Source organism: Dasypus novemcinctus, chromosome 19 (genome assembly GCF_030445035.2).
Source record: "Dasypus novemcinctus isolate mDasNov1 chromosome 19, mDasNov1.1.hap2, whole genome shotgun sequence".
NCBI lineage: Eukaryota > Metazoa > Chordata > Mammalia > Cingulata > Dasypodidae > Dasypus > Dasypus novemcinctus.
In genome coordinates this window covers 83487559-83619376 of record NC_080691.1, presented here as the reverse complement: position 1 = coordinate 83619376, position 131818 = coordinate 83487559, and the positions used below count along the sequence as shown (strand labels likewise).

The 131818-nt window shown below is 68.2% G+C and overlaps 9 protein-coding genes across 15 annotated transcripts in view; 7 read left to right on the top strand and 2 right to left on the bottom strand.

Annotated features, from left to right (window-relative positions):
- SBNO2 (strawberry notch homolog 2) overlaps positions 1–35083 on the bottom strand; it is a 47176-nt gene extending 12093 nt beyond the window's left edge. Inside the window, 12 exon segments of the mRNA XM_058282212.2 lie at positions 1010–1030; positions 1032–1154; positions 1331–1421; positions 1723–1856; positions 2396–2556; positions 2666–2762; positions 3003–3086; positions 4650–4811; positions 15040–15157; positions 16092–16168; positions 18658–18805; positions 34977–35083. Of these exon segments, the coding sequence (XP_058138195.1) occupies positions 1010–1030; positions 1032–1154; positions 1331–1421; positions 1723–1856; positions 2396–2556; positions 2666–2762; positions 3003–3086; positions 4650–4811; positions 15040–15157; positions 16092–16168; positions 18658–18756 (1167 nt within the window). The 5' untranslated portion in view covers positions 18757–18805; positions 34977–35083.
- Positions 28379–29050, top strand: LOC131274495 (uncharacterized). The gene has a single exon (XM_058281073.1). It carries the CDS (start codon positions 28379–28381, stop codon positions 29048–29050), a length of 672 nt encoding a protein of 223 aa, XP_058137056.1.
- Positions 35084–56645: 21562 nt separating the features above from the next.
- STK11 (serine/threonine kinase 11) lies at positions 56646–75277 on the top strand. Of its 2 annotated transcripts, XM_058282209.2 has the most exons (10): positions 56659–57127; positions 64760–64843; positions 65239–65328; positions 65467–65599; positions 65676–65812; positions 66265–66392; positions 71063–71120; positions 71646–71842; positions 73751–73965; positions 74661–75277. In XM_058282209.2, exons 1-9 carry the CDS (start codon positions 56838–56840, stop codon positions 73948–73950), a joined length of 1317 nt encoding a protein of 438 aa, XP_058138192.1. In that variant the 5' UTR covers positions 56659–56837; the 3' UTR covers positions 73951–73965; positions 74661–75277. The 2 variants fall into 2 exon arrangements, with proteins under 2 accessions (XP_058138193.1, XP_058138192.1); XM_058282210.2 differs by lacking the exons at positions 73751–73965; positions 74661–75277 and adding an exon at positions 72118–73744 and having other exon boundaries at positions 56646–57127.
- Positions 75278–76263: 986 nt separating this feature from the next.
- CBARP (CACN subunit beta associated regulatory protein) lies at positions 76264–85553 on the bottom strand. The gene is given in 13 exon segments (XM_058282211.2): positions 76264–76919; positions 76978–77379; positions 78267–78292; positions 78294–78448; positions 79482–79680; positions 80448–80588; positions 80700–80871; positions 80952–81096; positions 81336–81400; positions 83024–83163; positions 83237–83333; positions 84299–84400; positions 84959–85553. Coding segments are annotated over 11 exon segments (2094 nt in total). The 5' UTR covers positions 83327–83333; positions 84299–84400; positions 84959–85553; the 3' UTR covers positions 76264–76360.
- Positions 85554–88039: 2486 nt separating this feature from the next.
- On the top strand, positions 88040–90955 carry ATP5F1D (ATP synthase F1 subunit delta). The gene is made up of 5 exons (XM_058282208.1): positions 88040–88291; positions 88752–88905; positions 90228–90316; positions 90395–90520; positions 90873–90955. Exons 1-4 carry the CDS (start codon positions 88055–88057, stop codon positions 90515–90517), a joined length of 603 nt encoding a protein of 200 aa, XP_058138191.1. The 5' UTR covers positions 88040–88054; the 3' UTR covers positions 90518–90520; positions 90873–90955.
- A 2432-nt stretch (positions 90956–93387) lies between these two features.
- On the top strand, positions 93388–101914 carry MIDN (midnolin). Of its 4 annotated transcripts, none has more exons than XM_071210014.1 (9): positions 93388–93489; positions 94555–95198; positions 96139–96226; positions 96359–96421; positions 98177–98305; positions 98389–98691; positions 98798–98942; positions 99042–99314; positions 99918–101914. In XM_071210014.1, exons 2-9 carry the CDS (start codon positions 94966–94968, stop codon positions 100193–100195), a joined length of 1512 nt encoding a protein of 503 aa, XP_071066115.1. In that variant the 5' UTR covers positions 93388–93489; positions 94555–94965; the 3' UTR covers positions 100196–101914. The 4 variants fall into 4 exon arrangements, with proteins under 4 accessions (XP_071066115.1, XP_071066116.1, XP_058138189.1 ...); XM_058282206.2 differs by having other exon boundaries at positions 93395–93489; positions 98795–98942; XM_071210015.1 differs by lacking the exon at positions 98177–98305 and having other exon boundaries at positions 93391–93489.
- An 8030-nt stretch (positions 101915–109944) lies between these two features.
- Positions 109945–114397, top strand: CIRBP (cold inducible RNA binding protein). 3 transcript variants are annotated; one of them, XM_071210013.1, is made up of 9 exons: positions 109960–110039; positions 111044–111151; positions 111231–111337; positions 111418–111556; positions 111639–111720; positions 111834–111904; positions 112231–113514; positions 113997–114123; positions 114271–114397. In XM_071210013.1, exons 2-7 carry the CDS (start codon positions 111049–111051, stop codon positions 112245–112247), a joined length of 519 nt encoding a protein of 172 aa, XP_071066114.1. In that variant the 5' UTR covers positions 109960–110039; positions 111044–111048; the 3' UTR covers positions 112248–113514; positions 113997–114123; positions 114271–114397. The 3 variants fall into 3 exon arrangements, with proteins under 3 accessions (XP_058138185.1, XP_071066114.1, XP_058138188.1); XM_058282202.1 differs by having other exon boundaries at positions 109945–110039; positions 112231–114123; XM_058282205.2 differs by lacking the exon at positions 112231–113514.
- Positions 114398–116105: 1708 nt separating this feature from the next.
- Positions 116106–119581, top strand: FAM174C (family with sequence similarity 174 member C). Its single transcript, XM_058282201.2, has 3 exons — positions 116106–116416; positions 117726–117839; positions 119236–119581. Coding segments are annotated over exons 1-3 (396 nt in total). The 5' UTR covers positions 116106–116135; the 3' UTR covers positions 119237–119581.
- A 4627-nt stretch (positions 119582–124208) lies between these two features.
- Positions 124209–131818, top strand: part of EFNA2 (ephrin A2) — a 9644-nt gene continuing 2034 nt past the window's right edge. Inside the window, exons 1-2 of the mRNA XM_058281109.1 lie at positions 124209–124351; positions 130641–130951. Of these exons, the coding sequence (XP_058137092.1) occupies positions 124209–124351; positions 130641–130951 (454 nt within the window). The remainder of the gene's footprint in view (positions 124352–130640; positions 130952–131818) is intronic.

Here is a 131818-nt window from a genome sequence, read left to right as displayed (position 1 = left end):
GCGGGGTAGCGTGTGGACTTTATAACTGTCCTGAAATTTGAACATATTTCAGAATAAAAACTGAAAAAAAGTGAAAAAACTCTTAATAAAGTGGGAAGAGCAAGTCTGAGGAAAGCAGGGAGGTCAGGAGACAGTTTCACAGCACGGGAGCGTGGGGGGTGGGGGTAACTGTGCAGGGCTTTTCTGCATATCTGCTCTAAAAACGAAGCAAGCAGGCACCTCCCCACCCGGCACCACACTGCCCTCGACCCCGCGCCCCCACCGCGCCCGCAGCACTCCTGCGTGCTGGGTAAGACCACGCGCAAAGCGGCCTCGGGCTTGTCTCCGCGTGCCCGCCCAGCGCTGGGCCGGCTCACTCGAGGGCTTGGGAACGTCATACCGGCTCGCACCTGACTCCCCTCAAGGCCGCTGTCTGTGGCACCCTCGAGATGAGGCGGGGGAGGGCCACCCTGCCCGCGGAGCCCTGCCCGCGGAGGTGGCAGTGGTGTCCCCAGGGCAGGACTGGCGCTCATGTCACAACCCGCAAACCCGCGCTGCTGTGCAGTGTCTGCCGGCGCGGGCGCAGGGAGGGGTGCGGGGGTGGCCTCGGCCTGGGCCCTGCTGAGCAGACAGCCCCTCAGGCTCGGCGCAGCAGGGGGAACCCGGGGCCGCAGAAGGGCCCCCCACAGCGGGGACGGGTGGCAAAGCGGCGCGGGGCCGGACGCAGGATCCGACGCCGGGGCAGGGGCGCTGGGTTCGAAGGCTCCTCCCCCCGCGGCCCAGAGTCCCAGCCCGGAGGACCGCGCGCCTCCCACACGCGATCGACACGGGTGCGGAGTACGTGCCGCGGGCGGGCCGTGGCCGGAGAGGCGCCTGGGCCGCTTCCCACTCCGCAACTTCCTAGGGTTCCGGGGAAGGAACTTTCCAGGGCGCCGGCGTGTGAGGCGGGGGAGGGGGGCTGCTGCTCCCCTCGCCTCTGCCTCCCGCGGTTCCTCGCCCCGCCCCCCACGCGCCCCCTCGGGCAGGATACCACGCCGTCGAAAGCCTCCCCCGCACCACTCGAGGATCTGGCGCAGGCGGGTGCGGTGCTGGCCCCCCGCCTGGCTCTCCCCGATCAGGGCCGAGTAGGTGGCGAAGAGGACGCCCTCTGAGGTAGTGCTGTCGCCGTACTTGATCTGGGGGCGGGGGGTGGCGGGGTGTCAGCGGCGGGGGCGCTACCCCCGGGCCTGCTCCACGCCCCCAGGGCTGGCGCGGGGCATGTCCGCGCGGGCGGCGGCCCCTGCACCCCTGCGCCCCGTAAGCCAGCCCGCGTGCGCAGCGGCGGTCAGCTCCACCCCGGCCCAGGGCCCACCTTGCTCAGCGCATGCACGGCGATGCCCGGGGCCTCGATGTCCCGCAGGTCGCGCTCCGCGTCGTACTTGAGATCATTGGAGACGCTGAACCTGGGTGGGGGCAGCGTGTCCTGGGGTGGGAGTGGGCCTGGGGGTGCTGAGTGAAGTGGGGGTGGGGGCTGCTGAGTGGGGGTGGGGTGCAGGGAGTAGGGTGCTGTGTTGAATGAGGCGGGGGTGTGGGGGTGGGGTGCTGAGCCGGGCGGGGTGCGGGGTGGGGTGCTGAGTGGGGTGGGGGTGCTGTGTGGGGTGCTGAATGGGGTGGGGTGGGTCCAGCGGGTGCTGGGTGGGTGGGGTGCTGAGCGGGGCAGGGCTCTCCTGCGGCCCCAGGAGGGGTCTGAAAAAGGGCGCTCACCACAGGGCCTTCTTCCTGCCTTTCAGGTAGTTCTCGAAGATGATGCCGGCCACCGTGCGGCCCTTGCCCACGCCCGCCCCGTCGCCGATCAGGAAGCCCGCGCGCTGCCCGCTGGGGAGCAGGACCTCGTGTTGCTGCCGGAGGGCGGGAGGTCAGGGCGGGGCGGGGCCTGGGGGAGGCGGGTGTGGGCGGGGCCTGACAGGGCGCGGAGGGGCGGGGCCTGCCTTGGCTGCCCTGGCTGGTGGGCGGGCACGGGAGGGCGGGGCCTGAAGGCAGGCCCGACCTGGAGTGGGTGGGACCGGCTGGCTGCGCTGAGTGGGCGGGACCTGGTGTGGGTGGGGCCTGACGTGGCCGCCCTGGCTGGTGGGCGGGCACGGGAGGGCGGGGCCTGAAGGCAGGCCCGACCTGGAGCGGGCGGGGGCCTGGTGTGGGCGGGGCCTGGCAGGGCGCTGAAATGGGCGGGGTCTGGTGTGGGCCGGGCCTGATAGGCCGCTCTGGCTGGTGGGGGGGCAGAGCCTGAAGGCAGGTCTGACAGGCGGCCTGGAGTGGGCGGGGCCGGCCGCAGCTCCGCCGGTGGGCGGGGCCTGGCAGGGCACTGAGGGGGCAGGGTCTGGTGTGGGCCGGGCCTGATAGGCCGCGGCTCTGCCGGTGGGCGGGCCTGGGCAGGGCTCACCTGGCAGGCGTAGGTGATGGCCTCCAGCTGCAGGGCCGACAGCGCCCCGCTGTCCCAGGAGGCGGCGGGCAGGGTGAGGCTGTAGGTGATGTCGGGGGGCGGGACGCTGGACAGCGTGCTTGTCTCCACCACGCGGTCAGGGTGGTGCTTCCCGACCTTGGCTGGGGAGCAGAGGGCCACGCTCAGGGACCCCGGCCCTGAAGGGACTCCCTGCGGCCCCCGCAGCCTCCAGGGCCCCGGCGGGCAGTGTCCTGCGCCGCAGCGACTCACACTTGGACGGCGCGTAGTCCGCGTAGGTCTCCGTGTGGCCCAGCTCCTCGGCCTCGTCCTCCTCGGCCTCGTCGTCCTCCTCGGGCTGTGCCTGCGCCTGTGGCGGGTGGGGTGGGCACAGCGGGGCCAGCCCGGGGTCAGCGTGATGGGAGGCCCCACCCCTGCGCGTGCCGCCCGGGCCTCGGTCTCCCCGTCTGTAAAACGGGCTCTCCCCGTCCCTGGGCCTGGGGCGCGGCGCACGCACGCTGCCTGCAGGCCTGGGCCCCAGGTCCCCCGGGCCTCGGCATCCGGGGCGGGGTCACGCGCGGAAGGGGGGGGGGGCGCCCTGCCAGCTCACCTGATAGCTGACGAGAAGCGGGGTGGCTGGGAGGGAGGACACGGGGTCTTCGAGGCCTGTGAACTGGCTGCTGGGCAGGAAGAGCTGGTGGGGAGAGCAGGGGTTAGCTGCGGGGGCCCAGAGACGCCCTGAGCCGGTCCAGGGCCACCCCCAGGCCCTGGGCTGGCCACTCCTGCCTGTTCTCTATAAGTGACAGCCACCTCCTGGCTACGCCGTCCCACCCCACTCAAGACACAGCCGCTGTCCCCCAAAAGCCTCGAGGCTCCTCCCTCGGGGTGCAGATGGCTCCTCCCAGGTCGAAGCCCACCTCGGGAGGCTGGTGGCACAGACCCTCTCCTCTGGCCCCAGCCAGGTGCGAGGGCAGGGTGGGGGAGGACGGGATGAGAGACCCTGGGGGGATGGGCCTGGGCCAGGGGTTCTGTCCAGGGTAAGGATGGAGAGGCCAACCACCGCATCAGGACACCCACCCAGGGGGCTCGGCCTGCCCTGGGGCGCCCAGCGGGGACACAGGAGCCTCCACACGGAGGCCGCGGACGCTAGGACGTTCCTGCTGTTCAAAAATAGCCCTAAAGCAAAACGTGGCCTCGTCATAAAAAACTGTGAACATGAAAATACAACAAAACGGGGGTGAGAACCAGGCGTGCAGCCTCACCCCACGGGCCGTTTCCGGTGTCCGGCCAGGCGCAGCGCCCCCGGGGGACGGAGGGGAAGTGGACGTGGCCTGCCCTGCTTGCCGCGCCTCTGAGGGGAAGGCAGGGTGGCAGCGGGACGGAGGCAGGTCAGGAACCTACACTTAAACCTCCTTTCTTTTTTTCGATTAGAAAAACCACACGCACAGAACAAGTGGCAGCGGGTTCCGGGAAGGCTGAGTCACGGTTACCGGGCGGCTGGCAGCGGGGCGGGTGCTGGCGGCCGCCAGGGGGCAGGTCCCGGAGGCCGCGGCCCATGTCCGGCCGCCAGGACCCGAAGCCGCCAGCCTGCGCCCCAGGCTGCGAGGGAGGGCCCCCAACGCAGGCCCAGCTCAGCCACCTCCCCTGCCACCCGCGGACCCCCGTTCCCTTCCTGCCGCTCCTTGAGCGGACCCCGGGCTCTGTCTGTGCCTAGACTGGACTCTGCCCCGGGCGGGGGCCTGGCGCTGGGGGTGCAGCAGTTCCCAGGGTGCCCCCCTCAAGGCCAGGAGCACCCCACCCCAGTCCTGACAAACAAAACTGTCTCGCACCGCCTGGCGCCCTGGGGGCTGAGACCCCCAGGGGGGGTGGTCCACTGACTGCCCGATCTGCTGGCATCCAGGGGCTGCTTGCATTTCAACATGTGGGCGAGGAGCAGGGGGGCCCAGAACCTGGGGGGCCGCCCTGGCTGACACCGGCCTACCCGGCGGGAATCGATGCTGGGGCGTGGGGCGGGCTGGGGCGGCCCTGTTTTCACCTGAAGAATGAATGCGGGGTCTTCCCCGCGCCCCGGCTGGCGTTGGGGCCAGTCCCCCCGGGGTGGGGGCGCCCTGCGAGCCTCCCTGGCCGCCCGCCCCCCGCCCCGGTGCTGGGGGAAGTGCTCGTCCTTGGCTGGGAGCAGCCTGCGCAGACCTGGGGCCCTGCCTGCCCCCCGAGGCCGTGGAGCGCAGCGTGGGGCAGGTGGCGGCCGTGGGCTGACCTTGTCATGGGCAGGCGAGGCAGTGCCCACGTCCCAGATGGTGGGCACGTGGCTGAGGCTGTCGGCCGGCAGGAAGTCGGGCGTGTCTGCGATGTCAGACAGTGAGTCCACCGATGAGGAGAACAGGGAGGCGGGTGACAGGTCGCCGAGGTACGGGCAGTCCTAGGGGAGAGGCGGGTGAGGCCACGGGCCCCCAGACCTGGCAGCACCAGCATCGCAGTGGGGCAGACGCATACGTCCTGACCCCGGAGACCGTGGCCACGCCCCCCATGGCAGAGGGGCTCCACGGGCGGGTGGCGGGGGCTGGGTGACGGGGCTCCTGGACCGGGGACCCTGGTGCCGTCAGGTCCCCAAGGTAGGGGGGGCTGTGTCAGAGGAGCCGCCCGGGGCTGCAGACGGAGGGGCCGCGCGGCTCGAGCCCAGCCCTGGGGCCTCGGCCAGCCCGGCGACAAGTGAAGCCACCCTGGGTGGGGGTGGCCCCTGAGGGGTGGGCACGGCTCGGGCACAGTGGGGGTGCCCCCCGTGTGAGCCCTGAGGGGCGGGCACGGCACGGGTGCAGTGGGGGTGCCCCAGGGTGGGGGAGGCTCCTGCATGGCCCTGAGGGGGCGGGCACGGCTCGGGTGCAGTGGGGGTGCCCCCCGTGTGAGCCCTGAGGGGCGGGCACGGCACGGGTGCAGTGGGGGTGCCCCAGGGTGGGGGAGGCTCCTGCATGGCCCTGAGGGGGTGGGCATGGCTCGGGTGCAGTGGGGGTGCCCCCCGTGTGAGCCCTGAGGGGCGGGCACGGCACGGGTGCAGTGGGGGTGCCCCAGGGTGGGGGAGGCCCCTGCATGGCCCTGATGGGGCGGGCACGGCTCGGGTGCAGTGGGGGTGCCCCCCGTGTGAGCCCTGAGGGGCGGGCACGGCACGGGTGCAGTGGGGGTGCCCCAGGGTGGGGGAGGCCCCTGCATGGCCCTGAGGAGGGGGGCACGGCTCGGGTGCAGCTGGGGTGCCCCGGGGCTCGCTGAGGGCTGGCCAGGCTACTCGGCTCCCAGCCTGGGAGGGACTCCTGGCGTGAGGGGCAGGAGGGCGGCTCCAGGGTCTGCTGAGGCAGGACACCGGGCAGGACCCACTGCCCACCTGGACCTGCACAGAGCTCACGCCGCGCCTTCTAGAACCTTCTCTGATCCTGTGAGTGGGGCAGGCCCTGGGCTGGGGTCGCTCAAGCCCCAGGGCTGCAGCCCAGGAGGGGGTCTGCAGCGGCGCTCCCTGCGTGCGTGGCCAGGGGTAAGGGGAGGGGACACCCGCTGGCGGGGAAGGAAGCAAGTAGCAGGCAGGATAGCGCAGGGGCCTCACGGCCTCCCTGGCAGCCATGTGTCTCCACTGACCACTGGCGGGATGCGTCTGGGGCGGCGGACCCAGGTGGAGGAGGCGGCCCAGTGGTGGCCGGGGTGGGGGCGTGGGGTCGGTGGGTACGGCCGTGGGTGCGCGCTCATCCTAAGCTGGGTGGGGCGGGCGGCAGGACACTGGGGGACGTGCTGGGGGGAGGCCATGGGGGGATGGAGCCACCTGGCCCTTGGTGGCAGGGGTGGGCCACGACGGGACCCTGAGCCACCCGGCTGGCCCCCAGCACCCCCAAGAGCCCATGGGACCCCAGATCCCCACGACCCACCAGCCGGGGCTGCCACGGCAGGGCCGGCAGCTCAGACCGCCCCTGAGCCTCGACCCGGGAGCTGGGCAGGGAACGCCCGCAGGACATGCAGCGCCACCCCGAGGGCACAGGTTCTGGGGTCCTGCTGGGCTTGGGGCGCGGCTAGACGGGGAGGAAGGGGCCAGTGGCCGGGGCTGGCGGTGGGCACGTGTGCCCAGGAGGAAGGGGACGGGGCAGTGTGCCTGAAGCGCCCCCCACGGCCGGGGCTGCTGGGGGCTGGGGTCTGCAGCAGCCCCGGACACTTCCCGGGGGGCAGACGCGGCCCCGCGGGTTCAGCGCCCCCAGCCGTGCACTGGCTGAGGAGCCCACAGCGCCCCCGCCTCCCGGCACAGGAAGGGCGCCAGGCGCAGCGCTGCTGGGGCGCCGATGGGGGTGTGTGGCCTGGGCCTGCTGTGGCGACGGAGGTGGAGGAACCCCAGCCCCGCACGCCCAGGACCCCCGACCTGCCCGCGGCTACCGCCCCTGCGGTGCCGGGGCTACTGCGGCTGCCTGGGGCCGGGGGGCCGGGAAGGGCTGGCCTCGCCCCCACCGTCCAACCACCCCCTCCCCGCAGGCCTGGGGGAGGTGAGGCCCCCAGTGTGCCGGCACGCACGGGGGGCAGAGAGGGTCCCGGGGCGCTGCCGAGCCATCCGCAGGTGCCCCCTCGCTCTGCCCATGGCCTCCTGCAGGCCCCTGCTGCCCCCAGTGGCCCAGGAAGGTGCCCGGGGAGCCTGGGCCTGGCCGAGCCGTCCAGTGGGGGGGGGGGGCGCTGCAGGGCCACCCAGCCAGCAGGGGGGCTCAGTGCAGCACCCCAGACCCCGCGGGGCTGGGACCAGCAGGGTCAGCAGCGCGAGAGCGTCCGGAGCCCCAGGGCTGCCCCGAGACCCCCTCGGGGCCCTGCCAGTCCCACGCGGCCTCCAGGCCTGGCCGGGCACCAGGGGGTGGGAGGGGCTGGGGGCTGAGCTCCCCACGGCCAAGCAACGCCAGGGGCCTCGCCTGTCGTCTGCCCCAACACTGAGAACCTCGGACCCCGTGCCGGTGCCTGCAGGGCCCCCGGCCTGCGCCCCCCACCCAAGTCCCCGGGCTCTGGGGCTCAGCCCAGGACAAAAAGCGATGCAGGGAGGTGGAGGAGCCCGCACCCCCCAGGCACAACACAGCCACGGGGCGCCCCCCCAGCCCAGGGAGCAGCCGCGGGGCGCCCCCCAGCCCAGGGAGCAGCCGCGGGGCGCCCCCCAGCCCAGGGAGCAGCCGCAGGGCGCCCCCCAGCCCAGGGAGCAGCCGCGGGGCGCCCTCCAGCCCAGGGAGCAGCCGTGGGGCGCCCACCACCCAACACCTGCTCAGGGGCCCCCCCAGCCCAGGGAGCAGCCACAGGACACCCCCCAGCCCAGGGAGCAGCCACAGGGCGCCCCCCAGCCCAGTGAGCAGCCACGGGGCACCCACCACCCACCACCTGCTCAGGGGCCCCCCCCAGCTCAGGGAGCAGCCGCGGGGCGCCTACCACACTGCACCCGCTCGGCGCTCCCCCAGCCCAGGGCGCCCACCACCCACCACCTGCTCAGGGCGCCCCCAGCCCAGGGAGCAGCCGCGGAGCGCCTACCACACTGCACCCGCTCGGCGCTCCCCCAGCCCAGGGCGCCCACCACCCACCACCTGATCAGGGCCCCCCCCAGCCCAGGGAGCAGCCACGGGGCTCCCACCACCCACCACCCGCTCAGGGGCCCCCCCAGCCCAAGGAGCAGCCGTGGGGCGCCTACCACACTGCACCCACTCAGCGCTCCCCCAGCCCAGGGCGCCCACCACCCACCACCCTCTCAGCACCTCCTCAACCCAGGAACCGGAGCGCGGCAGGACCCGCCCGGGGGCCCTCCAGGCCCCCCCCTGTGGGAGCAGCCCCGGGGGACCAGGCAGCCAGGGAACCCTCCCCACCGCGCCCCCACCCCGCCTGGGTGGACTTCACTTCTCCCGACGAGGGTCCCAGGGCCGCGCCCCGCGTGCCTGCCCACCCTGATCCCAGCACCGCGCCCCGCGTGCCCGCCCACCCCGATCTGGCCATTCGCCTGGGCCTGGGCCCTGCTGCCCTCCCAGGGTGCCCCTCCCCAAGACCCTGAGCCTCCCGTGGGCTGCAGAAAGAGTAAACAGCAGGCACCGCCCCCAACCCCGGACCCCAGCCCCAGGCCCCCGCCCAGACCCCTTGGCTCCAGCCCTGACTCCCCAACCCCAGACCCCTCGGCCCCCGCCCAGCCCCCACCCCTTCCTCTGCCCCGGCCCCCACCCTGCCCCCTGCCCCCGGCCCAGCCCACCACTCTCCTGCCCAGCCTGGGTGGTCTCGGGGAGTGGGACGGGCGGGGGGCCGGGGCTCAGGACCAGGAGGCAGGACACGCCCCCGCTGCCCACCCACGGCCTTTGAGGGCGCCTGGGCGAGCTGCGCTCCGGGGCAGCCCCACTGACCTGCGCCCCCGCCCGCCCCGCCGCGGCTCCCACCGCTCCGTCCCCAGTCCTGGTCCCCACGCTCTGGGGAAGTGCCGGCGGGGTCCGGGGCCCCCACCGCGGGCAGGGAGGGGAGGGGCGCCCCGGTGGGGCCGCATGGCGGGACTTTCCCAGGGGGCTCCCAGAGCCCTGCGCCCGCCCAGGGGGCCGTGGGGTTACCTGGCGCAGGGCGGCCAGCTGCAGCCAGCACCGCAGCCGCGACATGGCGGGGACCCGGGCCGCCGGGGGCGGGCGCTCGGCGGCCCCGGCGCGGCGTGCGGGCTGCACGGGGCTGGGGCTGCGCCGCGCGAGGGCCCGGGCTGGCGGCGGGGCTCGCGGCTTCCTCCCAGGCCGGCCTGACTTTCAGGAAGCGCCGCCCGCCGGGTAAGTCACGGCGATTCCTGGCAGCGCACGCGGAATTACTGTACGGGGCGGACTCCGGCGCGCCAGCCCCGGCCCGCCCAGGGTGGGGCTCCAGCGCCGCCCCCCGCGCCGCCTCGGTTTCCCCGGACGCCCGCCCGCCGCCCAGCCCCCCGGCCCCTGCCCCCGGCGTGACCCCGGCCGTGCCCTCGGGGCCAGCAGCGGGGGACGCAGCTGCCCAGGGCCGGGCGGGGTGCAGGGTGGCCCACGGCGCCGTTCCCCCCCCCCCCGCATCTGTGCCCTGAACCCTGGGCGCTGCTCAGGCCCCCGCCAGCGCCCAGCAGAGAGAGGTGGGAGACGCACAAGCAGTGCGGGCACCTGAGCGGCACGCGGCGGCGCGAGGCACCTGGAGCCAGGAGCCACGGAGGCTGGTGACTACCAGACACAGGGACGCCAAGAGGGTCTACATAAGGGGCGGCTGCCGCGCCCCCAAGGTTAACACGGGTCCCCACGCCACCCGGAGCTCGGCGCCTGGGAACGCGCCCCGCGAGAGCACACACGCATCCGCGGCAGCGTGACCTGCGGTCGCCGAGGGGTGCAGGGACCCAGGAGTCCGTCAGCGGCCGAGTGGAGAAGCGGCCTGTAGACCCACCGTGCAGGCACAGGCGACGACGCAGCGCCCCGGGGACGCTGTGGACGGCGAGGGGACAGGGCCCTCGTGACCCCGCTGGTGCCCAACGTGCAGAGCGGGCGAAGCCCCAGAGACGGAAGTGGGCTGGGGGTGCCGGGGGCGGGGCGGGGCTGCGGGGCTTCCTGGGGCGGTGGGGATGTTCTGGAATTAGACAGGTACTAGCGCACAGTCCTGAACGTACACGGAGGCCACCGAGCCGCCCGCCTTACGAGAGTAAACGTCACCGCGCGTGGACTTCTCTACCTCGGCCTAAAAACAGGACTACGCGGCAGCCAGGTGTGGAGCCGACGCGGAGCACCGCACAGACGCGTCCTGTGCCTTAACCGGCGCAGCGGCTCACAGGCTCAGGGCCCCGCCTGCCCGGCAGGTTGCTCGCCGGCACGGCAGCCCGGGCGGGGGTCCAGAGAAGACGCGGGACCGGGGGAGCAAGGGAGCGGCCTCCGCTGGGGGGAACCTGCAGGGTGGGGGCGCGGGGCTCCTTGCCCGCCACGGCCTAGCCACCGCCCACCTGGCCCCAGCCCTGGCTCCACGCCCGGGGCCCTCCCTTGGTGGCCGCTGCCCACCTCCTGCGCCTGGACAGGGCTCTGGCTGCTGGGAGAAGGCATCAGGGCCGGGGAGGAAGGTCCGGGGGCGTGCCAGGGGTAGGGAGACGTGGGTGGCCCGAGGCCCCGGGTGAGGGCGGGGTCTGAGAGCACCCAGGGGGACTGTGCCCTGGGCCGAGCTGGGAGTGGGCGGTGGCCCGCACAGACCAGAGCAGCAGATGAATGGGGTGGGAGGGGCCCAAGACCCTGCCCAGCTCCTCCCGTCCCCTGAGCACCTGCCCGCCCCCTTGCTGCGGCCCTCTGCGCCGCTCCACGCCCCCCCCCAACGGCCCCGCAGCAAGGGGGCACGCGGTGCAGGGGGCTGGCACTCCCCACCCGGCATGCGTCCTGGGGCTCCCCAGGTTCCCACCTGAATGGGACGCCACGCCCTGCCACCTCGTTGTGTCCCTCTAGCCCGTTGTGGGGACGGGCCACGTTTCCTCTCCGCCCGCCCTATTTCCTCTCCGCCCGCCTGGCGATGCAGCCGTCATGTGCTCACACCCGCCCGGCCCCGCTCTCCACTCCGTCCTCTGGGGTCTGCCGGGAGCGGGACAGCGGGCCCCGCTGCCCGAGGAGCCGTCCCCTGCTCCCGCGGCGCGCATGCGGCGTCCTCGCCTGCCCGTGACTGCAGCTCTGTGGTTTGCTTTCCTCCGACAGCCACTCGGGCAGGCGTGCAATGGGGTCTCGTCACGGCTTGGCCTGCACTTCCACCGCGGCTCACGGCGCCGACCGCGTTTCGTGTGCCTGCCGCGCTGCGGCTCTCCTTTGGGAAACGTCGATGCAGATCCTCGGCTCGCGTCCTCACTGGGCTGTCAGCCTCGACGTTGTCGAGTCGTGGGAATTCTTTATTCTGGACGTTAAACCCTACCCGGATGGCGACAGTTAAAAGGTCCCCGTGTACCTGCTGCTAACGCAACTACGGGGCGTCTGTGACGACTGACGAGCCCCTTTTCGTGCGTTAATACCTAAGTCCATGCTGCATTCGGAAAGAAAAATAAGCCCTTGTCGAGTACTTTGCTTCCGCTCTCTGCTTCCTTGGTACCGTGCCGCAGGGGCGCCCGCTCACCCGTGCCCACTTTCGGCGTGTGTGCTTTGGACCGACAGCCCGGGTGGCGCCTGCCTCGCACGGGGTCCCGCAGACGCCCACGGGAGGCCCCGTCTCGGTGTCCCGTTCAGCCCTGGTCGTCCCCAGCGTGTCTGTGACGGGCGAGGCAGGTCGCTCCCGCCTCGGCCCACACCCCCGGGTTCCCAGCGCCACTCGCGGGGGAGGCCGCTCTTTCTTGAACTCGAGGCTCTCGTCAGCGGGCCGCGCGTGGGGCCGACGCCCGATGGCCGATGCCCGAGCTCTCAGCTCTGCTCCGCTGGCCCATCCGCCCGTCCTGCCGGGGCCCTGCGGCTCGGCCAGCCGTCGCTGCACGATGCGTCCCAAGGTCGGGAACGAGTCCCGTCCTGCTTCCCTCCCAGCACGGTCCTCTCGGCCCCGCCTCCCTCCGTGTGATATCTGGCGGCAGCCTCTCTGCGCTTCGGCGGGACAGCGCTGCGTCCGCAGACCGCCCTGGGAAGAACTGGCGCCTGACGACGTGGGGTCGCCGATCCACGCACGGGGTGTCTACCGCTTACTGGGACCCGGCTTCCTTGACAGATGTTTTCGGGCTCCTGCGTCCAGGGCCTGTCCGGCCCCGCATAGGTTCGTTCGGGCGTTTGGTTCTCTCGGCTGCCGTTGTCGTACGTGAGGCCTGTTCCTTGGCTTTCCTTCCAGACGGTTCTTCCCCGCCCAGAAGCGGCGCCAGTTCCTGCGCGCTGACCTTGGCCCCGCCCTCCGCTGAATGGGCTCGTGGGCCGCGCAGCTTCTGTGTGGGCTCCGGGACTTTCTACGTGAGGGATCGCGTCACCCGACTGGGCAGTGTCCACGCTTTCCCCTCCTGCTCGGACGCCGCTTGTTCCTTTTTGATTCCGTTTTGCAGTGAAGGAAGTGAGGTGAGGGGAAGTGGCCACCTTCCCTGGAGGGGGCTCCGGCCAGCGGAGGCGCTGCGCGGGCAGCGGGCCACGACAGGCGGGGCCTGGAGGCGCCAGCACCGGGGACTGGGCACCCCGGAGGTTCGGTCTGACGTCTTGGCGCCGGCCTCGGCCATCAGCACCTCACCGCGGGGCCTGCTGAGAACCTGGGGGTGCCCTGGCCCCCCAGCCCACCCCGGGTGCCCCGACTTCCTGGCAGAACCCCGAGACTCCCAGGGCCTGCATCCCGCGGGGGCCTGCGGTAAAGGGCGCGGGTCAGCGCGGGGCTGCCTGGCTGCGCCCGGCGTGAGCGCGGGGCTTCCTCTAACAACTCCTCAGTAACTGTCCTGAAGCAGCGCAGCAGGGCGAGCCCCCGGCCCCCGCTGAGGCCACTGGCTGCGCCTCCGTCTGCGCGCCCCTCTGCGCGTGAGATCATGCTGTTTCCCAGCAGCCCCTGGGCTGGCGGGCGGCCCATGCCCCACAGAGCCAGCAGACGCCCACGGCGCCCCCGCTCGTGGCTGCCTGCTGCGCCCAGGGACCCTCAGCCTGCCGCCTCCCCCCCAGACGGCCCCGGCCTCCCTCTGGGCTGCAGGCGGGGGACGGGACGGGCCAGGCCGGGTTTGGGGGTCCCGTGGTGAGGGGCTCAGCAGGAGTGCTGACACCCAGGGCCCAGGAGGCTGCGGAGGTTGGGGAGGGGCTGGGCAGGCACGGAGTGCGTGGGGAGGCGGCACGGGGTGGGTGGGCTGGGAGCGGAGGCCCCTCACCCTCAGCCTGCCCAGGCAGGGTCCAGCGCGCCCCCCCACGCCCAGGGCAGGTCCTGGGGCGGCTGCGGCCGTCCCTGCCCCGGGAAGCCCCTGCCCAGGGAGCTCTTCCATCAGTGCGCTGGGGTGAGGTGGGGCGCCCAGGACGCCAGGCCCGCACAGCCCCCAGCCCGGCCCCCAGCGTGGGGCGGCGCCGTGCATCCCCAGGTCTCGGCCGGCCACAGGCCCGGCATGGGGCAGATGTGCTCAGCTCGGCTGCAGAGGCCGGTCAGGCCAGGCCATCTCCCCTCAGCGGGGCCCAGGCACACAGCTGCCGGGACAGATGCGCAGTGTGGACAGACGGAGACGTGCAGTGTGGACAGACGGAGGTGCGCAGCGTGGACAGAGACGCACAGCGTGGACAGAGGGAGGCGTGCAGCGTGGACAGAGGGAGACGCGCAGTGTGGACAGAAACGTGCAGTGTGGACAGAGGGAGACGCGCAGTGTGGACAGAGATGTGCGGTGTGGACAGAGGTAAACGTGCAGTGTGGACAGAAACGAAAAAGTGCGGTGTGGACAGACATGCAGTGTGGACAAACAGATCAACAGAGGCACGCCGTGTGGCAGCACCCCCGTGGACACAGCTGGCCGTAAACAGGGACCGTGACGCCATGGCGTCAAGGGCGCGCAGGGTCGGCCACCAGGATCATGTTGCCGGGCCGGGGCCTCTCCTGGGGATGCGCTGAAGCCCCCGATGTGCGCCTGAGCGGGTGAGCACGACGGCTCCACCTGGGAGACGAGCAGGCCCCGGGCCCAGGCTGCACAGCCAGTGGTCCAGGCCAGCGAGGACGAGGGCTCAGCAGTGCGGCCACTTTGAGGGCCTGGGGCCTCTGGGGGCGTCAGAGGACAGGACAGACGTGCACGAGCAAGCCACACCCAGCACCCAGAACGCACTGCGGGACGGACGCAGAGAGGCAGGGCTGCTCGCCGCGCAGGGTGCCCACTTGTCAGTGGACAAGGACAGGCCGATGCCCGTGACGGCCGGCGGTGGCAGCCGGTGACGGGCAGGGCAGGGGAGTGGGCAGCCGCAGGCCGCGAGGGTGTCCTCCAGGGTGGAGGAGCCAGCGCTCACTTGTGGGGGGCTGGCGGGCCCCGCCTTGACCAGCGGCCGAGGTCACCGCCCCCAGGATGAGACAGCGACGCCAGGGCCTCCTGTGGCCCCCACAAGGGGCTCGGCACCCACCCCTGCGGCTCCCACGACCTCTGACCCCCGGAGGGGCACCAGCCAGGCCCCGCGCGGGGGACGGTCCACAACCGCCCAGGCCTCAGCTGCGTCCAGGCGTGGAGGACGAGGAGGGGCTCGGGGACTGTCCCCAGCTGGGAGCTAGAGGGCCACGGGGGTCCCGGCCCAGAAAGGGGGTGGTGGACTGCAGGCGGGCATTGGGGGTGGGCTCGGGTCAGTGGGTGGTGGGTGGGGGGTGGGCAGGCAGTGGGGGTGGGCTCGGGGCAGTGGGCAGTGGGTGGTGGGCAGGCTGTGGGTGGTTGTGGGCGGGCAGTGGGCAGGCAGTGGGTATGGGCTGGGGGCAGTGGGTGGTAGGCGGGGGGTGGGCAGGCAGTGGGGGGTGGGCTTGGGGCAGTGGACAGTGGGTGGTGGGCAGGCTATGGGTGGTGGTGGGCGGGCAGTGGGCAGGCAGTGGGTGTGGGCTGAGGGCAGTGGGTGGTGGGCTGGGGGCAGTGGGTGGTGGGCGGGGGGTGGGCAGTGGGGGTGGGCTCGGGGCAGTGGGCAGTGGGTGGTAGGTGGTGGGCAGGTAGTGGGTGGTGGGCAGGCAGTGGTGGGCGTGGGCTGGGGGCAGTGGGTGGTGGGTGGTGGGCTGGGGGTGGGCGCTCCTACCTGAGGAAAGTCGCTGCTCTTTGGTAGGAAGCTGGCAGTGGCTGCAGGCGCGTAGCTGGTGTCCGGGCAGGGCTGGCCGCCGGCCGGGCACAGGTAGGAGGCAGAGCTCACGAGGGGGCTGCAGGGGGCGCGGGGGGCAGTGGGGTGAGCCGACTGCTGCGCTGGACCCTGGACCGGGGAGCCCTGCCTGGGGCCGGGCACTGAGGCCAGACCACCAGGAGCGTGCCCCCCCAGCTGTCCCCCAGCTCTGTCCCCCCACACCTCTTCCCCCAGCTGCCCCCCCCGCCCCTGTCCAGCTGTGCAGAGGGTCTCTGTGGGGTGGGGGGACAGGGCCGAGGGGGCAGGGCGGGCAGCGGGTTAGGGCGCAGTCGGGCGTGCCTGAGAGGTCGAGACCAGGCAGGCACCCGTGGAGGGAGCGGCCGCCCGCAGCCCCTAGGCAGGAAGGGGCTGGCGTGGGGCCCTCCCCCCAGGGGCCCAGGAAAGGGGGCGAGGCAGCAGCGGGACCCCCCCCCCCACGACCCGCACACGCGGCTCCCCCACGCAGCGGCCTCCACACGCCCCCCGGTGTCCAGCCAAGAGGCGAGGACACGGGGCGCCCACCCCAGCCCCCGGGGGCCTCCTGGCTAACGTGCCGGGGGGCGGCACCGGCCCTGCCCAGCAGGGAGCAGCCCGGGGGCCTCCTGGCTAACGTGCCAGTGAGGCCGCCCTCGGCCGCAAGTTCCAACACCCTGCGGGCAGCGCTCCTTCCCGGCCCTGGGGCTCTGCCCCGGCCCCCCCCCCCCCCCGCCCCTAGCCCGGCCCCCCGCCCCCCGCCCCCCCACCAGAGTCTTCTAGAATGCCCACAAGGCTCCGCTCTGCTGCCGCCTGGACGCTGCGCCGCGGCTAACCCGGGGCGTGGGTTTGCTCCTGGCCAACTCCTACTCACCCCTGAGCTGCCCTCTCAGGGAGGCTCCCTCCCAGCCCCCTTCACCTCTGGCCCCTCGCCGGCTGCGCTCCTGTGAGCACAGGAGTGGGGGCTCGGCCGCCCTGCCGCCCGCCGCGCAGGCACTTACTGGCTGTCGCTGGAGAAGGCCGGGTACAGCGCCGGCGGGAAGTAGCCGGTCCAGCAGGGGTAGTGCAGCATGGCGTTCTGGAACATGTGAGGCGGGCATCAGGCCGCGGCCCGGGCGGCTCACGAGCCCTGCCCCCTCACCCCCGCCTCCGGGACGCCCCAGGTGGGCTCCGTAGCTGCGTCGCCCGGGCAGGTCCAGACGCCCTGGGCCTCGGTTTCCCCAGCTCAACAGGGGAGCTGTGAGAGCAAGACGCACCGAACCCCCGTGGGCGGCTCGGGGACCCTGCCGGACCCCAGGCCTAGGCGGTGAGCGGCTGCAGCGCCCCTCGGATCCGCGGGGAACAGCAGTGAGGGGCCCGGGGGGGGTGCCCACAGCTGACCCGCTCCCGCCCCCTCGCCGGTCCCCGGTCCCCCAAGCCCTCAGCTGGGGGAGTCTGCCGCCCCCTCCTGCCCGGACCCCTGCTGAGCCCTCGGTTCCCCAGGCACCAGAGGAGGCTGGGCCCGCGGAAGGCCCCGGAACCTTTACGCCCACAGGCCGGTGGACAGAGGGGTGGACGGGCGGACGAAGGCTGCGGGCCAGGCCCGGAGGAGGGGCCGGCCCTGCGCTGCGCCCCCTGCGGCTCGGCTCCCTCCCGCTGGCTCGGGCTGAACCTCAACGGGGGCCGCCCAGAGGAGGGGCGGGGGTCCGGGGCCCCCTTCAGGCCAGGCGGCCACAGGGCTGGCCCCCGGGGCTCGGGCCAAGCGGGGGGGGGGGGGGGGGGGGGGTCAAGGGGATCAGGCTGACGTCCCACCGCCGGGGCCGCCGCGTCCCGCGCCTCCAGCCTCTGCGTCAGCTCAGCAGGAACCGAGCAAAGTAGCGAGTCTGGGGAGCGTGGCCCGACGCCAAGGCCAGCGGCTCCCAGCTTCCTGTGTCCAGCACTCCGGAGGAAGCCTCCGCGGAAGGCTCCGGAAGCAGCGCTGGGGGAGTGGGCAGGGGGCCCTCTCCTGCCCCTGGAGGGACAAAGCCAGACCCAGGGAGGAACAAGACCAACAGGGGCTACGTGCCGGAACATTCCGCACAGAGCTCGGCCCCACAGAAGCCTGGTCTGGCATCGCATGCTTTGCTGGTGGGAAACGCTGGCCAGAAGCGGGGTGCAGGGCGGGGCGGGGGCTAGTGTTGGGCGCGGGTGTGGGTCCCGAGTGTTCGCCCCGAAGCGGGCGAGGGGAGCCGCGGGCTGCGCAGACGCACGGCAGTGACGCAGCACGATGCAAGGCTGCGCCCAGGCCCGAGTGACAACGGAGCTCGCAGTCACAGCGGACACGCCGCACCACACAGGACGTCCTGGCGGGCGCGGGCGGGCAGGGGCCCTTGGCTCCCAAACGCCCCCGCCTGGGACCCAGGGCGGGGAGGGCGGGACGAGGGCCTGGGACGAGGGCCTGAGCCGACAGCCCAGGCGGCAGAGCTGACGACCCCGGGAGGGGCTGTGGTCGCCGGGCCCAGCATGGCCGGCCCCCCCGCCTAGGGACTGGGCGCAGTCCTCAGCCCGGCCTGCCCGCCCCCACCGCGGCACCCCGGGCCTGGCCCGAGTGCAGGAGGAAAGCACGGGGTGCTGCGAGCGGGCGCCCACGGGGACGCCCCAGGCCAGCAGCAGGAGAGGATCACAGATGCGGAGACGGGTTGCCGAGGCGCCCCAACAACACGCAGCGCGCAGTGCAGCTCCGGGGGCTGCGGGCTGGAGGTGAGGCACAAAGGTGCTGCGGTCGGCAGAGCCTGGACGTGGCTCCACAGGAGGGGGCAGGAAGGCAGGGGCTGGGGCTGGGGCCTCAGGGTGGCTCCCCCACACTCTCCTGCGGCTCTTTTCAGGCAGCTGTGCCAGGGCCCCCAGGTGCCACCAGGTGAGACCATGTGGAGCCAGGTGGGGCTGGCAGGTGGGGCCAGGTGTGGCCAGGTGGGGCTGGCAGGTGGAGCCAGGTGGGGCCACCAGGTAGAGTTGGCAAGTGGGGCTAGGTGTGACCAGATGGGGCCGGCAGGTGTGGCCGGGTGTGGCCAGGTGGGGCTAGGTGGGGTCGGATAGGGCCAGCAGGTAGGGCTGTCAGGTGTGGCCAGGTGGGGCTGGCAGGTAGGGCTGGCAGGTGTGGCCAGGTGTGGCTGGGTGGGGCCACCAGGTAGAGTTGGCAAGTGGGACCGGGTGTGGCCAGATGGGGCTGTCAGGTGGAGCCAGGTGGGGCTAGCAGGTGTGGCCGGGTGTGGCCAGGTGGGGTCGGGTAGGGCCAGCAGGTAGGGCTGTCAGGTGTGGCCAGGTGGGGCTGGCAGGTAGGGCTAGGTGGGGCGCCCTGGCACAAGCTGGCTGCGCCCCCAGCCCTCTTGCGTCCAGCCCAGTAGAGCCCCGCGCCCACGCCCCCCTCAGCCCTCCCTCCTTGCCCGCTGCGCCCTGCGCCCTGGTGCTGCCCCTAAGCGAGGCCAGGCTGGCGCCTGCCCATGACCCTCGACCCAGGATGCGCAGGGCGGCCGGCAGTCACTGCGCCCCAGGCTGGGACCCACCCCGAGCGGGCCTGCGGGGAGGACGGGGACGGGAGACGGGGCTCACCTCCACGCTGGCCGCGCAGAGCGGCGCCTGCAGCGGGGGCCGCCCGTAGAGCACGCTGCCGGCCGGCGGGGGCTCGCGCCGCGGGAAGTCCCCGTCCATGGCGGCGGCGGCGCTATCTGGGCTCCTGGCGCGGCGGCGGCATCACGACCTGGAACAAGGGGAGACGAGTGACCCCGCGCCCGCCCGCCCCCGCCGGCTTGGCTCAGCCCGGGAGCCCCCGCGGCGCCCCCCGCGACCCCCAGCCCACCCGTCCCTCCCGAACCCCAGCTCGCCCGCCGCGAGGTCCCCGGAGCGCCACCGGAGGGCGCAGCAGTGGGCGGGGGTCGCGGAGGTCCCGCCCCCAGCCCCTCAACGTCCAGGGGGTGCCCAGGTCCAGCCAGGCTCGAGGGCTCCGGGGCGGCCGGGCCCTGCCCCGCGTGCCCACACGCGCCTTCCAGGAAGCGGCCCGGGCTTGCGCAAGCGGGCGGGGCGGCGGCAGGACGGAGGTCCCCGACCCCCCCGGGCTGCGGCCTCAGCCCCGCGCCCCCGCCCCGCGGACTCCCGGGGAAGACGGGCGGGGGCTCCCGGGGCTGCGGGAGGCGCAACGCGCGGAGCTCGCCCCAACGGCGGGCGGCCCCGAGGGGGCAGGGGCCCCAGGCCCGGAAGCCTCCACCGGCGGGCAGGGCGCTGGCCCCCTTCCCTCTCCCCTCGGCCCGTGCGCCTCCCGCCCCGCGGGTGCCCCGTCTAAGGGCCCTCGGGCGGCGCCTGGGGAGGGGCGGGGAGCGGGCGCTCAGAGGGGACCGCGGAGGTCGCCGCGGCTCCTGGGGAGGGGTGGGGCGGGGCGGGGGTGTGGCCACTCCCGGGCAGGCGGCTCCCCGGGTCGGGCGGGGGTGTTGCGGCTCCTGGGGTGGGGAGGGGGGCTGAGCTGGGGAGGGGGCGGGGGGGAGAGGGGGCGGCGGCTCCTGCTTAGGGCTGGGGAGGCGGGCGGTTCCGCGGGAGGGGACGGGGGTGGAGGTGCGGGTGGCTGGGGGGGGGGCTGGAGGGCGGGCGGCTCTGGGGAGGGGGCGGCGGACGCAGCCTGCAGAGGCCCCGGCGCGGACTCCCCGCTGACAGCCCCGTCTGCGCTCGCCCGAGGGGGCGTCGCGTCCACCAGAGGCCTGGCCGCCGCTGCCCCCAGGCTGGCTCCTCACAGGTCCGCCTGCCCGCGTGGCGCTCCCCGCCCCCCCCGCGACAAGTCACCAGGGCCACCTGCACGGCCGCCTGTCCTGCCATCCGCGTGGCCCCTGGGGGCTGGTTCCGCCCACGCCCCCTCCCCCTGGGGCACCCCCGAGGGGGGACACCGCCCCTCCCACTGTGAGGCCGCCCCTGCTGGCCCCAGCCCCCCCCGGAGCCCCAGCCACAGCGGGTGTCAGGTGAAGCTCGCCGCCCGCCCCACCCCCAAATCCCAGCGCCCCAAACCTGACTGCGGGGCTCCCCCTGCTCTGCCTCACCCCCAGGCTCCAGCGAATCTGCTCGCCCAGGCTGGACAGCAGTGTCCCCACCCCAGGGAAACGGGGGTCCCCGGGTCTGCACCGCTGGGGGAGGGGCGCTGGGACCCCGGGGACCCTGAGACCCCCCAGGGAGCAGCCCCACCGCGCTCCCAGAGGACACTGGGGGCCTGGGTCCAGAGGGTCCCCTCCGGGCCTCGCGCCTCGTCGACAAAGCCGGGGATGGCCACGTGGTCTTCAGCTCCGCACCTCGCGGAGGGCGACCGAGGCTGGTTTGCTTTTTAAATCCAGTTTATTGACACGTATTCATAAAGCATAAAGCCACCCAGAGGGCACAGCCGCATGGGATCACGCACTGCACGCTCGTCGATCCTGACGAGAGCGTCTTCTTGACTCCAGTAATACCAACAACAACAAAGAAAACTCTGCCCCCAGTACCCGTCCCTCTGTGCTCCTGCCCTGCACAGCTGCTGTGCTTCCTTCTCTCCAGCTGATTTGCATTTACATTTTGTAGAGATGGCGCCAAGCAATCGACAGTACCTTCGTCTAGTTTCTTTCACTGAGTACATACCTATTTTTCACCCTTAGTGGAATATTGATACGTTACTGAACACTACTGCCCACGGTTCACTCTGGTTGTACGTCTGCCTGATACCAACATCCTGTAACGCTGACATACTTTTTGTTCTCTTTCAAAGGAAATCAGTCTTACACGTGCAGTATCACCCATCTCCACGTTTCACATGAGGATCGCGAGGCTACACAATGCCATGTGAGTTCTTAGCTTTCCTTCCAGTAATATACGTGAACTTGGACTTTCCCTTTCCCGACGAGCTCTGCTAGTTACAAACACCACGAACAGCTGTCACCTTTTCTAGTCATTTCCAAAGATTTAGACACAGACAACCTTTTAACAGTTCTGCACAGATTAACCCGCAGCTTTCCACCCTACCCTCCTTCCATTTCCTGGTGATCTATAGTCCGGTTAATAACTCCATGAGTTTACTCGGTACATTTAGTTCGTAACAGCACAGTCATACAGTGTTTGTCCTTGGTGTCTGGCTTGCTTCACTCAATATAACGTCCTCCAGGTTCACCCATGTTGCCGTGTGCTTCGGGACTTCATTTCTTCTCACAGCTGCGTAGTATTCCATCGTGTGACTACACCACCGTTTCTTTATCCATTCATCCATTGATGGACACCTGGCTTGTTTCCAACTTTTGGCAATGGTGAATATGCCACTATGAACATCATGTGCAGAGGTCTGTTCTTGTCACTGCTCTCAGTTCCTCTGGGTATGTACCCAGCAGTGGTACCCAGCAGTGGTACTGCAGGGTCATGTGGCAAGTCTATGTTCAACTTCTTCAGGAACTTGCAAACAGTCCTCCACAGTGGCTGCACCACTCTGCATTCCCACCGAGAGGGAATAAGTGTTCCTCTCTCCACATCTCCTCCAATACTTACAGTTCTCTCAGTTCTTTTTTTAAAGATTTATTTTTTATTTATTTCTCTCCTCTTTCCCTCCCCCCCACCCCCGTCGTCTGCTCTGTGTGTCCTTTGCTGTGTGTTCTTCTGTGTCTGCTTATATTCTTGTCAGCGGCACGGGAATCTGTGTCTCTTTTTGCTGCGTCATCTTGCTGTGTCAGCTCTCCGTGTGGGCGGCGCCACTCCTGGGCAGGCTGCAATTTCTTTCGCGCTGGGCGGCTCTCCTTACGGGGCGCACTCCTTGCGCGTGGGGCTCTCCTACGCACGGGGACACCCCTGCATGGCAGGGCACTCCTTGCGCGCATCAGCACTGCGCATGGGCCAGCTCCACACGGGTCTGGAGGCCTGGGGTTTGAACCGCGAACCTCCCATGTGGTAGGCGGATGCCCTATCCATTGATCCAAATCTGCTTCCCCCTCTGTCTTTTTAATAGTGGTTATTCTGATAGGTGTGAAATGATATCTCATTGTAGTTTTGATTTGATTTTCTTAATCATTACTGATGTTGAGCATTTTTTCAAGTGTTTTTTTGCCATTTGTATTTCTTCTTTGGAAAAATGTCTATTCAAGTTTTTTGCCCATTTTTTAATTGGGTCGTTTGTCATTTTATTGTTGAGTTGTAACATCTTTTTATTGATCATGGGTATTAAACCCTTATCATCCAATGTGACTTCCAAATATTTTCTCCCATTGAGTTGGTTGCCTTTTTACCCTTTTGACAAAGTCCTGTGAGGTGCAATAGTTTTTACTTTCAGGGAGGTCCCATTTTTAAGGTCCAAGAAACCACCACCTACCACAAGGTCTTGAAGAGGTTTCCCTACATTTTCTTCTAAGACTTTCATGGTCCTGGCTTTAATTATTTAGCTCTTTGATCCATTTTGAGTTGATTCTTGTATATGGAGTGGGACAGGGGTCCTCATTCATTCTTTTGGTTATAGATATCCAGTTCTCCCAGCACCATTTGTTGAAGAGACTATTTTATCTCGTTAACAGGGACTTAGTAGGTTTGTCAAAAAACCAATTGACCAAGGAGGTGAGGGTATATTTCTGGACTCTCAATTCTATTTCATTGATCGATGTGTCTATCATCTTTATGCCAATACCATGCTGTTCTGACCACTGTGGCTTTGCATTAATAGTATGTTTCAAGCTCAGGCAATGAAATTCCTTCCACACCGCTCTTCTCTTGTAGAATGCTTTTGGCTATTCAGGGGCACTTTCCATTCCAAATAAATTGCCTTTTCTATTTCTGTAAAGTAGGCCATTGGAATTTTGACTGCTATTGTACTGAATCTATAAATCAGTTTGCGTAGGATTGACATTCACCATTATTTAGTCTTCCAATCCAAGAACACAGAATGTCTTTCCATTTAGGTATTGATTTCTTGTAGCTTCGTTTTATAGTTTTCTGCATATAGATCCTATACTTCTTTAGTTAAATTGATTCCTAGATATCTTTTTTTAAAAGATTTATTTTATTTATTTCTCTCCCCTTCCCGCCCCCACCCCAGTTGTCTGTTCTCTGTGTTCATTCGCTGCCTGTTCTTTGGTCCACTTCTGTTGTTGTCAGCAGCATGGGAATCTGTGTCTCTCTTTGTTGCATCATCTTGCTGTGTCAGCTCTCCGTGTGTGCCGCACCATTCTGGGCAGGCTGCTGCACTTTCTTTCGCGCTGGGCGGCTCTCCTTACGGGTGCACTCCTTGCGCGTGGGGCTCCCCTACGCAGGGAACACCCCTGCGTGGCAGGGCACTCCTTGCGCGCATCAGCACTGTGCATGGGCCAGCTCCACACGGGTCAAGGGGGCCCGGGGTTTGAACTGCGGACCTCTCATGTGGTAGACGGATGCCCCAACCACTGGGCCAAGTCCGCTGCCCATGATTCGCAGATATGAGTCTTTTTGTTACTGTTGTAAATGGAACTTTTCCCTGATTTCCTCCCCGACTGTTCAACACCAGTGTACAGAGCCATTACCGATCTTGTCCCACCGCTCTGCTGAACTCGTTTATTAGCTCACAGTTTTGTCACAGACATTTCAGAATTTCCTAGATACAATATCATGACATCCACGTATAGTTTTACTTCCTCTATTCCAAGTTAGATGCCTCTAATTTTTTCTCATCTAATTGCCCTAGCTAGCACTTTAGTACAATGCTGAATAACAGTGGTGACAGTGGGCATCCTTGCCTGGTTCCTGATCTTAGAGGAAACACTTTCAACCTTTCCCCATCGAGAGCAATCTTGGTTGTGGGCTTTCCATATATGCCCTTTTTCATACTGAGTTTTCCTCCTGTTCCTATCTATTCCTTATTCCCATCCAGAAAGGATGCTGGATTTTGTCAAACGCCTTTTCTGCATCGACTGAGACAATCATATGGTTCTTTCCATCAATTTGTTAATGTGGTGTTGTTATGCTGATTGATTTTCTTATGTTCAACCAGTCCTGCATACCAGAAATAATCTTACTTGATCGTGGTGTATGATTCTTTTCATATGATGTTGGATTTGATTTGCAAGTATTTTGTTGAGAAATTTTGCATCTATGTTTATTAGAGAGATTGGTCTTTAATTTTCTTTTCTTGTAGTATCTTTATCTGGCTTTGATATTAGGGTGATGTTGGCTTCATCAAGTGTTGGGTAATTTTCCCAACCCTTTCATTTTTTTTCTTTTCTCCCTTTCCCCGCCCTCCCCACCCCAGTTGTCTGCTCTCTGTGTCCGTTTGCACTCTTGTCAGTGGCACCCAGAATCTGTTGCGTTTTGTTGCGTCATCTTGCTGCGTCAGCTCTCCGTGTGGGTGGCGCCATTCCTAGACAGGCTGCACTTTTTTTTGCGCTGGGCAGCTCTCTTTACGGGGTGCACTCCTTGTGCGTGGGGTTTCCCTACGCGAGGGACACCCCTGCGTGGCAGGGCACTCCTTGTGTGCATCAGCACTCCGCATGGGCCAGCTCACCACCCAGGCCTTGGTCTGAACCGCGGACCTCCCATGTGGCAGGTGGACGCCCTATCCATTGGGCCAACTCTACTTCCCCCAACCCTTTAATTTTTTGAAAGAGTTTAAACAAGATTACTTTTCCTTCTTTTCAAAATGCGTGGGAGAATTCACCTGTTGAAGCCATCTGGTCCTGGACTTTTCTTTGTTGGGAGATTTTTGATGATGGAATCAATCTCTATAAATGTGATTGGTTTGTGCATTTCTAAAAATTTGTCCATTTCACCTAGGTTGTCTAATTTGTTGGCATACAGTTTTTTTTTTTTTTTTAAGATTTATTTTCTATTTTTCCCAGGAATCTGTATTTCTTTTTGTTGCATCATCTTGTTGTGTCAACTCTCCGTGTGTGCGGCACCATTCTTGGGCAGGCTGCACTTTCTTTCGCACTGGGCAGCTCTCCTTAAGGGGTGCACTCCTTGTGGGTGGGGCTCCCCTATGCGGGGGACACCCCTGCATGGCAGGGCACTCCTTGCGCGCATCAGCACTGAGCATGGGCCAGCTGCACATGCGTCAAGGAGGCCCGGGGTTTGAACCGCGGACCTCCCATGTGGTAGGCGGACGCCCTAACCACTGGGCCATGTCCGCTTCCCGGCATACAGTTTCTCATAATATTCTCTTATCTTTTTTATTTCTGTGGGGTCAGTTGTAATATGCCCCCTTTTACAACTGATTTTATGTATCTGCATCTTCTATTTTTTAGTTTGTTAATCTAGGTAAAGGTTTGTCAATTTTATTGATCTTCTCAAAGAACCAGCCTTTGGTTTTGTTTATTTGTTCTCAGTTTCATTTATTTCTGTTCTAATCTTTATTATTTCTTTCCTTCTGATTAGTTTGGGATTGGTTTGTTGTTTTTTTTCCCTAGTTCTTCTAATGTTTCATTAGTCTTTGATTTTAGGTCCTTCTTCTTTGCATTTGTATATGCAAATGCATTTGTATATGCATTTAGGGCTATAATTTTCCTCTCAGCACTGCCTTCACTATATCCCACACATTTTGATAAGTTGTGATCTTATATTCATTATCTCAAGGTACGTACTAATCTCTCCTCCAGTTTCTTCTTTGCCCACTGCTTCTTTAGGAGTGTGCTGTTCAGCCTCCACACGTCCGTGCATTTTCCCCTTTCCTGGGTATTGTGGACTTCCAGTTTCATTCCACTATGGTCTGAGAAGGTGCTTTGTATAATTTCAATTTTTTTATATTTGAGACCTGCCTTGTGACCTAACGTATGGTCTATCCTGGAGAAAAATCCATAGGCTCTCAAGAAGAATTTATAACCTAATGGTTTGAGATGCAATGTTCTGTATTCGTCTGTTAGGTGTAGCTCATTTTTGAGATTGTTCAAGTTCTCCATTTCCTTGTTAATCTCCTGTCTAGTTGTTCTAACTAATGATGTGAGTGAGGTGTTGACGTCTCCAACGGTTATTGTAGAGACGTCTATTTTTCCCTTCAGTTTGCATCATATATTTTGGGGCACCCTGGTTAGGTACATAGATATTTATGACTCTGATTTCTTCCAGGTGGATTGTCCCTTTTATTAATATATAATGTCCCCTGTCCATCTCATCACTTTTTTGCATTTAAAATCTGTTTTGCCCAATATTAGTATAGCTATCCCTGCTCTTTTTTTGTTACTATTTATTTAGAGTATCTTTTTCCAGCCTTTCACTTTCAGCCAGTTTATATTCCCGGGTCTAAGGAGTTTTTGTAAGCAGCATATGGATGGCTCATGTTTTCTGATCCATTCTGTCAGTCTATATCTTTTGATTGGGGAGTTTAATCCATTCATATTCAATGATATTACCATAAATACACTATTTACTTCCACCATTTTGTTCTCTGGTTTTCATGTCATATCTTAGTTTCATCTTTCTTTTTACTTTCAGTTATCCATTCTGTTATTCTTTCTTCTATACTCTTCCCCAAGCATCTCTCTCCTGTCTTTTTCTTTCAGGTTCTAAGGCTTCCTTTAATATTTCCTGCAGAGGTAGATTCTCTTTTACAAACTCTCTTCGTTTCTCTTTGTGAATATTTTATACTCACCTTCATATCTGAAGGACAGTTTTGCTGGATAAAGAATTCTCGGCTGGCAGTTGTTCTCTTTCAGTATCCTAATTGAATCATACCACTGTCTTCTCACCTCCATGGTTTCTTCTTCTTTTTTTTTTTAAGGATTTATTTTTTATTTATTTCTCCCCCCCACCCTGTTCCCTGCTGTCTGCTCCCTGTGTCCATTTGCTGTGTGTTCTTCTGTGTCTGCTTGTCTATCTCATTCGGTGGCTCTGGGAACTGAGTGTGGGAACTTCCGGAGTGGGAGAGAAGCAATCACTCTCTTGTGCCACCCCAACTCCGTTTTTCCAGGTCTTATTGTTTCTCCTCTGTGTCTCTTGTTGCGTCATCTTGCTGCACCAGCTCTCCACATCGGCCGGCACTCCTGCGCAGGTGGCTTTCCCACGCTGGGCTCACTCCTGCGCGGCGCGGCATCCCAGCGTGGGCCCGCGTGCCCTCACCAGGAGGCCCTGGCATCGAACCCCGGACCTCCTGTGCGGCAGACGGGGGCCCAGTTGGCTGAGTCACATCCGTTTCCCTCACTTCCATGGTTTCTGAAGAGAAATCCACGCTAAGTATTTCTGGACATCCCTTGTACATGAAGGTTTGCTTCTCCCTTGCTGCTCTGAGAATTTTCTGTCTCTGACATTTGACATTCTGAGTAGTATACGTCTATTTGGATTTATTCCGATTGGGGTACAATGCAGTTCTTAGACATGTAAGTTTATTTCTTTCATGAGAGTTGGGAAATTTTCAGCCATTGTTTCCTCAAAAACTCTTTCTGCCTCTTTCCCCTTCTTTTCCCCTTCTAGAACTCCCGTGACACGTGCGTTGCCGTGTTTTGTGTTGTCATTCAACTCTCTAAGCCCCTGCTCAATCTTTCCCATTCTTTTCTGTTATTTTCTCTTTTCAATTTCGGCTCTTCTGTCTTGTGTGTCTCCTAGCCTTTCTTCTGCTGTTCCGAGTCTTCTGTTGTAGCCTCTAATGTGTTCTGATCTGAATCACTGTGTCTTTCATTCCCTCGGTCTCTATCTTAGCCCTTTCTCTCCGTGTTTTCGTGTCGTCTTCACGTCCTCTATCTCTTCTGCCATGCTGTGTCCCAGCCCAGCAGCTTGGTACCCGCGTGCCTCTTGCTGACGTCTCGAGCCCTGGGTCCCCAGGGCTCGGGTCTGTCCTGTGCTGGGCCCCGGCTCGCGTCTGCTCGGGGTGGCTCCGAGCGTCTGCTGGCGTCCAGGCGCCCGAGGAGGACGCGGTCTTCTTGGGGGCTCGGTCTCTCCCTGCGCGGTGTGAGCGGCGGGGGCTGTCGGGCCCTGCCGTTTGGGCTGGGGTTCGCCCTGTTCCAGCTCTGCAGGCTGTCCCTGTGCAGCTCCCCTGAGCGACGGGACCCCACGAGGCCCCGTTCAGCTAAGAAATGGGCAGGGGCGCACGGGCCCACCCCCCAAATCTCCCCAATGCTGCCTCTGGGTGGGGGTCCGGGGCATGTTTGTTTCCTGCATCTCCAGTTCCCGTGGAGGCCGTGGCCCCCTGAGTACCCCAGTCCCCCCCACTCCTGAGACCCCGCACAGGCCACACCTGGGAGCCCAGAGTCCAGGGGTGGCCCGTCCTGCCACGGCACCTGCATCCCGGACGGAGTGGGTGCTGGTGAGGGATGGCGTGTGACCACGGCCCCCGCGACCACGGCCCCCAGCCACGGCCCCCCCCGACCACAGCCCCTGCGACCACGACCCCCCCACGACCATGGCTCCCCACGACCACGGCCCCCCCACGACCACGGCCCCCCCACGACCACGACCCCCCCACGACCACGACCCCCCCACGACCACGACCCCCCCACGACCACGGCCCCCCCACGACCACGGCCCCCCCACGACCACGGCCCCCCCACGACCACGGCCCCCCACGACCACGACCCCCCCACGACCACGGGCTCCCCATGACCACGGCCCCCCCCCCCGCGACCACAGCCCCTGCGACCACGACCCCCCCACGACCATGGCTCCCCACGACCACGGCCCCCCCACGACCACGGCCCCCCCACGACCACGACCCCCCCACGACCACGACCCCCCCACGACCCCCCCACGACCACGGGCTCCCCATGACCACGGCCCCCCCCCCCGCGACCACAGCCCCTGCGACCACGACCCCCCCACGACCATGGCTCCCCACGACCACGGCCCCCCCACGACCACGGCCCCCCCACGACCACGGCCCCCCCACGACCACGGCCCCCCCACGACCACGACCCCCCCACGACCACGGGCTCCCCATGACCACGGCCCCCCCCCCGCGACCACAGCCCCTGCGACCACGACCCCCCCACGACCATGGCTCCCCACGACCACGGCCCCCCCACGACCACGGCCCCCCCACGACCACGACCCCCCCACGACCACGGGCTCCCCATGACCACGGCCCCCCCCCCCGCGACCACAGCCCCCATGATCACGGCCCCTGCGACCACGGCCCCCCCATGACCACGGCTCCCCCCGGCCACGGCCCCCGACCTCGGGCCCCCCTGCGGAGCCCCGAGGCACCACAGCCGGGGGCCCCAGTGCAGACACTCAAGTCATGCCGCCGAGGGCGGGGTCCCGCGTGCTCCGGGCCTGGCCCCCCCCCCCACCTCTGACTTCCAGGGGCCGGGAGCGGCAGGCGGGGGTGGGGGGTTCCCACGCACAGCGCCGGCCGCGCGGGGAGGGGATGAGCGGGCTGGGCAAGGCTGCCCGGGGGCTGCGCAGGGCGGGGGGCGCGTCTCCTCCAGGACCCCCGCGCCAGCCGCGCCGTGGGGCGCACGCCGGGGTGCCACCTGCTAGAGGCCGAGGGCAGTCGCGCGGGGCGGGGTCTGCTCTGACCCCTGCTCTGGGGGCCCTGTGGGCAGCAAACGGGCACAGCGGGCAGGGGGCAGCCTCGGGAGCGCGGCCTGCGACGGGACCCGGCAGGGGCACGGCCCGGGGCCCTCGGCCGCCACACACAGCGCCCGAGCCAGGGCGGCGACCCCGGGGCCGAGCGTCCACACGGCCGGGCCGCGGGTCCAGGCCTCCCGCTGCGCTCTCGGGGAGAAGGCGCCTGCGGAGCCCTGGGTGCGGCCGCAGCCTGCGCAGCCCGGCCCGGGAAGGCCGCCGCCTCTGCGAAGCCCCCCCACCCCACCGTGCAGACCGGGGCATCCGCACAGACGGGCCGACGCAGGGGCAGGAGCCGCGGGCGGGCCTGGGTCTCGGGGGGCCGGCGGGAGGGGGGGGGTGGCTGCCCCGCAGGCCATCCCTGCGGAGTGGCAACCAGTCGCCTGCCCGGTGGAGGGCGCAGGCCTCGGGCGCCACCAGGCGCAGGGAGGGCGGGGCCTCCCCGGTCACAGCCTGAGACGGAGCCCGGTCTTGGGGGACGCCCCGGACCCCTGACCCGCCCCTCGCAGGCAGTGTTCAGCCTCCCCAGGAAGAGGAAACTGTTTCCCGAGAGGGACCTCGACCCACCCACAGTGCTCGCCATCCTCGCAGCCACTGGGTCAGCAACCGCGGCCTCCTCAGAGAAGCGTCCCGCAGCCGCCCGGCCCGGCCCTGAGGGTCCCTCTGCACAGAGATGCCTTCTCCCAGCTTGAGAAGCTCTGAACATGTGGAGCTTGTGGTCCTCTCTGACCCCCGCATCGTCTTCTCCTGAGATGACGGCCATTATGCCAAATGCCCCCCGTCTTCCTGGTCCTTGGCCCCCAGCCCGCGCCGCCTCCCCCTCCCGCCTCAATGTCGGCCGTGCCCTGCGCAGGTGGCCTGTCCGGCCCCTGACGGCCAGCCCCTCCTGGAGCCTGGTAGGACTGCCTGGTGCTGCCCGCCCCGTCGCCAGCCCTGGAGCGGGCAGTGGCTTGTGGACCTGCGCCCCGGCCACAGCGTCTGGGAGAGGAAGCAGCCCGCAGGGGACTTGGGGTGGGGCTGGGGGACGGCGTGGCCCCAAGACGGACCAGCGCAACAGCCGTGCACCGCCTGCCGTCTGCAGGGACCCCAGATCCCGGGGACAGGTGCCAGCGGCCGGCCCCTCTCGGGGTCTGTGGAACGGGCCCCCACAGCCCCCTCCTCGGCAGTGGCCCCCTCTGCCCTCCAGCCGCCCCGAGTCGCCAACCTCTGCTCTGGATCCTGCAGCCAGGGTGATCACCCGGCCCCGGCCCCCGCCCCCTGCCCCCAGGACCCCCCCAGCCCGCAGGCACCCCGGCCCCCAGCCCCCAGGTCCCCCGGCCCACAGGGCCCCCAGCCCCCAGGTCCCCAGGCCCCCCGACCCCCGGCTCTGGGCCCCAGCCCCCAGGCCCCCCGGCTCTGGCCCCCCCCAGAACCCTGACTCCAGCCCCAGCCCCCTGGCCCCCCCACCCGGCTGCGTCTGCGTGGGGGCAGCCTACCACGTGCGGGGACCTGGGCCCAGCCCTGGACAGCTCGGCTGTGTCACTTCACAGACACTGACACCGAGGGGTGGTGGGGGCTGGGCCTGGCCCAGGGTGGGAGGGCCCCGGGGACGGGGTGGGGGCTCCCTTCCCGTGCCCCTCCCGGGCAAGGCCGGGTCCCCACCCCAGGGGGCAGCAGGGAGGGGCTGGGGCCCCTGGACGCGGCCCGGGCCCTGGGCAGCTCCGCAGAGCCTTGGGCCAAGCTGGGGTTGGGTGCTGGCACCCCTTCCCGACCCAGCACCCAGCACCGCCGGGGGTTCCCCCACACCCAGCCTTCCACAATCAGACGAGAACCCTAGAAAATCCCCACGGAGCCCCCCAGGGCTGGGCCGGGGTCTCCCGCCCACCCCCGCAGCCCTGCCCGGGCAGTTGGCACCCCCGGGGCCGCGGGAGGCAGCGCCCAGCCCGTGCCCCTCTCCAGCACTGCCGGGACCCTCTTCCCCACGTCGAGGCCAAGCAGGCAGGCCCCGGGGTGCTCGGGACCTGGGCGGGGGCCCGGCGGCACCGGGGGTCCGGCCTGAGCCCTGGGCCAGGCAGCCGCCAGGGAGGCGCCCGCCTTGGTGTGCCTCGGTTTACCCGGCACGGGCCAGGGCTGCGGGCGGGGAGGTGCCCACACCCAGGCCGGGCCGTCCACCTGCCGGGCGGCCGTGACTCAGGTCCATAAACTCTACTGCGTCAGGAGGCCCTGGCTTGGACCCACCACCCCAGGGCGCCCCGCTTCCCGCGCCCACGGCCTTTGCCCCCAGGGGCCGCGGGTGCGCCCTGCTCCCTGGGAGGGGCTGCCTTCCAGGACAGAGCGCGCTGTCGCCATCCCAGAGCCACCGGCCTTTCGGTTTCACTCCAGGACAACAGTCAACCTGGGGCGGGGGGGGGGACCTCTGCGTGGTGACGCCCCACGCTGGCACTCGGCAGGGCCCCTGCCCCACCGCGCGCCCCGTCCCGGTGACAACACCCGGAGGGCACCCCGGCGCGGTCCCCTGGCCGAGGAGGCGGGAGCTCTGCCGGAGGGCCTCGGGCGCAGCCCCTGCCGCGGGCGCACGGCCCCGGGGGGCGCGAGGACGGGCCTGGCTGCCCGGGAAGGGCTTCTCCTCTGGGGACGTCACCCGCACGCCCGGGAGCCGCCCGTCGCTGCTTCCGTGGACTCGGTTACGCAACCTGCCCGCTGCCCGGTTCCAGGAGGTTTCGTCACCCCGAGGCCGCCTGTGCTGCCGGCCAGCCCCCGGCCACCACGCATCCACTTCCTGTCCCCGCGGCGGTCCCTCTCCCGACCTCCCACACAGCAGGCCCGGCGCCCTCCTTGCGCGGGCGGCGCCTCCCGGCCCCTCGTGCCACGGCGCGTCGAGGGCTGTCCCACCACGGCCTCCCCGGGCGGGCAGCTGACCAGCGCCAGGGACGGCGGGGCCTGGCCGCGGAGCCCACCAGGAGCCCCGGGCCCGGCCCGCCCAGGGGCGCGCGCACGCGTGCACACACACGCCAGCACGCAGACACGCACCCGCACAGACTGTGCACGTGTATGAACACTCACGCGTGAACACAGCGTGCGAGTGTGTAGACACACGTGTGCATGCAGACACACAAATGTACAGACACAGGTGTACACACAGCCCCGGGGCCGTTTTCTATCCGTGGGGGGAGGCCGTGTCCCGGGGCACTTATGATCTCAGCTCACGTTACCGCCCCCAAAATAATCCCCAAGATAATCTGCAAACAAGCAGGTCCCTGGGGGACGTCAGAGCCACTTAATTGGCGGGCCCCTGAGGGGCAGCCCCGGCCCGGGGACGGCCCTGGACTCCCAGAGGCGCAGGCAGGCGGCTGCCGTGGCCCTGCGGGGGGCAGGCTGGGGGCCGGGCTCTGGGAGGACACGGCAGACACAGCCAGAGCCCCCTTCAGCACGCCAGGGCCCCCCTCGCCAGCCGCCGACACAGACTCCCCAGGACTGCCCGCTCGCCCCTGCGCCGCGTCCCCGCTCCCAGGCCGCTCGACGTCCTCAGCCCGGGTGGCAGGGCCACCTGGAGACCCCCTGCGCCGCCCCCGCTGCCCGCTCCGGCTCCCCGGGCTGCCGTCCGTCCGTGTCCGGCATTTCCCACCCCGGCTTCTGCTGGGGAGGGCGGCGCAGGGCGGACCGCTCCGAGGACCCCAAGCCCCACCCCGCCGGTGGCCTCACGCAGGAAATTCGGGGTGGGGGAGCACGACGAGGAGGCCGCAGGAAGGAGGGCCAGGCCAGGGGGCCTGGAGGGGGCCGGGGCCGCTCTCGGCCCGATCGACGGGCCCCACGGCGGCCGAGCTGGCGGGAGAGCGCCCAGGAGGGCACGGGCCCCTCACCAGGGGTCCCAGGGCCCCAAGCAGCGGCTTTTCTTTCCCGGTCGTGGGGCGGAAATGCGGCCGGTCAAGGGCCCAGCTGCGGGCCTCAGGGACGGGGTCCGGGCTGGAGCGGGGCGCCCTCGACTTCCCCAGCCCGGCGCTGCCCGCTCTCTCGACCGGCCTGGCAGGTTCTTTGGGTGGAGGGTATGTTTCTTCCCTGGGGGCTCTCCAGAACCCGGGCCCTGGGGTGCTCTTCCCAGGGGCATTCAAGAAGCACCCCTGGTACCGCAGGCGCCCCCGGGGCCAGGCTTCCCGCCAGCAGGGAGAGGCGGCGCCCAGCCCTCCCCAGCGCCGGCCCCGGTGCCCCCACGGCGGCCAGCAGGCTTCCACTGGGGCGCCGGGCACCTCCGCCGGCAGCGCCCGGAGGGCACCAACCCAGCCGCCGGGGCGGCTGCTTCTCGGAGCCGAGGGGCAGGCAGGACAGTCTGGGGGCGGCACCAACCGGTCAGGGGAGCAGTGGCCGGGGAGACCCAGGCGACTCACTTCCGAGACGACCCCCGCTTGTTCCCAGGACGTTCACTTTGTCCAGGGCAACGGCCCATGGCCTCCTGGCCTTGCCCCGGCACACGGAAGCTGGGGGGCTCCTCTCGCCACCACCCCCAGGCAAGCCCGTCGGGGTGGTCCCTCATCAGGGTCGGCGGGGGGGGGGGACACTGGGCCCCTCCTGGGCAGGACGGAGCTCGCCGGCCACACCCTCCAGCTCTGGGCGCCCGCTGGCCCCCCTCCCGGCCGCCCCGACGGGCGCTGCCCCCTGCCTCCCGCCCGCTGTCCCTCGGGGCCCCTTCAAACGCCCCCACAGTCCAGCTCCCACCCAGCACACTTCACAGACCCCGGGCTGGGCGCCCCAACGGTCCTGCCTCAGGCCCCCCCCCCCGCCCTGGGGACCCGCCAGCTGGAACTCGGGGCGAGCTCTGCTTCTGGCTGGAGAGGGAGTGGGATCTGAGCCCCCCAAGGCTAAGGAGGCTGGGGGAGGAGGGGGCTGCGCGGTGGCGCCCGGAAAGGATGGGGTCCTGGGACAGGAGGAAAAGTAGGGCTGGGGGCATCCCCAGAGGATCGGGGCAGGGGGCCCCAAAGAGCCTGGGCTCAGGGATCGCCGGGATGGGAGAGATTGGGGTCACCCAGGAGGGAGGGTTTGGGGTCACGGGGGTGCACCGGGTCGAGGGTCGCAAGGGAGGGGTCAAGGAACCACGGACAGCGGAGGGGGGCCACCTAGGAGCAAACTCAAGTGTCACCAAGGGTCAGGGGTCAACCAAGCACGGAAAGGTCGGGGTCACCCATGAGCCGGGTGGGGGGTTACCGAGAAGAGAGGGGTCAGGGGTCGCCGAAGTAGGAAAGTCTGGGGGTTCGCCGCGAAGGGCAGGGTCAAGGTTCACGGGGGAGGGCGGGGTCGAGGGTCGCCCGGGAGGGCGGGGGGACGCCGCCGCGCGCCCCCGGCCCGCGGCCCCCGGAACTCAGGCCCAGGGCGCCGACACGCCGGGCGGCGCCAGGCCGGGGCGCGGGGCGCGGGCGGGCGGGGGGCGGCGGGCCGGGGCGGGGGTCGCGCCGGACGCGCCTCACCTCGGACCCGGGTCCGGCCGGGCGCGGAGCCCGCGGCGCCTCCGTTCTCTCAGCTCCGCAGCGGCCGCCGCTCACTTCCGGGTTTCGGGCGCCATCTTGGGGGCCCCTCGCACTTCCGGTCATGCCGCGGGGGCGGGGCCCGGGGCGGGGCAGGAGGCGGGGCCTCGGCGCGGGGCGGAGCCCGGCAGGCTCTTAGCCCTCCGCCGGCGCCCCCCGCTCTCGGGTTCGAGCCCCAGCCCTGCCTGTTCCCGGCCACACCCTTGGGCACATGGCCTGCCCTCCAGCCTCAGTTTCCCCCTCTGCAGCATAAGGATAAAATCCGAAGCTGCTTTAGGACCCTCCTCTGACTGGGTGCCCATCCAGGCCTTCGCAGGGGGCTGGGACCCCTGCCCCACCCCCCCCACCCCCTGCCTGTGAATAACTCAGCTCTGGCCTCCAAGGCTCCCTCCTCCCGGAGCCCCTCGCAAGCAGCTGAAATGGCCCCAGCCCCCCACCATGCTCTCTCCCACCCAAATACAGGTTCTGGGGACCCCCACCCCGAACCTGGCGCAGGGGGCCCCAGAAAGTTCTCAGGAGTACCCAAGAGAGCGCAGGCTCCCTGCGGGCAGGGCCAGAAAGAGGGAGCGGGGGCGGCGGCCGGGTCCGCCCCGGGAAGGCTTCCGGGAGCCCTGATGCAAGCGCGGCCGGGATTTGCGGCAGTGGCGGGAAGAGGCGGGGCCGGGCCTGGCGCAGGTGGCCGCGGCCCGGGGCGGCCGCCTCTGAGCCTCCTCCCCCGCGGGCAGCCGGCCCGTCAGGCAGGCCCGGCCTCAGGAACAGGGCCCGCACTGCTGCCCCTCCCGCGACGACCCCACCCACTAGCCGGCGGCCTCCTGCGCCTTCCCAAGCCCTGAAATTAGACCTGGCTTGCCCACACGCTTGTTGACTCGTGGATGCTGCTTCCTCTGAGCTGGCAAAGGTGGAGCCCCGGGAGCAGCCTCAACGCCCGCCAAGCCTCCAGGGAGGCCCCATTCTAGGGGGATCAGAGCCCGCAACAGACACTTCCACCTGCAAAAACAGGCCTGGGGCTCCGGGAGCCGTGACGCCTCTCCTAAGGCATTACAGAGGGCTTTCTGAAGCAAGGGATTTTGAAGCTGGGGCTTTGAAGTTCAAGAAGGAGTTTGCCAGAGTCTGGGAAAAGGGAAATCTCTTCAAAAACCTAGTCTGGTGTGTGTGGGGGGGGCATGCTTAAATTCTCTTGGCCCTACCAAGCTCAGGCCAAGAAGCCCCCATAGCCAGCCCGCGGTCACACGCGGGCAGACGAGGACGCGGAAGCCCAGACAGTCGCGACCTATCCAGGGTCGACGTCCCTTTGGCATGACTCGTTTTTTATTAACTTATGCTTCATGAACCTATGCTTAATTTGCATGGCAATCTCGACCTGGAAACTGTTTTTCCTGGCTTACGAAAAAAACCCAATTGAGCAAGAGACACTTACGATGCAGAAGAGTGAATAATAAGCCCGTTTCGGGGATGAATGCTGCAGTTTCTCATTCCCTCCCACAAGGGGCCGGCCGCGTTCTTTACGGGGGCCGGCGAAGCGTGAGGATGGGGGCCCCTCGTCCGAGAGTGATTAAGAAGTTCAAGATGGCCACAGCAGGGCCTTTGGCCGGGCAAGGGGCCCTGCGGGGCGGGGGTCCTGGGCAACTGCCGAATCACACACCCACGAAGCTGGCCCTGTTCCCACGGCTGCCCGCTTCACGGGTGGGGAAACCGAGGCACAGAGCCCGCCCAAGGCCCGCGATGGAGCCAGGAGGCTGGGAGGAAGGGCGGATTTGACCCCTGCCACGCCCGCCTCTGGAAGGCACGCGGTCTCGACGGGTGCTTTTGCCTCAATGACCCGGGCCAGGCTGGCCCTGCCATCTCAGCACAGAGGTCTCTGCCAAGTTTGGGGATTTCAAGGGAATTAGTCAGATTCGGGGATTTCCAGGGAGGGAATCACAAGAGGCAGCCGGGGAGAGTGTTTAGGCACTCAGCCTCTGGAGCCACGGCCCAGCGGCTTTGGGCGCAGCTCCACCGATGAGCTGAGGGACCCAGGAAAGCTCTTTAACCGCTCTGTGCCTCAGTTTCCCCACGAGCAAGACGGGGGTGGGGAGGGGGAGGGAGTAGTTCTAGCTGCTGCCTAGATTGGCCAGGGGTTCCAATCCGCAGCTTCTCCTGTTCAGCCGTTTTGAACACTCCCAGGCCAGCGTCTGGACCGTTCCGTGGCCACGCATGCTGTGTTATATAAGTGAGGGTTCAGTTTGATCGTAATCATGAGGAGCCTGAGGTTGGAGGCCCGGACAAGAGGGGCTTTTGGAGGATACAGCTTGGGTCGCGGGTGGGGTCGAGGCCAAAAGCCCCACGGGGATTCCCCACGGGGGGGGTGGGCCTTGGTCCCCTCCTCTGGGCCCCACCCCTCGGGGGGCTCTCGTCCTCCCAGCTTTGGCCCAGGCCAAGAGACAGGGCCCCTGGGTGGATGGACAGGGCCCCCAGGGGACCAGGGGTCAGGAAAGCCAGAGGTCTGCCTGGGGACGCTGCTTGTAGCCCCCTTCCCCAAAAGCCCTCCCTCTGTCCCTGTCCCAGGCAGGGGCCTCCTAAATGTCTCCTATGACCAGGCCCGAGGACATAGGGTCACCAGATAACATACCGGACGCCTGGTTAATTTCAACTTTAAGGACACAACGTATTATTTTTCTTGTATAAGTATATCCCAGGCGATATCTGGGACATACTTATACTTAAAAGGTACCCATCACTCCATGCTCGTGGGTTGGAAGATTTAATATTGTTAAGATGTCACTTCTACCCAGTGATCCACAGACTTCACACAACCCCAGTCACATTCCCACACCTCCTTTGCGGAAAGGGAACAGCCAATCATCAAGTTCATGTGGAAGGGCAGAGGGCCCTGAATAGACAAAAGATGCCGGGAAAGAGAAACAGCGTTGGGGGATTCCCACTTTCCAGTTTCAAAACTAACTGCAAAGCTAGCATACTCAAAACAGCATGGTACAGACACAAGGACAGATGTCTAGCCCAACGGAATAGAATTAAGAGTTCAGACACAAAGTTCTCCAGCCGATTTGCCTCTGACGAGGGTGCCAAATGCAGTCAACGGGAAAGCTATTAGTCTCTTCAACAAGCGGTCCTGGAAAAACCGGGAATCCACATGCGAAGAAGGGAAGTAGAGCCCTACCTCACACCGCATACCAAAATTTACTCTAAATGGATCAAAGATCTAAATACATGTGCTAGGTGGCGGACTTGGCCCAGTGGTTAGGGCGTCCGTCTACCACACAGGAGGTCCACGGTTCAAGCCCTGGGCCTCCTTGACCCGTGTGGAGCTGGCCCACGCGCAGTGCTGATGTGTGTAAGGAGTGCCGTGCCATGCAGGGGTGCCCCCTGCGTAGGGGAGCCCCATGTGCAAGGAGTGCGTCCCATAAGGAGAGCCACCTAGCGTGAAAGGAAAGTGCAGCCTGCCCAGGAATGGTGCTGCTCACATGGAGAGCTGACATAGCAAGATGATGCAACAAAAAGAGACACAGATTCCCGTGCGACTGACAACAACAGAAGTGGACAAAGACATCGACGCAGCAAATAGACACAGAGAACTGACAACCAGGGTGGGCGGGGGGGGGGAAGGAGAGAGAAATAAATAAATAAATAAATCTTTAAAAAAAAATAAGTAAATAAATACATGTGCTAAAACTACAACACTCCTGGAAAAAAACATGGGGGCCATCTTTAGGACTTTGTAGTGGGCAATGAATTCTTAGACTTTACACCAAACATGCAAGCGGGGACAACAACAGATAAATGGAATTGTGGTCGTTTGAGGCTTTTAAGGGCCCCAGACAAATCAGGTGCTCAGAGCTGATGCGTTCCTGTGGGCGTGAGCCTGTCGTGGATGGGCTCTTCTGCTTAGGCTATTTCTGTTCCCAGCCTTTAGATTAGATCACTTTAATAGGGCGTGGCCCAGGGTGGGTCTCAGTCCTCTTGCTGGAGCCCTTTATAAACAGGATAGAGACAGAGAACGCCAGAAGCAGAAGCAAGGAAACCGGCAGAGAAGGGAGAGCCCCAGGTGCCGCAGCGCCTTGTCCCACGCGTGGGAGAGGAGCCAGGGTCACCGGCAGCTGGACTTTTGGGAGAAGAGCGTGGCCTGATAAAGCCTTGATTTGGACATTTCACGGCCTCAGAACTGCAAGCTTCTAAGTTAATAAATCCCCATTGTAAAAGCCGACCCCTTGCCGGTATATTGCTTTCCGGCAGCCCAGCTAACGAAACAGGGATTTCATCAAATGTAAACGTATGTGTGCATTGAAGGACATTCTCAAGAAAATGAAAAGACAACCCACAGAATGGGAGAATATATTTGGAAACCATCTATCCAGTAAGGGTTTAATATCCAGAATGTATAAAGAACTCCTACTACTCAACAGAGAAGGGCAGCAAACCAAGTTAAGAACGGGTCAAAGACTCGAATAGACTCTTCTCCAAAGAAAATACAAATAGCCCATAAGTATATGAAAACGATGCTCAACATCATTACCCGTGAGAAAAATGCAAATCAAAACCGCAATGAGAAACCCCTCTACACCCACTAGAACGGCTATTAATTTTTTTAAAAAAAGGAAAATGATAAGCGTGGGCGAGGATGTGCACAAATTGGAACCCTTGCCCGTTACTGGTGGGAACGTAAAATGATGGCCGCCACTGGGGAAACAGTCAGGTGGCTCCTCAAAAAGTCAAAGGCAGAATGAGCGCCTGGCCCGGCAATCCCACACCCAGGTAAAACAATTGGAAGCAGGAGCTCAGGTACTTGGCCACAGATGTTCATCGCGGCATTATTCACCGCAGGCCAAAGGTGGAAGCGGCTCACCGGCCTGTCGGCAGAAGAATGGGTAAGTCAGACACCGTCTAACGAGGCAGTGGAACGTTTTTCAGCCAGAAGGAGTGGAATTCTTATGCAAGGTGAACCTTGATGAGCCACCATGCCCTGTGAAAGGCCACATACCTAGAACAGGTATTGTTTGATTCCACTTAGACAAAACAAAAAAACAAAAAAACTAGAATATGCGGATTCCTAGAGCCAGAAAGTAGATTAGAAGTTACCGGGAGGGGGGAATTCTGGGGTGGCGGAACCCCCCGCAGTGGATGGTGGCGAGCGGCCCGGGGTCTCGGGTGTGGTCGACCCCACCGGAAGGCTGGCCTGGGAGGGGGCCGGCGGGGCGTTTGACGTTGTCCGTGTTTCCACAATTTGAAAAGAAAGAGAGTCCAGGGAAAGTGGCGATTAAACACAACCCAGGATACAGGACTGGAGCAAGGGGCGATGGGCGCAGCGCCCACAAGGGGCCTCCTGGGGGGGAGCAAGGCGGGGCCCGCAGGCTTTGGGTGGGCGCCAGGGGCCTTGAACGCGATCGCGTCCTTGACGGAGCCGCAGAGGTGCCCGGCCTTGTCGTTAGACAACCCCAAGCATTAATCACGTGAAAGTACCACCGTGCATCTGAAATGCACGTCCTTCGGGCCGTCCCGTGCTTTCACTTGGGAAATCCGACCACCCGGAAGGCGGGGAGGCTGCAGAGGGAAAGGGGGTCCCCGGCCCGGCCTGACCAACGCCGGGACGCGCCGCCCGCGGTGGCCGTTGGGAGCGGCTGCCCCCCGGACTGCTTAGACGCAGAAAAGTCCACGCGAACCTGAGGACAGTCAGCGGGGCGCCCCTCCCTGGAGGTGCCACCCGGAGCCCCTGCCCCAGCCTCAGTCTCCCTGGAGGTGCCACCCGGAGCCCCTGCCCCCAGCCTCAGTCTCCCTGGAGGTGCCACCCAGAGCCCCTTCCCCCAGCCTCAGTCTCCCTGGAGGTGCCACCCGGAGCCCCTCCCCCTCCCCAGCCTCAGTCTCCCTGGAGGTGCCACCCGGAGCCCCTGCCCCTCCCCAGCCTCAGTCTCCCTGGAGGTGCCACCCAGAGCCCCTTCCCCCAGCCTCAGTCTCCCTGGAGGTGCCACCCGGAGCCCCTCCCCCTCCCCAGCCTCAGTCTCCCTGGAGGTGCCACCCGGAGCCCCTGCCCCAGCCTCAGTCTCCCTGGAGGTGCCACCCGGAGCCCCTCCCCCTCCCCAGCCTCAGTCTCCCTGGAGGTGCCACCCAGAGCCCCTTCCCCCAGCCTCAGTCTCCCTGGAGGTGCCACCCGGAGCCCCTCCCCCTCCCCAGCCTCAGTCTCCCTGGAGGTGCCTCCCGGAGCCCCTGCCCCCCGGCCCCAGTACCCCCCCAGGAGGGGCCACGGGGGTGAAGGAAGGTCTAGGGCTCCGCCACGTCGCAGGGTGCCAGGCCGGGGCCCGCGGGGCGAGCCCAGAACGAGGAGCCTGGACTCCTGGGGGCAGGTGAGCCGGGCAGGTGGGCCCTGCCCGAGCGGGGGCGGGGCCGGAGCCACTTCCTGTTTCTCCACCTTCTGGAAAGCCCCGGCATTCCCGAGCCGTAGCAGCCGCCCCTGGCTGCCGCCTGGGTCCAGGTCCCTCGCCACTTCTCCTTTCCAGCCCACTTCCCCTCCCGCCCAGGCGCGGAGCCCCTCCCCCTCCCAAGCCAGTGGGGAAACTGAGGCGGGGCCGTCGCTCCCGTCCTTCCCGTGCCGCTGTGCCTCCCTCCGTCCCTCTAGGCCTCCCCGGGGGGTATGCCTCCCCCACCCCCGCCCCAGCCCCCACTGGGCCCACCTGCTGCCGCTCCTGGTGTCCCCAGGCCAGAACGATCTCCTGCCAGGCCTGGCCCGGCCTCAGCGCCAGGGACGGCAGGAAACGGCGAACCTGCCCGGCAGGTCCGAGGGCCTCCGCACAGGCCCGGGGCAGGTCTCTCCGCCTCTGCAGGGAGGCTCGGGGGTTAAAGGGGGCACCCCGACAGGGTGGGGCCCCGGGCAGGCCAGGAGGATGGTCCAGGAGCAAGGCCCTGGGGAGGGAGGGGCGAGGCGGGCTTTGACCCTGGGGCAGCAGGGAGCCACGGAGGGTCGTGGAGCGGCGCGGCCCCACGCTGGACGGGGCGGGGTCAGGGGGGCCTCATCGCTGTCGCCCCGAAGCCAGAGGAGGGAGACAGACGTGCGCTGGGAGGGTCCCTGGCGAGCCTGCCTTCGGCTCCCTCCCGCCCCTCTCTGGGCCACCCCACCTGTCCCAGGGCGGCGGCGCCGGGTGCGAGCGTCCTCCGAGGGGGCGCGGCTGGCACCCGGCGGGGGTCGGGGGCAGGGCCACGTGAGAGCCGGGCCAGGGGGCTCGGGCGGGAGCAGGTCCCGCCCCGGGCTGGCCCTGGCGTCCCCCCCATGAGGTCACCTGGGCTGGGATCCTCTGAGCCTCCACCTTGGGTCTGACCGGGAGGGAAACTCCAGAGAAGCCCGGCTGACGCACACTGGAGGCCAAGGCCAGGTGGGGGGCACGCGGGGAGCTCCGTGGACGGGGCCTCTCCTCTCCCGCACGCGTGGTGAGGGGCCCTATCCCCCAGCGGAATCCCTGTGGCGGGGAAGGGACGCTGGCTCCAGCGGGTGCTCAGCGTGGAGGGTGGAGCCGGTCCGGGTGCTCCCCCACCCCCTGGCTCCAGCGCGCCCCCCCACACACACCCAGGGCTGCGGGTCCCCCAGCAGAGGGCCGCAAAGCCTCGGCCATGGGTCCCAGGTTCACAGTCCAGCTGCCGCCCATGCTGCGTGTCTTCAGGCAAGTAGCGACCCTCTCTGTGCCTCGGTTTCCCCATCTGGTAACATGGCAACACAGCGGTTCCCAACTCAGGGGGCTTCGGTGAGAATTAGCGTGTGTTAAGCGTTCAGAGCAGAGAGGGGGCTTCGCGGTAAACGCGTTTAGAACACAAACTCATGGCCTGTTAGGGTCGATCGCCAAACAGGGGGGACCACCCAGACTGGCGCCCGCGGGGGCGCGGGTGGGAGCCGGCGGCAGATCTTATGACAGGGGGTCGTGCATAAGAAGGAAAGGGGCTCCGGCCCACGGGGACGGGCTGGGAGGAGACACACCCAGGGGACGCTGGCCGGAGGCAGCCAGGCGGGACAGAAGGTTCCCGGTGGCCGGGGCTGGGGCTCACGGAGGAGGGGACACGGCCGCGAACGTGAGCGGGTGTCCTCTTGGGGCGGTGGGAACGCTCAGGAACCTTCGCGAGTTCGAGCGTGGGGCGGGTGTCGGTGCTGGAGGGGCTCCTGTCTGCACAAAGCCGGCGAGAGACGGATAGATTCCCCATGAGCTGACCCTGCCGCCAGCCCCGGCGTCCACGCCCCGAAATTCTCGACATCCTTCTCCCGGAACCCCCGGGGGACTGCAGAGACCCATTTGCACCTCCTGGGGACGCAGGAGAGATGCGGGGCGGAGGGAGACGGGGGGCGCAGATGGGGGGACGAGGCGGGGCTCGACGGCCAGCTGTCGGCGATGCCGCAGGCGGGAGATTGCCCAGCTGAGTGTCGTGTCTGCCATGTGAAAAGTGGGGGGTGACCCTCGCCCACCTCGGGGGCGGTGGCATGACCCGTGAAAGTGCCTGACGCCGCTGAATTGGCCGCTTCAAAACGGCCAACCTGGTTAGATGAGCTTCACCCCAACAACGAAGAAAGAGAACCAAAAACTACAGGCAGTCGGGGAAGCGGACGCGGCGCAACGGACAGGGCGGCCGCCTGCACAGGGGACGGCCAGGTTCACACCAGGGCCTCCTGACCCGTGCGCAGCTGGCCCGTGTGCAGCGCTGATGCGCGCAAGGAGTGCCGTGCCACGCAGGGGTGTCCCCGCATAGGGGAGCCCCACGCGCAAGGAGTGCGCCCCGTAAGGAGAGACGCCCAGGGCAAAAAAAGCGCAGCCTGCCCAGGAGTGGCGCCGCACACACGGAGAGCTGGTGCAGCAAGATGACGCAACAAAGAGAGACAGATCCCCCTGCTGCTGACAAGGATACGAGCGGACACAGAAAAACACACAGTGAATGGACACAGAGAACAGATAACTGAAGCAGGCGGGGGGGAGAGAAAGAAATAAAAAATAAATCTTAAAATAAAATAAAGGCGATCAAACCAGGAAGGGATCAAAGCAACGACCGATGCCGCAGCCAGCGCGTTCCCGCGTCCTGGAGGAAAGCCGCCACGCGCTGGCGGCCCCGGCTCTCCGCCCGCACAGCGGCGCGTGACCGCCCGACACGTCGCGGCGAGGGCCCCTGACCTCTGCGGGCTTCCCGTGAGAACCTCGCCGGCCCCCTGTGTCCCTTAGAAAACCTTCTGACAGCCCCCTCTGGAGGGACGGGTCCCCAAATCCCCCCGCAGTCCTCCCCCGGGCAGGGCGGGCAGCGTGCGACACTCTCCAGCCCAGAGGGGACGTGGAGGTGGCCGGCGGCGGCGGGCCGGAAGCCTAAGGCGCGGGGGACTGGTCGGCACGGCGCGGGCGCCGGGTCTTTATCCCGCAGAGCCCCCGCCCGCGGCGCCGGCTGCGGGGCGCTCCGCTGTCTCCCCCACTTTTCTGTGCATCCCCAACTCTGTTGATTAGAGAAGGGGGGTTCACGCGGCGGGGCCGGGGCGTGTGCCGGGCGCGTCTGCTTGGTGGGGCTGGAAGCCCCGGCCGGGCGGCCTGTGAAAGCCCCGGCCGGGTTAGAACCTTCTGGTTGCGAGTGACAGAAAACCCAACTGAAACCGGCTAGAAAAGAAAAGGGAGTTTTTTCTGCTCCAGGAACTGAAAGGCGCAGGCTCTTGGGTTTCTCATCCTGGCGCGGCTGACCTTTGGGCACCGGTCGGTCTCTGGGGCGGGCGCTGACCTGGGTGCCGTGGGGTGCTGCTGTGCGGCAGCCCTGGGCTCCCCGTAACCGATGCCGTGAGCAACCCCCCAAACTGAGACGACAGAGTCTCCGGGTGCTGCTGAGTGTCCCTTGGGGCAAACTCGCCCCCACCGAGCACCACTGGTCCTGAGACGACAGAGTCTCCGGGTGCTGCTGAGTGTCCCTTGGGGCAAACTCGCCCCCACCGAGCACCACTGGTCCAGCGGGCTTCAGGCTCGGCTTGACCCGGGCGCCTCACGGGGGTCCCTGCGCTCTCCGTGCCTCGACTCTGCCGTCCTCTCTCCGCTTTTTTTTTTTCCCAGCAATTTTTTTTGAGGTGCTGGGGGGCCGGGGACTGCACCCGGGACCTCGTGTGTGGGAAGCTGGTTCTCAACCACCGAGCCACATTGGCTCCCGAGTCGGCTTTTTTGCTTTGCTTGTTGTCTTTGTTTTTTCAGGCGGCACCGGGACCTGAACCCAGGACCTCCTGTGTGGGAGGCGGGCGCTCAACCGCCTGACCCACATCTGCTCCCCATCTCGGCTTTTTTCTCTGCCAGACAGCCCCCTCGTGGGGGCAGTGATGGCACCAGCAACCCCAGAGGGCAGCTGAATGGCCCCTGAGAGGCCCCCGAGTTTGGCGTCTTCCCCAAGAGCTGCAGTGGAAGTCCAGGGAGGGCTCCCAAGGGTGCAGCTTGTGCCCCGCGCCCTTCTTTTTTTTAAAATTTAATTTAATTTTTTAACAAGATTTATTTATTTTTATTTCTCTCCCCTTCCCTGCTCCCCCCCCCCCATCTGCTCTCTGTGTCCATTCACTATGTGTTCTGCATACGCTTCTATCCTTGTCAGCGGCACAGGAATCTGTGTGTCTCTTTGTTGTGTCATCTTGCTGTGTCAGCTCTCCGTGTGTGCGGCACCATTCCTGGGCAGGCTGCACTTTCTTTCGCGCTGGGCGGCTCTCCTTACGGGGCGCACTCCTTGCGCGTGGGGCTCCCCTACGCGGGGGGCACCCCTGCGTGGCAGGGCACGCCTTGCGCGCATCAGCACTGCGCATGGGCCAACTCCACACGGGTCAAGGAGGCCCGGGGTTTGAACCCTGGACCTCCCATGTGGTAGGCGGATGCCCTAACCACTGGGCCAAATCCACTCCCCCCGCCCCTTCTTGAGTGATCTGCGCTGTGTGACGGGCTGCTCTGATTGGCCAAGCTGGGGTCATGTGTTGCCAGGGCAGGCGTGACCAGCAGGGGGGAGAAGCCCCAGCTTTGCAAGTCTTCAGGGACCGGCACCAGTGACGTCAGGATGATGGGTATACAGTTGTGCTCAGTAAATGCACACAGGATGGGGGATGGGTATATTAGTCAGCCCAAGGGTGCTGATGCAAAACACCAGAAATCAGTGGTTTTTATACAGGGTATTTATTTGGGGTAGGAGCTTATAGACACCAGGCCATAAAGCATAAGCTACTTTCCTCACCAAAATCTATTTTCACGGTTGGAGCAAGACGGCTGCCGACAGCTGCGAGGGCTCAGGCTTCCTGGGCTCCTCCCTTCCTGGGTCTTGCTTCTCTCTGGGCTCAGGGTTCCTCGCTTCCCAAGGCTCCAGCTTCAGCATCAAACTCCAACATCAGAAAACCCTCCACCCTGTCCTTTGCCATGCCTCTTATCTGCGAGTCCCCACCCACCAAAGGGGACTCAGCACCCTACTGCACAAGAGGTTTACATAATTACTTAATCAAGTAAACCTATAAGTCCAATATTATCTGATATGCCCAGAGGAAAAGATCAACGTACAGATAGAATCCAGTATTTCTTTTCAGAATTCATCGATACTATCAAACTCCTATAATGGGCAAGGCTGGGATGGGCACCATGGCCAGACTGTATTAGCTACTGACTGCTGCATAACAAATAGCCCCAAGCCGGGTGGCTGAAAACAGCACACATTTATGATCTCAGGTTCTGCGGGCCAGGAAGTAGGCATGGCGGGGCGGGGGCCACACAGGGCAGTGGTCAAGGTGCCACCAGGGCTGTGGTCTTGTCCAAGTGGACCAGGAAAGGAGCTGCTTCCCAGCCATTTGGGTCGTTGCGAGAATTCCTTTTCCCTGTGTCTGTAGGACTGAAGACCCCAGTGAGTCCCACCCCGACCCCCAAGTCCAGGCTAGCCTCCCCCCAAGCCTCAGTTTCTCCAACTGTAGAACAGGTCCGGTGGTTTTCCCACCATGTCTGGGAATCGCGGGTCCGAGTTTGCCCAGCTGTGTGACTGCCGGCCAGTCGCCACATCTCTCTGGTCCCCGAGGCCCATCTGAGCCACAGGCCAGACTGTCTGGGGGACGGGGACTTGCTGGCTGGGCCGCCCCCTCGCAGGAGGCTGCGTCGGCCACAGCTTCTGGTCAGTGCTGCCCATGCCCCCCCCTCAGCTCTGTGAGCTGAGGGTCATCTGCCCTGTCCCTTCTAGAATGTTGCCCCAGCCTCCCAGGGATGCCAAGTGGGAATGAGCTGCCCGTTTCACAGATGGGTCAATCAAGGCCCAAAGGAGTGCAGGCCCCCAGACCCAGGGTGGGGGTCCTGGGCAAGCCCCAGCCTAGATCACACTGGCATGTCTCCCTGTCTTACCAACCCACCCCTGAACACTCATTCATTCATCCATCTGTCCGTCCATCCATCCATCCATCATCCATCCATCCATCCATCCATCCCTCTTTCCGTCCATCCAGCCAGCCAACCATCCATCTATGCATCCATCCATCCATCTGTCCATCCATCTGTCCATCCATCCGTCCATCCATCCATCCATCCATCCATCCATCCATCCGTCTGTTCATCCATCATCCATCCATCCGTTGGTCCATCTGTCCTTCCATCCATCCATCATCCATCCATCCATCCGTCCATCCATCCACCTGTCCATCCATCCGTCCATCTGTCCATCCATCCGATTGATCATCCATCCATCCATCCATTCATCTTTTCATCCATCCATCCTTCTGTTCACCCAGCCACCCACCAATCAATCTGTTCATCAATCCATCTGTCCATCCATCTTTCCATCCATCTGTCCATTCATCCATCATCCATCCATCCGTTGGCCCATCTGTCCATCCATCCATCCATCCATCCGTCCATCCATCTGTTTCTGGTGTCCACAGATGCCCAGGAGATACCTGCCTGGTGACCCAGGAGTGAGCAAGACAGGCACCCCTGGTCCTGGGGGAGCCCCAGCTGGAGGGGGCAGGCGTTCATCGACCTTCGCTCACCAGCGTGTGTAAAGTCCAGGAGCCACCAGGTCCCACCTTCCGAGCAGAGATGATGACGAGCTGCTGAGAGTGAGCTGAGCAGGGGGGGCAGGTGGGAGTGGGGAAGGGCAGCTGGAGGTGAGGGCCCTGCAGGTGCGGGGGTCCCGGAGCAGGAGAGCCAAGGTGAGTGTGGGGCAGCCTCAGGAACTGCGGGGCCGTAGGAGAGGCGCATCGTCCTTGCTTTCAAGTTAATTCCTAAAAGCTTTGCCCCGTGCACAGTTTCAACAAAAACGAAACTGGACCAGGACTCCTTCCCACTCACAGCCGATCTCGTTCCATCATCATCTTTTTTTTTAAGAAGGGGTAAAATATCCGTAATGTAAAAGTCATTTTAACCATTTGAAGTGGACAATTTTTTTTACATCAAGTACATTGCCAAAAAAAACATGAAAAAAATGCCCAACATTATTAATGATTAGGGAAATGCAACTCAAAACTACAATGAGAACTCATTTCCCACCTGTCAGAATGGCCACTATTAAAAAGACAGAGAACTACCAGTGTGGGAGAGGATGTGGAGAGAGGGAACACTGACCCACTGCTGGTGGGATGCAGAAGGGTGCAGCCACGTGGAGGGCTGCTGGGCAGTTCCTAAAGAAGATGAATACAGACTTGCCACATGACCCTGCAGTACCACGACTGGTACATGCCCAGAAGAACCCAGAGCAGTGACCCGAACAGACACCTGCAACCCATGTTCATAGCGGTGTTATTCACGATTGCCAAAAGCTGGAAACAACCCAGGTGTCCATCAACCAATGAATGGCTAAACAAACTGGCGTGTATGCACACGATGGAATATTACGCATTTTTTCTACTTTTTTTAAGATTTATTTTTTATTTATTTCTCTCCCCTTCCCCCACCCCCCAGTTGTCTGCTCTCTGTGTCCATTCACTGTGTGTTCTTCTGTGTCTGCTTGCATTCTTGTCAGCAGCACTGGGAATCTGTGTCTCTTTTTGTTGTGTCATCTTGCTGTGTCAGCTCTCCGTGTGTGTGGCGCCACTCCTGGGCAGGCTGTGCTTTTTTCACACTGGGCAGCTCTCCTTACAGGGTGCACTCCTTATGCATGGGGTTCCCCCATGCAGGGGACACCCCTGCGTGGCAGGGCACTCCTTGCGCGCATCAGCACTGCGCATGGGCCAGCTCCACACGGGTCAGGAGGCCTGGGGTTTGAACCCTGGACCTCCCATGTGGTAGGCGGATGCTTTATCTGTTGAGCCAAATCTGCTTCCCTCAAGTCCCTTTTTTATTGCAGTAAAATATAACACACAGCCTAAAATTTCCTCTTTTAACCAATTACGAGCATGCAGTTCAGCCGCATTCGTTACGTTCGCCCTGCGCCATCGCCACCGTCCATCGCTGAAACTTTTGCACGCCCCAGACAGAAACCTGGCGCCGACAGGGCAGCCACTCCCCCTTCCTGGTACCTTCCAGTCCATGTTCTGTTCTCTGAATTTGCTGCTTCTAGAGCTTTCCCATCAATGAGGCCACCCAGCGTTGGTCCTTTCATGCTGCCCCTGCCCCTTGAAATCCACGGCTTCCTCGCCTCGGCCTCTCGTTTTTTTCCTGCCTTTTTTGCATGAAACCGGATTGTTTTTCCTGTCAAGTTCCCCGCGGCCCAGAATCTGCTGATGTGTTTCCCTGAGATAAGTTTTTGAATAGGTCAAGTATTCCTCTGCTTCTAAACGGAGGAACTGAAAGGGTAGCCAGAGTTGAACTCTCCCGTCCTTGCACTTACAGGAAAAGCCCAGGACGTGTGCCCCGCGCCCAGCCGTCTCGGCGATGTTGTGCGCCACGCGCCACGGGCCCGTTCCCAGGGAAGGCTGCGTGGCACGCCGCAGCCACGATGCGCCACGGTCCCTCCACTCCACTCCAGGGGGACCCCGGGCCGTCTCCACCTCTGCCCCCGCCACGGCTGCCAGAGACAGCCTGGGACGCTCATCAATTCCCCCGCACCAGCAGGTGGATCTGTGGGAGGGACTGCTGGCCGTGGAATCTCTGCGCCCGCTGTGTCCAAAGGTGTGGCCAAATTGGCCTCATGCAACTGAGCCTGTTTCCTGGACTTCCTGCCCAACTTTGCTTTTTTTTTTAAGCCTGTATCAGTCTTCAGGTGTTTATTTATTTATTTATTTATTTCTCTCCCTTTCTCCCCATCAGTTGTCTGCAACTTCGCTTTTTTTAGGAGGTACCAAGGATGGAACCTGGGACCTGTACATGGGAAGCAGGCGCTCAACCACAGAGCCACATCCACTTCCCCATCCAACTTTTTTTTCTTTAAAGATCTGTTTTATTTATTTCTCTCCCCTTCCCCTACATTGTCTGCTGTGTCCATTCGCTGTGTGTTCTTCTGTGTCTGCTTGCATTATCCGGTGGCACCAGGAATCTGTGTCTCTTTTTGTTGCGTCATCTTGCTGTGCTGCATCAGTTCTTCATGTGTGTGGTGCCACTTCTGGGTGGGCTGTGCTTTTTTCGCACAGGGTGGCTCTCTTTATAGGGCACACTCCTTGCGTGTGGGGCTCCCCTGTGCGGGGACGCCCCTGTGTGGCACGGCACTCCTTGCGCGCATCAGCACTGTGCGTGGGCCAGCTGCACACGGGTCAAGGAGGCCTGGGGTTTGAACCCTGGACCTCCCACATGGTAGATGGACGCCCTAACCGCTGGGCCAAGTCCACTTCCCCCACCCAACTTTTAGTCACAGAGTGTTTCCCACGTACTTAAACGTTAGAAGTAGAGAGGACCCCTGGGCCCCCACCGAGCTCCACGGCCAGCACTGCTTCGCCTCTACCGCGCCCTGGGTTACTTTCCCCAGCGTTTTATTGCCATCGGTTTCAAGCACGTAGATTAGCCGGGGGGACCATGCGGTAAAAGCCTGCCACCCGGTTCCCCCGGGGAACAGGGACCACCTCCGTCACACGTCTAAGCGCCCCCCCTCGCGCGGCCGCGTGTGGCCGCATTCGAAGGTGAGGTGCCTGCTCTTGGAAAAGCCAGACAAGATCAGATAACAGGCGAGGGGGTGGGCAAGCCGTGGCCTGCCCACAGATGGGACCGTGGCTCGGCGGCAGGAGCGCGCTCGGAGGCGCGGCACTGCCGAGGGGGCCAGGCTGGTCCGGGGGGGCACCCCGTGGCCTCCTGGAGAAGACCGAGCCATCGGGCCAGAAATCAGACCCGGGGCTGGGGCTCAGGGCAGGGCGCCCGGGACCTGCGCCGGGCGAGGGGGCCTTTGGGTCTGCTTGCACCGCGGTCTGCGCCTGTCGGGGTTCCCGGCGGGGCGCCCAGGATGACCCCAGGGTGAGCCGCCGGACCCACCCGGAAGGACAGGGGGCAGCGGGGAGGAAGCCCCTCGGAGCGCGGCCTGTGATGACAGCAGTGTCGCCACGGGGGACCGCAAGGGCTGGAGGCAGGGTCGCCCCATCACGCGCACGCGCATTTACACTCCCGGTGCACACGTGCCATGTGCTCACATACTGCACTTATACGCTCGGGTGCACTCACTTTCATGTTCACACACAGATGCTCTCACACTTACACCCCAAGCACGCTTGCACGCTCACACTCTTGCACACACACACTTACCCCCAGGCACATTTACACGCTCACACCCTCACACACGCCCACATTTATCCCCGGGCACATTTGCACACTCGCACACTTCCACTGACACAGTCACACTCGCGCACCCTTGCACACGCGCTCGCACTTACCCCAGGCACATCCGCGCACTCACGACTTCCACTGACAAGGTCGCGTCCGCACACTCAGACCCGGGCGGGCGCCCGGCCGCGTCCACGCCCGCCCCCTAGTGGCCGCGGGGGCTCTTCTCGCCCCAGCGGAGCCTGAAGCCAGCCGGGCAGCGTCCCAGCAGGGGGGTCTCTGCTCTGCGGCCCCGCGGGGAGCGACTCCACTGCGCCGCTGGCTGGCCTCGTCTCCCCGCTTAAGGGGTAAGATTCTAGACCGTCCTCGGCGCCCCAAGATAACCCCGCGCCGGCAGCAGCCTCCGCGCCCCCGCCCCCAGTCCCGGCACCCCGAGACTCCTTCCCATGCCTGGGCGTGCCCGTCCTGGACGCTTCCCATCGGCGACGCCGCACGAGGTGCGTCCACGCTGTCGCCAGCGTCGGAACCTCGTTCCTCTGTACGGCCGAGGAACATTCTGCCGTCCGCGTGGCTCCCGGAGAGTCTGTCCGTCCCTCTGTGGGTGGGCGCGGGGGTTGATGCCTCGCTGGGGCCGGTGCAGGGGATGCCGCCACGTCCCAGCTGGGGGCTGGACGGGCAGGGGGAGATGGCGATGTGGCAGCCGGGAGTTGCGGGAGATGACGCGGAACGCAGTCCCGACCGCGGAAAGCCGTGCGTGCAAGCGTGTGTCTCCAGGGGCGTGCGAGCGTGCGCCACACCGCGAGTGCCTGCGGAACCTTCCGGGTGCCAGTCCCGCTGCCACGCGACCTGGCCGGGACCTCGGGCGTGTCCCCTCTGACCCCACTTGTCTCCCCTGTGGTGTGGAGAGAACGCGGCGCCTCCTTGGCAGGGTTTTCTATGTCAGGAGGGATTTGTTTTATGCTTTGGCGAATATTTTTTAAAAGATTTATTTATTTATTTCCCCTCTTCCCCTCCTCCCGCCCTGCTGTTTCTGCTGTCTGTGTTGTCGTCTCTCATCTTCTCTCCTCTAGGATTCACCCGGATTCGATCCTGGAGACTCCTGATGTGGAGAGGCTCCCGTCAATTGCTCCCCCTCAGGTCCTGGTCTCTGCTGCGCTTCACCTTGACTCTCCCCCTGTCTCTCCTTTGATGCGTCATCGTCTTGCTGTATGACTCACTTGCACAGGCGCTGGCTCACCGCGCAGGCACGCGTTCTCTTCTTTTTCACCAGGAGGCCCCAGGGATGGAACCCGGGTCCTCCCGTATGGTAGGCGGAAGCTCTATCGCTTGAGCCGCGTCTGCTTCTTGAATCTTGCTTTTTAAAATCCTGCTGCTGGTGGACCTTCGCTGGCCGGTGGAGCTGCCGTTGACTTCCGTGCATCTTGGTCCCGTGTCTGGTGACCGTGCCGAGCTCACCCATTTGCGCTCGCCGCCTCCTCCGCAGGTCTTGTAGGACCCTGAGCCTGTGATCCCGTCGTCTGCCGGTGGACAGCTCCGCGTCCTGCCTCCCGAGCCGAGCGCCTCCTGTGTCTTTTTCTTCGCTAGCTGAACGGGCCGCAGAGGGCCTCCCCGCGCGCCCTCGATCGTCGAGAAGGCTTCCAGTCTCTCCCTTAAGCGTGGCCTTGGTGGTGGGAGTTTGTTGGCCGCCCTCTGTCGCCTGGAGGAAGTTCTGGGCAGATGGTGGCAACCGCGAGGCGTCGGGACTGCAGGTTGACCTGCACGGAGATGGCAGGTCGTGGCGGTGAATGGAACGGCTTGGTGCCCGAGGCCTGTGGGGCTGCGCTCCAGGGCCTGGAGGACGCGGCGTCTGTGCTGAACCGTGTCCCCCCAAGAGGCTCGCTCGTGGTGTGCTGCGCCCCAGTGCCTGCGAACGTCACCTTGTTTGGAGGAAGGGGCTTTGCAGGGGGGATCGATCTAAAGACAGGGTCGTGGCAGATTGCGGGGGACCCCACGCCCGACGACAGCGTTCTCACGCGGAGACAAAGCTTCTGAGACGGGGCCACACGCAGCGGGCAGATGGCCGTGCTGGACACGGGGGCCGCCTCCCGCCGGGGTGCCGGGCAGGCGGCGCCAGGAGCCTTCGCGGGCGCGCCAGCCTTCAGCCTCCGAGCACGCGGGTGTTTGTTTCTGGCGTCAGAAGCCGCGTGGTTCGCGGCACCTTTGACCGCAGTCGCGGAGAACCCCCAGAGCGACTGAGTGCCCGGTCTCGCCCTGCAGGAGAATCACTGAGGGGTCGATGTCCGGGCGTGGTGAGGACGTCGCGAGCACGCCCGTGCTAGTGGGGAAGCAAGAGGGAAACAGGACCCGCCAACACGGCACCCGGCCGCGGCTCCTGGCCCCTGCGCCCCTGCTCATCCAAGGCCCCCGGCGGCACACGCTCCGAGGCTCAGCGAGCGCTGAGCGCGTCGCTTAGCAGGCTGTCCGTCCCCTCCTGCTCCCTGGGAAGCCGCCTCAATCTTCTCGGGCCTCTCCAGGGTCCCCCTTACGAGGTTCTTGCCACGGTCCACCGTCTGAGCTCCCTCCTCCCAGGAGGTGGTTGGCTCCTCTGGGGTTAGGGTCACATCCCCCTAAAACTCCAGCTGAGATGGGCCCTTGGCTGTCACTCCAGCAGCTCCTGGTATCCCTCAGGACTTTGGCTCCAGGATGTTTTGTGGGCAGGCAAGCAACCTTTATGAGCTAGCCAATGCTGCGTAATAAATCGCTCCAGAATAAACATACTCACTGCCAATGGCAATGCTCACTTACCATCTCGCAAGATTTCTGTGAGGCACGATTTGGAGGCGGCTCGGCCGGGGGGTCCCAGTTTGGTCTCTCATGCAGTGTGGCCAAACTGTGCGCCAGGCTGCATCGTGCCGAGGTCTGGTGGAGCGGGGAGGACCCACTCCCAGAGCTGCTCGTGACACGGGCCTCGCCTCAGGGCTGCATGTGTACCCTCGCACGTGGCGGCCGGCCTCCCCCAGGGCCAGGGACCCCAGAGGCCGAGGCCCAAGCCCGGAAGCCACGCACCACCACTTGCCCTGGATCCTTTTGGCCATGCGAAGAACTTCTGGTTTGGTGCAGGATCAGTACCTAAAACGGTAACAGCAGGAGCCGAGGACCACAGGCTGCCCTGGAGGCCACCGCACGTGGCCAAAGGGACCAGAGTCCAGGCAGCAAAAGGTCAGAGAGATAAGTGAAGAGCAGACGCCGAGGTGGGCCTGGCACTGTCTACGTGTCACTGCGGGCAAACATAAACACCCCTGGACCAAACGTATGCTGTGCGCCAGCATCAGCGGTAAAAGCCTGAGGCCGCTATCTCATACCCCCGAGTGGAACATTCCACGACAGTGCGGTGTGTTGGCGAAGGGCTGTGGTACAGGAATTCCGCACATGTGCGTGATTGTAAGTTCACAACTTCTGTAATAAAATTAAAAAAAAAACAACGCAATGGACGGCACAGAGAAGTCCCGGGAAATGTGTGGGGGAGGTGGGAGGAAGCTCTGGAGGACTGGAGCCCGTGGACTTTGCCTTCCCCGGAGGGCGGGCAGCGCGTGGTCAAGGGCCTGGAACCTCCAAGGACCTGGGTTCAAGTCCACCACCTGCCGCTAATGGGTAGCCGCCTTGGAGACTCAGTTTCCCCATCCCTACAGGGGCTTTTGGGGACTGCCTAGTACCCGGCCGGCCCTACCTGGATGGTGGTCATCTCTACGGCATTTCCCATCCCGCTCAAAGGGGTCCCTCGTCTCTCCACTTGCTGTGCCCGCTCGTTGCCTCTGCTCATCTTTAGGAGGTGCGCAGACGAGGACGGCCCGTGTGGGAGGCGGGGGCCCAACTGCTGGAGCCACCTCTGCTCCCCCTCTACTGCGTTTTTATTTTTTTGCTTTTTGGAGGTACGGTAGTGGCAACCCGGACCTTGCACGTGGGAAGCAGGCGCTCAACCCCGGAGGCCCACCAGCCTAAACTCGTTCTGGGGGACCCGGCCACGTGGAGGGCCAGGGGCGCTAGGCAGGAATTTCCGCGTCGGTGCTCGCCGGCCTAAACTTTCCACCGACCGCCCCTCGGGGCCCTCCCCGCCCGCTCCGGGGCTCGGCCGCGAGCTCCCGGCGCCTCCCGCCCCACGGGCCCCCGCGGCGCGTCGAGAAGGACCTTCGGCCTCCACCGGCCGCCTGGGGCCACTTTTTGACCTTTGACCTCGCCCCAAGGGGTGTCCCGGGGGGAGGGGCCCCGGGTCGCATTTCCGCCCCGCGGGGACGGCGCCCACTCGCGGGCGTTCCGAGGAGGCCGTTGGCGCCCGCGACCCCCGAGCGCGCCCCGGCCCCCTCGGACGGCGACGCCCCCTTCCCGTGACGGGCGTCTGCGCGGGCCAATGGGCGGGCCGCGTCGCCCGCTTCGGGCGGGGCCCAGCGGCTGCCAATGCCCGCTCGGGCGCCCGCCCGGGTCCAAACGGCCCAATCGGCCGGCGCGGTGGGGCGGGCCGTGGGGCGGGGCCGGGCGCCGCAGCCAACGGGCGGGCACGTCGGCGCCGCGCGGGGCGGGGCGTGCGGCGGGGCGTGCGCGGCGGCGGCGGCGCGGGGCGGGGGAGGGAGTAAACAAGATGGCGGCGGCGTGTCGGGCGCGGAAGGGGGAGGCGGCCCGGGGCGCCCGCGAGTGAGGCGCGGGGCGGCGGCCGCGGCGGCCCCCGCGGGCCGTGCATGGGCTGGGCCCCGCGCCGCGGCGCCTCCTGCTCGCGCGCGGCGGGGGGACGCGCCGCCCGGGCGCCGGCGGCCTCGGGGGCGCCCCGGCCGGGGCCTGCGCCGCCCCCCGCGCCCCGCCGCCGGGCAGCCCGGGGCGCCGTTCGGGGCGAGGGGCGGCCGGCGCGGCGCGCGTGGGCCCCGGGGGCCCGGGCCGGGGGGCGCGCGCGCGGGGGCCGCGCTAGGGGCGCGGGGCGGGCCGGGGCCCGGGGCGGCGGCGGGCGCGCGGGGCCGAGGCGCTAACGCCCTGGAGGCCGAGCCGGCGCGGCCCCCCCAGCGGCCCCGGACGCGGACGTGGCGGCCCGGACGGCGGGGCCCGGCGGCGGCGGACGTGCGCTCCCGCGGGCGCCGCGGCGCTCGCCCTCAGGACAGGCGCCTCGGCGCCGCCAGGGGCCCTCGGCGCGGCTCTGCGCCCGGCCTGCGGACGCGCGGACGGGGGGTCGCCGGGCGTCCCCTCCAGCATGGACGTGGGGGGCGCGCCGCGCCTGGGCGTGTTCGCCGAGGGCGAGCTGGTGTCCGTGGCCATGGACACCTTCATCCACCGCATCGACTCGGCCGAGGTCATCTACCAGCCGCGCCGCCAGCGCGCCAAGCTCATCGGCAAGTACCTGATGGGGGACCTGCTGGGCGAGGGCTCGTACGGCAAGGTGAAGGAGGTGCTGGACTCGGAGACGCTGTGCCGGCGCGCCGTCAAGATCCTCAAGAAGAAGAAGCTGCGCAGGATCCCCAACGGCGAGGCCAACGTGCGCAAGTGAGTGCGCGGCGCTCGCCCCTCCGCGGCCTCCTTCCCTTCCTCCTTCCCTCTCTCTCCTCCTCTCCTCCTTCCCTTTTCCTCTCCTTCCACACTTCTCTCCTTCCCTCTCTCTTCCACTCTCCTTCCCTTTTCCTCTCCTCCTTCCACACTCCTCTTTTTCCTCTCTCCTTCCCTTTTCCTCTTCTTCTCTCTCTCCTCCTTTCCTTTCCCTCTTTTCCCACTCTCTTCCTCTCCTTCCCTTTTCCTCTCCTCCTTCCACACTCCTCCTCTCCTTCCCTTTCTTTTTCTCCTTTCCTCTTTCCCTTTTCCTCTCCTTCTACACTTCTCTTTCTTCCTTTCTCTTCCTTCCCTTTTCCTTTTCCCACGCTCCTCCTCTCCTTTTTTTCTCCTTTTTTCTTCCCTTCTCCCTGTCTCTTTCATTTTTTTCTTTTTTCTGTTTTTCTTCTTGCCCTCTTTTCCCTTCCACTCTCCTTGTTTCCTTTCTTTCCTTTTTTCTTTTTCTCCTTTTTTCTTCCTTTGTTTCCTTTTTCTTTTTTCTCTTTTTTCTATTTCTTTCTCTTTACTTTCTTCTTCCACTTTTCTCCTCTCCTTTATTTATATCCTTTGCTCCTCCCATCTTTTCCTGTCTTCTTTTTCTTAGTTCTCTCTCTTCTTGCCTTCTTTTTTTCTTCTACTTTTCTTACCTTTTCCCTCCATTTCACCTCTTCCTGTTTCCTTTTCTCTTTCTGTTTCTTTTTTTCTCCTGCTTTTCTCTTTTTGTTTTTTTTTATTTTCTTCCTTTCCTTTTCCTTGTCCTCTTCCTCTTTTTTTTTCCTTTCCACTCTTTCCCTTTTTTCTTCCTTTTAGTCTTTTCTCATTCTCGCTCACTTTTTTCACTTTCTCTCGTTTCTTTTTTTTCCTTCCGTCTCTCCTTTTTGTCCTTCCTCTCTCCTCTCTTTCCTTCCCAGCTTTCCTTTTCCCTCTGTTTTTCCTCCTTCCTTCCCTTCCTCCCTCCCCTTGAACTCTGGGCTGAGGGACGTGGATCTGTGTCTCCCTGTGGAGGAAGTATCTTGGGCAGGCCGCAGAAGCGCTTCCACTTGAGGCAGGGTCGGTGGCTGCAGGGGGTTCCGTCTGCCCTCTGGGACCCCGGACCCCGATGGAAACTGCCGGGGAGGGGTGCACCCCCTGCCCTCCCAACTCCCTTGCCCCGCGAGCCCCTCTGCCGTTCACGCTTGGGTCCTCCCAGCGAGCCCGGGGCACTGGCCCGGCCGCCAGCTGGTCTCCTGCGTGACGGGCTGGCGTTGCGGGGTGCTGGTCCTGGTCGCGGGACTCCGCGCTGCCAAGCGGCCCGTTTGCACCACGTTATCGCCTGTAGGGAGAGGCGCCCTGCCGGGTGCGGCACAAGGGGCAGCTCCGCGGGGGGGCGGTGGCACCCGCGGGCTGGGAGGTTCCCCCCGTGACCCGCCCCGTGCCTGGGCAGGGCCGCCCCTTATCGCTGCCCGCAGCCCTGCCCGTGCTGCCTGGGCCTCGCCTGCCCTCCTGGAACCGCCGCTTCCCGGAAAGGCGCCTCCTGAGCGGCCCCGCGGGCGGGGACGGGCCGCCTGACCTTGGCAGGACTGGTGACCTCGCCCGGCCCTGCCCGGCGCCCTTCAGAGCCGGTGTCGGCTTTCAGCCCTCCCCGCGGCCGGCGGCCTCAGCGGGCACAGGCCTCCGGGCGGCTCCCGCCGGCTGGGGACGCCTGTGGGGGCGTAGCCGTGCAGCCCGCGTGTCTGCCACGCCCGTTAAAGGCGGCCGCCCCCAAACCAGCCCCTGGACGCCACTCCGGGGGGCACGCCCTCGGCCCCCGGGGTGCCTCCTGCCCCGAGAGCCCCTGCTGGCCACTCCCACCCCCCCCCAGGCCTTGCCTGCTGATCGTGGGGGGGCGTGTGCTCGTCGCCAGCTCCTGGGTGACTCAGGGAGGCAGTTGGGAGCGTGGGGTACCCCTCGGAGCAGCCCCAAGGGGACTCACGTCCGAGAGGCCAGGGACCCCGACCTCAAGGCTGAGCACAGAGCTGGGGTCCAGCGCCTGCTGCCTGGGAGTGCCGCTGCCCGCCCGGGAGACTGGGGCCGGGCCTGCTGCGTGCCCGGGGCCCCGTGCCCTCCCCGGGCCTGCCCTGCGCAGGCTGTGCAGCCGCGACGGCAGGGCTCACACATGCCGGGTCGGGTGGGTGCAGGTCACGGGTCAGAGCCGGCTCGTGGCAGGATGGGGTCCTCGGGCACGGTCGGGGTGCAGGCTGCCCGGACCCTGAGGGGGGCTGAGGCTTTCCTTTTCTCTTGGCTGGGGCGCAACTCACCCACCACTCGGACACCCCTTTAAAGCACGTGACGTGGGTGTCACCACGGTCCTGCCCCCAAGGTCACGGCAGAGCCTGCCTCCGTGGCCCCCGAAGTTCCCTGGAGCCCCACAGGAGGCATGGGCAAGCAGACCCCACGCGATCAGAGGCGACGAGCGCCTTTGTGGCGTGTGTCCCAGGCGGCATGTGGCGTCCTCAGAGACCATAGGGGGTGCTCCCAGGGGGTGTCGGGCTGTAAGCCCCGGTTTCCAGCCTGTCCACAGAGGGGAAACTGAGGCGCAGACCACGCCATGGGCGCCGGCCTCCCGTGACCTGGCGCCTGTGGTGGCGCCCACGTGCTCAGCTGGAGGAAGTGGCTCGTGGCGGCCGCGGGGGCTGCTGGGGCCTCGTGTGTGGAGCGCCCTGGGGTGCGGAGAAGATGGCGCCTGTGCTACAGACGACAGACGCGGCTCAGTGCCGCTCTCCTGCGGGCACCCCAGTCAAGCGCGTTCCTTCCCCTGCATCCGTCACTCCCGTTTGTCGCAGGGACCTGGGTTCCGCCTGAGCCTCCCTGGTTCACCCTTGCTCGTAGAAAGCCATGGTTTTCGTTTTAGCTTTTTTTTGTTGGCGGAACTGTAGACGTACAGGGAAGTACTGACAGCCGAGCTATGCTGTGTTCTCTGCGTCGAAGCTGCAGAAGTTAGGAAGTAGGAAAAGTTACTGTTATTATTAAGGCTGTAGCAACTCCGGGTATTTCCTTTCTGTTCTTTGTTTTTAATGCATCAAGCACTTTTTAATGAAACACCACTCTCTCCTTGGCTTTGTGAAGGAAAGAACTGTACTTATTTTTTTCAGTAGCTGGTAGGGTTACAGGGCGCGAACATTGATTGGGAAGCTGGGAAGGGGCATCGGGTGGAAAGTCTCCTCTGCCGAGGCAGGAGCGGGGCTCGTGTGCCGCAAGCACAGCCGGCCGCTGGGGTTTTGGGCAGGTGTAGTGGATAGCACGTGCTCCCCGCTCTCATATAAACAAGCACACCATACGCCGGGGTTGGCGCGGAGAGCGGCTACGTCCGCGTGGCAGGCTGTGTGCCACGGCTCAGCTCTGCTGCTGTTGCGGGAGCAGCTGCGGGCCACGGAAGCAGGTGGCCTGGCCGAGGCCCGGAAAGCTCGGTCCGTGGACGCTGAGATTCGACTTCGTGGGATTGTCACGTGTTATAAAAGTACTTTCCTGCCCGGACGTTTAGAAGGGTCGAGGTCCTGCTCAGCTCATGGCGACGATAAGCAGCTGTTGGGCTGGGCCGCGGCGTCCGGCTGCTGACCCCATCTCGGCAGGAGCCAGCACCCTCGCGGACGTCCACTGCCTCACAGAGCCGCAGTGCTGTGCCCTGCGCCGGTGGGCAAGGGCGTCTGAGGACACGCTGCAGGCGGGCAGCGTCGCGCGTCCACAAGCCAGGGCGCTCGGAGAGCTTGGTCCACGCCGACACAGTTGGAGGGGGCCATGGCAGGGTCCGCGTGGCTCCAGCGGCTTCCTCCACGAGGGTGCGGGCTGCGCCCTCTGTCCCCGAGCACCGGTTTTTGGTTTTGATTTGAACTTCCACTGTGGAAACACATCCATGTCCAGGCTTGCCGTTTACCACTTATCAGTGGCGTTGACCACAGGCTGCTTTGCTGCTGTTGCCACCCACTGCCAGAGCTTTTCCGTTGGCCCGGACAGAGCCCCGCGCTGGGCAGCTCCTGACATTGGTAACTGCCGCTGCCGGGGGTCTCGGCTTCCTGTGCCGCTGGGAACCGCCCGGCGCCCCTCCCCTGCGGCCGAAGCCCTCCCGTGCACACCGCTTGTCGGCACGTCTGGTGGCACCAGCCCCCTCGGCTGCTTTTCTGGGAATGTCCTTCTCCCTCGTTTTTGGAAGAAAGACTCACAGGCTGTAAGTTTTCTGGTTGACATTTATTTCCTCTCCGTACCTCAAACGCTTCTCCCCACCCACTTCCTGCTGCCACGGTCCAGATGCGCGCGGCGTGTGGTCACCGGGTGCCCTGCACGTGCCGTGGAGCTTTCCTCTTGCGGCTTCAGAGCGCTTCGTGCCCTCGGCGTTGGGCAGTCTGAGCACCGCGCCTGCGGGGGGCCGTGTCCCCGTCACACCGGGGGCTCCTCGGGGCTCTCGGGCGTGTGCGCCGACGTCCTCGGTTAGACTGGGCAGTTTCTGCCCTCGTTTCTTTGGGCGTCCCTTCTGGCTCCTTCCGCCTCCCCTCTCCTGCCGGGACTCAGTGCGTGTTGGTTTCTAGATGGTGTCGCACATGCCTCTCAGGTCCTGTCCGCTTTCTAAAATTCTTTTTTTCCTTCTGTTCCCCGGTTTCAATTGACTAATCTTCGAGTTCACTGGTTCTTTTTTCTGCTGGCGTTGGTCTGCTGTTGAACCCTGCAGGGCATTTTTCATTTTAGTTAATGTGTTTTTCAACTCCAGCATTTAGTTCTTTTCTGAAACTTCTATTTATCAAGATCCTGTATTCCTTTATAGTTTTTCTTACGTCGTTTAGTTCTTTTCTGTTCCCTTTTTTCTTCTTGAGAATATTGAACATCGTTTAGAACTTCTGGACTTTTACCTTGTTCCTTGGACGGGCTGTTTCCTGTTCCTGCGTCTTGTAATCTTCTGCTGCATGCTGTGCATTTTAACATTCTAAAGTGTTAACTCTGGGGTTTAGTCCCTTGACTTTGAATCCCACTAGCGACACGACGAGATTTCCTCGTGTGCCGGGAGGTAACAGACAAGACCCACCGCAGAGCCCCTCTCCCAGTCTCCGCAGCAGCTCTGCCTGGACTGGTGCTCTCCGTGGAGTGCAGCAGCCTGAGGCGAATGCGAGGTGCCCTCCGCGTCTCTCTGGAGCCTGCGTTTGGTCTTGCATGTGCTCTTTGTGACCTCGGGAATGCCCGTGTTCCTGCAGGTGCCTCCGTCCCGCCCGAGTGGGCGCGTCGTGCCCGCCTTGGCTGGACGCTGTGTGCTGGCCTCCCACTCGCTCAGGACGGTGCCCGTCCCCTGTACGTGGGCAGAGCCACCCGGCACCGCTGCCTCTGTGCTTGGGAGGCAGCAGGCGGGTCGCGGCAGCTCGGCCAGCACCATGGCGTCCAGCGGGCAAGCGTCCACAAGCCGGGCGGCCTGGCGAGCCGGCGCTGCCCTCGCGGTGACGGGCAGGTGGTCGCGGCGGTAAGCATGAGGACCTCGGTGAGGTCAGGACCGAATCCTGGGCCTCGTCGCCTTCGTTCCCTCCGCAGCAGCGTCACCAGGGGCTGCGAGGAGCTTCCGGCGTCTTCTGAGGCACGTCCTCTCCCTGTGGGTCGTTATCAGAAGGACTTGCCGTGAGGCCCAGGTGTGTGGCCAGGTCCTCGGCTCCGGAGTGGCCTGGCCACTGCCCTGCCGTCCCCTGCCTTGGCAGAGGGAGAGGTGACCCCGAGGTCGTGGTGAGCCCGTGGGCCCCCGTTCGCCTGAGGGCCAGGCGCTGTGGCCATCCAGCTTGGGGCTGTCGTCAGGCGGCAGGCGACGGTCAGGCACGGAGGGAAAGCGTCGGTTCTGGGATGCCAGGCCGGGCCTTGGTGTGTCGTGGGCGTCGGCTCGAGGCCGTAGGCCGGCCAGGGCCCTGGTCCTCCTGGCACTCGCCGGGTGCTTGCCGGGCCGCTGAGCAGCTTATGGTGGTGCCCCTGCAGAGCTGCGCCCCTTTGCCAGCGCCTCGCCATCACCCCGAAACAAAGCCCCATTGGCGGGCAGCCTCTGACCCGCGCCCTGTGGCTGCTGTCACGTGGCAGGCCACTGCTTGACCGTGGGCCCTGCTGCCGGGGGCCTGTGTGCACACGCGTGTGCCGAGAGGTTCTCAGCAGCCTTCCCCTGCCCCCCCCCCCCGTGCCCGGATGTTGCAGTGGGAGGTGGTCAGATGCAGGACTACCTATGCTCGTGCTCCCAGGGCTGGTGGGCCGCAGCCGGGTCAGTCCCGCGTCCCCGCCCCGCCTACTGTCCCCGCTCCGCCTACTGTCCCCGCTCTCCTGTCCCGGCTCTCCCGTCCCCGCTGGCCCGTCCCCACTGGCCAGCTGACGACTGAGGTTGTGCCCCCCGGTGATGGGGCGGCTCCCGTGACCTGCTTCTGTGGCTCCTCGTCCCTCGGCGTGTCGAGCATCCACTTGGTTCTGGGCAGCGTGCACGGATGCCGGAAGGTTCTGGGCGGACCGGAAACTGCCACTTCCTCTCGCCGCAGAGGTGCTTCCTGCACTGCTGGTTCATCTCCCCGTTCTCCGGGAGAGACCTCTGTTCCTTCCTTTTTTCTGGCCAGGGGCGTCGTGCTTGCAACAGAGCTGGGGGAGCGTGGGAGCGGGGCGCGGGCCGGCCCTGCGTGACACGTGCTCCGGCCCTTGGAGCGTGACGCGTGACCCGTGCCCTGCGCTCCGCCCTGCCCCTGGGTGCGTGGGTGCTGGCCATCCTCGGTGGCCACACGGCGCATCTGCAGAGCCTCTGGTCCCCGGAGCGCGTCTGCCTGGCTCTGCGGCAAGCACCTCTTAAAGGAAACCTCTGCGGGGGCCGGCGTCGGAGCGCGAGCTTCCTGCTGCAGGGAATGGCCGCCGCCTGCTCTGGCCGGGACTTGCGGCACTGCCGTGGGGAGGATGAGGCTGCCCGAGGCGGGAGGCGGGGAAGGGGTCCCAGGGCTGGTGGAGACACAGCACTTTCCCTGGGCCTCCCGGGACGGGGCCCCCTGGCCCAGGGCGGTGGAGTGGCGCCAGGCAGCACCGGTTTCCGCAGCGGGCTCTCATGGCGGACGCGGGCGCCCTCTCCATCTCCCGCCAGCTATGCCCACGGCCCCTCATCCAGTCACGCCTCCCAGGGGGAGCAGGCCAGGACTTCGAGGAACCACCGGGCCCTCGCCCCTCCCTCGGCCTGCCCGGCTCCTGCACGTGCCTGCGCGGGACCCGCGGCCTGTGCAACTTCTGGATGACTTACCTGCTTGAGGCGCGGTGGGCAGCCCTACAGCTGTGCCCAGAGAAGCCACGCGCCCTCCCGCCTCTGCCCCCAGCACCTGCTGCCTTTGCCAGCCGACCCCTCAGCCCTGGCCCCACCTGCTGCGGGTGCAGGCGCCGCGGGGCTGCCATGCACAGGGTGATCAAGGGCTTGGCCGCACATGTGGCGTCCCCGTGGCGTCCCCAGGGGCCCAACAGCGCACATGGCGTCCCCGTGGCGTCCCCGGGGCCCGGGTCTGGGTGGGGTGCGCCTCGGGGCCTGGCTGGTGCAGTGCAGGCACGGCGGCTGCCAGGTGGCGGTGGGTGCTGTCCCCCGCATCTCGCTGACCCTCTCCTCCGTTTCAGGGAAATCCAGCTCCTCAGGAGGTTGCGGCACAAAAACGTGATCCAGCTGGTGGATGTGCTGTACAACGAGGAGAAGCAGAAGATATATCCTTTCGCTGGCCGCGGCGCTCAGCGCTGCCTCGCGGGGGAGGGCCTGGTCGGGGTGCCCAGCCCTGAGGCCAAGGCGACCTGGCCACCCCTCAGCCCCGGTGCCCCCCGAGCCCACGCCCCTTCCACACCCGGGCTCGGCTCACAGCTGCAGTGCGTGGAGCCTGAGGCGGGCCCCCTCCTGCCTCCAGGTGTCCAGACGTAGGCGCGGGGTGGGGCCGCCCGACGCCCCCGGGAGCTCCATCGCCCGCTCCTCTCACTGCGGGACTCATTTACACATGCGGACTCTTTGCCAGGGCCGGCCCCCTCCCCCTCGGCCTGCGCCACCCCCTCCTCGCCCCCTCCCCCGGCCCGTGCCCTGCGCCGCCCGCTGGCCTCCTTGACGGCCGCACGTATATGGTGATGGAGTACTGCGTCTGCGGCATGCAGGAGATGCTGGACAGCGTGCCTGAGAAGAGGTTCCCCGTGTGCCAGGCCCACGGGTGAGTCGCCGGCCCTGGGGGTCTCGTCCCGCCGCCCCCCTGGGTGACGCTCCCGGGACCCGTGGGCGCTGCGAGAGGCGAGGGCGGCGCCGGGCGGGCGGGCGGGCCCCGGCGTGCGCTCGCCAGCCTCGCCCGCAGGTACTTCTGCCAGCTCATCGACGGGCTCGAGTACCTGCACGGCCAGGGCATCGTGCACAAGGACATCAAGCCCGGCAACCTGCTGCTCACCACCTCCGGCACCCTCAAGATCTCGGACCTGGGCGTGGCCGAGGTGCGCGCCGGCCCGCGGGCGGGGGGGCCCGGGGGCAGCCCTGCCCCGGCCGACCCCCCGCCGCCGCCCCCCGCAGGCCCTGCCGCCCTTTGCCGCGGACGACACGTGCCGCACGAGCCAGGGCTCGCCCGCCTTCCAGCCACCCGAGATCGCCAACGGCCTGGACACCTTCTCGGGCTTCAAGGTGGACATCTGGTCGGCAGGGGTCACGCTGTAAGTGCCGCGACCTGCGGGCGCGCCCCGCCCTGCTGCTCGGCACCCGTGTCGCGGGCGGCTGGGGCCCGGGGTTTCTGGGGCAGCTGGGTCTGCGTGGGCCCTGCTGGGCCAGCAGTGACGCGGGCACGGCGGCGGGCGGCTGAGAGTCCCAGGGCCGGTGGGGGCGGGCGCCTTCGGGCCTGGGGTCCGCCTTGCCCGACGCACACGCGGCAGCCTTTGGTGGGGTGGGCAAGGCTCCGACTGGCCTCTTACCGCGAGCGTCTGTGACACGCGGCGAGGTGGACGGCCGTGCCCCCAGCCCCCGGGCACTCTCCTAGGTCCCCCGGGGGGACGCAGCCCTGACGGCTTGCAGCGGGCGGCCCCGCCTCCTTGAGGGGCCCGGCGGGCGCTGTGCCACTCGCAGGCGCACCTGGCGGCACTGCCCGGCCTGAGCGCCTGCCTCGCCGCAGCTACAACATCACGACGGGCCTGTACCCCTTCGAGGGGGACAACATCTACAAGCTGTTTGAGAACATCGGCAAGGGGGACTACGCCATCCCCGGCGAGTGCGGCCCGCCGCTGTCCGACCTGCTCAGAGGTAGGGCGCGGGCAGGCGCGGGCGGGCGCGGGGTGCCGTCCCGACGGCCTCGTGGCCAGAGGCTTCCGGAAGCTGCGCCGGTGGGCTGTGTCCCTCCCGCCCCTGGCCGCCGCATGGCGTGGCCCTGGTTGGAGGCCCAGGCCCAGCCCCCCAGCCCCCGTCGCCAGGCGCCTCGGCCCATCTCGGGGTGCTGGCGTCTGGGCCAGGCCGCGCAGAGGCGGCCGCCCTCCAGCGCCTGCCGGGCCTTCTGGGAGCTGACGGGTCCTCGGCTCCCCCACTGGCCTCCAGCCCCCTCGCTGGACTGCCCCAGGCTCCCGAAGCGCCCTCCTCGCCCCAGCCCTGCAACTCTGGGTGCCGCGGGCCGCAGCCCCGTGGGGAGGGCGCGGCCAGAGGGTGCTGAGCGCGGTCCCTGCCTCTGGGGTCTTGAGTCTGGCCATGAGGCAGCGCCTCCGAGCAGCACAGCGGGGCGCCCGTCGCGGGTCCGGGGCCCAGGCCTGTGGACGTGGGAAAGGCCGCGGCGCCGTAACAGGCGCCCAGTAATCGCCCGTGCAGCCCCGGAGCCCAGGGGCGCGCCCCGGCGCCCGCGGCTCCCCTCGTCGGTCCAGGCGCCAGGTCTGCGTCCCCGGCCGTGGGAGCCCCGTCGGGCAGACACCCCGAGAAGTTCCCAGAACCGAACCGGGCCCCAAGTGCGGCTCTCGGTCAGCTGAAGTGAGGCGGGTGTGACCGCGCTTGCCGGCCTGATGCGGGGGCCTGGCCTCCACTGCCAGTGCCTTCCGCCCGGGACACTCTGCCGGGGCTGACCCTCCCGCAGCCCCTCCGCTCCCTGCTCTCTGCGCCATCCGCTGCTCGGGGCCGGCAGCCGCCGCGGTCTCTAGCGTGGCAGCGTGCCTTCCCCGTTGTGGAGGGGCCCGCCCGCGCTGGGCCTGAGCAGCGGCCCTCGGGCCTGGACGCCGCCCCCTGCCCGCCCCGCTCCTGCGCTTTGCCCGCGCTGGGGCCCCAGCCCAGCGGACCCCAGGGCGGCTGCTCGGCCCCCCGGGCAGGTCCGCGCATCGCGTCTGCTCCCCGTCCTGAGCCCAGAAGTTTCTGCGGCCACGTTGGTCTGTTTGGGGGCACAGTCGGAGCGGAAAGCCCCGTGGTGCCACTGGACGCTTCCTCCAGGCAGGCACCGGACGTGCGTGCCGCGAGTCCCTGTGCGGCCCCGAGACCCCTGTTCTGCTCCGGTGTGCAGGGGCGGGCGTGGCGCCGGGGGCTCGCGCAGCGTTGCTCGGGCTGCGCTCTGGAGCCCTGCCCAGGGCATGCTGACCTCTCCCCACTGCTGCTCCTGCCCCTGGTCTTGCCAAAAGCCCTCCCCCGCCGCGCCCTGCCGCATGGCCCATCCCCGCACCCGCCACGAGGCCCAGTGCGTGCTCCTGGCTGCTTGCACCCTGAGGCCCTGCCCTGCTGGGCTCTGCGCTCTGCACCGGCCACCTCGCGCTGCGGCCGGGGGCCCTCCGGGCTTTCTGCAGGGCGTCTTGCAGGGGTCTTGGGGGCCCTTCCCCACCGAGGGAAGCCGCCTGCCGGCCTTGGGGCCCCGTGTCCTCCCAGCTGCGTGTGCTGGCTCCATGGTTGCTGGTGGCTTCCCCCAGGTGCTCCCAAAACTCCTGCTCATTTCTTAGGCCGACTCGTAGCACAGCGACGCCGTGGTGGGCAGCTGCACGGGGGAGGGACGCAGCCGAGCGCTGGGAGCTGGCGGGCCGGCGCCCCACATGCTGCTCATGTGGGCAGAGGTGCCCGACGGGCACGGGAGGCTCAGGCGGGTCGGCGTCGCCAGGAAGTGAGACCAGAAGGGAGTCACCAGCCGCCAGGACCCGCCCTGCGCAGAGGTGGGCGGCGCTGGCGGAAGGACCCGCGCCCACAGGGGTGTGGGAGACCGGGGCGGCCTGCCCGGCAGCGCGCTGGCACGTGGGTATCCCCGTGTGGCCCCTGTGGCGGCTGGCATGTGCCGGCCGCGCGGCGTTGGACGGGAGGTGACCCGGCAGCTCCCAGGGACGCCTCGGCCGCTCGCTCCTGCATGGGCTTCAGCTCGTTTCGACTCTCCGGGGAACAGGGATGGGGTATCTTTGCCTTAGCTGTTTCTTGGTGATGGTTTGGAGCAAGGGTTCTTCCCCGGGGGCCCACCAACCCGAGGAGTCTGCAAAGATTTCAGGAGCTGTGCGGCCTCGAGCTGCAAAAAACGGACTTTTCTTTATTTTCCCTGGTCTCTCTTGGAAACTTGGCATTTCCTTGGACATAGGAGCTAAGTTACCGTAGAGTTTGTGTTGTATCACGTAACAGTTGCATATCTGAAAAACCACGTAAGCTCGTCCGTTCTCTGGAGTCCGGTAGCTGCTAGGCTCAACACTGGCGTGGACTCTGCCGCGATGTCCCAAGAGGGCCCGTGGTTGTCGCTGACTGGCAGAGGGTCCGCGGCGCAGAGGAGGCCAGCAGCGCCCTCCTTCTCCTCGGTGGGCCTTGTAGGCTAGGGGCCGCAGCCAGGCGTGAGCTCTGCTTTCAGGGGTGTTCAGAGGAGATGCCGCTGCTGGGCTGGCTCAGGTGCGTGCTGCTCCCACCTGCCAAGAGCTTGTGGTCTGGGGGCTTCTAGAACCCCGTCACGCGCCGCTCGCTGCCCGAGGCGGTCACGCTTCTCTTCTCTCGCAACTCGCTACCATGGCAGACGGCGCCGGCTTCCTTACATCACGCCGACTTCGTGTTCTGGAATAAACGCCAACTTTGTTTCGGGGCACTTTGTTCATGTCACTGGTTTTGTCTGCCAGTGTTCCCGGCCCCCTGGGGCTTGAGCCCCAGCCCCTGCGCAGGGCTTAGCAAACGACGGGGAGCGCGCCCTGCTGTTGGCTGCGAGGCTGGCATCGGGCTGGAGGTGCCCCGCGGGCGTCCCCAGTGAGCACGCTGGCACAGCCAGCTCCAGGCGTTTCCGCAGCTGGGTTCTGGCCTGTTTATTTTGTATCGTACAGGTTGTTTATTTCTCTTCCCCCGTCCATTTGGCGAGAAGTGTCCTTCTAGGAATTTGTCTACAGTGTCTGTTTCCGGAGAGCTCGGCGTCAAGCTGCTCGTGAAGCCCTTGTCTTCTTAGAAGGCTGTGGAGCGGGGCCGGGGGGCCTCTTCCTCCCGGCCTGGGTCCCGTCGCCCGTGTGCGGGACTCTGCTGCTTCAGAGAACACGCCCTTGGCTCGGGGCTCCGGGTCGGCTTCCTCTTTCATCGGTTTTGCTTCTGTTTTCTTTCCTTTGCCTCCTTCTGGTCTCTGTGGCTGTTGTAGTTTCCTGGCTGCCAAAGCCACACTCTGCAACAGGTCGGCCTCGACCACGGGGATGTACTGGCTCCTGGTTTTAAGGCGAAGAGAAAATCCAGAATCAGGCGTCTGAGGGCGAGGCTCGGGGCTGGCCTCTGGTGCTGTCCCCGGTGCATGGCGGCCTCCCCGGACTTGGGGTTCCTTTGTGGCTCCCCCCATCTGGCTTTCGCTCTGCTTGTGGAGGACACGGGGCGGCCGGGTCGAAGCCACCTGGTCCAGCAGGGCCGCCCCTTGGCTCCAGTGACACCTAGAAGAGACCCTAGCGGCAGGGCCCAGGAACGGGCCAGGTTTAAGAACCGGTTGCTCCTGAGTGCGGACTCCTGGTCCACAACAGCTGTCCCCATTCCAAGGTGGTAAATTGGGTAAACTCCTTGATCTCCAACCTTTTTTGAACAGGTGTGTTTACAGCTATGAATTGTCCTTTAAATCTTGCTTTAGTTTTGTTTTGCAAACATTAACGCATAGGAGATCTTTTCATTATGATTTAGTTTAGGCTAGTTTGTTTCCTGTTTTCACTTTCTGACACCCATGAATTAGTTAAAACTTTACTTAAACTCAAATTCAGATTTTGTTTGTTCGTTCGTTTTTTGAGGTACAGGAGCTGGGAACTGAACCCAGGACCTCGTATGTGGGAATCTGGCTCCCAACCGCTGAGCCACATCGGCTCCCCAAATTGGTTTTCTCGTTCGCTTGCTGTTTTTTTGGTTTTTAGGAGACAGTGGGAACCAAACTGGGACCTCCTCTGTGGGAGGCGGGCGCTCAACTGCTTGAGGCACATCCGCTCCCCTCGGGGGGTTTTTAAACTTAGTGTCAGTTCACTGGATTACACCGTTTGAATGATGTTAGTGTCCTGAGATTTGGTGATTTGCTTTATGGTCTAGAGCTTGATCAGCTGTTACAAACGCTGCATGTATCTCCAGGGGAGGTTCCCTTGTCCGCTGCTGCGTCCCAGGTCCGCTCCTTAGGTCGAGTGTGCGTCCTGCTCTTTAGACCGTCTGCGCCTCCGTGAGTTAGGACTTGGGCGCGGGCCTCCGCCTGCCTGGAGGCCCTTCTCTTCCTCTGCCCTTGCCCGGTCCTGCTTCCCGTTTGCAGCTGTGCGTCGGGCGCGGCACGTTTCAAGTGCGTCCATCGAGCTCGCCCTGGCACCTCGCCTGCTGGTCCCACGAGGCTCCCTCCTTCCACCGGCCCGTCCTCCTGACCGCCTTTGACCTGAGGCCTGCTGGGCCCACAACCCCCGTTTTTGTCTGGAATGACGTTCTGTGCTGGGCTGTGGCCGCGAGCGAGGGCCGGGGGCGGCTGCCGGGGCAGGGTGGGGCTCGGCGCTGACCTGCCGCGCTCCCTGCAGGGATGCTGGAGTACGAGCCCGCCAAGAGACTCTCCATCCAGCAGATCCGCCAGCACAGGTGCGTGTCCTGCCCCCGGCACCTGCCACGGCCCGGCCACCCACGCGGCTGGTCCCGACATGACTGCGCGGCCCCTCGCCCCCTGGGAGACATGGGTGGGGGGCCGTGACCTCGAGGAGCCAGCACTGCCTGGGGCCGGGGCACTGGGACACGGCCGTCGCGGAAGCCCGGGGCGCGGGGTGGGGGTGGGCCGGGTCCTCCAGGCCCTCAGCTGCATCTGCGCCTCTGGCCGCTGGGCGTATCGGCGGGGGGGTGCGGCGCGCAGAGCTGGGCACCTTCCCTGCGGCCCCCGAGGCCCGGGGCTGGAGGCCGAGGCGGGGATGCAGAGGTCCTCCGCGGCCTGCGCCTCGAGCTGCCTGCCCGCCGCCCCGTCCCCCGCGTCCCCGGGGTGCTTCTCTCCTGAGGGGCAGGGGCCAGGCGGGAGAGCGGGGGCTGGGGGCACCCCGCCGAGCCAGGGAGGTCGCGGGGGCCACGCCTTGGCTGAGGGCGACCGCCTGATGGGCACCTCGCGCGCCGCCCTTCCAGCTGGTTCCGGAAGAAGCACGTGCCGGCCGGGACCCCGGTGCCCATCCCACCGAGTGCGGACTCACGGGACGCCTGGCGCAGCATGACGGTGGTGCCGTACCTGGAGGACCTGCACGGCCGCGCTGCCGACGGCGACGACGACGACCTCTTCAACATTGAGGACGACATCATCTACACTCAGGACTTCACCGTGCCCGGTGAGCGGGGGCCTCGGCGGCTACTGGCCGCCCAGCGTCCCGGCCAGCTCCTCTCCGCGCGGGCACGGACGGCTCGGCGGGCCCTGAGTGGGGCCGCGGCATCCCCAGCTCTGCCCGGCGCCCTGCCGCCTGGTCACGCCGCCTCCCTGTCCACGGCCGCAGGGCTGGCGCAGAGCCCGGGGCGGCGGGGGCTGGGGCGCTGGCACCTGGAGCCCGCCAGGGCCCGCTGCGGCAGGAGGGTGGGCCCGGCCCTGACATGCGCGCCCTTCTTCCAGGTGACGAGGAGGCGTCTGAGGCAGGGCTTAGCGAGCACCGCGGCGCCCAGAGGAGCGGGTGCTCGGACCCGTGCGCAGAGGACGCCGAGGCAGCTGGGGGCGCAGAGCTGGAGGTCGTAGCGTAGGGCCGCGCCCACCAGGGGCATAGCGGACCAGGGCGCGGCCAGGCCAGGCAGGACGAGCGGGCCGCGGGGACGCCGACGGGCCCGGAGAGCAGGGCCGCCCCGGGCGGGGCGGGGACAGTGCGCTCGTGTAGCGGCATAAAAGGTTGGCTGCACTGTGTGTCTGGGCAGATGCTTGCGGCCCCCCAGGCTGTCCCACCGCCCAGGCTCGGGCCCGCAGGCCGCAGCCATGGCGGGTGAAGGGCTCAGAGCGGAGCTCCGCGCACGTGCCGTCCCTTGTTCTGCCGTCGGGGGCGAGAGGTGGCGACCGAGGACAGCGTGCGCAGCGGGCCTGGCACGGAGTGTGGCGGAGGCCTCGGGGTGGCGCGGAACGGGGTCTCGGAGCCCCGGCTCCCGCGCGGTGCAGGCTGTCCCCAGGCCCAGCGTCTGGAGAAGCAGCCGCCCTGGGGCACAGACGGGCGCGGCCGGCGGAGGGGGCCTGGCGCTCCCCGGGCAGCGGGACGAGGCCGGCAGCCCAACCCGGGCCCTGCGGGGCCCCTCCCTGCTGCCGTGCCCGTGGAGCCAAGGACGCCCCAGAAATCCAGGGACCCCCAAGCGCTTCCTGCCTTTGGCCAGGGCAGGGCTCGAGTTGGCGCCACCAGGCGTCCCCCCTTCCCATCCCTACCAGCACGGGTCCTGGGCAGGACACTTGGCTGGAGGAGGCCGCGTGGTGCTCCCGGGCCCCACAGCGCGGCTCCCCGAGCCGCTAGGTGTCCACCAAACGTGTGGCAGGTGCCTCTGCCTGGGCCAGGCGACTCCAAGGTCCAGGCCGCGCTCTGGCGCCCTGGGAGCAGGGGGCGCAGGCCGGGTGGGCGGGGACGCAGGTGGCGGCAGCGCGCAGCAGCCCCGCGCTCAGTGGAGTGCAGTCCCCACACACAGCCCAGGGGCATTCAAGGGCTGGTGGCGCAGGCCCTGCAGGCTCGGGGAGCCCCTCCTTCCCCCACCCCCCTGGCGGAGTCCTGCCCACTCAGGGTCACGGCCGCCAGGCACTGAGCGGCTTGCCCGCGCGCTTCTCACAGAGGCGCGGCTGTGGTCGTGGCTGCTGGGAGCGGCTCGCCACTGCCCCGTGAGGGCCCCGTGCTGAGCACAGGCAGGCGTCCCCGGCCGTGGGCTTCCCAGCCCCGTGGCCCCACCACGCGGGGATGACAGAGCACAGGGACAGCCAGGTCCCGGCCCCAGGCCTGCGGCGCCCCAGCCTGGATCTGGATTCCTGCAGGCAAGCTCGGGGCTGTGGCCCGCCCGGGGCAAGGGGTGCAGTGGTCAGGGTACTTGGATCCCCCAGTGGGCCCCTGGGCCCCGAGACGGGGGCTGCAGCAGCTCTGGCCGGACAGCCGGGCTCAGGCAGGGGCAGGTGGTCTACGCCCGCAGAGGCTGGAGCACATCGGTGCAGCGGTGTGTCCGGGACATGGCGTGGCCAGGACGTGGCCCGGGTTGGGCCACCTGCTCAGCTCCTTCGGCTGTCTCCCTCCCAGGACAGGTCCCGGAAGGCGAGGCTGGTCAGAATGGACAGAGCCGGGGGCTGCCCAAGGCCGTGTGCATGAACGGCACGGAGTCGGCACAGCTGAGCACCAAACCCAGGGCCGAGCGCCGCGCAAGCGCCGCCCACCCCGCCCGCAAGGCCTGCTCCGCCGGCAGCAAGATCCGCCGGCTGTCAGCCTGCAAGCAGCAGTGAGGACGCCTCCTGCAGGTGGGACGGCGGCTGCAGGGCGCCTGTCGGTCACACGGCCGCGTGTCGCCCGGCCCCCTACAAACCCGGCACCCCAACCGCTGTGTGTCGCCGCAGGGCCCCGGGCAGGAGGCTTGTTCTTTGCGGGACCTCACTGGCCACTCTGGCCGTCCTGGCGGCCCCTGGCCCCGCCAGCCCACCTGGTCTCCCCCAGCCTTGTAGCAGCTCCAGGTGGACGGGGGGCATATCCCACGCACGCCTGCCCCGTGAGTGGCCCCAGCCGCACAGGCATACCTGTCCCCCAGCCCAGGCTCTTCCAGGAAGGCCCATGTGGTTCCGAAGGCTTCTGCAGGGGTGCCAAGGGGTGGGCAGTGGGGAAGGGTGGGGCCAGCCGTCCCGGCTGCCTGTCTGCGGGGGCCTAGCTGGGGCAGAGGTGCCTTGCAGCCTCCCCCCAAGTGCTGGACGCCTTGTTTCCCGGGAGCGGGCACTGGTGCCCGTGCCGTGTGCGCAAGCACTGGGGGCACTGGAGGCGTTCGAGCCGGGCAGGAAGCTCCCTGGCTGGAGTCCCGTCTGAGCCCCGCGTCACCAGGGCCTCTCGGCTGCGTGGGGCCCGGGCTGACCTGGGTGGCTGGCCGCAGCGGGCCTGTCCTTAGGAGGCAGTGGGCGTCATGGGCTGCCAGCCCAGGAGTGACTCGCGTCTGCGGTCCCCTCTGCAGGCTGTCTCCAGGGCCCCGTGTGGGGCCACCCCGAGGCCGCCTCAGTCTTCCCACCCACTGCTGGCCCAGCACCCACCGGGGATGGACACCACACCCTCCGTGCTGACCGCTCCGTGGGAAGTCAGGGCCTCCCGGAGGGTCCGGGCAGGAGGCGGCAGGGACGCGGGCCCTGCCCTGCCCTCTGCCGGCTGTGCGTGCAGCCCCTCTTGCCAATGGACACGACTTCCCGTTTGTTGACTTGCAATCCTGTGCTGAGCCTCCAGCCCCCGGTGAGGGCGCAGGGGGCGGCCGAGGGCACTGCTCCTGCGCCCGGGCCCTGGCGGTGCTGGCCGTGCGAAGCCATTGCGATGCACTTTACGTTTAGACTACTGGTGTCTGCCCCGCCCTCTTAGTGTTCTGTTTTGACTCTGCTATACGTTAGAGCCGCCCACGCCTAGTGATGTGTTTAAACAAATCACAGCCACAGACGAAGCCGGTATGAAGAAACAGATCTCAGCCCGCGATGCATGCTGAACTGCCGAGGGAGCCGAGCGCTGCCTTTTTGTTTGGTTGGTTCCTTTTCTTTTTTTCTTTTTTTCCTTTTTTTTTTAAATGAAAAATAAAACAGGTGGATTTGAGCTGTGGCTGTGAGGGGTGTTTGGGATGTGCTGGGTGGCGGGGCGGGCTTTTCTGGTGGCGGGGCCCCTGCCCTTGGCCCTGGCTTTGGCAGGGGCTGGCCCTCAGCACAGAGGTCTCGGGGTCTTGCAGTGGTGGCTGGAAGGACACAGGCAGAGCCAGGGCTTGGGGCCGGGAACCCCAGCAGCCCGTCGTGGTGGGTGCAGGGAGCGGCCGCACGCCTGGGCACCTGCTTATTTGGACCTCCCTGGCCTGGGGGCCAGTGGACACCTCACTTCCCGCTGTTGCACATGACAGCGGAGGCTGATGGCAAGTGCCTGGACCCTCCCGCCTGCCCCACCCCCAGACCACTGTGTTCCTGGGTCCCCAGAGAAAAGCTGGAGGCAGACAAGGGTAGGCAGTAAATATTTATAACCAACCAAAAAACAAACACAAGAACCCATCACTGGATGGTGCACAGACTGGGCGGGAAGCTTCGAGGCCAGGGTTTTGGGGCTCAGCAGCAGGGCTGCCGCATCTTTTGGCAATAAATAAAGCTTGGGAAAACTTGAGACCCTGGCCGCTGTTTGTCTTTAATTTTTAAATAAACACTGATGAGTGTCCTTTGGGTTCCTCAGGTGGATGCAACTGTGGGGGCGGGGCCCATTCACATGCGTAGGGAAAGGGGACACGGGCGCGGGCGAGGCGACAGCGGGGCCCCCGGGACTGCGGGCGGGACGGGCGCGCCGAGTTTCGCGGCGGCGGCGGCAGCAGCAGCAAGTGCGGTTATTGCTCGGAGGGGCGCGGTCGCCGCGAGCACACGCCGCGTGAGGTAAAGGCCCGGGGGTTGGCAGCCGCGGCCTCCGCCAAGCTCCCGGCCCGGGGCGACGCGCGCGAGCGCTCCTCGGCGGCCCGCTCGGCGCCTACGCCCTGGCGGCGGCGAGGCGCGTGCGCGCGGAGCCGCGAGGCCCCATTGGCCTTCTGGACGGCACCTCCGCGCAGGCGCCTTACCCACCACGCGGCCGGGGCGGGGCCGCGCGCCTCCGAGGCCGCGCGCATGCGCCTGGGCACCCGCGGGCCGCCGAGGCCAGGCCCGGTAGGGGGACTTAAACCGGGCTGTGGTCGGGGGACGTGGGCGCGGCGGCCGCCAGCGCGGGGGCGGCGGGCTCGGCCAGGCAAGGCGGGAAGAGTCCGTGGTCGAGGCGCGCCGCCAGTTTGCCCAGCAGCGCCCCCGGGGGCTCGGCGCACAGGCCCGCGCCCGGGCATGCCCCGCCGCCGGGCTCCTCCTCGATGACCGGGATGGCGTCGGCGTCGGCGGCCCCCGCGCCGGGCGCGCGGCCGTCGGGCGGGCCGTCGACGCTGTCGCCGCGGCGCAAGGGCGCACGCGCGGGGCGGGGCTCGGCGCCGGGCGGGGGCGGGGCCTGGGCGGCGCGCGCGCCGGGGTCGCTGTGCTGCCGGCCGCGCTGCTGCCACTGCTTGCGCGCATGCGCGTGCGGGTGCGCGCGGGCGCGGTGGCGCGCGGCGGCCTGCGGGGCCTCGTCGAACTGGGGGTCGTGGCGCAGAAACTCGTGGAAGAGCGCGTCCGTCTTCTCGTCGATGCTGTAGTCGCGGCGCGGGGCGCGGCGGGGCCAGGCGCGGGGGCTGCGCGGGGCGCGCGGGGGCCGGCTCGGCGGGCGCCGCGGCCGCCTCGCCGCCGCCGAGGGGGGGCCGCTTCTCGGGGGGCGCGTCGTCGCCCGCGCCGCGGCCCTCGATGCTGGCGTAGCCGCTGTCCATCTGCAGCAGCTTGCGCGGCCCCGCCTCGCCCGCGTCGCCGTCCTTGGGGCGCGGGCGCGGCGCGGGCGGCGGCGAGGGCGGCGGGAAGGCGGGCGGCGCGCCCCCCGAGCCCGAGCTGTCGCCGCTGCGCACCGAGTCGCGGTCGTTGCCGCTGCTGCTGTGGTCCGAGGCGGCGGCCGCGTGCAGCTCCAGCGAGGCCCGCAGGCTCCAGATGTCGCGGCAGGTGGCCTGGGCCTGGTCCGGCGCCGCCTCCCGCTCGGCCTCGGGCTCGGGCTGCTGCCGCTCGGGCCCCGTGCCGCTCTCGGGGGCGCCCTCGGGGGGCGCGCCGCCCCGCTCCTCGGCCGCCTCTAGCCTGCAAGCCCAGGGCTCCCGTCAGGGGGCCCTCCCGCGCGCCGCGGCCACCCCACCTTCGGGTGGGGCGACGGTTACAAAGCGCCACCCTCACCCATGCGGGGGACGCGCAGGGTCCGCCCTGGAGCCCGCCCACCCCTTGCCCCCGAGGTGGTTCTATGGCTACGTAGGGGACCTTCACCCCAAGCAAGCCCTGGGAAGGGGTTAACGCTCGACTCTAAAAAGGGGGTCCCTGGACGCAGGGCGGCTGGGAAGGTCCCTTCACCCATCCTGGATGGCTAATGAGCTGCCCCGGTGACACGCCGGAGGCAGGCTTAACCGCGCAGCCCGGCGGCGTGCTTCTGGAGCGCCCTGGGCTGTCACCCGGCGCCCCGGCGGCTGTGGGAACACCTCCCCTGCCTCCTCCCAACCCCCCGTACGCTCCAGGGACCAGAGCGGGGAGGGCGTCCCGCAGGTGAGCGGGCAGGCTGGCCGCAGGCCGGCAGCTTTGACCCCAGGGGAGGAAGCCAGCTCTGCCCTGTGGACCCCATTTCCATCCCGGGACCATGGCGTCTGGGGACGCCGCTGGCCAGAACAGCCCCAACAGCGTTGGAGACGGGAGCCCCCAGTCCCCTGGAGCGGGAACCGGCGAGAGGGGGTCCGAGGGCACCACGGGGAGGCCGCAGGCACGCCCTGTCCTGGGGATCACAGGGCGTCGGCGGGTGCCCGCCCAGCCCCTGCCCTTACCCGGTCCGTGCGGCGCGCGGTGGCCTCTGGGCGGGCCCGTGCAGCCCGAGGGCGCGAGCGGGCGCGGCAGGACCGGGGAGCGCTCCCTGGCCGCCTAGGGGAGACGGGGCAGGGCGGGGGCCCACAGATCCGACCCCAGCACCTCTACCTACTGAAAAATACCTGCCGAGAGCGGGGGGGCGGGCCGGTGGGGCTGGCCAGGAAGGGGTGGGGGGCCGCGAAGGCCCCGGCGTCGCCAGCGCGGCCGATGTACTGGATGAAGTCGCCCGGGGGCGCGTCCCCCTCCTGCTCCGTGCTCTCGCTGGCCGCCCGCTGCCGCTGGAAGTGGTGCCGCTTGGGGGAGCCTGCGGGGGCGAGTGGCGTGGCCCTTCAGCCCACCTACCCCCACCAGGCACACAGCAACCCCCCGCCTCTCCCTGGGCCAGGGCAGGGGGTGTGGTGGGTCCCCAAGGCCCAACTGGATGCCCGCTGTACAGGTGACAGGTGAGGAAACTGAGACACAGAGGAGTGGGGAACAGGAGAAGGCAAGAACAGAGGAGTTGAGAGAGACGGGAAAGGAACAGAGCTGGTGGGGGCTGGGGTGCTGGGGAAGGCACCCAGGGAGAGAGCACCCAGCAGCACGGGAGTACACCCGCAAGCGCATTAGACTGCTCCCTCACAGGGATGACACACCCAGTGGGCAGCAGGTGGGCTGGAGCCCACCAGACGCAGGTTGTACCCACCCCTTGCCTCTGCGTCCCCCAGCCTGCCATGCCCTCCTCCATGGCAGCAGGCACCCCGTGGCCAGGCCTGGACCCTCCGTCGGAGCTGCAGTGGGGGCGGCGCTGGCAGGGCCCACTGGTGGGGTGCCCCCACCCGCCTTGGGCCTGCAGGGTGGAAGGACCGCTGTCACCCAGCCCAGGGGCGGTGCACAACGGCCCAGAGGCCAAATTAGCCCACGGCCCCTTTTATAAATAAAGTTTTATTGGCACGCAGCTTCGTGCTACAACTGCAGGGCTCATCAGCTGAGCCGGGGCCCGGCTGACCACGCAGCCAGGCGCGTTGCCGTCTGACGCCCATTAGGAAGCACCTGCCAGCCCCAGGTCCAGGCCGGCCCCCTCGCCTTCCACCAGGAGCAACCGAGGCCCAGACCAGCAAATGGAAGGGGCCGAGGCCACCGTGGCAGCGGCTGCCCTACGCCAGCGGGGCGGGGGCTGGGGCTGCAGGGACAAGCCCGGGGCTGTGACCGGGGAGAGCGGAGGGCAGGCCGAGGCCCCCACTCTGACTGCAGGCCCCGCCCCCGGCAGCGTCCCAGGTGTTCCCTGAACGCCAGCAGGAGGGCTCACGGGTGCTCACTGGCGCCCACGGGCGCCCTGCCCTGCCCGGACCCCAGCTCACCTCTCGTGTCCAGGCTGGACGCCCGCTGGCTCGGCTCCAGCTTCCACTTCTTCACCGTGAAGTAGGGGCTGGCCCCGTCCAGGCTGGCGTGGCGCCGCAGGCGGGTGAAGAACTGCAGGACGGTGCCCGCCCCTGCCTCCCCGGGCCCCGTCGCGGCCCCCGGCCCACCTGCCTTGGCGCTCCTGGCACCCGCGTCCAACTGGGGGGAAACGGGTGGGCGGTGAGCTCCCGCAGGGCCCTGGCGCTCCGGCGCTGAGCACCCTCCCTGCAGCCGGTGGGCGCCACCCACCCTGCCCAGCCGCCAGCCACGGCTCCACCAACACCGGGGCCGGCTGGGGCCACGGGCAGTGCCTGCCAGCACAGCACACGTGCAGCAGCCCGACAGGCGCGTGCTCGGCCTCTCAACACACGCGCATTCCCCGATACACCAGCCCCTGCTATACATCCTTGCGGGCAGCTGCCCAACACACATGGCCCCCCAAAAACCATGCATGCGGCCAACCCCCAACATGTGGCCCCCCGAAACACGTGGTCAGCCACTATCACGTGTCCCCGATACACGCAGCCCCGTGATACACACACGTGCCCGGCCCACTCCATACACATGCAGCCCTGACACAGCTCCCCGACACACGCGTGGTCCCCGAGGTCCCTGCGCAGCCCTCAGGCGGGAGCAGAGCTCGGCCAGGCCACTTCTGCCGTCCCTGGCTGCCGCCACGGCCCCACCTCTTGCTGGAGAAGGTCCTGGACCACGGAGGTTTGGGGGGGGTGGGGAGAGGGGCCCGGAGGTCTGTCCGGCAGAGCCGGGCGCGGGACCCCCAGCCTCGAGGGGCCCTGACCCCACCCCCCAGCGGCCCTAGCAGAGGCCAGGCGCGCGAACCCGGCGTGCGGGCGCACGCGTGGGGCGCCGAGCACACGGCAGGCCGGGCCCCTCCAAGGGCCGCGGGGCGCCCCGCACCCCCTTACCGAGGCACCCTCCGCGGAGCTGCTCGACGCTGAGGGGCTGCGCTCGGCGAAGTCGGCGGCGCCGGCCGCAGGGTCGTAGGGCTCGCCCGGCAGGGTGGAGCTGGGGCCCGAGGAGCGCCCGGCCAGCGCCTTCCCCGGGGGCTGCGGGAGAAGCAGGACAGGTCACGGGGCACGGGCGCGGCGGAAGGACCCGTGCCCCCCTCCCGGGGCTGGGGTCTGGAGGCGCGGGCCCCCGGCCCGGGCCGCGCGCACCTGGAAGATGGCCAGGCTGGCCTTGGGCGCGGCGGCTGGCGGGGGCGCGGCGGCCGGGCCACCCTCGCCGGGCTCGCACTCGTGGATGGTGACGATCTTGAGCGGCGGCAGGTGCAGGTGGGTGAGGCGGGCGTTCTTCAGGTGGTGGAAGTCCCCCTCGGTCAGGGTGTACCTGCGCCGGCCGGGCCGGGCCGTCAGCGCGCCCGCCGGCCCCGCCCCCGCCCCCCGCCCGTCCCCGGGGCACCCGCTCACCGGCGGCCCTTGTCCTGCGCGCGGCGGCCCTGCTCGAACAGGGCGGCCTCGTTGAAGGAGACGCGGCGGCCGGTGGCGGCCGTGGACAGGAAGCGCTCGGTCTCAGCGTCCCGGCCCTCGGGGCCGCCCCCCGTGAAGTCGGGGTCTGCGGAGGAGAGCCAGGAGAGGGTGGGCCCCGGCGGGCGGCGGGCACTCGCTCATCCGCGCACACACGCACGCGCACGCCTCTGGCACCCACGCGGTGCGCTCTAGGGAAACAGAGATGAGTCGGGATCGAGCTGCGCCCAGTCTGGTGGGGGAGACAGACAGACACAGGTGGTCAGGCAGCGCGAGGGGGGCCGGCAGCCGCGGGGCGGTGGGCGGCGGGCCGGGCGGGGCGCTCACCTGGGGCTGGGTGGGGGCCGCTGTCCAGGTAGGTCGCAGTGGTTTTCTCCACCTCCTCCAGGGCTCTGGTGGGGGGAGAGGAGTGCCATGGCCACGGGACACGTGCAGGGAGTGTGACGGCCAGGGCGTGGGGGGAGAGGAGAGCACATGATGGCCAGGGAACAGGTGGGGGGAGGAGAGCGATGGTCAGGGGACAGATGAGGGGGAGAGCGTACGATGGCCAGGGGACAGATGATGTAGGAGAGAAGATTATATGAAGGACATGGGACATGTGGGTGGAGAGAATATATGATGGCCAGGAGACATACGGGGGAAAGGGGAGAGCATATGATGGCCAGAAGACAGGTGGGGGGAGAGAAGAGCACATGATGGCCAGGGAACAGGTGGGGGGGGAGACAATGGACAGATGGAGGGAAGACAGAGTATGATGACCAGGGACAGGTGGGGGGAGAGGAGAATATATGATGGTCAGGGGCAGATAGAGGGAAGCACGATGGACAAGGGATAGATGAGGGGAAGGGCGAGCATATGATGGCCAGGGTTCAGGTGGGGGGAGTAGAGAATGATGGCCAGGGCACACATGGGGGAGAAGACAGTATATGGTGGTCATGGGATACGTGGGAGAAGAAGAAAGTATATGATGGCGAGGAAAAATAAAGGGGAAGAAAACATAACATATGATGGCCAGAGGACAGGTGTGGGGAGAGAAGAGCATATGATGGCCAAGGAACAGGTGGGGGATGGTAGAGCATGATGGACAAGGGACAGATGGGGGGGACAGCATATGATAACCAGGGGACAAGTGGGGGGAGAGAATATATGATGGCCAGGAGACAGGTGAGGGGAGGAGAGCATGATGGCCAGGGGAGAGATGAGGGGGAGAACGTACGATGGCCAGGGGATAGATGGGGGAGGATAGAAGAGTATATGATGACCACGGGACGTGTGGGGGGAGAGGAGAACATATGATGGCCAGGGGACAGACGGGGGGGAGAGCATGATGCACAAGGGATAGATGGGGGGAGGACAGCATATAATGACCAGGGGACAGGTGGGGGGAGAGCATATGATGGCCAGGACTCAGATGAGGTAGGAAAGATTATATGATGGATATGGGACATGTGGGTGGAGAGGAGAATGTATGATGGTCAGAAGACAGGTGGGGGGAGAGAAGAGCATATGATGGCCAGGGAATAGGTGTGTGGGGGAAGAGCATGATGGACGAGGGAAAGATGGGGGGAGGACAGCATATGATGACCAGAAACAGGTGGGGGGAGAGGAGAATATATCACAGCCAGGGGACAGGTGGGGGGAGGAGAGCAATGGCCAGGGGAGAACATACGATGGCCAGGGGACAGATGGGGGGGGAGAGCATGATGGACAAGGGACAGATGAGTGGGAAAGGACAGTATATGATGGCCAGGGGACAGGTGGGGGGGGAGAGCAAATGATGGTCAGGGGACACATGGGGGAGCATGATGGCCCTGGGGCACAAGGGTCCAACTGCACCTGCACGGAGGACCCCTGGCCCCGCGCAGCTCGGCACCCCCAGGCGCCGTCCCTGGACCCAGCCGTGCACCTGCGCATAGCCCCCCCATTCAGAGGCCCCCCAGCTCCTGCCTGGCCAGGACCACCCTGCGCACCCCCGCCTCATACCTGCCCAGCCCCGGCGCGCCCCGTAGGCCCACCTGTCGGAGCGGCGCGGCGCCTCCCAGCAGCGCCGGCACAGCAGCAGGGCCCCCGCCAGCACGGCCAGCGCGCCCCCCGCCAGCAGCGACACCACCACCAGCAGCAGCACGTGGTTGTCCAGGACGGGGTCTGGCTCGGCCTGCGGTGGCACAGGGTCAGGGGCGCCCCGGCGCCCGCCCCCCACAGCCCCGCGTCCCCGCCCCCTGGCTCACCGTAGGGCGGCTGGTGGCGTTGTCCCACGACGTGGTCAGGGCAACAGCGGCGCCGGGGGCAGCCGTGGCCATGGTGGCGGTGGGCTGCATTTTGGGGCTGGGGGGAGCAGGGCCTGCTCAGCTCCAGCAGTGGCTCCTCCGACCCTTCCCCACAGAAACCGCTGGAAACCTGCCCCCCTCTCCCCTCCCGCCTGCAGGAGCCCACCTGGGGCGGTGAGTCATGGAGAGAAGCGGGGAGCAGGGGGAGGCCCGAAGCAGCCCCTACCCATGTGCCGCAGGCCTAGCGGAGAGCTGCCTTACGCGGGGCAGGCGCGGCGTGTGCGCGCGCGGTGACGCCGCCTCTCCCGCCCCGGGGGGGCGGGCCCTGCCAGGTAGCACCGGGCCCAGCGGCGCCCAGCCCAGAAGGCGGGGGCGCCCCTCCGAGGAATGGGGAGACTGAGGCCGGTACCCCGCTCAGGCGGACCCCACGGCCCTGGCACCCGAAATGTCCCATCACGGGAGGGGCCCGGGAACTCTTCCTCTTGGCCCACCCACGAGGACGTGGGAGAGGGGCCAAAGCTCAACTCCTGGGGTCCCGGACTGGGGGGGGGGTGGTGCCCCCTCCCTTCCCCGAGGGCTAGTGGGAGTGAAAAGGACAAAGAGTGCCATCTGTTCCAGCCCAGAAGAATCTGGTTCCCATGGCGACAGAGCGACAGGCCGAGGCTGGGGGGGCGGGAGGGTTGCCAGGGAGCACGGGGAGGGGAGGGGGCGCGGGGGAGGGAGGCCTCCTGCAGGGGCGGGCGCGGAGCGGGCCGGGCGGCAAGATGGCTGCTGCCGCCGCCGCCTCCCGCCGCCCGGGCGCCCCGCGCTCCCGCCGCCCTCCGCGGGGAAACCGAGGCCCCGAGGGGCGGCCCGGCGCGCGCGGGAGGAACCGCCTGGGAATTGCACCTGTGCCCCCCGCCCCGGCGGCGGCAGGGGCCTGCACCCCAGCGTCCCTCCCCAGGGCACCCAGGCTGCGTCGGGATGAGCTCTCGCGGCCCCCATCTCCGAGCGCGGAGGCAGGCTCCGCGGCAGCAGGCTTACCCCCCCCTTGGCAGCAGGGGAAACTGAGGCCAGAGAAGGGGGTGGTCTTGGCGGAAGCCAGGTGTCCTCGGCGCTCCAGGCCCAGGCTGGCTCCCCCAGGTCCTGGGGGGGGGGGGCGGGCAGGGGCAGGGGGAGAGTCGGCGCAGATGTAGGTCGGGAGGTGAGTTCAGGCTGGGGGGTGCCAGGCTCCCGCGGGGTGACGGGGGGCCGCGGAGGAGGCAGGAGGAGCCGGGGAAGCAGGAATTCCTGGGGGTGGGGTGGTTCCCACGGGGCAGCCCCGGGTGCCCGGCCGGGCCGCGCCGCCCCCGCCCCCATGCCCACCCCCGCCCTCCCGAGCCGGCCTGGGGGCGGGGCGGCCGCGAGCAGGGAAGGGGGGGGAGCGAGGGGGGAGCCGCGGGCCGGCGGGCGGGAGCGAGGGACCGCGCACGCTGCCAGGACCGCGTCGACCTCGGGCCACCCCGGAGACGCGGATGCCACCGCCCGCCCCGCTCCCCACGCTGCGGGCACGGACGAAGGCCGCGCACGCGCGTGGGCGGGGCCCCCCCAGGTGGCCGGAGGGACGAGGGTGCGGAGCCCGCGGTCCGGGCGCCCCGCCGCGCGCCCCGGCTCCTCCGCGGCCTCCCCCCGCCGCCCCGCGCGTCCCGGCCCGGCCGCGCCTACCTCAGCGCCGGGGCGCGCGGCCCATGGGCGGCGGGCGGTGCGGGCGCTCCGGCTCGGTCCCCGATCGCCGCGGAGAAGGCGGGGAATTTATGAATGGGGCGCGCGCGCGGCCCACCCGGCGGCGGGGGCGGCGGGGGGGGGGGGCGGCACGTGACCGCGTTGGCGAGGCGCCCGCTCCCCGCTCGGTGCCCGCCGCCCGCCCGCGCTCCACCGCCGCGTCTGCTCGCTCCGCGCCGGCCACCGCCGCCCCAGCCCTCCCCTTCCCTTCCGGCGGGGGCGGGGGGCGGAGCCTGCGTCCCAGCGCCCCCTCCCCATGCGGGCCGCCGCCTCCCGCCGCGGCCGAAGCCCCGCTCCCGGCCCGGAGGTCCCGGGGGTTCTGCGCGGGGACGGGGGGCAGGTCCGGGGACGCACGAATGTCCCCCCTCCCGGGCCACCTCGCGTCCGGGGTCCCCGGGGCACGACTCGGATTGCCCCGCGGGCCGGAGTGCATACCCCGCAGGGCGGGGGGCGGTCCAGGGCACGTGTCCTCCCTCCCCCCATTTCCCCCTGGTCCTCGCAGGGCGGTCAGCCCTGGTCAGCCGCCGTCGGGGTCCTGGCGTAAGAGGAGCCAACAGCTGCGGCAGCCTGGGTGGGCAGGGACCCAGGGTCGGGGGCTGCAGGCACCCCCCCACCTCCCCCCCCTTACCTGCCCACAAGCCCATCCCTGACCGACCCCCAAAGCTGCCCATCCCTTCCCCCTCCCCTGCTCAGCCAATCCCGGCTCATCCTGCTAGCTGCTCTGGCCACCAGCCTGTCCCCAGCCGGGCCAAGGCCCCACTTCAGCCAGCCTGGACCCCTGCCCAACACCCCCACAGTGACACCCACCTTCCCCTGGCAAAAGCCTGCAGCCTGGACATAGCCACGGCTCTTTCTGCTCCAGCTACATCCCACCTCCCTCCGAGCCCCCAGGCCACCTCAGGACCTTTGCACCTGCAGGACTCTCCTGGGCTTAGCTGCCACCCGCCTGCTTTCCCTCACCTCCCGAGTATTGAAGTCTCCGAGCGCCTCCTCTTGGCCACGATTGCAAACTCCCACCCCGCACTGCTGGCCCCAGAGTCCGCTTGGTTTCCCGGCACAGCACCCCACCCCTGTGTGCTCTGCTCACTCCTGTTTTCTCGCCCTACTCACCCGCAGCCCCGTTACACTGTGAGCGGGAATAAGCCAGGGCAGGGCAAAAAGGGAGGGTTGCGTGAGTGCGGGATCTGCGCTTGCTAATCCAAGAGGTGACACATCCCGCCGCTGGGAAGGAGCGTAAAGGACAGCCACGTAAAGAAACGCCTGGGCTCCCGGCAAGCGGGAGGAGCACGCGCAAAGGTCCTGGGGCAGTAAGATGTGTTTGTGAAGGATTGCGGTGGGTGATCCTGAGAGCAGAGGGGACCAGGCTGCTGGGCCTTGGACACAGCCTGGAAATGCAGTGGTTTCCAGTAGGAGAGTGACATGGTCAGGTTTGGGTGTTTCTAAGAAGAGGAACTCTCTCGCTGTGTGTGAGGAAGGCACCAGGGAGGCCTCGGGGGTGGGGGGGGCACCAAGCCAGAGACAGTGGCCGGCCCGTCTGGTCTTGCGGATGGGTCAACTGGAGAATTCCAGCATGACCCGAGGTTTGGGGGCTCAGGAACCAGTGCGGCCCCGGGTGGGGCCTGGGAGCAGCTCAGGACGCCCTGGCTTGGAGAGGAGCCCTCCCGGCTGGCGTGGCAGCTGCAGGGAGCAGGGGACAGAGAGCAGAGGGCACAGGCCGCAGCTGAGACCCGGGCGGCCTTCGCGCCCGCGCGCTCCTCTCCCGGAGCCAGGACGCCCGGAGCTGGGCCCCTGGCCACAGGGAGCCACGGTGGGGGGGCACCCTGGGTCTCCCTCGCTGCAGCGACCCAGTCGCCGCTCCCGACCCGTGTCCAGGTGCGGCGGGACCTGCCGCGGCCCGCTAGCCCCCGGGATGCCCCCTGCGCTCCCGCCAGCCGAGGCCCTGCTCCCGCGTGCACGCCCCGCCCCGACCTCGTTTCCTCGCAGCGGGAGGGAGGGGGCCACGGGAGCGCGGGGGCGTGGCGGTGACGTCAAGGCCGCGAGCGAGGCTGCGCGGGCCGCGGCTGACGTCAGCGGGGCCCCCGGGCCGCCCGCGCACGCGCCCCTGCGTCACGGCGCGCGGGGGCGAGGCCGGGCGGGGCCGCGGCGAGCGCATCTCCGGGCGCGGGGCGCCCTCTGCCGGCGCGGGGCCGCGACCCCACCCCCAGCCCGCCCCCCGCAGGCGGGCAGCGCTGTCCCCGCCGACAGCCGCACCTGCCTCCGGCTCTTTTTTTCCTTAAGCAGATTTACTAAGACGTAATTTTTTAAGAAGGCCAGTTTCTTGGTGCATGTTAGTGAAGCATACACGTTCATCGACGTGGTCGTGCTTCGCAACTTCATTTCTTCTTCCAGCTGTGTAATAGTCCATCCGGTGAACACAGCCCTGCCTGTCCATTCCTCACTGGAGGGACATTGCAGTTGAGTGAAGCAAGCCAGACACGAAAGGGCAAATACCGCAAGAAAGCGTTACTACGAACCCAATATATTGAGTAACATATTGTATGCTTCAAAAGAACTTTTGTATGTTTCCAGTACATTTAACTGAGAAACTGGGGGGGTGGGGAGCTATTGCTGTGGGAAAGAGAAAAAAAAAAGGAAGCGTATGATTCATCCAAAACGTACGATCAGTAGTATTAGGTGTAATTACATAGTTGTGCATTCATTACTTCAGTCCAGCTTTTTAAAGGACGGTCACCTGCTGACATGCGGTGTGATTTGGCCATTGATTATTTTGAAGGACTCTTGCCTGCACCCCATCCCACTCCCACGCAGGAATTTTTAATCCCTGATGTCCCTCCAGCGCCTGGCATCCAATGAGCGCTGCGGAAGTCTCGAATTAAACTGAAGTTCAGGTGCCCCTTCCTCCCCGCAGGCGTCCCCGGTTCCCACCCGCGGGCCTCCCCGGGCTGGGTGGAAGGCGTGTCCTCGCCGCGAGAACTACAACCCCCGTCCTACAGCGCGCCCGGGCGCCGCGCGCGGCCCGCCGGGAGTTGTAGTTCGCGCATGCGCCCGGACTGGCGCTCCCAGACGGCCCCGCGCGTCGTCGTCCTCCTCGCCCTCCAGGCCGCCCGTGCCGGGCCGGAGTCCGCCGCCGCCACCATGCTGCCCGCCGCGCTGCTCCGCCGCCCCGGCCTGGGCCGCCTCGTGCGCCGGGCGCGCGCCTACGCCGAGGCCGCCGCCGCCCCGGCCCCCGCCGCCGGCCCGGGGCAGATGTCCTTCACCTTCGCCTCGCCCACGCAGGTCGGGGGCCCGCGCGCGCCCTCCGCGCCCCCAGCCCCCGGGTCGTCCATCCCGGGCCCCGCGGCGCTCGACCCCGGCCCCGCACCCTCACCCCCTCATTGTGGTCCGGAGTCGCAGACCCCAGCTGCTCCCGGACACCAGGACTTGGCACCCCGTTACCCCGGAATCCGAGGCCCAAGAGCCGGGCCCGCCCCTGAGCGCGCCGCTCGTCCCCGCGTCCCCGCACCCCATCGGTGCCCTGGCAGCATACCCTGTGGCCGCTCTGTATTTCGCAGAGAGAAGGCCCAGAGAGGGCGCGGGCCTGCCTCAGCTGCAAAGGCAGGACCAGGAGTCCCGCTCCAGCCACACTGGCCGGCCTTTGTCCCCTCCACCGGCACTGGCCCCTGTCCCCAGCGGAAGGGAGTGCGTCCCGGAGGCCTTGGGCCTGGCCCGCAGTGACCGTCCCCGCCGCCCTCTGCAGGTGTTCTTCAGTGGCGCCAACGTCCGGCAGGTGGACGTGCCCACGCAGACGGGGGCCTTCGGCATCCTGGCCGCCCACGTGCCCACGCTGCAGGTCCTGCGGCCGGGCCTGGTTGTTGTCCACGCCGAGGACGGCACCACCTCCAAGTTCTTCGGTGAGTCGCAAGGCAGCCGGGCCGGGGCTCGCCGGGGGCCCTCCCGCGGCCGGGCAGGTCTGTTCCGTCGTCCCAGGCGAGGTGGCGAGGGACTAAAGCCTGCAGGGTTTGCCCGCGCAGCCCGGCGGGCAGCTGAGAGCAGAGCTGGCGCCCACCGGGGCTGCCTTGACAAAAGTACCGCACACTGGCTGCCTTAAAGCAACAGGCGTTTCTGCTTCTGGGGTGCTGGGGCTAGAAGTCCAAGGTCAGGGTGTGGGCGGGGACAGCCCCTGCTAAGACTCGGGGGGTAGGGTCTTCGGCTTCTGGTGGCCCCCTACCGTCCTTGGCTGGGCCGTGGCCTCCCTGACTCTGACTTCCACGGTCTCGTTGGGAACCTCTGTCTTCCCGTGGCATTTTACGAGGACACTGGGCGTTGGATTCCGGGGCTGCCCTATTTGGCGTGTCCTGATCTTAATTTGATCATCCTTGCAGAGATCCCGTTTGCAGGGCACGCTCATGGTTCCGGGTGTTAGGACTTGAACGCGTCTTTTGGGGGGACGCCATTCACCCCCATACGGCAGACGGTAAAGTGACCCGTGATAGACCAGGGGCTGGCGAGTGCTAGAACGAGAAACAGTTTGGAGCAGGGGTTCTTCCTCTTTGTGGAAAAGTTCCAGGGGGTCTTTGAGTTTGAATTGAGAAAAAACAGCTAATTACATTTATTTTCCCTGACCTGTAACTGAAACCTGGCATTTCCTTCAGTTATGAATAAAGATGATAAATTATGGTAACGTTTGCTTTATAATACGTTACAGTAGCTGCATATCTCAAAACACTGCTTACGTGCACCTGTGCTTTAGAAGTGCGGTAGTTTTTAGACCCGACGCTAGCTGAGCGTGCTAGAACTATCTGCCACGGCGTCCTGAGAAGGGGTCAGTGGTTTTCACCTGACTGGCGGAGCGGGCCGAGGAACCGAAGACGTTAAGAACCCGGGTTTAGCGAAAGGCCTTCGGTCACAAAGACCTGGTTTTCAGCACGCCTTTGCCAGGGATGCCCTGTCTTCGGAGCGGCAGGGCTGGGATCCGAACCTGCGTGGCCCAGCTCACAGGCTGCAACGGGGGGGCCCCCTGCTCCCCCGTGTCTTAGGCCTCCCTCCCACTCTGTTCTGTCTCTGGGCACCTTTGTCCTTGTTCCCCTTCTGACGCCCAGCCCTGTGGGCGTCCGCCGGCCCATGGCTTAGAATATTCCGGGACACGGACCCGGGCGTGTCCTGGGCGGGCTGCCCGTCACCAGAAGGTTCTGGGGTTGACGGGGACTCACGGCACCCCGTCTTCCCTCTGCAGTCAGCAGCGGCTCCGTCACGGTGAACGCCGACTCCTCGGTGCAGCTCCTGGCTGAAGAGGCGGTGACGCTGGACATGTTGGACCTGGGGGTGAGTGTCGCAGGGGAACGGGCGGGGGCGGGCAGCAGGCAGTCCCTGCCCAGCCCTCACGCCGGCCACCCCCTGCAGGTGGCGAAGGCGAACTTGGAGAAGGCGCAGGCGGAGCTGCCAGGCGCGGCGGACGAGGCGGCGCGGGCCGAGATCCAAATTCGCATCGAGGCCAACGAGGCCCTGGTGAAAGCCCTCGAGTAGCCGGTGGGTGCCCTCGAGCTGCAGGGAAACTGAGGTGTGGGGTGGGGGGACCCCGGGCTGGGCGGGGGCTGTCCCGGCCTGCAGAACCTGTTCTCTGAGGTCCAGGCAGATTGTGGGGGGCCAGGAGAGGTCCCCAGACAGGGCCATCCTTGCGGAGGTGACCGCCAGGGGCAGAGCGATAGCAGTTCTGGTCCTCTCAGGCCCCGTCCTGTTAGGCTTAACACCAGGGGGAAACCGGGGTCCCTTGCACCCCTGGGCGGCGGGGAGGGGGGGGGGCCAGGGCCCAGGCCTTGCTCCGCCTCCACCTCCGAGCTGTCCCGGGCCTGATGGGCTGCCCACCACCCCTGCCCCACAGAGCCGGATGCCGAGACGCAGTCCCCGGAGCCGCCTCCACGGAAGCCCGCGGCCTGCGCCCCGATTAAAGAGCACCAAACCCGCCTCCGTGTCCTCCAGCTCTGTCACTCCTGCCTGGGGGCCTTGTGAAGGGGTGGCTGGTGCCAGCCTGGGGCGGCGGGTGGGCCGCTCGTCCTCGCCCGGGAGGGTGGGCACGCCTGAGGGCCGCCAGCAGAGCTGGGCTCGGGGGTGGACGCGAGAGCGGAGGCCAGGTCCCAGCGTCCCCGGGCCGGGGTGGAGGGCAGGCTGGCTCTCCGCGGGCTCCTGGCACTGCCCCAGGGCCGCTGGGAAGGGGCGGGCCCTGCCTGCTCCCACGGAGGCCCCGCCCTGGGCACGCCCGGCCTGGGGGTGGCGGCGTCTGGCTGGGCGCCCCGTGCCCGGGGGTGTTGGCACGGGCACCCAGGCCCCTGAGTCGCCCCCGGGTGGCGTGCCCGGCCTCAGCACCCCCACCTGGCTCCTGGGGCCTCGCGGGCGTGTGGCGCTGGCTCCGGGGCACAGGGCAGGCAGGGGATTCCGAGGGGGGTGAGTGTGTGGGTGCGCCAGGCAGGAAGGACGGTGACGGGGCAGCTGCCGGGGCCTCGGCGCGGTGTCACCGCTCCTGTGCGTGACGCTCCCCGCGGGCACGTGCCTGCTCTTGGCACGGGGGGGTGGGTGGGCGCGTGGCGGGCGGTTTTGCTGTTGGGGTGCCCCTGCTTGCTGTGCCTGTCTAATGGCATGGGCCCTCCTGTTGGGGACTCCTCCAAGCGGCGTGGGGGGGGGGTGGCCGGGAGTCCTGGCACAGAGGGTGGTGACGGTCGCGGGTCATGGGTGCAGCCGGCCTGGAGCCCGGGTCCCCAGGTCCCTGGCCCCCCGCCCTGCGCTATAAACAGAACCGAGGACACCGCCCGGCCTCTTGGCCCGGCAGGAGCGGGACTGGGCCAGGCCGCGGGCATCCGGCCAGGCCAGCAGCCCTCACACCAGGCCCCGCACGGCTCCAGCCCGAGCCCACCGAGCGGGCGGCGGGGTCAGACTGCAGGGGCTGGGACGCCCCCCGCCCCTCCTGGGGACAGCTGCGGGCCTCGGGGTCTGTCGTGTCTGAGCTGCAGGGCCCTGGGGTGTCTCCCCAGCCTCTGCAGAGTGCCCCCCACTCTCCACAGGGCCCCCTATGTCCCCACAGCTCCCTGTTTCCATAACCAGCGGGGCCCTGGGTCACACGGCGTCCAGGTGGCCGGAGGCCTCCTTTCCCCAGCAGTGCCCGCCCTCCCAGAGGAGAGGGGCACAGGTCAGGGGCCAGTCCCAGGCCCTGCCTGAGGGGCAGGAGTGGCCTCTGCACTGCCCCCCCCCCCCCAGCCGCTGGCCTGGCCTTTTACTCCTTCCTCAGCCTCGCTCCCCCTCCTGGGCTTCCAGCTGACAAACTTCTACTCATCCCTCAAATCCCTGCCCCAGAGGCCCCCTTGCCAGGGCTCCAGCTCCTCCCTTCGCCCCAGCCCTGACCTTGCTGGCAGGGAGTGTCTGGGCGTGCCTGTGACAGGGTGGGGGGCCTGAGGCTGCAGGGAGTGCTGGGTGGCAGCAGGAAGGAGACCTGGAAACCAGCACTGCCCTGGGAGGAGCCCCGGTTGGGGTGGGGCGGAGGTGGTCAGCCAGAGAGGGGAGCTTGCCCAGCCAAGGGGGCGAAGAGCCTGGATCCCCTTCCTCAGGCAGAAGGGGCGGGGGGGATAGAGGCCCTGGCCCAGACCAGCATCAGCCAAATGCCACCCACGCACAGTGGCCTGCAGGGGGAAACCGAGGCAGGGCCTACCAGACATGCCTGGTCCTGCCTGCTGCTGGCCGTGTGCCCCTTTCCTAGGCTGTAAGTAGGTAAGGGGTTGCGGGGTTGCCCCCCGCCCCGCTGGCTGCTGGTAACATCTTGGGCCCAAGGGAGCCCTGGCACCCCTAGGTGCCGGAGTGAGCCCTGCTGAGCTCGTCACGAGTTCACAGCTAAGTGGAGAAACTGAGGCCCAGGAGCAGGATGAGTTCCGCTGGGCGGCGTCCAGAGGGGCGCGGGGCCGGGTAATCGCACGATAAATGCCCTCTGAGGTCACCGTTAAGGGATGCGGAGGAGGCTGCGGGGCAGCTGGCCGGGGCACCCCAGCGCAGGCAGGTGACTCAGGGTCCCGGCCCCGCCCCCCGGCGGCGCCCCCAGGCGGAAGCACCGGCCAAGGCTGGCAGGAGACGGGGCAGGGAGCCCAGCTGGGCACCCCATGCCTTGGGGGCCCACGAGGGAGTCAACCGCGGCGCGGCGCCACCGGAGGTGCGCCCTAGTACAGGGGCGCCCAAGCCGCGCCCCCTCACCGCTCCTTCACGGGGCGGGCTTCGGGGGACGGGGACCCGGGCCCGACGGCGCCCCTGGTCTCTGGACTGCGGGCAGGGGCGGGGGCCGGCCTGCGTCATGGCCCTCTCCGGCCCCCGCCCCCTGCCCGCCCAAACTCCACCCCGAGGGAAGGCGGGAGGCGGCGCGGATAAAGGCTCCGGGGCCGCCCGCTGGGCCCCAGACCAGCCCGCCACCGCGCACCCCGGCCCCGGACGTGGGGCCTCGCAGGACAGTCGGGACGCCGGACCTGGTGAGTGGGGGGCGGGACCCTGGGGGCTAGAGGGGGATCGCCACCCCCAGGTTCTTAAAGTGCCCCCACGGCGCTTTGTTGTCGGGACAGGTGGGGTGAGGGTTGCTCCAGTCCCGCGAAGACCCCGGGGATGGGGGTGGGAGGGGCTCAGCCAGCCGCGCCGCCCCAGCCCGACCTCGGCCCCCGCCCCGCCCCCCGGGCACTCCCCCTCCTCGAGAGTGACCTTGAGCTAGTAGCCGCGCCGACGTCAGGTCCCTCAGCTCGGGGCCTCCAGGCCCGGACTGGGGAACGTCGGACCGCTCGCAGGACTCGCCCTGCGCCCGCAGCCCCGTACGGCAGCCCCCCTCCCGGGGCGGCCGCGGCGCCCCCTCCCCCGGGAGTCCGGGCCGCGCTTCCGGGCGGCGCCGGCAGAGGGCGCGCGGGCGCTGCTGACTCACCGCCGCCGGGAGCTGTGCGCGCGGGCGCAGCCGGGGACGCCGCGTCACGTCACGGCCCGGGCGGGCGCGTCTCGGGACACGGGCCCGGCCCGGGGGGGCTGGGGCGGGGGAGCGCGAGGTGGCACCGGCGGGGGGGGGGGGGGGAGGGTTGGCAGCGGCTCGGGCCACGTCACCCGGCCCCGCCCCCCGCGGCCCGGCTAGCGCCGGCCACGAGGCACGAGTCCCGCTCCGCTTCCGCTTGCGGCGGCTTCCCGGACGGGCGCGGCGGGGCGGCCCCGCGGCTTCCTGCCCCCGGACCCGGGACAATGGCCGCCGCCCCCGCCCCGCGCGGGGCCGCCCCCGGGAGGGCGCGGGCCCGAGCCCCCGGCGCCCGGCCCTTTGTTGCGGCGCCGGCCCTTATGAATGGCTGCGGCGCGGGCGGGGCGGGCGCGCGGGGGCGGGGCGCGGGCGGGGCCGGCCCACGTGGGGGGCCCGGCGGCGGCGCCCATTGGCTGCGGCGCGCGGCCGCCGGGCGCCGATTGGCCGGCGCGGGCCGGCGGAGTAAGTAGTGAATGGGAGGGGGCGGCGGCCCCGCCCCTTGGAACGTTGATACATTATAACTTTTTTTTCTTGTTACTTTCACCCCCAGATCTTGCGAGCGGCGGCGGCGGCTGTTGCTAAGGGAGGGGAAGCGCGGCCCGAGCGCAGCCGGCTCCGATCGCGGACGGCCGCCGCGGCGCCCCCTCCTCCGGGACCACCCCCGCGCCCGGCTCGCGGACGCCTCCCGCCCCCCGCGGTCTGAGCCGCGAGGTCGGCCCCCCAGCCCCCCCGGAAGGTGCCGGAGGAGCCGACGCCACCCCGGAGGCCCGCTCGGATTCTTGATCGGCCTGCTCTGGGACGTTTGCGGGGCGCGCGTGCATCGTGCCCCCGACCCCGCGCTCCCTCCGGACCTGGGCTCGGGGAGACCCCCACCCCGCCGGCGCAGCGAGGATTGGCGGCGCCCCGCGGACCCACGAGCCTGCTCCCCGGCGGCGGCGCAGCCCCCCAGCGCGGGCCGGGCATGGAGCCGCAGCCCGGCGGCGCCCGGAGCTGCCGGCGCGGGGCCCCGGGCGGCGCCTGCGAGCTGGGCCCGGCGGCCGAGGCGGCGCCCATGAGCCTGACCGTCCAGAGCACCACGGGCACCCGCTACGAGCTGTCCGTGCCGCCGGACGAGACGGTGGAGGGGCTGCGCAGGCGGCTGTCCCAGCGCCTCAAAGTGCCCAAGGAGCGCCTGGCGCTGCTCCACAAAGACACGTAGGTACCGAGCGCCGCCCCCGGCCCCCGGCCCCGGCCGCCCCCTCGGGCCCGGGGCGGGAACAAAGAGCGCGCCGCGCGGGGAAGGAAGGGGGGCGGCCAGACGGGGGGCGGGGGCGCGCGGCGCGCTCTCGGGCGCCCTCTGCTCGGCCTCGCCAGCCTCGGCCCCCTCCCCCGCCCGGGGTTGCTGCACAAAGGCGGCGCCGAGGCTCCCCCGGCCTGGCCTCCGCGGGCGCCCCCCCCCCCCCCCCCGCCCACGGGACGAGGCAGGAGCCTGCGGGGCTGCACGGGGGTCGCGGCCGCGGGGGTGGGTGCGGCGGCCGCCCCCTCCCCTCCCTGTGTCCCCGCGGCTTCCGCATCTGCTCGGCGGCCCCCTCCGCGTCTGTCTCGCTCTCCCCCCCCTGCGCTTCTCTGCCCCCCTTTGTTCTCACCACCGAGCGCTCCCGCAGCCTCCCACTGCCCTTGGTAGTTAAATCACCTCCCGCTCGGGGAGCCCTCCCCCGCAGGCCTCCGGGGACACGCAGTGTCCATCCCCAGCGGAGGGGCCCGGTGGGGGAGGGGAGGGAGGGGGAGGGTCTCCTTTGTCTGAGTGGTGGCGGTGGCCTGCGCCAGGCAGGGAGGGAGGAGGGGGCGGGGGCCCCTGGCGCCCACGACGACGGGCCCTGGGCCGCAGTTTGCAGGATCCCGGGCAGGGGCCGGCCTGGGGAGAGGGGTTCGCCAGGGGCATGTTGGGGGGCCAGGTGACTGTAAAGCGCTTCTCTCACCGGCAGGAGGTGGGCACAGGCCCCCACCCCCCACATCCCCGCCGCCTCCTGGACCTGGGCCGGGGAGGGTGGGAGCGTGTGGAGCCTGCCCCGCCGCCCGGCCCTCCCCCGCCGCTCCGCGCCCCGGCGGCTCCCGCAAGTCTCAGCCTCTTCCTTCCCCCCCCTCCCCCCCGCAGCCGGCTCAGCTCCGGGAAGCTGCAGGAGTCCGGCGTGGGGGATGGCAGCAAGCTGACCCTGGTGCCCACCGTGGAGGCCGGGCTCATGGTAAACGCCTGCCCCACGCGGCGCAGCCTCCGCGCCCCGGTCGCGCCGCCCCCGCCGGGACCCCTGCCCCGCCACGGCCCGTGGCCGCCCGGGAGGCTCGCTCAGGGCGCCCCTGTCCCCCTGTCTCTGCAGTCCCAGGCCTTCCGGCCCGAGCAGTCGGTGATGCAGGCCCTGGAGAGCTTGACCGAGACCCAGGTAAGATGCGGGGGGGCCCTCCAGGGCGGGGGCCGCCTGTGCTCCCAGGTGGCCTGTGGGGGAGGGGCGGGGACGCACCACCTCCTTCCTGCCAGCTCTCCCCACCGCCGACCTTGAGGGCTGCCCTGGGAGGGGAGAGGGCAGTGCTTTCCCAGACCTGCCTGCCGCCGGGGTGACCTTGGCCCGGGGCTCACCCCTGGGCCCTCGTCCCAGTGCACCCCCAGCCCTCAGCGCCCACTGCGGCTTCCCCGGAGCCCGAGGAAGTTTTTTCCTTTTTAGCATTTTGCCGGGAGGGGGAGGAGAGGGAGGCCCGGCTGGGGACACTCCTTCCGCCTTCCCCGACCTGAGCGGGTGGTGGGAGCCACCTCCCCTCCTCCCTCCCCACTCAGTGCCCTTTGTTCTCAGTCCTGGGGGGGGGGGGGGGGCCAGGGCCAGGCAGGAGGTCGGGGAAGCAGGGAAGCGTTCCAGAGGGGGGCCCGGCGGGCGCGGGGTGGCGGCGGCGTCTGCCCCGCCTCTCCCCCTTTTTCTGGCGGGCCCTGCTCGGCCGCGGGCCCCTGGACGCCTCCCAGGAGGCAGGAGGCCGCACCGCGCTCCTCCGCCCCAGAGGGTGGGGGCAGCAGGCCAGGGTGGGGGCAGCAGGCCGCTGCCCGCCCAGGCGAGGGGGCGGGAGGCTGACGGGCCTCCCCAGCCGGGGCGGCGAGAAACCTGCTGGGCCGCTTCTGCGCGTTCCTTCCCTGCCCCCCTCGGCGCGCGTGGGGCCGCCGCGGGGACGGGTGCCAGGAGCCGGGGGGTGGGTCTGGGGTCAGGGGAGCGGGTGAGAGGCCTGGGGGGGGCCGCCGCACGTGACTCCCTAGGGACAGACGGGAGCGGGCGGGGGAGGCTGCGGTTGGCAGGGGTCCCCGGCTGTGTTTGGTTCGCACCCGCCCGGGGTGTCTGCGTCAGGAGGGGGGGCCAGGCGACTGGGCTCCCCAGGGCCGCTTCCCGCCTGGCACGGAGTCCTGCCCACCCATCCGCCCTCCCCGGGGAGGAAGTTGCGGGGCGGGGGGGAGGGTTGGGCCTCTGCCGCTCCAGGGAAGCCACCCTGAGCCTTTCCTGCCAGGGGGGCCTTGGGGTCGGGGCGGTGCCCCACTGCCCCCCCCCCGGCGGCCCCCGTGCAGAGCTGGTTCCGCCCGCCGCCCGCTGCCCGCCGAGGGCTGCGAGGAGGAGGACGCAGTTGGTTCTGAGTCACCCCCGGCCTGCGTCACTTCTCAGAAACCTCCGCCCCCCCACCCCGGCCCCTGGGGAGCACCCGGCCATGGCCAGGCCCCAGAGGAGGGGACCTAGGAGCCGCCAGTTCGGGGGGGGGGCCCGCAGCGCCCCCCAGGCCTGCTGCCCGGGTGGCATGGTTCCTCAGCTTCCCAGGGGCCACCTCGGGGGAGCTTGGGCCCCAGGAGACACTCAGGGCCTCCTTCCCCAGCCCTGCCCCGCCCAGGACAGATAAATATTTATCTTGAGAAAGCAAAGGTTAGGACAAAAGAATTTGTCCAGGAATTCCACCCACTCCCTGGCCAGATGGCCTCAGTGGGAGGGGGCTGAGCTGGGCCCCCCTCCCCCCTCCACAGGCCGAGAGGGCGAAGGAGGGGCGCATGAGGGTCATCTGAGGGCAGTGACCTCTGGCTGGGCCCTGCCCCCTCTGGCCTCGGTTTCCCCTTTCAAGAACCAACCCGGCCAGGGTGGGCCAGGCCCCCCGTCTGACGCGCCTCTGTCCCCCCACAGCCCCCAGCGGCACCCGGGCCGGGCCGGGCTGGCCGAGGCAGCCTCCGGAAATACCGATTCATTTTATTTAAGCGTCCGTGGCACCGACAGGGACCCCAGAGCCCAGAGCGGGGCGGCGAGAGGCCCCAGGTCACACAGCGCGGGGGGCCGGGCTGGGCCGGGCTGGGGGCGCCGCGGGCCGAAGCCCGGGGCTGACGGGACACTCCCCGCAGGTCAGTGACTTCCTGTCGGGCCGCTCGCCACTGACCCTGGCGCTGCGCGTGGGTGACCACATGATGTTCGTCCAGCTGCAGCTCGCCTCCCAGCACGCCCCTCTCCAGCACCGCCATGTGCTCGCAGCCGCCGCGGCCCGAGGAGACCCCAGCTTAGCCACACCTCCCGTGCCCTCGCCCTGCCGGCCGGTGTCCAGCGCCACCCGTGTCCCCCCGGTGCCTGCCAGTCCTGCCCCTGCATCCCCCTCGCCCGTCACAGCCGGCTCCTTCCGATCCCATGCGGCCTCCACCACCTGCCCCGAGGTGAGGCAGGGGAAGGGCTAGCCTCGGAACCTGAAGGTGGGCTATCCCAGACCCTCGGCCGCCCCCCCCCACGCATGCTCACACGCCCGACTCCCCCTTTCAGCAGATGGACTGCTCCCCGCCTGCCAGCAGCGGCGCCAGCACCACGTCCACCCCCGGGGGCAGCCCCACCCCCCGTACCCGCAAGCCGGGCGCCGTCATCGAGAGTTTCGTGAACCACGCCCCAGGAGTCTTCTCAGGGACCTTTTCCGGTGGGTATCACAGCCCCCCGCGCGACAATGCGCCCGTGCGCTCATCCCCCACCACCCCGGGGGCCCGCCCGCTCACCGTGCTCCCCGCCCCCCGCGCAGGCACGCTGCACCCCAACTGCCAGGACAGCAGCGGGCGGCCGCGCCGCGACATCGGCACGGTCCTGCAGATCCTCAACGATCTCCTGAGCGCCACGCGGCAGTACCAGGGCATGCCGCCCTCCCTGACGCAGCTGCGCTGCCACGCCCAGTGCTCGCCCACCTCGCCGGCCCCCGGCCTCGCCCCCAAGTCTACCTCCTGTGAGAAGCTGCCGGCCGCGCCGCCCGCCGCCCCGCTGCAGGCCCAGAGCCAGCTCCGCGTGTGCAAGCCGCCCGGTGAGTGGCCCCCGGCCTCAAGGGGCCTCTGTGTGCAGGGGCAGCTGACCCGCCTGGGGGGCTGCGGAGCAACCAGCTGCCGCGCGCCCCCCCCTTTCTGTCCGGGCGTGGAGAAAAGGGAGCGTCTGTGTTCAGACACAAAGTATCCTTGTCCGCTCCCGGGGAGGGGGTTCCGTCCGACTTCCTCCTTGCCCCCCTCATTTGGGATCCTTTTGAATGGACAAGTCAGGCCTGCCAGGGTGAGGAGGGGGCCGGAGCACCCGAGCAGTGGGGGGACCTGGGAGAGGCGAGGACCCGCTTACTTCCCATCCGGGGTCACGCGTGTGGACTAATAACCGCCTTCTCCCGGTGGGCGCCCCGGGCTCCCCGGCCTCCGTGGCCCAGTAGGAAAGAATCTGTTTTCATGCCTCATAAAGGAGGGAAACTGAGGCACGAGCCTGGAGTGCCCAGAGGGCCTCAGCTGCCCGTGGCCCTGGTGTGCCCGTTTCCAGGGAAGGTGGGCAAGCACCCAGCTGAGAGCCGCTTGCTCAGGGGTCTGCCGCATTTTGGGGGTTCCAGGGAGGGGGGGTGCCCGGGAGTCACAGGCGGCTCCCTCCTCCACAGGGGACCGACTGCGACAGACGGAAAACCGTGCCACGCGCTGCAAGGTGGAGCGCCTGCAGCTGCTGCTCCAGCAGAAGCGGCTGCGCCGGAAGGCACGGCGCGACGCCCGGGGCCCCTACCACTGGCCGTCCAGCCGCAAGGCCGGCCGCAGCGACAGCGGCAGCGGCGGGGGTGGCGGCGGGCCCAGCGAGGCCGCCGGCCTGGGCCTGGACTTCGAGGACTCCGTCTGGAAACCCGAGGTCAACCCCGACATCAAGTCCGAGTTCGTGGTGGCCTAGAGACGGCGGCCCTTGCCCCTCACAGCCCGGCCCCGGGCAGCCAGGGACGCCGGTGGGCGGGAAGCGCAGCGGGCGGCGGGAGCCCGGCCGCCCCCACCCTCTCCTTCCTCTCCTTCCTTCCCTTCCGCGTCCACCTTTTTTTTTTTTATTCTCCACCGTGGTTTCCCAGCCGTCCCTCCGGCACTTCCCCAGCCCTTCCTCCCCTCCCAGCCTCGCCGGCCCGCCCACCTTCCCCAGCTCCAAATATGTAGCAGCCCTCCCAGATGGCGGGGAGAGGGGGGGGAGGCAGGAAGCCGCCCCCATCCCCTTCCTTGCCGCCTCTCCCCCCCCCCCATTCAGGTTTTAAGTCAAAATGTAGATGCCTCATTATGCACTTTACAGACAGGGGAGGGGAGCAGGTCGGCCCGGGCCCCCCCGCCGGGCCCTCAGGACCCCCACCCCGGCTTTGAGACAAAAACGAATTGAGAAACCCACTCCAGCCACCCGGGGCCGCTTTCTCTCTCTCTTCCACGTCTGTTCTTTTTTTCTCTCTCTGGTCTCTTTCCATTGGCCTCTTTTTTTTTCTTTTTTCTGTTTTTGTTTTTCAGGAAGAGGGAGAGGGGAGAGGTGGCCGAGGGCCTGCCTTGGGGTTTGGGTGGGGGGGGAGTCAGACCCTCTCCTGCCCAGAAAGGAAACAGGGGGTGAACCCCCTCTCCTTCACTGTGCTATTTCCTCCAACTCCACCCCTCTGCCCCTGCCCCCCTGGTTTTCTGCCCCCCTCCTGCCTGAGCTTGGGGTATTTATAGACTTCACTTTCTGACTGAGCCAAACAGGTTGGGATCTCCTGGAAGGCAGGAGCCAAGGCTGGGGGCCAGGGGGGAGCCCCCCACCCCCACCCCTTTTGCCAGTCCCCACCTTGGGCCGGGGGGCTGTGCTGTGGGGGTGGGTGGGCGCCGGCAGCCTGCAGTGGGGTGCTGAGCTGTGAATCCCCTAGGTGGGGACAACGCCAGAGAGCATTAACCCCGGGGGGGTCGCTGCTGGTTTAATTAGGACCCCCCCACACTCAGTGCCCGCTCTGGGGCCGCGGGCCCCCGCAGCAGATGGGGCTTCGCTGCGGCCACTCCGCCGGGGGTGGGCTGCCTTTCCGACTCACTTCGTTCTGTTTTTTACTAATGGCTAGGCACTGGGGCCCGGGCGCTGGCCCGGGGTGCCGGTCTCTGTCCTCCGTGTCCCCGGCCTGTCCCCCACCCGCCCCGTAGCTGAACCCCAGGCCCTTGCCCGCCCTCCCCGCCCTGCGTTTCATCGTAATGGTTTCAGATGTGAACATGTGTTACTGTAGCTCCGTAAATTTTTTTGTGGGGGGGGTGGGCGGGCAGGGAGGGGTCCAGATTTGGTTTGTTTTTTGTTTTCCAAAAAAAAAAAAAAATAGGAGAAAAAGGGGGCGGGTTTGTTTTTTGACTATTTAAATGTGTGTTCTGTTTTTGTTTTTTAACGATTTTTAATTAACGGCTGTGCCTCCGCGGGTCTGAGGGTGGAGGCCCCTGGCAGGAATCCACCCGCCCCCCCCACCCATGCCAGGGCCCCCCCCCCAGAAAGCATTACCTGCCCTCAGGGGTTGGGCTGTGGGGGGTCCGGGTGCCCTGCGGGAGTTTCCTGTATGAAAACGTGAAATTGAGAAAGAAAAAAAAAAGATGACACAAACACCATGATTTCAAGTAATAAACAGAAAACGAAACACAAGCGAAGGCCCTGCGTGCTGCTGGGGGGGCCGCCTGTCCCCGGGGGGGCGGGAGCAGGCGTCGCACAGCAGGGAGTGGGCGATGGGAAGTGGGGCCCAGGCCGCAGCGGGTGCGGGCTCAGGAGCCGTTCCCACGCCCCTCCCTGGCCGGGCGGGGAGGGGGCAGGAAGCCGGGGCGGGCAGGGAGGGGCCGGCCACTTCCCGCTCCCAGGGCGGAAGGCCGCAGGGCGTGGGGGCACGGGCCTACCCGCAGCCCAGCGACCCGGCCCCCTGGCGCCTGCGGCCTCGAGGTCGTTCTTGGAGCCCTGGCCACCCACACGCGGCCCTGTTTCTCAGCCACAGGTGTGGGCGGGGGCTCGACCCCACAAGCCCGGGAACTGTGCAGCCCTGTTCTTGCTGGAGTCTCCCTGCCGTCTGGCTTGCTGCAGAAGCTCCCGGGCCCCCCGGCGGGGGGACGCCACCAGGCCTGCGTGGCCCCACCTGGTGATGGGCACCCCCGGCCTGTGTTCAAGGTCTCCGGGTGGGACTGACCCCGAGTGACCTCTTGGTCCCCGGAGGCCACACCCAGCCTTGCCTTGCCAGCCAGGACAGCAGCCATCCCCAGGCCTTTGACCGGACTGTGCCCTGGGCCACGACACCGCCCTGGCGCTCCCTGGCCACCTGGCCCTGGCTAGACCCTGACGCCTGGCCCTTCCCTGTCGGCGCCCCCCCACCCCAGCCCAGCGCTCCGTGAGCCCGGGCCAGGGCTGCGGCCTCTCGGGGCGCAAGCGTCCCCCACCTGGAGGCTGGGCAGACTGGACAGTGGGGGTCTGGTGTCACTGGCCGTGGAGTTTGCGACCTGATAGAAGGGACTGCTGCCATTTTAGAGGCCAGGTGTGTGACCGCCTCTCGCCCCACCTGATTTCTAGCAGCCCCCAAGGGGAACCCTGGGGGAACCTCCTGCCCCTGCCACGGGCCGTCACCCCAAATCATCCAGCACCCAAGCAGGGAGGAGGAAGTCAGGTGAGCTCGGCCCCTCCCCCCACAGTCCCTGGCTTTGAATGCGCAGCGTGTCCAGCGGGTCCGGTGGGCAGGGCCAGGGGCTGCAAGTGCGGGTGGGACCCCTCAGTTCTGCTCCCCAGCCTCCAAATGGACACAGCCCCAGGGTGCAGGCCACGGCTGGGTGCTGAGGTCACCGTGCCCTCCCTGCCCCAGGGCCGGTGGGAGGCGAGAAAGGAGGCTGACTGACCCAGTGGGCCTTGGCTGCCTGTCCAGGACTCCCGTCTGCCCAGTCCGGGTGTTGGAGGGGTCGCGGCCCTGCGCGGGGGCTGGATCTGATGGGCCAGGGCACAGCCTGGGGGGGTCCCGGAGTCGTTACCGAGCCGAGCCTCTGCTCCCCGCGCAGGCCCCAGCGCACACACCAGCCCCGGGAGGGTGCAGCGGCCCGAGGGGCGCGGGGAGTGGGCCACGCGTAGGTTGCGAGGCATGGAAAGGTAAACTGAGGCGCAGGCAGAGCAGCACTTCCGGGATCACAGGGGGCGGGGTCGGCCCTGCACCACCCCTCCCCCCATTGAGGAAAAAGTTGAATGGGAGGGGGCGGCCACCGGAAACCCGCGGGGACGGAAACGAGGTTTCCAGGGCAACACGCCGCGAACGAGCCTGACGTCACCGCGGGAAGGGCGCCCCGCCCGCCCCCGTTCGGGCGTCGGAGGCCCAGGCCCCGCCCACCCACGGAAGGTGCCTTCTCATTGGTGGGGGCGACGTTCGCTTCTCTTCAAGCACCAATGGCACCGCGGGCTTGCCGCCCCGAGGCGGGACTCAGGCTGCCGGGGCTGAGTGCGCACGCGCGCGCTCGCGGAGGCGCCGCGCCCCTCCCCCCGCGTCTGTGAACTTGGGGGCGGGAGAGGCAGCCGCGGGGCTGACGGCGGCGCCGGGCCGGGCCGGGCGAGGGGGCGTACCTGGGGGCGCCGCACGTGGACCCCCTGCACGGGCACGCGCACGTGCGCCGTGCTGGCACAGCCGGCGTTTCCTGCTGCTCCCCGCCTAGGGGCGCCCCGAAGGAGCGGGGCCCGGGGGCGAGGCTGGTCGAGGGCGGAGGCAAACGGCAGGGTGTCCCGGCGGGTGCAAAGACCCGGGGGCCGCGCCTCGGCGGAGGCAAGGCTCCGGTGGGGGTCCCCCGCCTGAGAACGGAGGCGGACCGGCGCCAGGGTCCCCGGGGGTGGGGGCGGCAAAGGTGGGGGTGGGCCCGCGACGCCGGGGTCTCAGGGCCTTCCCCGGGGGGGCGGTGGGGAGGCTTGGGAAATGGGTGCGTGGTGGTCTGGCGGGGGCTCCAGGAGCAGGGAGGGCCCGGGGGACGGAGTGGGGTGGCAGGACTGCCCCTCGCCAGCCACCCGGCCGTGGGCTCCCAGAGAACAGGGTGGGCTTTTGCCAGAGGGTGGGGTGGGGGGCACGTCAGAGGAGTGAATGTCGGCCTAAAGAAAAAGTTGGTCTGAGGCTAGCCCCTGAGGCTAGCCTGGGAAGAAGGCGAGGCCAGATTTCGACGGGGGCTGGCCGCCTGGACGGCGCTTCTGCCCCGCGGGGGTGGCTTCTCGGGTGGGCAGAGCTCTGGGCACGGGCAGCCGTGGGCGGCAGGAGCGCACAGGCCGGGCGTTCCGCGGGGGCCCGGCGCCCCCCATGGGCACGGTGGGCGGGCTCGCGGTGCCGGGGGCGGCGGGCGGGGTGGCTTGGGGTGGGCAGCGGGGAGGAGCCGGCCCCGGGCGCAGACGCCCCCGCGGGCGTGGGCAGGACCCGCCCTCCTCCAGAGGCGCCGTAGACCTGGGAGTTGCTAAACTCCTGGCGGAGGCTGGCACGCCGCCGCCCCGCGACCCCGCCCAGGAGTCTGGCTCCGACCCCACCCCCGGGCCGCCCAGGCCTGGGGGGCAAGGAGCAGGCGGCCTGGGGTGGCACCTGGGACAGGTGAGCGGCCCAGCCTCCCAGGTGGGGGAGGGGCGCCGGTCCCTGGGGTCTCCCGGCTCTGCCCTGTCATTGCCAGCGCCTTCCCTGTCCCTGCCTCTCTGCCACCCACCCCCGTTCCCCGTGCCGGCCCCGGCGGTCTCTCTCTCCTCCCTCTGTCTGTCTCTCCGCCCCCCCCCCCTCGGTTCCCCTGCCCCGCGCCTTTTCCCTGCTCTTCCTGCTCGTCTCTGCAGCCCTTCCCTATTTCTGTCCCCATCGTCCCTGGCGTGTTCTGCTATTTTCGTCCCTTGCTGTCGCTGTCCCACCAGCTCCGAGTCCCCCCCCTCCCCCACTTCCGTCCCCTCTGGGGGGGGGCCCCCCTCCCTCACCCGGCGTGCATTCCAGCCGCCACCCCCGCCTGCAACCCCTCCCCGGAGCCAGCTGCTGCCTTGGGGGCCAGGGGCTGGAGGGCGGGGGCGGGCACCCCCCCCAGCCCCCTGGAATGTGGGCGGGGCCGGCCCCTGCTAGGGGGGTCTGCACGCCTCACACCCGGACACCCAGGCCAGCCAGCACCGCACCCCGGAACGCCCCCGCGTTCTGCAAGACTGCTTGAACCCCCGCTGTGTGCAAGGCTTTGGCTCTCAACGTGGCATTCCAGGTGCACCCACGCACACACACACTTCAAACCAGCCCCCAACCCCACCCTCAGGTGCACCCCACCTGCCCACCTGCCGGGCCCTCCAGCAAGCCAGCCCCCCATTCTCACCCCGAGCCATGACCTGCCTTAAGGAAAGCCCAGAAGAGTAAGTCACACCTGGCTACCCCTCCGCAAACACACAGACACCCCTGCCCCCAAACATGCCAGGGCGGGGGGTCACCCGGAAGATGCTTCAGCCACAAATACCGCCTACTCATCCTCCTTGGTTGCAGGCCCTTGGTCCCAGTCTAGCTGCCCTGGGTGGGGGACAGGTGTGTGTGCGTGCACAGCCCTACAGGAGGGGGGCAGGTGTGTGCACAGCCCTATCAGAGGGGCATAGGTGTGTGTGTGTGCACAGCCCTGCTGGGATAGGTGTGTGTGTGTGCACAGCCCTGCTGGCGGGACAGGTGTGTGTGTGCACAGTCCTGCTGGGGGGACAGGTGTGCACAGCCCCGACTTTGCTCCACGGAACGCCTTTCTGTTGCCACTGGTGAGATGGAGGAGGGGCTGACGCCTAGAAACTGGAGCCCAAGGGGACACTGCGTTTCCCACAAGGGAAAGAGCAGTGACACGCCGGCCCTCTGCGGGGCTGGCCTCCGCGGCCACTCCGCGGCCGGCGCTTCTCATGGGTGACCCCGTGGGGTGCCGCTGCTTGGGCCCCCTCTCAGAGGAAGCACAGGGGGTCCAGAGGGGCCTTGGCACCACCTGCCCGTACGGGTGGACCCTGGGCCACGGCTGCCCGAGGGGTCCCCACCTGTGCGGTCCCAGGTGGGTCCTTCCGCACGCGTCCCGTGGGGGTGTTTGCCGGCGTGCACATACGTTCTCCAGCGCGTCCCTGCGGCCGGGCCCCCGCACCTGCCCTAGGTGTGGGCGACTCGGGGACGGCCCAAGCCCCAAGGTGGGTCTCCCTGGAGCCGCTGGCGCTTGCAGAGCTGGTGGGCGAGGGACAGCCCCGCCCGTGGGCCCTGCTCAGGCATGCGGTCGAGTGGGCGCGCCGGGCTGCTGTGGGGCCCGCCACCCCTGCCCCTGGGGGTCTCCGGACCCCTGCCCTTGCTGAGCCAGAGGCCACCCCGGGGTCTCCGTGGTCTCCTGTGAGTCTGCGCACCCACGAGCCCTGGCATTCCGCAGGCACTTAACGCTTGAGCGTGAATGCGTGTCACTGCACGTTTGCCGGCCTGTCCGTGCCTCGGTTTCCCTCCCTGCCAGGGATCCCCATGCGGGTCTCCGGGGGCACGAAGGAAACAGAACGCGCACATGTGCGCTTGGCCCATGTGCGGGGCGCTGCGGCTCGGGATGTGTCCGCGGCACGTGCCCGATGTGTGCTGCCGTGCGTGGTGGTCTCCCTGGCACCGGCCCGCGCACATGTGGCACATCCTGGGTGTGCTGAGTGCCCGGCCTGGGCGGGAGGCGTGGGGCCTCGGCAGCCGGCACATTCCTGGGCTGTGACGCAGGCCTGCGGGGAGGGGGTGAGTCAGGGAGCGTCAGCCCCCACGCCCTGCGTGGGGACCCCCTCCAAACACCAGGAGGCGGCCTGAGCCCTGCCTGGCGGCAGGCGGCTGAGCCGTGCATTCCCACCTCCCTGGGCCTCCCAGGGACCTGGCTGCCCTCACCTGCTGGAGCAGGTGGGGAGGGGAGGGCAGGTTCAGCCTTCCCCTGCGGCACTTGTGGTCCCTGTGGCCTCACCTCCTCTCCCCCCGAGGCCCCCCAGCTGCTGGCGCCGCAGGCGGGCCCAGCCCCGGGGCCTGAGTCATGCCACCCAGCCTGGCACTTGTGCTCTGGGGTCCCTGCTCGCCCGAGTCACCCACCCGCAGCCCTGGCCACGGCTGCTCCCGGTCTCGCCCCCAGCCATCTCGCCCCCGCTTTCGGCGCGCGCACACGGAAAGAAACCGGTTTCCACTGCCGCATACCCACACGCGAGTGGTTTCGGGCACACACTTCCATGACCGTGGGCACGCTCCCCCCACCCAAGCACATCTCGAGTCGTCCTTGCTTGTCCGCGGGGGTCCCCGCGGGTCCCCGTCGACATCTCCCGCCCACGGGCACGCAAGGGCACGCACCCGCCCGCATCTCCTGCCCTCAGCCCCCGCGCTGGGCCCCGCGGATCTGGGCCAGGACGGCCCCACTTCCGCGTCTCCGCAGGCGGCCGCCAGGGGCACGGCAGGGGCCCCGCGCATGGCCGGGAGGGGGCGGTAATTGAGCGGCCCCGGGGTGCCCCCGCCCCGCGCGCCTTTCATCCCTCCCGTGCCGGCCCAGACGCTCATTACCGCTCGCGCCCGGTCATTAGAGGGGTTCGCGGGAGGACCTGGCGTCCCGCAGCCTGGGCCCCGCGGGGAGGGGGCGGCGCGGGAGGGAGGCGGTTCCGTCCTGGCGTCGCCGCCCCGCCCTGTTTGCGCTGGGGACTGGGGGCTGAGTTTGGGGCGACGCCGAGACCTCCCCAGCCCCGGCTTGATACCCCAGGCCCCGGAGCAGGCTGCGAGCCCCGCCCCCGGCCCCGCGTGAGCTGAGGCCCCGGGGTCGCTGCGACCCCGCCCCGGGACTGCGCGCACTGGCCGTCCCAGCGGGACAGGGGAGGCCCCGCCCACGCAGGGGCACGCGTGGCGCGGCTGGAGCGAGGGGCGGGCCCGGGGCCGTGAAGGTGAGGCCGCAGCGCCCCCACGTGTCGGCTCAGAGCGCTGCCGGGCCCGGCGATCCGGGGAGCAGGTAATGTCGAGACACCGGTGGTCCCGGCCCCCGAGAGCCCCCGCGGGATCACCCTGGCGGGTCCACACCGAGTTCCAGGTATACACACGCCCAGGTAACCAGAGACGCAGATACCGAGCCAGATCCACACCTGAGCCACAGGTACCGAAACCCACGGCACAGAGCAGGTGCACACGGCGACAGGTAACCCCCCGTCACGGGCCCATGCAGGCGTGGGACACGGGTGGATGCAGGTGTGCGCCGAGCAAACCCACGTGCGGGCGTGCGCACGGCGCCGAGGCGGAGGGTCTGGTAGTAAATGCTTGGCAACTGGGTGCTGGCAGGAAGGGCAAATGAGCATGGGGCGCTGTCCCAAACCAGGTGGGGCCCAGAGGACAAGGGGAGGGGGCGCTCCTGGCCTGGGCTGCGGCAGGAAGCCGACTTGGCGGGAGAGCAGATCAGAAAGGGTGGCCTTCCTGCCCCCGGGTCTGAGGTGCTTCCCTTGAGGTCTGGGGGGTGGGGGCCCCTCCCGGCTCTCTTTGCACCGGTGACAGCAGCCGACTCGGCTGGCCGGGCCTCTCATGGTGGGCGCAAGGTGTGGAGTGGGCAGCGATGAGTGCCGCGCGCGAGTCCCGTGCATGGGGGTCTACTAGACAAGGGTGGGAGGCTGAGGCACAGAGAGGAGCTGGGACTTGCCTGGGTCCCCTGCAAAGTGGGGGCTCTGCTCTCGGAAGCCCCCAGAGCCACAACCCAGCAAGGGGGCCCTGCAAAGCCAGCTCCCCTGATAGCAGGGGTCTGGGGGACCCCGACACCGCTGGCAGCCGCTCAGCAGGGGATGTTTCTGAAACGACAGGCAAAATCCGAAGCAAGGTGGCCTTGCACACACCCGGCCCTCCCGGCGCGGGGGAGGCAGGTGGGTGGTGGCGTGGAGAATGGCGTGGTGGCTGCCTGGCGGCTGGCTGGGGCCCGAAGGCTGAGCTGAGTGTTGCGGAGAGCGCTGAGGGGTCAGCACGGAGATGCCCAGCACCCCACCAGGCAAATGCCGGGGAGTCGGCGACGCTTGGGGCCAAGGTGAAGTAGAGTCGGTAGGGAGGTAGGTGTGGCTGCAGGTTGGGGTTCGTAGGCAAACCGGCTTGGCCGAAGGTGGGCTGTTCCTAGTCTCGGGGGCTCGGGAGATGTGGGTGCTGAATATTGGGGTTCGCCCAAATTGAGGTGCGTCCCAGTGCTGGGGTGAGGCTGCGCGTGAAGTGGTGCATCCTGGGAGTTCTGGGGTGCGGGTTTTGTGGGCAAGGTATCCGGAACGATGTCTGCGTTCAGGTGAACTTGGGGTGCCTGGGAGCTGGGGCTTGGGTGGGTTTGGGGGTCCCGGCCAGGTCGGGACGTCAGCAATTGCTGCAGCCCAGCAGCGGTCGAAGTGCGGCCCACCCGGGATCCCCCCACGGGGCCTGGGTCCCTTTGTTCGCCGCCGGCGGGTGGGGGCGGCCCGCAGAAGTGGGTCAGCCCCGCCCCCCGCGGCGGCCCCGCCCCCCGCGCGCGCGGACGGGAACTGCGGCGTGCGGGCCGGAAACGCCCCCGCCGGCCGCCGCGCCCGGCGCCCGCGCGAGGGGAAGGGGCGGGGCCGCGGCGGGCCCGGCCCCCTCAGGAATGCGGGGCGCGGCCTCGGCCCCGTGGCGCCCCGGATTGGCCCGTGCGGCGCGGAGGGCGGAGCCCGGGGCGGGGCCCGGCGGCGGCGTATAAGAGGCCGGGTGCCGGCGCGCCCCCCCTCACTCGCGCGTTAGGAGGCTCGGGTGGAGGTGCTGCGCCGTCTTCCCGCCTGCGTCAGGGACCGGCCCGGCTCAGCGGTGAGGCCCTGGCGGCGCCGGCGCCGCGCAGCCCGGTCGGCGGGCGGCCCTGCAGGCGAGGCGGGGCCGCGGCGGCACGCCCCTGGGAGGGGGCGGTGGCCAGGGCGGGCCCGCGCTCCTGGCGTCCGCCCCGCCGGCGGCGTGGGCAGCGGGCGGCGAGGCCGAGTGGCGGCCGCGGGCCGTGCCGCCCGCGGGCCGGGGCCGCCGGCGACCGGGGCGCTGCCGCAAAATGGCGGCGGCGGGCTCGAGGCTGCGCCCAGCGAAATGGCGGGAGCGTCCGAGTGCCCGGATGCAGTGGCGCAGGGCGTGCGCGGGGCGCATGCGCGCGGGGCGGGGGCGGGGCCGCGTGGCTCCCGGGCAGAGCCGCGGGGCGGGCCCTGGCGCGGCGCCCCTGCCTCTGGGCCTCGGTTTCCCGTTCTTCCCGCTGGAGTCGCCCCGTTTCCGGGCCCGCCAGCGCCTCCTGGGGTCCCCGCCACCGTGCACGCCCCTCGTCCTTGCAGAGGCCTTAACTGTGAAGCTACCCTTGTCACCCAGGCCCCCGCTCCCCCGCCTGTGCCGAGGCCCTTTACTGTTCCCAAAGCACTTACCCACCCAAGAGTTGACAGGGCAGGGGGTCGGGGGAGGGCGTGCGCCTCCGCTGTGCAAAAACGGGAGGGTGCGGGGCGCCCCCGGGCCTGGCCAGTCCGTGGAGGCCAAAGTACCTGCTTTCAAGTCCAGTTCTCTAAATGGACCTTAAGGGGTCTTGAGAGGTTGCCACCCTGGCTGCAGCTAGCTGCAGGGGGCCCTCACCACGGCTCCAGCCCTCGGGGAGTCCCTGGCCGTGGACAGGGCCACTGGGGGGTGGGCGAGGGGATCATTTGAAATTAAAAGCTGGGTGTAAGTTTGGGAGCGTAGAGATGTAGGAAAATGATTTTCTGACGATTCCCCGGAGTATGCGCGTAGTTTGCAGGAAGCAGCAGGAGGGGGCGGGCGGCCAGCCACGGCTGACGCCCTCTCTGCCGCAGGCACCATGGCATCGGACGAGGGCAAGCTTTTCGTCGGGGGGCTGAGCTTCGACACCAACGAGCAGTCGCTGGAGCAGGTCTTCTCCAAGTATGGCCAGATCTCTGAAGGTGAGGTTGCCAAAGCGGGGCTGGCTGCCCGTGGGCCTGTGCGGCCTGGTGCTGACCACAGGTCTCTCTCCCCTGGCAGTGGTGGTCGTGAAAGACAGGGAGACGCAGCGGTCGCGCGGGTTTGGGTTTGTCACCTTTGAGAACATCGACGACGCCAAGGATGCCATGATGGCCATGAACGGAAAGGTGAGGGGCGGATGGCGGGATGGCCGGCTGGCCGCCGCGGGTGGGGAGGCCGGTGCCTGACAGGCTGCCTCCTTCTCCAGTCCGTAGACGGGCGACAGATCCGAGTCGACCAGGCCGGGAAGTCGTCCGACAGCCGGTCCCGCGGCTACCGGGGCGGCTCGGCCGGGGGCCGGGGCTTCTTCCGCGGAGGCCGGGGCCGGGGCCGTGGGTTTTCCAGAGGTGAGTGCGGGGCAGGTGCCGGTGCAGGTGGCGGGGGCGGTGCCGGCTGGGGCCGCGCTCATGCCGTTGTCTGTCTGCACAGGAGGGGGGGACCGAGGCTATGGGGGCAGCCGGTTCGAATCCAGGAGTGGGGGCTACGGGGGCTCCAGAGACTACTACAGCAGGTGAGGAGCCAGCTGGCTGGGGGTCCCGGCCTCGGCAGGGTGGTGAGGACAGAGCTGCCTGTCCCCCGGCAGCCAGGCGGGCCCTCCAGCGCCCATGTGTGTGCCTTCCACAGCCGGAGTCAGGGCGGTGGTTACGGTGACCGGAGCTCGGGCGGGTCCTACAGAGACAGCTACGACAGCTACGGTAAGGCCGGCTCCGAGGGCGCCACGCTGCGTGGCCTGCGGTGGGGGCCCGGCGCCCCTCGGCGCCCCCACAAGTGACTTAGGCACACGCTCAGGCCTTAGGCTGGGCTGGCCCTGAGGGTGCAGGTTGTCCTCGGCCAGGAGCCGTTTCTACCACCAAGCAGAACGCAGAGCCCCAGCGAGCACAGGTCTGGAAGGACAGGGCGAGGGCGCCGGGCGCCGGCCCGCGTGCATGGGGGGCAGGTGCTCGCAGGCCCCGCCGGGGAGTGAATGCTGCTCTTGTCGCTGACTCCGTGCCTTTACGCTCTACCTGCTTCTTGTCCTCAGCTACACACAACGAGTAAAATCCTTCCTGCTCAAGATCGTCCTTCCAATGGCTGTATATTTAAAGATTTGGGGAGCTTCGCTGAATCGTTGATGTGTAGTGGACACACCTCCTTGTATTTTCACTTTTGTAGTCACGTCAGTTCTGATCTCGTCAAACGCAGCCTGACAGCCCCTGACCCCAGATGGGCTAGTTAGCAGACTTTTTAGTTTTCGTTGTTTTCGCTTTTATCTTTTTGCGAGAAAGCGCTGTCCGTTTTTAAAGGTTTTAAAAACGTTTTGAAAAGCACTTCAGATTTTCCTTTTTTTACCATGAGCCATTATTTTTTTTTTTTAAGCCGTGGGGTTTGTGTGGGGTTTTTTCCTCTTTTTTGGGAGGGGGGTGTTGCTTTTTTGTTGTTTTTTGGTGGGGTTGGCCCCGCGACGTGGGGTGCCCCGAGTCACTGCTCTTTGAGGCCCGAGACGACTCTGAACCCACTCGCTGCCGGAAGCCGAGCGAGCGGTGGCTTTCCAACCAAACCCGTTCCGTTCTGAGCGTAGCGCGGTCGGATGGCGGCGCCTGCCTGCCTGCTCCGCCTGCGCAGAGGTGTTCTGCTCCTTGTTGTGTCCGACCTCCAGTAGACTCGCAGGCGTCCCCTGAGAGGTTCTTGAAAATGTTTATTTATATTGTCCTTTTTTACTGGAAGACGTATGCATACTCCATTGATGTTGTATTTGAAGTGGTTAAGGAATTCTTGTACGCAGTTTTCTTTGGCTTTACGAAGCCGATTAAAGGACCGTCTGAAACGAACTTTGCTCTGACAATTTCCCTTTCATTGCACAACACACTGCTGCGGGCTCGCGGCATCAGACTGAGCAGGCAGGGCAGGCTGAGGAGCGGCGGGTCCCCGCGTCCTCCTCGGGCCGCACGGAGCAGGACAAGGAGGACGGCAGGAGCCCGGCACCGGACGGGCCTGTTAGGACAGCCGACGGCCCTCAGTGTCAGTGGTGAGCCAGGTGGGCGACGGGCGGGCAGCGCAGAAGCAGGGCAGCCCCGGGAGGCCCCGGGGTCAGGCGGCCCCGCAGAGACGGACGTCTAGGCTCGGGCCAGGGGGCGGTGGCCCCTGTGGGGCGACCACAGGCGCGGGGGAGTAGCTAGCCCGCCGGTGCGCTGCGTGCGGAGCGGTCTCTGCTGCCTCTGGAAGCCGCGGCCCCCTGGAGAGCAGCAGTGTTGTGCGCCCAACAGCCACCTCAGACGAAAGCCGCTTCCCTGGCTAGCTCATATGTGGAAGTAGCCTGTGCTCCGAGGTAACGCCTTCTGCTCGTGCCCGCTGCCCTTCTCTTGCCGAGAGCTCGTTTGAAAGTAGAGCCACAGCCCGGGGAGTGGTCCTTTGACTGGTTGTTGTAACTTTTTAAAAAGTCGAGCTAGAACCGAGCGCCGGGCCTGGTGCCCGCCCAGCCCTGCCCGCAGCCCGGGCAGTCACCTCGCTGGTGGGCAGGAGGGGGCCAGGCACCCCGCCTCTCGGATGTCTTGTTCATGGTTGACAGTCTGTTCAGACTCCTAAAGCCACTGCGACCAAGTGCGCTCAGAAGCCTCGCTGCCGCCATCGGTTCCCCCGAGCCCACACCGGTGTCTGAGCAGCCCCGTCCCCAGCGGGTAGCGGGCTCTGCGTGGAGGGGACGTGGCCAGCTGAGGCCCTCGTAGGCGCTCCGGATGGTCTCGGGGAGGCAGGCGGGCGGCTGTGACCCGCTGGCGGGGATGTCGGCGTCACGCACCTTTGCTTTGGCAGGGTGAAGGGGACTGAGCGGAGCCGATCGGCTCGACGGCGGCGATGACTGTCCCCGGAGGGACGCTACCCGAAGCAGCTTGCGGCAGGGAGAGCCGGAGACAGGGCGCCTGCCTGCGGCTTGTCGCCTGTGAGTGTGTGTGCCAGCGGGCATGGCCCACCCTTGTCCCCTCACCTGCCTGGGCCCTTCTGGGGGATGGTGGCACTCCACGGGGTGTCCTCCCCTAGTGCAGGTCGCCGTGTCCTTTCCTGCTCACCTTCCTTGTCTCTCCTGCAGGTACTTTGAGGGCGAAGGTCATTCCAGGGGACGGCCACTGCGTGCTGGCGGTTTGCACTGCAGACAGGTTTCCTGCAGCTCAGGACGCGGAGAGCCAGACCCCAATAAAGGGCTGTGTGCCACCAGAGCTGTCCGCGTCTGCTTCCGGCTGTGCCGTCGGTCCAGGGAACCTTGGGGCTGCTGGGTGGAGACAGGGCTGGGGGGCGGGGCAGGGACCCCGCGGGCAGGAAGCCTGGCGGCCTCCACTGGGCCCACTGAGGACACGGGCTCCCACGGTCACTCCCCAGCTTGGGCTCCCTCACCTCACTGGGGGATTTTTGGGGTCCGAGAATCCAAGGGGGCCGCGCAGGCACAGGCCAAGCCTTGGCCCTGGCCCTGGCCCTGGGCCTGGGTTCTGCCTGGCTGGTGGGACCCCGCAGGCAGCTCAGCATCTGAGCTGGCTGAGCTGGCCCTGTCCTCCTCCCCTGTGGCAGAGTGCCTGGGGCCGAGCCTGCCACCTCGACGCGGTGGTCCCTGGCCAGGTGCCCCTCATCGTTCCTGCTTGAGAGAACCGGAGGAGCGGGCGGGAGGGGAGGGCAGCTCCCTTCCTGAGGCCAGGGGCCAGGGCAGCGGGCAGGCCGGAAGGCCCGAAGGCCCGTCCCTCCAGGTGCCGTGTCCTGCCCGTTGCAGGCTGGGGGCTGCCCGCCGGCTAGCCCTCGGCGGACCGAGCCACAGTCCAGCCCAGGGCCCTGGGTGGGCCTGCTGACGGGAGGTGGGGCGAGGGGGCCACGCCGAGGCCCACCTCTGGCTGGCGCTGCCCGACTGCGGACAGCTGCAGTCGAAGGGGCCGAGCCCATCCGTGGACATGGCCTGCCCAACATCTATGGCCCCATCGTGCCAAGGCTGATGTTGGCACGTGGGTGCTAGGCTAGGTCCTAGTTGCCCTCCGAGGCACAGTGTCCGCTTGAGTCCCCAGGGAGGCCAGGTCACTGCAGACCCCCCATCCCCCCACCCCTCGCCTGCCTCGGGATTGGGCGGTGCTGCCTGGCAGGCTTGGGGCCGTGGGCCACGTGGCACCCACCGCACCCATGGGGGTCCCAGGCTGTGTCAGCCTCGGACGGGATGGGGCCTGCTCCCCTGCCCCAACTGCCAGCCTGTGACCCGTTCCTGCCCGTGCTGCCGGCAGCTCAGATCCCTAAACTCAATTGGGAGTAGGTCAGCCTCCAGGACGGAGGCCTCCTGGACTGGTAGAAGCTTCCTCCACTCCCCGAAAGACCTTAAACGAGGACAGCCGCCGGCCTGGGCCAGGAGCACGCAGGGCCTTGTATGCGGCTCGATGGCCCTTGGGGCGGAGGGGTGGCTGCTTCTCTTTGGGCCCAGCCTTCCTGACACCAGGACACCCTCGGGTCCCAGGGTCCCCGGCCCGAGGCTCATCCGGCCGTGCGCTCAGCCCAGCCCAAGCGCTCTCGGGGCGCGGGGGCATCGGGTTCTAGGAGCGGGTGGTCCTCCCCTCGAGGTGCTGGGCCGTGGCAGGGCCAGCTGGGGCCGCATCAGGAGGGCCCCGCTGCTTTACAGGTCAGCGCGTGAGAGGACAGTGGAAGACGGGGCCCTAGAATCGGGTTAAGGGGAAACAGGCCCAGTGAGTCAGGACAGGCTGTGGCCAGGGCCTCAAGCCGACCAAGGCGGCGGTGGCTAGCGGGGCGGGGCGCCGCAGGCCAGGGGTGGCCTTCGGGGGACCCAGAACCACGCCGCGCGGCGGCCGGGGGCGTGGCCAGGGCGTGGTTGGGACCGGGCCCGCCCCCGTGGCCCATTGGCTAGCTCCGCCCCACGCGGCCTGAGTGACAAGCGCCGGCAGGGCGGGGCGCCGCCACCGCTTCCGCCGGGCCATGGGGCCGCGCGTGCCGCCGCTGCCGCTGCTGCTGCTGCTGTTGCTGCCGCTCTTGCCGCTGGCGCTGCCGGGCGGAACCCCGGGGCCCGAGCCGCCGCCCGCAGGGCCCACTCTGCCGCCGCCGCCGCCCGCCGCGGCGAACGGGAGCCAGCCGGGCCCGCCGGCCAACGGCACGCACCCGGGGCCGCCGGCGGAGGGCTCGGCGGTGCTGCGCTCCTTCTACGTGCTCACGGGTCTCAGCGGCCTGACGGCGCTCTACTTCCTCATCCGGGCCCTCAGGTGCGTCAGGGCACGCCGCCGCCGCCAATCAGCGCGCGCGTCGCGCGTCACGTGCTGGCCCGCGGGCCCCGCCCACGGCTCTGCGAAGGCGGCGGCACGTGACTGGCGGGCGGCACGTGACTCGCCCGCGGCCCTGCCCGCGGCTCCGGGCGGCGCTGTCCGGCGGGGTTGGGGTCCGCCCCCGGGCTGTCACCCTCGCGGCCTCCGGAGCCCCAGCTCGGGCCCGAGGAGCGCGAGGCTGCCCGTTCTCCAGCCGAAGCTCCGGGCGGGCCCGGTGGGGTCGGGGCCTGCCGCGGGTCCCCGCGGTCGCCCTGCGGCTCCGGGGAGGCCGCCGCGGGCTTTGCCCCCGGACATCCCAGGCCTCGACCGCTGTCGTCTCGGCGCCGTCGTCCGCCCTCGGCTGGAGCTGCCTTCGGCCAAGACCCCTTGGGGCTCCCGAGTTTTGTGCCATTTTGCTTGTGTACCCCCTCTTCGTGCTCGGCGACAGTAAGAGCGGCCCGCCAAACAAACCAGCCTGGCCAGCCCCGTCCCCGCCGCACAGCCCTGTCACCACTCTCAGGGTCGGGGTGAGAGAAGGGGCCTCAGGAATTCCTGGCGCTGGAGCCAGACCTTTATCAGCACCCACTGTGGGGGCCACCCCACCCCTGGCTCCTCCTTCAGCCCCCAGGGCTGGCCGGGGGTCAGAGCCCAGGTCTGCTGACGGCTCTGAAGAGTTGAGGGTTTTCTTCCCCCACTCCCACTGCCGCTGCCCTGCCCAGTGGGACACCGCCCAGACCTCCCTTTGGCTTCCTCTTGCGTGCAGACGTTCTGGACGTTTGTCACACGTCTCACCACCTTCCTCACAGTCACCATCAGCGTGAGACCAGACGCCTCACAGGGCTGAGGGCTGACGCGCCTGGCTCCTGGCCTGCCCCCTCCCCTCCCTTCCCTGTGGCCACCTACTCAGTGGGTGTTTGCCTCCTTCCTTCCTCTGGCATCCGCAGCGGGGAAGGGCAGGTTTGGGCCTGAGACCTTCCTCGGTGTGTTTTGGGACTCTGGCGATTCCTCGCCCTTCTCCAAGTCTCAGTTTTTTCGTCCTTAAAAAGGGTGCATCGGCTGCGGGAGGTGGGTGGGTGCAGGAAAAGCCTGGCCCGGGGCCCGCAGAGGGAGCTGTCTCTTTGCCGCCTCCAAAGAACAGCTCCGCTTTGGGGGCTGGGAAGACGGAGAGCGCGGCCAGCGGGGAGGGGAACCGGGGAAGGAGGGCGGCGGGCCGGGGCGCCGGTGGCCCGGGGCCCGGACGGACGCTGAGTGGGTCTCGCTGTGCCTCCAGGGTGAGGAGGCCGCAGCGGAGGAGGTACGGGCTCCTGGCCAACACCGAGGACCCCCGTGACATGGCTTTGTCCAGCGACGAGGAGACGGTCTTTGAGACGCGGAACCTGAGATGGTAGGGCAGCCCCCCCCCCAGGTGCTTCTAGGTGGGTGCCAGGCGGTGCCAGCCTGGCTACAGAAAGGGGCGGGAGGGCTTCTCGGCGCACAGCCTTGGCCACGACCCCTCTCCTACACTCAGCAGCCCCTTACAGCCCCTTTGAGGCAGGGCAGGAGCTGTAGCCGTCGAGTTAGAGAATTCCCCAGGCATTCGTAGGCCTTGGAAAGTTGCTCTAGGCCTGCACCTGCCGGGCAAGGTCAGTCAGGTGCCCCGGGGTGGGTGGTGGTCTTCCGGGCAGGTGGTACACAAAGACCCGGAGCCAGGTAGAAATGGGGTTTGATTGGGGGGGGGCAGGGGCGGGGCCAGAGCCAGGCAGCAGGGTTTTCTGGGGGCAGGGGGTTGCCGTGGGCGGCATGGCCTTGGGAGCGGGCAGCCATGGAGGCTGGCAGCTCTGGCTGCAGGGTCAGGGCCTCGGGGGGCATCTCGTCCACCTGCCCTGGTGGGCAGGCAGGCTAGGGGTGGTGGGTGCGGGCAGGGCTCTCTGGCCTGGGCAGTTTCAGGGTGGGCCGCAGGCACAGCTCCTCTGTCCAGTGTGGGGGAGCAAGGTGGGTGGGTGCCAAGTCTGCTGGGGACTGCGGTGACACATACCCCAGCCCGGGCGGCCCGAGCTGCAGACACTTAGCCCGTTCTCCCACCAAGCTGTCGGCAGGGGCAGCTTTCTTTGCGTCTGGGGTCGCTTGGTGGTGACCCCTACCTCAGGTCGTGCCCGCGCTGCCTGCCATGCGTGGGGCCACCCGTGCTCCGCTTACGAGGGACCTGTTCGTACTGGAGGGAGGTTCCGCCCATCCTCCAGCCCTGTCGTTCTTGGGGTTTTTTTTAGATTTTATTTTTTGTTTATTTCTCCCCCCTTCCCCCGTCTGTGCTCTGTGTCCATTCGGCTGTGTGTTCTTCTGTGTCGGCTTATATTCTTGAATCTGTTTCGTCTGCGTCACCTTGCTGCATCAGTTCTTCGTGTGTGTGGCGCCATTCCTGGGCAGGCTGCGCTTTCTTTCACGCTGGGCGGCTCTCCTACGGGGCGCACTCCTTGTACGTGGGGCTCCCCTACACGGGGACACCCCTGCGTGGCACGACACTCCTTGCGCGCGTCAGCACTGCGCATGGGCCAGCTCCACACGGGTCAAGGAGGCCCGGGGTTTGAACCCTGGACCTCTCAGGTAGTAGGCGGACGCCCTAACCACTGGGCCAAGTCCACTTCCCTGTCCTCGTCCTAACTAACAGGAGTCAAGACAATCCCAGCTGCGGAAGCGCTCGCCGCCCCTGGGCGGGCCCGGGCTTGCATGTGACTCTGTGGGGGACGTCATTCAGTCCAAGTAGGGTCCCTTCCTGCTCTTACCCCTTCCCCCTCACCTTCCAGATGCCACCAGGAGCCAGCGGACGCTGCAGTTCCAGTGACCTTGGGGACAGGAGAGCGGACGCCCCGCGCCTGGGGGTGCCCGCCGAAGCCCCCACTGCCTCTGGGACAGCCCGTTGCCCTGCCAGCCCCAAGCGCGCCCGTCGGAGGCCGCCTGGTGGAGGCTGCAGGGCAGAAGCCCGAGTGGCCGCGACGGCCCCGCCCAGGACTCCGAGGCACCTCAGGCTGGCCTGCGCCCGGCTGCGCCCTGCCCGCTGGAACGCCCACCAGCTTGCCCGGGAACGTCCCTGCAGGGCCAGGGGCGGTAAATAAACACGGGGCAGGGCCTCTGCGGGCCGTGCCGACTCCACGTCCGGGTCTCCTGGCTCAGGGTACCGTGGGGGGACTGCAGAGAGGGGGCTCCTCTAGGCTGTAGGCCTCAGTTTCCCCAGCTGGGGCCAAGCTGGGCTCCGCTGGCCTCACACTCCACCCTGTCCCAGTTGTCCAGGCGTCAGGCGGGGATATAAAACGGGTGAGCTCACGGGGACCTTTTCCAGCTCAAGGTCTGTCTTTCTGGTTTACTGAGAACTCCTATTCACCCATCAAAGCCCCTGCCCCAGGGCTCCCGCCTCCTTGCCACCCTTGAGGGCTCTGTCCTCTTGGATCCCAGACTCACTCCACCAGCCGGGGGGTCTCGGGGGGTTTCCACGGCTCCCAAGCCGCAGTGCGTGGGGTCGTCGTGAACCTGCTGCCCAGCCCTGGCCTGTGTCCCCTCCCCACGGCACACGGAGGGGAGAAGCCGGCCTGCGGCCCCCGGTCTCCCTGAGTCTGGCCAAAGTCTTTCCAGGCTCATCTGGCTCCCTGGGGCCCCTGGGAGCTCCCGGCCGCCCGGCGTCCTGCTGAGCCGCCACCACCAGGTGGCAGCCACGCGCCGGCAGCGGGCCCCGGACCCAAGCCCGGCTTCTCCAGGGCAGGGTGTCCCCAGCCCCTCGGGATTTCCCGCCCCTTGAGGGCTAAGCCGCGCAGAGGGCAAACGGGCCAGCGCCGTCTGGCCCGGGGTCTCAGTCGTGGAGTCCAGCGGCTTCTCTGTCACGCCCCTGTCTTCATCCCGCGCCCACAGCCTGCTCCCCTCTCCCCCCCATCCCCTCCTGCGTTCCTCCACCACTGCCTCCGGGAAGTCCACCCTGACTGCCTGCCACCCCGGCCTGTCTGTGAAAGGGCCAGCAATTCCCACGGGAAGGGGGCAACGGCTGGACACCCGGGAGGCCTTCCTGGAGAAGGCGGGCTGTGGTGGGGATAGCCCCTGGGGTCCCACAGGCGGGAACAGTGCCCACGTCTGGACGTGCTCCCGGGCACCCCTTACACTCCCGTCCGTGCCCGTCTCCGCTGCCCGCCTCCCCCGCGGGGCCTCCCTGAGGGCCCTGGAGGGGGTAGGGAGGGCACCTGGGAGGGGTCCGGGCCTGGACAGCGGCCACCCCCGAGGCGACCTGACGGTTGTCAGGAGCGGGAAGCCTCCCGGGCACAGCACCCCCAGCCTCTCGCCCGTGTCCCCCCGGGGCCCAGGGTACACCTGACCCCGCGGGACGCAGCCCCCACCGTGGGAGCTCCTCCCCCCACGCTCCGTGGAGCTTCAAAAGGCGCGTTGATCATCCTAATGAGGTCAGGGAACCCGCGCTCGCGCCGCCCCTGCCAAGGTTAATGCGCCATTAGTGGGGAGCGACCGACAGGGGCTGCGGCGCCGGCGACACGCCGGGCCCACGGGCGGCTGTGCGCGTGTGGGGCGCGGAGGGCCGCCAGGCACAGCCGGGGACACGCTGCACACAGGACGTGGCGCGAGGCCACAGACCATGCGGGGGGCGGTTATAAGAATCATGGCCACGACATGCCCGGGACATGGGAACACATGCACGGGACACACGGACACGCAGCACACAGGATGCAGATGCACCACGTGTGCACGGGGACACACGGACAGGTGGGTGCTGGACAGACACGTGCTGGTGACTGCTGAGATCCCAGGCTCAGGCTCGCAGCCCCCCGCCGCCTCCCCCGCCACGAAGCCGGCCAGGCCGTGGCTGCGCAGCCACCCGAGCAGCCGAGGCCCACGGGGTCCCTGGGCTGCCGCTGGCCACGCGGGGCAGCTCAGTCCACGTCGCTCCCCGGTGGCCACAGACAGGCCCCCACCCGGAGCTCCCGCCTCTCCACTGGGGAAATAGGGACGGGGGAGGCCGAGGAATGGCTGGGGGCTGGGCCTGAGCAGCTGGACACATGGTGGGGACATGGGAAGGACACGTGGGGCGAGGCATGTTGGGGGGGGGAGGAGGAAGGGGGAGGGGAGTAGCGGAGAGGAGGAGGGAGGGGTGGGGGAGGAGGGGGAGGAGGGGGGCGGCAGCACCGCGGGTCGGTGTGGGGTCGCAGAACGGGGGTCTGGGTGGGGTTCCCGGCTCCCCTCTCTCCTCTAGGCCTGGGGACGCCCCGCTCTGCCCTTGGGGACTCTGGACCAGGCTGGGCCCGCCACCCGCCCTCCTGCAGTGACCACTGGCCCGGGGCTCCCGCCCGCTGCAGCCCCCCGGCCTCCGCGGCAACCCCCTCCCGCCCGGCTGACCAGGAACCGCGGAGAACCGCCCAGGCCCGAGCAGGCGGCAGATTTGGTTCAATTTATTCCATAATGAGAAATTTCTCCTCGCATATTTTTAGCTTCCCGCGCACCGCTGTGGCCTTTGAAGGCAAAGGGGCTGCCGGCCGCTGATCCCAGCCCCGCAGGCCAGGGCGGCGCGGGGCCGGGGCGGGGGGAAGGCGGGCAGCAGGCGGCGGGCAGGGCGCGGCGCACGGTGGGCCTGGGCTGGACGAGGCCCCCCGAAGCCGGAGCGGACCCCAGGCCGTGTGTGCGGGCGGTGGGCGGGGTAGGACCCGCTCCGCAGACCCTGCTCCACGACCCCTGACCCTCTGCGCCCTGACCCCGCAGCGAGCCTGACCCCTGACCCTCGACTGCAAGCCAGCCCCGGAAGGACCCCCGAGCCCCCTGGCTGAGCCTCGGGCCCGGGGCGCCTCGAGCGGGACGGGACCCCGCACAGACCCCCGCAGGGCCGGGGTCCCCAGGAGCGGCCCGCGCCCGCCTCGCCCAGGGCGGCCTCCGCGCCCTGCCCTCCCCGCCCGGCGCCCGCGCCTGGGGCGGCCGGCAGGCTCGGGGCGGTGGAGCGGGGGACGCGCAGCCTTTGTTCCCTGTCCCTGCTCGGCTCTGACCTTGAGAGGGAGACAAGAACAGAAGGAAGCGGAGCCGCGGCTCCGATCCCGCGCCGGCGCCGGCCGCGTGCCTCGGTGGCCCTTGCATGCAAATGCGCTGACCTGGCCGGGCCTTCCCGCGGCGGCCCCCGGCGCCCCCTCTGCAGGGCTGCCCGCCCGGTGCGGCCTGGGCGGCGCGGGCTCCTGGGCCGCTCCCCCCGGGAGCTCACACCTGGCCGGGTGGGACGTGGGCGCAGCGCCCAGCCCCCCACCTCTCTGAGAGCAGCCCCCGGGGACCCGGCCAGGCCTGAGCTCAGGTCCGGCTGCTCGGGGGTGCCTTCCCGACCCGTCGGGCGCACAGGGCCCCACTTCCTGGAACCCCTGGCAGGGCCTGGGGACCCCAGGGCCCGACTGCAACCCCTGCTGGCTGAGCGGGGGCGGCCCCGGCCCCCCCCCCCGGGGGCATTTCCTGCTCCTGGGTGGGGACAGGCCTTCCAAGGAGCAGCCCACCAGGGCGCGGGCGGGCACAGGCGAACCCCGGGCAAGAGCAGAGCAGGGCAAAGGTCAGGGGTCGCCGGGGGAGACGGGGCAGAGGCGGCGGCTCGGGGAGGGCCACCCCGGGGTCGGCGGTGGGATGGACGCGACCCACACCGCGTCCTCGCTGGTGGCACCGGCTGGTTTGCCGTTGTCCAGGCCCTCCCGTCCTGGTCATCCCTCCACGGGGACCTGCCCGTCTGAGGGTCCCAGCTGCGGTTTCTTCTCTGCCCCAGGCCAGGACAAGGGAAGCAAACCCAGAGGGGGAGGCCGGCCGGGCTGCCCTGGCACATTCCGGCCGACACTTGGTGACAGCGTACTCTCCAGAGGCTGCGCCCTGTGCCCGCCCCACGCGCGTGCCACCTGTTGGCCTCTTCTGTGTTGACTGATCCTACTCCAGGCTCCCACTCTGGGCTGCTCGGACCCAGCACGCACTGAGCACCCACTGTGAGCCAGGCTTCGTCAGGGCACAGGTAGCAAGGCCTGTCCGTGTTCACGGATGAGGGGACAGAGACCCAGAGAGGCCACGTGACCCCTCGAGGTCCCCCAGGGGGCGGCGGGGTCCAGTGCTTCGGGCGTGCAGCTGGGCTGCTCAGCGGAGCCCGCTCGGCCTGGGTGGGGATTTTCGGGTCCGGGGGTCCACGGCGTCCGCGGCTCCTCGCTGCCCCCCAGGCCCTGCGGGCCCAGCTTGGGGACTGGAATGGAGAGGACGGTGGCTTTGAGGCCCCTTCTCCTCTTCGCCGCGCCGCCGCGCCGCGGTTTTGATCTGGGACCCTCCGGCCCGGCGGTGCAGACTGGGGCGTGCGTGGGGGCCTGGCAGGGCCGGGGGTCACTCGGGCAGGGCCCCGCAGCCGCCGGCGCGGGCGGGGGGCGCGGGGCGGGCGGGAGACCCCGGCGCAGCCCCCGCGTGGCTGGGGCGCGGCGAGAGGGGGCGCCCGCGGCCCGGCCTGCGCGCGGGCGGGACAAAGGCCGGAGCCCCCGCCCCTCCCCGGCGGCCGCCCGCGCTCCGAGCGTCCGCGCGCGGCCGGGCCCCGGCGCCCCGCGCCCCCCCCGGCGCCCCGCCCCGCCGCCGCCTGACTTCTCGGCGCCCGAGGTCGTGCGCGCGGAGGCGGGGGCGCCCGGGGATCTCCAAGCGCCGCCGCGCCCTCCGCGCGCCTCCCCGGCCCTCCCGCGCGGCGGCGGCGGGGGCGGAGACGGCGGGCAGGCGGCGGCCCGGCGAGCGCGGCGGCCGGACAGGGGCCATGGCGCCCGCGCCGCTGCGCCCGCTGCTGCCGCTGCTGCTGCTGCTGCTGCCGCCGCCGCCGCCGCCCTCCGCGCGCGCCGAGGACGCCGCCCGCGCCGCCTCGGACCGCTACGCCGTCTACTGGAACCGCAGCAACCCCAGGTGAGCGCGGCGGCCGCGGGGCCGGGGACCCCTGCGCCCGCCCGGCGCCCCCCGGCCCGGGGTTCGCCTTCCCCCGGGCTCGGGGCGGCCCCCGTGCGCGCGTCCCGGGGCGCCCGCGCTGCGGTGCCTCCCGGAGGCGGCCCCCGGGGACTTCGCCCCCCAGAGTTTGGGGAGACTTGCGCGCCCCCGCCCGGGGCGCCCCGGGGCCGGCTCCCGTGCGGACTGGGGGGACCCGAGCCGGGCTTTCCCAGAGCCCCACCGTCCCTCGGAGTTTGGGGTCTCCTCTTGCACCCACAGAAGCCGAGGAGCCCCGAATTCTCTCCGCCGGCTTGGGGCAGCTGGTCGGTGGTCTCCCCAGAGACGCCGGCCGGCTCCAGAGTTGCCGACCCGCCCCAGGGACCCCCAGGGACCTCGGCTCCGAGCGGCCTCCAAAGCAGGGGGGGCCCCGTCAGGAGTCCGCACCCCTGGATTAACTTGGGGAAGTTGGGGTGACCCTCCCCGGGTTAGCTCCAAGAGGGAGACCGAGGCCCCGAGAGGGCTGGGGTCGGTCCTGGGGGTGCAGCGGGGAGCTGCCCGCTGCCGTCCGTCTGGTGCTCGTGGGGAAACTGAGGCGCAGAGGGGGCGAGGGACCCGCTCAAGGTCACGGCGAGCGGGGGCAGAGGTGGGGTGGGGGCCCGGGGGGCCTGGTGCCCACCGGCCCCGCCTCCCGGCACCCCTGCGCTCCCGCCAGGTCTGTGGCCCCCGCTTAGTGCACTCGGGGGGCGCCGGGAGCCCCCGCCCGTCGGGGCGAGGAAAGTTTGCTGGCGACTGACCGGCTCCTGGATGCCAGTCCCGCTGGGTCCCCGGCTCCAGGGGGACACAGGACCCGGGGGCTCCGCCTGCGCCCACGGACGCTCGAGCGGGCCGGGGGCTGCGTTGCGGGTTCGAGGTGTCCCCGCCTCGCGCTCCCGCCCTCGGACACCGGTCACTCCCCCCCCCACCCCGTTCTCCAGCCGCCTCCAGAGCCCGCCGTGCGCGGAGTCCCCCGCCATCCCCGATCCCCGGGCGCAAAGTTGCATAAATGGCCGTCTTTGAGGCAGCCTCTGGGACAAGGACGGCCAGTGTCCCGCCGTGGGGGCGGGGAGCGCGCCCGGGGACCCCCGCCCCCAGGGGTCCAGGCCGCGGGGTCGGGGCCCGGGGCGGAGGGCAGGGACCCCGGGTGCCGAGGGATGGCTGGGCCACCGCGGAGCCATCCCCGCGCCGCCCGCCCGCCGGCCACCGCGTGCGGGCTTGACGGGGGCGCTCCCCTGTCGCCGGCCGTGCGGGAGCCCCGGGCGGCGCTTCCGGCACAAGTTTTTGGCTTCGGCGCCGGAATCTGCGGTCCCGGCGTGGCTGTCTTTTGTTCTAGAGAACGCCAAGCTCACGAGGAGCTGCGGGTGGGAGATAGTGGATTGGGGGGCTGCCCTGCTGCCCCCCGCCTGCCCGGGGGCTGCGGCCGCGGGCAGGACCAGCGGTCCCCCGGTGCCGACTCAGTGGCCCCTCGCCCCCTCCTGTCGCTCACCCCGTGCCCGCGGGTGCCCTCGCCAGCCCTGGCCCCGGGGACCCCCCTCTGCCCCATTCTTCGAGGCATTCCTGGTGGGCAGCGAGGGTCCCCGAGTGTCCAGAGCCCACTGGCCTCCAGGAGCCGGGCTGGGTGCAGCCTCAGGTCTCCTCTGACCCGTAGGTTGGGGGCTCTGCGAAAAGCAGCCTGGGTCCCCGCAGGAGACGTGGGGGCCGAGGGGCGGCTGCACCCGCCCTGGGTGACGGGGAGCTGGAGCGGGTGGCGGCGGCCAAGGGACCCAGGGGCGGCCACCAGGCCCGGGCGCGAGGCGGGAGACGGAGAGACCGGTGATGGCGGCGACGCAGAGGACGAGGGGTGGGGACAGGTGGGCCCCCGGCCTCGGGGGACACCGAGAGGGCGGTGGGGGCCATGCTGTCACGGGCCTGCGGGCGTCCACCCTCCCGCCCGCCAGGCGATCGCGTCACATCCTCCCCACACGCGTGCGTGCCCAGGAGCCCCGCGCCCACCTCCCCTCCCCGGGCCGGGGTCCCTGGCGCAATCCCGGCCGGGCTCCCCCTTGCCGGGCTGGCCTCAGGGCCGCACGGGGGGGGCCGCGAGGGGGCCTGCGCGGTGGTCCCGTGTCCGTGAAGGGGGCGCCTGCGCGAGCCGCGCGGGGCCGCAGTGCGTGTTGGCCCGTGTGGCCGCCGCGCGTTTGCCTCCGTGAGCCGGGCGCTGGCTCCGGGAGGGCTCTGGGTCCCCCGTGAGGCATGGGCCTCAGGGCCGGTGCCCACGGGTGCCTGTGCGTGGATTGCACACACATGTGCGTGAGCCTGCCTGGTCTCAGGAGCACTCACATGTTGGTGTGTGGAGCTCACGGACACGCCTGTGGGGACATGCGTGCATCTGCGTGTGCGTGTTGGCACGCGTGCTGTCCGTGTGTCCGTGTGTCTCCGTCGTGCACGCGTGTTTTGCGCACACGTCTCCGTCGTGCACGCGTGTCTCCATTGTGCAAGCGCAGCTCGGGTGTGCGCGCGTGTCTCCGTTGGGCACGCGTCTCCATTGTGCAGGCGGCTCTGCCAGCGCGTGTGTGCCCGTGGTGCACGCGTGTGCCGCTCGGTCCGGCTTTGTCCGGGGTCTCCGCGGGGCTGGCTGCGGCCCCGGAAAGGTCCCTCCCGGCGCCCCAGCCCACTCGCCGCCCGGTCCCCCGTCCTCACACCGGGCGGTCCGTTCTGGGTGATGCATCCAGGGGCTGATGAGGGACGCCCCGAGGGCCCGCGCCCGGCCCCTGGACTCCCGCAGCCCATGGGCCGACCGTGCCGGCCGGGTAGGGGCGCTCGGCCGCGGCCGCTCTCCCCAGACCCCCCACGCCTGGGAGCTCAGTGGCGGCGGCTCCTGCCCAAGCACCCAGGGGGAAAACGTCGCCTGGGGCCCAGCGGGGTGTCGGGGCGCTCGGGCCCCCCGCCTGCTCAGGCCTCTGGGGGAGCAGGCTTTGAAGGGGCGATGCCTCGTTTTGCCGCGGGAGGGTTTTTGTGTCGGTGAAAGGGAGCTCGCGCCCGCACGGGGGGCTTGGCGAGCGAGGCGGGGGCAGGCGGGCACGGCGGGACCAGGGGCTCGGTGGGGGAAACCGAGGCGGCCTCTGTGGGCGAGACGGGGGCTCTGGCAGCCGCCACCCCCCAGGTCCCCAGTGACGGCCACGGTGGGGTCCGCAGGGGCGGGAGGGGGCAGGCATGAGACCCCGCGCCGCGGGGCTGGGGTTCCCGGGGCCCCAGCCCTCCCTCAATCCGGGGTCCCTGGGGCACGGCGGGTGGCGGGCCCCTCTGTGCAACCACTCAGGCATGGACACGGTGGACTTGACCCTGAGCCCCCGACCCCCGTCCCCCTGGCCCCCCGGGGGCGCGTCCATCCCTGCGTCCCGGGGGTCGCTCTCGCCCCGCGCCCAGCCCCTCGCGCCCAGCGTTGTCCCCTGACCGACCCCCTTTGCGCCCACGGGGTTTTCTCTGACCCTCTGTCAGACCTTAGACTCTACGGCCCGCGGGGGGGTCACCCCCTCGCCAGCCCTGCCGTCAGCGGCATCAGGGGCCCCGGCCAGGGGCTCAGCTGCCGTGCCTCGGTTTCCCCGGCTGACCTGGGGACCTCGGCCTCGAGGGCCTTCGCCCCCCACACACTCGCCTGTGAGCCCCCATTTCCCAGTCAGAGCGGCCGAGACCCCGCGAGAGAAAGCCTCACTCCGGGGTCCCCGATCCCCAAAATCAGCTGCGCCCGGGGCTGGCCGAGGAGGACAGCTGCTGCCCGGTCCCCTTCGCCCCCGTTCTTATCTCTTGTTCCAGCTCAGGGGCCCCTGCCTCAGTTTACCCTCCTGTACCCAGAAGGCCAGTTTTCCTTTCTTAGGCCTCTCTGCAGCTCCCCTGCGTCTCAGGGTGGGTTTTTTCCCGACGTCCCACCCGGTCCCTGGGCAGCAGATGGGGGGGATGTCTCCCCAGCCCCTCGGAAAGCTGCGGGGTGGACCCTGGACAATGAGGTCCCAGGGGCCTGGCTGGGGGGGGGCTGGGAGGCTGGGCGTGCCCTGCCCCACCACAGACCCTCTTCCCTGGGGACTCGGCAGGAGCCTCTGACCCCCACCTCCCGCCCCACGGGGCCCTGGCCTGCCCCCCACCCCCCCAGCCTCAGTTTCCTTTCTGGGAGGGCGGCACAGCCCGTCCCCACCCCGGTTTCGGGTGGGCCTCCTAATTAGTTGCTTTGCTATTAGCATCTAATGAGTTGACAGTCTCCCGATTGGAGCTAATTAGCTGCTGGCCGGGTGGCTGTGGGGGAGGGGCGGTGGGGGGTGCGGGCCGGGGTGCCCCGGGAGGGTGGGGGGCCCTGACGGCCAAGGCCGAGGGGGCTGGGGGTGGACGCCGGCCCCCCGGGCAGGTGGAGGAAGGGGGCGGGCGCTGGGGGTGCTGAGGCAGGAGGTGGGAGCCCCCAGCTGAGCCCGAGGCGGCCGTCACCCCGCTGGGGAGAAGCCCCGTCCCGGGCGCGCCCCCCGAGCCCCGGCGCGTGCGCAGCAGACGGAGGAGCCCACGGCCGCGACCCCCGTGCGGGCGTCCCCGCCCCCCTCGCCAGCCACCTTGGGGCGGGGGCCTCCCGGGGACTCACCTGCCCCAGGTCCCCGCCCTCCACCTGGGGCCGCCCGCAGCTCCCTGTGACCCAGGCCTTTCAAAGTCCTCGACCCCTTAGCCTTTTGAAGTCGCTTGTTCGATCAACAAACACAACGTGCAGGACTGAGGGCCAGACGGGGAACCGGGTAAGGTGGGAAGGCGACGACGTCAGGGGGCCCGTGCCGGGGCCCTGGGGTGCGGCAGGAGCGGCCTGCTTCCTCCTTCCGGCCGGCCGGATCCCCGGGCGTCACCCCAGGAACGGGAGGGGAAACCGAGGCCCACGGGCCACGCAGCTGGGGCGCCAGTGCGTGGCGGCGGGCGCTCGACTGCGGGCCTGGGGACAACACAAATGCCTGCCCGGAGCCCGGCCGGGCCTGGGCCGCCCTGCACCTCTGGGGCGCCCACCGCTTGCGCGCCCGGCGGCCTCGGGGACGGCGCCTGTTGCTCAAACCCGGGGCCGAGTCCCGGATCTCGTTCCCGTGGCCCCGGGAAGGTCTGTCCGTGGGTCTGGCTGGACAGACTCACTGTACACACGTGGAATGACGGACGGGGTGAGCTCCTGTCCGTGGACAAACCCAACGCAGCGGGGAAAGGGTGGGGGGTGAGCCCACACCCGCCGGCCCCCTCGGCCTATTCTTTGGTGACCCCTTGGCGTGCCCCCGAGGCCTGTGGGGAAACCAAAGCAGTCATGGGGAGGGGCTGCCACCTTCCAAGCCCCCATCTTGGGCCCGGGGGTCCTGGCCCTGCCGGGTGCAGCATCTCGGAGGCGGCGGGGGGCCGGGCCGACGCCATCTGACAACCCGGCCGCCCCCTCTCTGCCTGCTGTGCCGATTAGTGCAGCTGGCACGGGGGGTCCCGTGACACGCTGCCCCCGCAGGCCAGGGGTGGGTGGCACGATGGGTGCAGTGCCATGGGGTCAGGGGGACACGGGGCGGCCTGCACCTTTGTGGCTGCCGGCGTTCACTGTGCCTCAGTTTCCCTCCCTTGTGCAGAGAGGGGGGAGGTGGGGGCACGTGGGGAGCCCCCTGCCCTCAGCCAGGCCTTTGATGTGCTAACCAGCCCCCCTCGGGGGTCCCCGCGGTCTGTGACAGGGACCTGGGGACCCGTCTGGAGGGCTGAGTGTTCCTGGGCGGTAGCCCGCGGCGCGGCTGGCAGAGGGGGTGCCCGATCCCCGTCATGTGACCTCTGTCCTCACGGCGGAGGCTGGGGGCGCTCCCCAAGGGGGCGCCTGCTGGGCAGGGGTGCAGGGGCCAAGTCGGGAGAGGGGGTCCGGGCGGGGCGGCGATTTGTGGGGCCCCCGGCAGGGACGGGGCAGCTGGGGGTACCCCCGGCACCTCCCAGCCAGGCCACCCCCTCCACCCCGCGCCTGCAAGTCTGGGGCGCAGGGAGCTAGGGCGGGGGTGCAGGGAGCACCGCTGGGTGCTCTCAGCTCGGGGGGCCGTGAAAGAAGGAGGGCTGCCTGGAGGAGGCGCCCTGGACGACGCGCAGGCGAGGGGCTCCCGGGCAGAGGTCCCCCCCACCCCGCTGGCGGCACCGGGCGCTCGCCCCTTGCGACGTCCCGGGACCCCGGCCCGGGCCCAGCCCGCGGCGCCCGCCCTGATGCGGTGCCCGCCCTGACGCGCCCCCCGCGCAGGTTCCACGCGGGCGCGGCGGGCGCGGGCGGCTACGCGGTGGAGGTGAGCATCAACGACTACCTGGACATCTACTGCCCGCACTACGGGCCGCCGCTGCCCCCGGCCGAGCGCATGGAGCGCTACGTGCTCTACATGGTCAACGGCGAGGGCCACGCGTCCTGCGACCACCGGCAGCGCGGCTTCAAGCGCTGGGAGTGCAACCGGCCGGCGGCGCCCGGGGGCCCGCTGCGCTTCTCGGAGAAGTTCCAGCTCTTCACGCCCTTCTCGCTCGGCTTCGAGTTCCGCCCCGGCCACGAGTACTACTACATCTGTGAGCGGGGCCCTGGGGGGTTTGGGGGGGACCCTGGGGGGGCACGAGTACTACTGCATCTGTGAGCGGGGCCTTGGGGGGGCGTGGGGGGGCCCTGGGGGGGCACGAGTACTACTACATCTGTGAGCGGGGCCCTGGGGGGGCGTGGGGGGGACCCTGGGGGGGGACCGGGGGAGTGGGGGGTCACGAGTACTGCTACATCTGTGAGCGGGGCCCTGGGGGGCGTGGGGGGGCCCTGGGGGGGCACGAGTACTACTACATCTGTGAGCGGGGCCCTGGGGGGGTTTGGGGGGGACCCTGGGGAGGGGCACGAGTACTACTGCATCTGTGAGCGGGGCCCTGGGGGGCGTGGGGGGGCCCTGGGGGGGCACAAGTACTACTGCATCTGTGAGCAGGGCCCTGGGGGGCGTGGGGGGCCCTGGGGGGGCACGAGGACTACTACATCTGGGAGCGGGGCCCTGGGGGGGCGTGGGGGGGGACCCTGGGGGGCACCGGGGGAGTGGGGGGTCACGAGTACTGCTACATCTGTGAGCGGGGCCCTGGCGGGGCGTGGGGGGGACCCTGGGGGGGGCACGAGTACTACTACATCTGTGAGCGGGGCCCTGGGGGGGCGTGGGGGGGACCCTGGGGGGGGACCGGGGGAGTGGGGGGTCACGAGTACTGCTACATCTGTGAGCGGGGCCCTGGGGGGGCGTGGGGGGGGACCCTGGGGGGCACCGGGGGAGTGGGGGGTCACGAGTACTGCTACATCTGTGAGCGGGGCCCTGGGGGGGTTTGGGGGGGACCCTGGGGGGGGGCACGAGTACTGCTACATCTGTGAGGGGGGCCCTGGGGGGGCGTGGGGGGGACCCCGGGGGGGGCTGGGGG

Bases quoted from the DNA above. Each gene is read 5' to 3' on its own strand.
- LOC131274495 (XM_058281073.1), top strand. From the start codon at position 28,379: ATGGCTCCCCACGACCACGGCCCCCCCACGACCACGGCCCCCCCACGA.
- STK11 (XM_058282209.2), top strand. From the start codon at position 56,838: ATGGACGTGGGGGGCGCGCCGCGCCTGGGCGTGTTCGCCGAGGGCGAG. The intron at 65,813-66,264 runs GTAAGTGCCGCG...GCCTCGCCGCAG, and splicing joins TGGTCGGCAGGGGTCACGCT to CTACAACATCACGACGGGCC. The intron at 66,393-71,062 runs GTAGGGCGCGGG...CGCTCCCTGCAG, and splicing joins GCTGTCCGACCTGCTCAGAG to GGATGCTGGAGTACGAGCCC.
- ATP5F1D (XM_058282208.1), top strand. From the start codon at position 88,055: ATGCGCCCGGACTGGCGCTCCCAGACGGCCCCGCGCGTCGTCGTCCTC. The intron at 88,292-88,751 runs GTCGGGGGCCCG...CGCCCTCTGCAG, and splicing joins CCTTCGCCTCGCCCACGCAG to GTGTTCTTCAGTGGCGCCAA. The intron at 88,906-90,227 runs GTGAGTCGCAAG...TTCCCTCTGCAG, and splicing joins CACCACCTCCAAGTTCTTCG to TCAGCAGCGGCTCCGTCACG.
- MIDN (XM_058282206.2), top strand. From the start codon at position 94,966: ATGGAGCCGCAGCCCGGCGGCGCCCGGAGCTGCCGGCGCGGGGCCCCG. The intron at 96,422-98,176 runs GTAAGATGCGGG...GTCCCCCCACAG, and splicing joins AGAGCTTGACCGAGACCCAG to CCCCCAGCGGCACCCGGGCC. The intron at 98,306-98,388 runs GTCACACAGCGC...CACTCCCCGCAG, and splicing joins GGGGCGGCGAGAGGCCCCAG to GTCAGTGACTTCCTGTCGGG.
- CIRBP (XM_058282202.1), top strand. From the start codon at position 111,049: ATGGCATCGGACGAGGGCAAGCTTTTCGTCGGGGGGCTGAGCTTCGAC. The intron at 111,557-111,638 runs GTGAGTGCGGGG...CTGTCTGCACAG, and splicing joins GGGCCGTGGGTTTTCCAGAG to GAGGGGGGGACCGAGGCTAT. The intron at 111,721-111,833 runs GTGAGGAGCCAG...TGCCTTCCACAG, and splicing joins TCCAGAGACTACTACAGCAG to CCGGAGTCAGGGCGGTGGTT.
- FAM174C (XM_058282201.2), top strand. From the start codon at position 116,136: ATGGGGCCGCGCGTGCCGCCGCTGCCGCTGCTGCTGCTGCTGTTGCTG. The intron at 116,417-117,725 runs GTGCGTCAGGGC...CTGTGCCTCCAG, and splicing joins TTCCTCATCCGGGCCCTCAG to GGTGAGGAGGCCGCAGCGGA.